Here is a 138,178-nt window from a genome sequence, read left to right as displayed (position 1 = left end):
TAAATGAATTTGAATTTCCGTAACTCTCATGCTTAGATGGGGCAGAAGTACCCGACACTTGTTTACATAGGCAAAGGAGTCTCGTTTGAGCCGGAACTGTTCAAAAACAGCCAAGCTCCTATATTATTTATATATTTACAAAAGCTTGGCAACGCCCGGCGAAAAAAAACATTGATCATTTTTCTTTTAGTTTTTATAATTCATGAAGAATTGGGGGAAGTGTGAGGGGTGTATCTATGAAAGTCCAGACCTAGGTTTATTAGAATACTTATTCTGAATATCGGTGAGCCAAAACGCCAAATTGAATGGATGGGCTAATCGTATGATGCGATGCATGGGGTATATAGAGGGTACACGAAATTTAAATTTAGTTAAAAGGTAAGAAAAATTAAACAATCACATATAACCATTGAAACCGTAATTTATTCGGATAATAACAGTTTTTAGTTGCATCAGCAAATTAGACATAAAAGAGCCTTTTTTCGGAATGTAACGCAGAGTAACACGCAAACTTTCACACGATATATTCTGTATACACTTCACAGCATCGTTTGATTTCCTAATTCGATCGAATATTCTAGAAAATGAAATATAATCATCATAATAATATATTACAAATGCATCCTTTATTTTATTACAGTTAATTTGATCTTGTAAGTATAATGTTTATAAATAGAATCATAAACAGTAAGATAAAATTGTATTCAGTAAATAATAGTGAAGTTAGTGGAGTTATTCAGCTCCAAACATGGATCCATTTTAATCATTCATTCAAATACAGACTTCACCCTCATGTATGCACAGCCTTGTGTATTTTTCGCGAATGTTTACAATAAAAAAATCAAATATCAATTTTTTTGGCTAGCTGGATGAAACTACTTACGGTATTGTAGCAATATGTTTCTAAAATTACCAAACACCAACACAAATCTACTTATAATATACGCGAAATGTTTGTGCCTGTAAATTTGTAATTGATAAGTTCTTGATGGAATTGCCTTACATTTTTGTGAGGGAATTGTAAAATGCCTTGGCATTTCGTAGAATCGGATACCAATATTTTAATTCATTTGGCAGTCTATTGAAAAAGAAAACCTTCACTTACCTGGTATAAACGCTTTACTCCAACAACAATAACAGTATAACATTTAGATTTGTTAGGTATAAATGAAACTCGTTCAATGCAAACGCATATTATATTGTAAATACCAAGACATACATTACATTTACAAAATACATTAACAAAAGTTTGAGCGTCCTTTTATATCCAAATTCTAAAATGTAATCTCGTTTTCAAAATTTCTCAAACTAAACTATTATAAATCGAAACTTATGTAATAAAAAATATAACTTTTCAACTATATTGTTGGTAATACATAAATAAAATCTATATGATTTTGCGCGGTTGTAGGAAGTAGGCGGACAATAATGTTAGCCTATAAAATACATGTAATAATTTAATTAAGTATTATAAATAGTATATATCAAGTGTTTTATAAAATAGGGAAAATTATATAAGTAGTAATCAGGCACAGCCAGGAACTGTTTTTGTACTGCTTTAAAATGTATTTATAATATAAATGGATATTAAATTGATATAAGATTAAGTTTAACAGAATCAGGCGCACTCTTTTCTTCTTCTTTTTGAAAGTCTTTCGGCTTCTTCTATAGTATCAGGCAGGGGCTGGTTTATGGTCTCCGGAAGTGAGAAGACAAGAACACTGGCAATCAGTGCGAGGCTTCCGAAAAATATAGCTGGTAGATTGTCGTATGTAAGCGCCTGTGTAAAATATATTTAAATTATTAGACTTTTAATTCCTCTGTATAATCACTATGACTGCAAGACATTAAATTTTGTTTAATGTTAGATATTAATCTAAAAAGTATTGTTTTAAAAAACAGTATGGAACCAATCAAGATTAAGTTAATTTATTTGTTGTTTTTTTACATTGAAATAAGTTACACACCGATAACAAACACGATATTTAGTAACCAAATTTTAGAATAAGTCATGTGGTTTTGTTTTCATTTTTGTTTTTGATTTCACGTCAAGAAAAATCTTACCCAACCAAATCTACTTATAAATAAAAATTAAGCAAGATTTCCGTACAAAAAAAATAATGCATCAAAAAAAAAAAATATTTGACAAGCATTCATGTTAGCATTCCTAGCATCAAGATTGGGATAAATCGGATTGCCACGACACGGATATAAAAATTCCTTTTAAACTGAAAACTTACAAGCAAAGGTGTCAGCGGTGCTAAAGCCGATCCAACTCGACCAAGTGAGGAGCAGACCGCCAGCAACGACTGTCTAACCCTCGTGGGAAAGACTTCAGATACATATATGTAGACAGAACTGTAGGCTACGGTGATAGAGAATTTTCCCGATAGGTACACCAATAGCGACCACCATTTTTGACCTGCAAATTACATACATAATTTGTTTTATTTATTTACACTTCGTTACACTACAATATAAAAAAATTGAACATAATTAAATTAAAAGGAGGGCAAATGGCGGCTTTATCGCTTACGAGCGATCTCTTCCACAACCACAGTGAGTAAAGAAAAAAAATTAAATATATTAAATTACATAAGACTTTTATGTCATAAAGGAGTTTAGTAAAGTCAAATTCTCAATTCACGGGACGTTTATTGTACTTAAAATTATTTGCAAGCATTATTGTATAAACCAAGATTTGGCGGTCGAATGTTTTTGTTCATTTTGAATTTATGGCAGCTTACATTAATCTACATTTATATAATTTTTAATAAAATTAAAACGCCCCATCTATACTAAAAATTAACATTGAAACCAAAGCGTTGACCGAATTTTATCACTGATTCCGTTATTAATTAATTTGTAACAGTAAATTATGATATGACAATTGAATAATACAGGCAACAATTAAGTTTTTTTTTAAATCTCTACTTCACTAAACATTATGGTTAGTTTTAGTTATCGTTAAAAAGGCAATCTTCGCGAAATTGACTCCCTAAAGTTGTAACAGCAAAAGTTGGTTTGATCGCTTCATAAACAAATAAGGATTTAAACCAAGGATAACTCGAAAATTACCTTTGGAAAGACTTCCAACGATTTTTTAACGCCTTTGTGGTTTATTATTTGCTATATATTTAATTTCAATTCATAATTACATATATTGTAAATAAGATTTGTTAAGTATGCTTCTAAAACGACAGATTCTAATGTAAAGAAATTGCAAGATATTTTGTGAACATCTTCAAGGTCAAACGTTTCAAGAAATGATTAATTCAACGATTTCTATATATTCTTTATTTACTGTGAGTGTGTGTGTGTATTGCTGTACTCAAGGCATGCGCTCGAAACAGGTATTTTCTTTTTATGCGTACATTTAATATTTTACATACGGAAAAGTTTTCCCAAGCTTTTTTGAATTGTTAACATTTTTATTTAGTGTCTTTTAAAGAAATAAAGGTTTTTCTTTCTTTACAGAAAAGCAAAGCTACGATTACGGGTCATAGATGCAATTCAAAGACAGGTGTCAGACACAAAAGCTGACTATCTGGCCTAAAACAAAAGTTATATATGAAAAGGTTACGGCATCTTATACTTATCGTCACATTCAATAAGAAAAACTAATTGATATTTTACGTTCCAAGATTCCATTCGCGTTAAGGCTTAAGGCTCTTTTTTAAATGTAAGTTAACTAAATAACTAATTAGCTATATAAAACTAGCCACGAGTTATGTAACCTAACTTTAGTTAAGTTACATATAAATATCTTAGTTAATAATTAGTAGCATAAACGAAATATAAACAATCATAACACTTGAAGCCAATATGAGCCCTTTAGTTTTTAACACACTCATAAATTGTATTCTATTATTCTCATTTCCGATAATGTCCAATAACATAACTGTGATTTAGATTTGTGAACCCTTAGATAAGCCAAAATAGTTTTATAGTGACCCCACTACCCGTAATTTTATGGTAGTTATAAGCTCATATTTTAAACCATTAAAATCAGTTGTTACCCAGCTTCAAACAAATTGAGCATCTCCATACAACAACCGCCACAGAACTTAATTCAGGTCTAAAAAGAAAAATATATTTTCCGTCGTTTCCCACAGGAATTAATGGATACGATTAGAACATCGCTTTGTAATCTTTGTAATCATTACTTTGTAAGATGTACCATCTTACAAAGTAATAATTCTGTTGGGGACCGCTTAACAAACATTGCATGAATAAATGAATGAGCTTGGAAACGGTCCGAGGTATCCTATCACAACACGACGACAAGATATATAACATATAGATAGTGACTTAAATGTCAGTTTTATAAGCTGTAAAAATTCGACTGACTTGGATTAAATGTTTCGATGTTAATAAGCAAATATATAAAGCCGGTATAAGCGCTGACATTTTCAGGCAATCAAATTCTGATATCATTCACATTGTGACCCTTATCCATTTTTGTTTAACATTAATCATTAAACATTAACATTTATAATATAAGTTTTACTGAAGTTTTATTCGATAGAATGCTAGATTGCCCCACGGGTTTACTCGCGTAGATACCGATCTCGTGGTAGTGGAAAGTCGGTCTCAATATATATTTTTGTTATCATAAAAGTTTTTTTTACTTAGTTTTCATAGTTTTTAATTACTTTTTTTCAGATTATTAGTTACACAATTACACTCATAATCTAATCAATATACAGATTTTACTTTACAAATATATATCTTTTTTAATTACATAACATCATTTACGTAGAATGTCCGATATTAGTAAATTTAAATATTCTACAGGTATTGATTATTGATTTCAAGTAGGTAATAAAATAATTTTTTAATCAGTCCAGGAATTTTTAGCTTAATTATGATAAATTGTTTAAAATAAATCATCTATAATATTAGAGAAGAGATTTATTTGTACAACTGCAGTGAGATAGATCTTCCCCCAATACACAAGATTTGACGTAGTTTTGATTTGTTGCAGCAAAATAATTTCATGTTAGGAGTTTGGACTCGAGATAGGCCAACATACAATTGCCTATGGGCAAAGCATTATTTTTGTAGATATTGATACGTTCTATAATACTGGACAATTTTTTTTTGTTCTATCATCACTAGTTTCCAGAGCTCACGGGATGACGGATTTTTTATGGATGATTTTTTCACACCTTGGGTTATATTATTGCATTTTTTGTTAGGGATCCCTAATTTTTTTATATGTCTTATAGTCAGTGAAGATGCAGCTTTCTAACGGTGAAAGAATTTTTGAAATCGGTACAGTAGTTTTTGTGTGAAAACACACAAACAACAAAATGTTTTATAATGTTAGTATAATTATATTTGTATATATTGGTACGGAATTAGATTCGTTTGTATAAGCTATATTTTATCATTGTTATCTTTACTTACCTTTGGGTATAAATGACAGAGTGATGCACAAGCATGCACTGAGCACGTACATCGTTATCAGCACACGTTTCCTTCCGAATCTGTCTAATACCAGCAGACACGCAAAATTTGCTGGAATCTCCACAAAAGCCACCAAAATAAAGTTCACATACTTATTACCAGCTAACGACACAGAGTTAATAGAAAGACCGTGATACACAAATGTACATGTAATCCATAGGAACGAGCATACTGCCACTCTCTTCCTGATAATACTTGATTTAATTACTCGTACAAACACTGAATTTTCTTCTACTACTTTGTCGGACTTGTCCTTTTCTGCATTTGTTGTTAGTTTCTCTAACTCATAAATTGGCGTGAACGCATCCTCTGAGAGAGCTACTTTGTTCATTTTCGCTGCTTTCTTCAAAATGGCAGCGGCCTCACTATGCCTGCCTTTGCTGAGTAGCCACCGGACGCTTTCGTTCAGTATCCAGTAGTATGAAAATACGAAAGTAGCAGGCAGATATATTATTCGTAAGAGATTACGCCAACTTTGAAGATACCAGGAGAGGCTAGCCAGCGTCATGAGGCCGAACACATAGAGTACATTAATTAATGTATTTCCGAACACTCGACCTTTTGGACCGACGAGTTCCATTGCTAAAACATACAAAAGACTTTGCCTACATATTAAAAAAAGAATATAATGCTAAAGCTAAATAATTAATAGTACAAAGTAGAAATATTTTATCAAGAATAAAAAAAAATGTGGTGACCTCAAAGTTTTGTATCTATTTCGTGATCATTTTATTTCTTTCTGTGTCTGACACACGCAGTCGACTTTTAAGGTCTAAGGTCGGTTTCCTCGCGATGTTTTCCTTCATCATCCGAGCGAGTGCACTGCTTAAGTTCAATTGCTATAAATAATTTACTGTACTGTAAATATCTGAAAAAATAAATCAAAGACGCTACAACCTTTTTTAGGTCTGTATGAAATATTCTTACCGAGTACAAACGCAGTAGTATAGGCACCAGCACCCAACGCAGCTTCAAGAAACTCAAACATAAGTAGCATAATGTAGCTGCTTGAGAAGGATCTTAGGAAGCCGAAAATGCCATTCATCAGAGAGGCGATTGACAAAGCCACCTTTCGTCCATACTTATCAGAAATAATCCCAGTTATAGGTAGTGATACAAAAAGACCAATATTGTGAATTGAACCTATTAAAGTCCTCTTCCAATCTTGGCAACCGAGGTTAAACTGAAAGACAAACATTTCTCTATTTCATCTTTATGATTAAATTAAAAAAAATAACGTAATTGCCGTTTTATAAAAATATCATTCTTTATTCCAGAAACATACTTAGGTATCTCACACACGCTAAGGTAAAAGGAACCACGTGTTGATTAATTTCTAACGGAACGACGAATTGTTAGTTGTAGTGGCTATGATTGGCGAGGCGCACAATCAAATCACAATTAAACAAACTAACATTTTGTTTCTCATCTTACATTCTCAAGCTGAGGTCATGGCCTCGTAAGATCATTTACCCCTAAAACTCCTTACATTTACAATAAAACAAAGTCTTGTTTAATTAGTCAATTTTAAACGATTCTTAAGGTCAGAATATAAACACAAATATTATTATAATTAATTAAATAATAGACAGCGTTAGATATTATCTTTGTTATTTATCTAGCTGTTAGTTATCAAAGGTTTATCAGTTGCTTGACCGAATTATGAAATTAGGCATGTCTCGTGCATGGTAGATAAGAGGCACACACGTGGTGATGTAGTCATGACAACAATACACAATTGACTTCTAATGTTGTTTTCGAATGCAAAAATTACAACTACACGTAATTTTGTTAATTTTTTTTCGACGTGGCTACTTTTAAATCTGTTTTGTTTACTTAATACATTGAGCACGTGTAGATAATTGCCGTGACCTCAAATTAATTTTGCTGTGTTAATAATCGGATCGAGACTGTTAAAACACTTTGTATATTATAAAGAGGTAATGTTTGTAAGGGAGATCTTTTAGCCGATATAAACTATTTTACCAGTAAAAGCCACATTATTTGTAAGTGCCATAGGGTAATATTAGCAACAGTAAAAACTTTTTCGTAGATTCGAAGTCGGAGAAAAAACAGTCGAAAAACTTGTCATCCGATCGCTGATTTAACAATGAGAAAAATTGTAGAGCTTGATAATGCCTACAATTAAATTAACAACTGGATAGGTATCTCGTTTAATATTGATGTCTCAATTAACTAAGTATTGAATAAATTTATAAATAAAGTATACAAAATAACTTACATCCCGAACCGCAGAATCTTCATCGCTGTACACGAAGTCGTCACATTCTTTAACTATTGATACGTTAAATGATTCTCTACTACATGTTGTAGTATTGTCTAATACATCAAATCGCTTACAACGTGAAAAATCTTTCTTTTCCCTTGGTATTGCAAATTCTAGCCATGAGGTGTCGTTTTGAGATGCACATTGAGGAACATTACACCTGAAATATTGAAAGTGTTAATTTTGCCTGTTTTATTCTGTTTAGTCGGAACATTTTATGCAAGTAGGCAATCTGCCCTCCGACCAAAACAGTTACTGTTTTATAATGCGTTTAACTGGCGTGTACAGTATATGACTTTTAGGTTAGGCTTATTTCATGGGGAATGAAAGCGACGGTTGCATAAACAATTATAATTACACTACTATACAACAATGTCTGTTGCTCCGCGTTATTCAAGAAGCTTTTTACGCATACCGGCACCTGTCATATATATGTATATGGATATTAGGAGTGCTCTAGTTTTGTATATGATAATGCCTTAAAATTAATCCAGTCGCAACAAGTAAGAATAAATGTATTGAAATCTTTTTTAATATACTTTTTAGAAAAAATTAATGCTTTAGAAAATCTTTTCTAAATTTAAAAATGCTAGAACATCTCACAATATCTTTTAAATTATAATTTCGTAAGCATAATGAAATGGAAACTTCCTACAGCATCTAATAAATTAACTAATATTCAATAATTCCTAATACGCCGTCTAAAACCCCAATATAAGCAGATACAATTAATATCTCTGTAGATGTTCGTGATTGATCATGCGGTGCAGGAACAGTTGTAAGTGATGTCTGTAATATCATGCTGCAATTTGACGTGAGGTTAAGTTCAGCCAAAATTATACATTACTGTCAAATAAAAAGATAGAATTTCAAACAGATCTACTGTTTATTTATCTTTAATATTAACTGTTGATTATGATTACATAGATTAAAAATATTGTGTAGGTTAATGACACCAGTTTTCACTTTATAATATACTAGCTGCCCCCGCTAACTTCGCTTCTCCTTAATGTGGTTTTAGTTAGCCTTAATACCGTGACACGAAAGAATTATTTTAATGTTTTATCGTCACTATAATTTGAATTTGATTTACACTTCGGTCTAAGTAACACGTGGTTGGTAATGCTAACGCCATAAATTAGAAATAATTGAATTTCACGGTATTTCGTTTACTACAAAATAAATTTAATTTATACTTTAGCCTCAATAACACGTAGTAATCAGGATATTGAATTGTAGCTTATATGACACGTTTGTCGGTTTACCATAGAAGTGCCATCTATTGATTACTTACTCAATCCAGTCGAAAAGTATCCACATCTGTTAGAATCTTTTGGAGTTAACAGATAATTGTGACTGTCAATTAATTACAATTTAATAAAATAAAATTGCGACTATAATTAATGATCTAAGCTATCCTATCTCTTAAGTTGGACCAGACTTCTCACGGTGTGCCAATTTAATTTAAAATCGGTTAAGTAGTTTAGGAGTCCATCGCGGACAAACATCGTGACAGGAGATTTATATATATTAAGATAAGATAAGGTAACAAAATATAATTTAAACAAACGAATATTAGAGAATACGTCAAAATAAGACTCGATTCTGAATTTAATTTTATTACCTTATATTTAAATTTAATTTATCTTAAATTATGTTATCTGTATACGATATAAAGTACTAGTAAGAACTCGTTCAAACATTATTTTTTTTACCATACAGTAAAGTATACATAAAAATAATATATGTCGCATAAATTTGTTAGTGCTATGATATGATTTTATAATATATTTTACAATAATTTTAAAAGGCCGGCAACGCAGTCGCGAGCCCTCTTGGATTGAGAGTGTCCATGAGTGGCGGTATCGCTTAACATCAGGTGAGCTCCCTGCCCGTTTGCCCCCTGTTCTATAAAAAAATGCGGCTTAAGAACATAAAATAAGGAACTATTAAGATCATCGTACTATATTATTAATTTAACTTTAATGAAAAATATTGTCTTAACATGACTCTAAGAGTTCGTATTTAAGTGAGGGGTGTAATTAAATATCATAATAATGCTAATTACAGCAAATTTCATATGTTTACCGTTCAAATTCTAACAAAGAAATTACTGGTTAAATACATTTAAACAGGTTAGGGGTCTCTTCTAATCCCACCTTGATTGTGATAAGCACATTCCTACGTGACAAATGATCAAGCAAATAAATTGCTTTGAAGCTTCCATGTGCGGTGAATTAGATATAGGTTGTTAAGCTTCTAACGTAAGTCGCAACTGCAAACATCTTTGATTATTTATTTAGGCCATTAAGAATTAAAATAAAATAGAAATAGTGTTGTGTTTGTGTATATGTCGCAGCCAACTAGATTAATAACCCGTTAAATTAAAAGCCTAGCCTATTAACTAAACAGCCCCGTTTAACTAGCGGTCTGAAAGATATCCAGCAGATATTGAGTTGATCAAACAGCTATGCAGATGACTTGGATCAATGATGTTTCATTACTTGCCTTGCCTATTGACATTTAGTTCCATATTTTGCCTCTCTCAAACTCAAGAAGTAACTCTTTAAACTTCAATTTGGCGTCGAAAAACCAAAACTTTGAGTGTTTTCTAAAATTTTATGAAAAATATGAAGTACAAGTGACAATGATAACGTGAGTTTAGTTGCGACTGACTCAAGCAATTTAATTTTCAAAGAAATCTTTTTTATGCCAGATCGACTCTATCGTACGAATGGCCTAAGCATTTGCTGTTTGCATTTGAGTTTATTAAATGTTGTTACAAACACTACGGCTGAATATCTTTCAGGCCGTTAGTTAAACGGCGCTGTTTATTTAAAACGCTTGGTAATTTAACGGCTTATTACGACATATATACATAATTCAACGTTAGTCCTAAGAATGAATTGAAGTAATAATTCCTTTTGTTAATTCGTATTTCATTTAACCAAGGTTTCTTCATATCAGCATGAATAATTTATTTACGTATATTGTTTTAATTTATTGCTATTAGAATATATGATTTATTATAGACGTTTTTAACACACATTAAGGGATGCGAGAATGGTTTACATTTACAATTAGATGATTTTTTATTTATAATACCTCTACAGGATAACGTCTGACGGGTCCAGTCGTATATACACCTTTTGTATACCATTGGAAGGTTAATATTTGATGATGATCTATTTAGGTTTCTAAGCACGCGTGTTTCGGGTGTTTGCCTGTAAATTTCTAGGAACTAGAAGTCATATCGAGATTCGATCCTTATCCTGATGAAATTCAAGTTTCCTCGAATATCAGACTTGCGCACAGGCTATGTTACATGAAAATCGTTTTAGTTTATAAATGTATAACCAGGCGTTTCTTGAGTTGATATATATAATTTAGTACATAATAATTATATCGTTAATTTTTCACTTGACAGGTTTCTACCAGTCAGTCATTCTTTAAATAACTTTTATTCACTGTGCCATATACGAAAATTGTGTCTGTCAGAAAAATAATCAGTATTCAATTGACCTTAAAGTTGTAAGGGCAGGTTATCGATGAATTCAAATAGATAATGGTAACTTAGAACCAATAGACTTATAAAATTGAATAATTGCATTAAATAAACTTTTGTAGGTATGGTACTTAAATTAATTTTAAATGTAGTATATGCTCGTATATGTACAACAAATTTAATTTTGGTTTATGATATTTGTGAATCATTTATTACAAACTGTATTAATAAATTTTATACCTATATTTTTTACTGATAAAAGGTTCTTAGACTATTTTACAGTAACACTACTTGATTTCGATGAAATTAAATATACCGGCTAACGTCTGTGTTATTTAGAATATTATAAAGATATTCCTTATGAAAACGCCACATTTTATGAGTAGGTATACTTATAATTATTATGTAGCAAAACTAATTTTTTGCCACAAATATATTGTGATGCGACTCTATATTTCTAACGAAATTAATAAAATCTTCAGTTTGTTAAGAGGAAAGTGAATACTGTCATGTATTAAATAAATAATATTTATAACCTTCGAAAAGATTATTTAATTTATTAAATTAAATTAGATATTCCTGAAGTACTGGTTGCGGATACAGCTGTAACACTTGATTTAATACCGGTTCAGCCTTGACCTTTTTCAAAAAATCAAGTCAAGAGAACCGTTGGTAACTTCGTCAAACATGCCGCAAGATGATAATAATTGCCAAAACATTTTACCGTTTTTATATTAATTTGTAACATTAAAACTGTGGGCCAATCATCAGCCTTCTTCCAGTTGAGATGCAAATGATTTTAGATTCCAAAATTCAATAGGATTTTTTTGCCTATAAACTGAAATGTTAAATGAAATAGCAAGACAACGAAAAAAAATATAATTTTGTTTGAGGATTCTATTTAAGTTTTGAAATTCAACTGACAAACTTGCTTCGACAGGTGATTTTATCAATATCTAAATAAAAATTGTTTTAAATAACTTATCACTCACAATAAACTATTATGGTTAAGTATATATAATTTAATAAAAAAAAACTATTCTTTTCATACCCACTCCAGCCATAAGTTACAAGTGGAAATGCATGTTCAACTTTTTTAAATACTTTGGATTTGGAAAACGTATATTATTTTAAAAACTTCTTTCGATTTTGCGCCATTTCACAAATTTTTCGTGTTAATTATCAAATTACAATATGGAATGGGGTGTTAAAGAAAATAGGATTGCAGTGATCGTCTTGCAAGAAGTGGGTATGGAGCCGTCACTCATATTCCAGACGCTTCAAAAGCTTGGTATCATCGTTCGTATATCGTACTATAAACAGATATTTAAATTTTTTTGATAGTTTTTCAAATTTGTAAATTCTGTAAATCTTATAAATTTGTTTTAATATAAATACCTATATCGAAGTAAATTCTTGATATAAATCCCTATGCAAAAGATATAACAAAACAACATATATCTCGAAAATATAATATAATTCTGAATCGAACTCGCTGAATTGCTATAAATGTTGGCAAAGAAAAGCTCCAATGTAATATAAAAATACATATATAAACATGCCCAATAGAACATTTCCCAAAGATATCTTTGAAGTTGGTAGAAGGGAATTTTCGTCTTGTTTCCGTCGATTTTTTAAAATTTCATCATAATCACACATCCAAAACTCAAAAATTAAACTCAATATTGAAATATCCGAAATATAAAAATTATTAAGTAATTAATATAGACATAGAACATCTTATTATTTTTAGTTTATGAATTAGTTTTAATTATAAATTTTGTTTGGACATGTTCGATACAAAAAAGTTGAACAAAAAGTAACTTTTTTAGAATCGCTTATTCCGTCATAGTTTGAAATCATGGTACAAATTTTCAAATAAATTGCATAAACGAAATCTCATTATCGCTTAAGTCACGGGGAAACATAGTGGCAGATTTTTTCGACGTCATGGTATAAATAAGCGATGCATCTCAGTTGTAGTTTGTCGATAGGATCGCAATTAGAGCACATGGTAGGCCCCCAGGTCTAAATATTGAGTATAGAACTGCGCTTGTGCGAAAGCCCCGCCAAAAGCTAGGGAAGCGCTAAGGGTAAATTAAAATCTCCAGATTGGATTGGTTAAAAAAGGAGAAATTCTGAATGAGGAAAGGAGGAAAAAACTATAGAACGTTATATCATATTTCCCTTTAGGATTTTTACTTAAAAATTATCTTACCTGTAACCAATATCAGGAGCTTCAAACACATAAACTGGACTGTACATTCCCGCCAAAAATATTGGAAATAACAAAAATGCATAGTTTATAATATTATATCTTCCAAACGGTCCTATTTTCTCTAAGATCACATCCAAACCAACATCAGTAGCCATTTTCAACGAAAATTAACACTATTTACTATAAATACATTTTAAAATGCCTCTAAAATAAACACACGTGTTAAAATGGAGCATTGACAGGACGAAATGTGTAACACTGAACGCGCATGCGTGAAGTTTCAATGTCAATATCTTTTTTTTTAATTTTAACCAGTACGAAATAACCGTAGCGGATACAAATGTCTGAAGTCATTGAATAACAAAACACAATAAAATAAACATGACAAATATATCTTTAACGATAACGCGTGGTAGAATTCTAATATTATTTACCCGTTGGGTAAAACGAGATAAACGAATCCGTTTATGGATTGTGCGAGTGAGATAACCTATAATATACCTGGCATATTCTTTCATTAATGATAGTTTTTAACAGAAAGCAAATGCATATAATATATTTCTGTAATAGTTGGTTAATACCGTTGTATATCTTAAAATTTATATTATTTTCCTTTCTTTCAATTACACACTTTACGCAATAATTTGGTTATAAAAGTCCCTACAAAAGGTGCCTTAATAGAATTAATTACTATACCACATAAACTTATTACTATACTTACATACATTTGAAATCTGGTAATATTACTTGACTTAAACACGTATTTACCAGGAGTGTGCGTTGGGCAGATGAGAAGTTGGAAAAGAAAGAGGTGAGTGGTTGTTGAGACCTATATTTATCCTGCTCACACCGTGTCTCTCGTCTAGCTTACGTTGTCTTGCCTAATCTATTTTAATTCATATATTCTTTGAATAATAAGTGAGTTCGTTGTGTTTTTGTATTACAGAAAATTACGGGATTTATTGTTTTTGTCGCACGACCCGAATGACACAAAATTAAATAAAAAGTTAAATATGTTATGTTTTTGTTTTTGTAAAGTTTTATATGTAATTCCTATATGAAATTTCCTATTAATAATAAAATAATTAAATTAAATTATAATTTTACATGTAACCGATTACGGAACTGTATAAAGATTACTTAAAAATATTTTCAAATGTAATCGCGGAGATTTCCGAAATAATCCAGGGGATATACGATCCATCAAATGAAGGCTTACTACATAGCATTTTTCATTATTATTATTAAATGTGTTCCCATTCAAATACAGATTTTCATTTTATTTCTGATTCAGTATTTTGTAATTGCTTTTATGGTGGTATCTAGTGATAGAATTTGCGGCATTTATTCATGAACAAAAAGCACCAAATATAATTAACGTATATAAAGTATATAACGTATATAGCTAATATAAATGAATATACCAAAATCAATAACTGACCTTAAAATATATTATTACAAGTCCCTTTAGGCGAGGTTCCGAAGATACTGGCAGCGTTCCACCTTTGAATAAGTAGAACTGGTGACAATTTGATGGGGTGGATGTTTTAATCTAAAAAACCCAAAAACAAGATCATATTTGATAGATCACATCGGCGTACCAGAAATTGGTCTCCGTGTCTAGAAAGAGTCTTCGAAATACATAGAGAGGGGTTCATTGAATAAATTTTTGTCTACTACGCACTGCAGATTTGCATCTCGTGGCTGGTTACAGTCTACTGTGAGATGCATTCCTGTACATTTTACACACCTCGGCTTGGAGCAGTATTTTTGTGTGTAGCACCTCTTGTAACTCAAATTTAAATATTTAAAAATATTATTTAATAAATATTTTTTATGTTTTCTGGATGGCACATTTACCAGTACTGTGGAGGAAAACATCGTGAGGAAAATTCGGAGAGAAGAAGAAGATGTCAGGTAGAGACGGCTAATCACCTACATGAATATAAAGAAAAATAAATTTCACGAAACAGGTACACTAAGGCCATTGTTTTTTTTTAAGTTATTGTGTAATACCAAAGACAATTGTCTGTGATATTACGTAAATGTCAAAGAAAATCCGAATTACTATAGAATACTGAAGCTTTAATAAGAAAAAAATACCTTTTCGATTAAGTATATATTTTTTCCAAGTACCTATATTTAGGTTCCATTATATTTGTAGAATGTATCGCAATTCTATTTTCGAATTTTAGATATCTACCACAACATTACATTTACCTATTGTGAGTTGCCGAGTGGATTATCTTCCATGTATCAGTTTCACTGTACATCCGATTTCCTAGAAGCTTGTACATGTACTTGGAAAACTAAAATGGAATACATGACCAAGAAAGTATCAGGTTATAAAGAAATTATATAATAATAGCGGATCCAATATACGTTTTAATTTAAAAAACAATAAATGGATATAATTATAAACTATTCTCGAATCTGCTTGTCCAGCCGTTTAGGAGATTAACTACAAATGGCCGATGGTAGATCTATGTGATGTCATTTTTGCCATATACCATGTAATTAAAACTATATATTTATAATTAACACTCATTATTTGATAATAATGTGTCATTTTCTTTAAAAATCTTTTAGATTTCTAACGGGATTACACTCTCGCCTTTTACAGTCACAGTTTTTTAGCATAGCTATAAATGACGTGGCTTTTCCATTTAGGAAGAAAGTAATGAAAAGTGGTCTTAACTGTTTAAACAAATTGTTAAGCGTGCTCCTTGCGATGTATATATTTAAGGCTAAGAAGCTTATGGAAGGAGCTAGGCTTGCTTAATTAGCCCACACAACAGACCAAATGGGCGGCACACTCACACACACGCACAAATATTTAAGAAAAAAAGTTAAAATGCGTTTCGTATCCGTCAGTCAATTACATAACTCAATGTTTTGAGGTCTTTTCGGCATTCGTAGTCTGCGAGTACAAAACAATGAAGGTTAAAATAACATGATAAGATGTCCCACACAATATATGTTGGGAATATGTCGGAAGTCACTGAACATGTTGTGAACACCGCAAATGTTTGGATTAGTTAATAATCTAAGTAAAATATAAAACAAGCGTGTGTGCAGACGTGGTGCTCAGCTGAGTCTCATTATCGGACGTCGAGGCAGAATACGAAATTCCACTCCTATCCCCACAACGTCCGTCGTTCCACAACTGAGCATTTTTAGGTAGTTTTTGCCGCGTACTATGTGCAACCAGCTGCCCAATGAAGTATTTCTAAACCAGTTCGACCTAGAATCCCTCAAAAAAGAGCGTACCAGTACCAAAAATTCTGGAAGAAATTCGTGAGCTTTCTGGCTTTGTAAGTGTCCATGGGCATTTTGTCCAATTTCCCCCGATCTGTAAGACAAAATGTGTTTTAAAAGTTAATACGTTGATTTTTATACGAAAATTTACTTATATATTAATACTTCCTGCATAAAATGGAAATACAATCTGAAATAAAATACAAAACAGTAACAAGCATCGTAACAAGGGGGGATCATAAAATCAAACACCATTTATTTGTAAATGGCATCGCAAGGGGATAAAAAATAATGATGCGTCTTGCGCAGAGTTACTTAATTGGTCAGACAGCAGCGTACCTCATTCTTTAAAAAGGTAGGTTTTATTTGTGTTGGTTGATGTCTAAAAATATATTTCGATTATTAAGTATTGAAATCTAATTGCGCTGGCGAACGTAGTTTCACCAACATCTTCGCAAATTTTATTTAAATAGATTCTATATTTAAAATAAAGTCAAGGCATATATAACCCTGCCTCCATTCGATGAATGTATTATATTTGTAACACAAAGCAAATTTATTTTCTTTGGTATTAGTATGCCTTTGGAAGCAATGAATTTTTCTTTTGTTTTGCTGTGAATGATATGTTATGCCGTTTGTATTCAGTACAAGTCCTACTGACCTATAGACTATAGTATGAAAAACATTTGGAAGCATGAATGTTTTCGAGTTACAACACAGATGGCGCTATTAGCAATAGCTTGTTGAAATTACTTTGTTATTGATGGCGCTAGGTTGCAACTATTTTCGGTTTTATTAACACTGATTTTAATTATTATTAGTTTACATAATACGAATATAAATGCGAATTTATTATACTATTACTAACTCGCTATTCTTTTCAGCATTCGGGGATGTCTATCTCACTTTTATTTTAGTGACGCTAACCAAAGACAATAATTTCAATGTAATAATAACAGGTTACGAAAACGAAACTGTGCTAAACTCCTTTTAATATCTCTGTCATCCTTTTAATATGTCTCATCTCTGCAGTTAGGCTATGGAGTTCACTTCCCGTCCCTATTCGCTTAGCTCCTTCCCTCTCTTCCTTTAAATTTCTTCTGTACAAACATTACCTGTCCACATAGTATCCCTAACTTTCGTACTAACTAACAACTGACGTAAGACTGATCTTAAATTATCATGATTCATGTGCACTTTTTACTTCATATATTACAGGATACATGTATCCTTTTTTTAGTTTAAGTTTGTTTATTTTTTTTGTTCCTGTTTAGTTTTGTCTCAACTTCTATATGTAATATATATTTTGCACTTCTTGTCTACCTTATCCAATTTACTACATTTTTTGCTCTTCTCACAGTGGTTGGAACAGATCGCTCAAAAGCAATAAGGCCGCCAGTAGCCCTCCTTTTAATATTAGGTGAAACGAAGAGTTAATAAATAAATAAATATTGTTTTTGTTAATTAGGTGATATTCATAGGCTTCATAGAGAGTCCGGGTGGACAATTCAAGACTGGTTATCTAAGATAAAAATTACGAGGCTAAGTATCACAGTTTATAAATAGGTAGACAATGACATAATTTGTATGCGTTTCAAGGGTTGAGGCAACATCATTTCATTCATCATCACTAATTTTTTTTACAGTCGTGACCCAATAACGCGAAACGAATTTGTATGGGATAGATTTTGATGGGTCGTGACCATTTTCACACAAACTAGTTTCGCGTAGTGCGTCACGCCTGTTAAATATGACATTGTCTCAAGCCCCCTACCTACCTAAAATCAACCAAAGAATTGTCCTCAATATCACAACTCCTTAACACGAACGGTTAGGCGGCGTGTAAAATATGAAAAGATAAACATGTAATTCTATTAGACACTAGAAAATAGGACTATTAAGAGCTAAGCCCATTATCACTTTTACACCTCATTTAACATATCAAATTAATCCCAAAAAGTTTGTTGGTATAACTTCTATCTTATCGTTTGTAACCACTAATCGCTTCTTTAAACCGTCGTTAACATGACGGACACAATCTTCGATTAAGCCCTCAAAGGTTTCTGGTACATTTGGCAAGACAAGTTTGATCGAGTTACAAAGTTTGTTCAACGCTACCACGAGTTTATTTATTTCGAGTTCATTTACCATTGAAATAATATCATATTTTTAAATGCTGACAATCATGGTTTGCCTACAATTCCTACCTTTCCGGTAAAAGTCTAAGGATTTAAGATTTTTTAGGATTCAAAACTAAAAAACAATGTTCGGAAATATTGACGTTTACCACTTTGGTAACAACGTTACTATTTATACCATGTGCCATAGCCATTTCTTTTTAATAGATCATCTTAATTGACGTGTTAAAGACGTCATTAATAAAATAAAACTGAATTTAATGCATTACAATTTAAATTGCTTATTGGTTTTGCCTTATCGATACAATTTCCATAGTAGGAGTTTTGAAGTAGCAGATTGCTCTGAAATCCTATCAGTGTTAGCGGACGAGTATTTAACAGGACATCGATTGATTTACCGATTATTATAGATACTAGAGTCTAGTATACATATATTTTAACTTAATTTCATGCGCTCTATATCCTGTATATTTATATATCTTCATTTATATAAAATCATTCGGGAGAAAACGTGATCGACTAAAAAAATGCGAGCATCTGTCAAGAATAATATCTATGGATACGATTCAGGAACTTAACTCGAAATATTACTCCCATGTCAAAATTAAGATAATAATAACAATGTATTGTTTTTAATAAACGAGCGTCACAGTTGGCGCTGAATCTTACCCCTATATCTTGAATAAACTTGATAAGTTTTGATCAGAATTTGTTCTGGTCTGGTTGTGGTCAATGACATCATTATGAAAAAAATCTTAATCAGTAAAACGTGTTTAAAAATTAAAATAAGTAAATTATTTCCATTCTTATGTCGTGATGTAGGTTTTAGTGAGAGTAATGTGCAATTGTTAAGAACGAAATAAATTGTGAGTTATGGAGGTAATGAGTTGCAAAGTTTTAAAATATAAATTAGCTTTATGGTCAATTTAGATCAGTATTGGCCAAGTGGCTTCAGTAGGATCGATCTCTAACTGTACACCAATGGACGATCTTTCTATGCGCGCATTTAACATTCGCTCGAACGGTGAAGGAAAACATCGTGAGGAAACCAGCTTGCCTTCGACCCAAACAGTGCGAGAGGGTCCGTTAGGAACAGGAGACTGATCACCTACTTGCCTATTAGATAAACAAATAATCATGAAACAGATACAGAAATCTGAGATCCAGACCTAAAAAAGTTGTAGCGCCATCGATGTTTTTATGGTTAATTTATTTTGCAATAAACGTTATGTAATTAATAGAATAGACTTAACATTTAAATAACAATATTGACGGTACCTTATGGATTATTGGTACGCACCAAATTTTCACTAATTAAGTTTAAACCAGGAAAATTATAAATTACTTTGGCATGGCTTAACACAAAGCAAATGTTATAGAGCACGTTAACTAAGTCTAAACTAACCTGCGAGTTTCATCGCTTAAAAAGCACAACGGAAACGTATCTGGCTGCAAGCTGGCTGGTCAGCAAAGCCTAGAATAATGGTTAAGCCTTCGCAAGGTGAACAAAGAGGTTCGTTAGCGTACTCCGAACTTTTCCACAATTTTCACCGCCATTGCCATTTTGAAATTGTACCGCCTTGATCATTCTAACGCAACGGTGTGTGATTTCAGTTGTGAACAGCAAAAATATTGATTAAAATATTAACAATCTATCAGCTTTTTGCGTAGTGTGGCTGTTCCCCGATAGATGGCGCTAAAACATTTTTAATTGTGATTTATAATTAAATTTTATTTTACCATATCGCAATTGCCATTGCATTGACCTAATATCTGATTTGAATTTAAAATTAAAGATTACATCGTGTAGTATCTGCAGTTACTTGTTTTTTTTTGTCCGAGACCTACCTAACTGCTTCGTATTTTGCAGTATTTTTTGTAGTGGCGTCTTGCGCCTCGTGGCATTAAGATTTATCTTTAGCTCGATGAGTGTAAGTTATCAGATAGCCGTAAAACAGTGGAGTAGACAAGTGTTCGATTAAGGGTAAAAATGAAGGAAGTTGGTTCAGCTGTGGATGAAGTTTGGGCTCAGTTGGGAAGCTTTGGAAGATATACGCTTATACACTATGCCCTACTTTTAGTGCCATGTTATTTATATGGAATGTATGGATCGGTTTACAATTTTGAAGCTATGGATATTAAATACAGGTATGTTATAATTTTTAAATAATATAACGTTAACCTAACAATTAATTTAACATTTTTTTTTTTGGGTTTTTGACTATGAAAAGATGAATGAATTTACTAAGATTGATAATTTTGCGGTTGTAGAAAAATGCCATTTAAAATCCTGTTTCATGTTACATTTACTGTTACCCGCGAATTTGCGCGTTATTTTAAGATATATATATATATGCGGTTGAGTAATACGAAATAATATTTACTGACAAATTTTCCATGATCCCTTATAATTAGATGACCACACCAAAACTAATTCAAGTAATATTTTGAAAGTTTCAGGCTAGGTAACCTCATGATATTTAATTAATTTTGATAACAAATATTCTGTCTTATAAGTTATTGTTGCTCGTAGGGAGTGCAAAGTAGATCTAATTAAATATGTAATTTCTTTTCTTCGTCTCTGGTGGTAGAGGAACCCGAATGGAGGGTAGGAAGAACCAGCCTACCCGCAATATATTTTAAGTTGTAAGCTTTTGGAATTGCGTAGTTTTTAAATAAAATAAAAAAGTAGTGCGAAATACACATGTTGGTTGAAAACGTTTGTCAGACTAAAGAAGGTTGCAATAATTCTATTGGTCACGTACTACCTTTAATAGACGACAACCTCTGACGAAATATTTTTTAGTACATTATTGAGCTTGTTCAAGTAAGAAAAAATTTATGCAGAGAGTTAAGTTTGGTGGAGGTTGTTTTTGTTTGAAACTGTGTTTGAATCTGGGTGTAAACTGGATTTTTTCGTGTAAATTATGCGCGTATAACTAACATAAAATTCGGGGTAGTGGGGTTGCGACGCTAACAAAAAAGTAAAAACTAACGTTGCTTATTTAGGGGTTCTTAAATCTAATTGACACTTCAATATAACTGTAGTCGACCTATTGCACATTATGGGAAACAAGAATTTTATATTAAAATTTATAAGTGTGAAAACTAATGGGCTGATTTTGGCTTTAAGTGTGCAATAGTTGGCGCTTCTAATTACAAACTAAAATATATATGTGTAACTAAACTAATGTTAGATTACATAACTACTAGGTATTAGAAATTATGAATGTGACTGTGGTATGTGTCGCTGGCTTCTTAATAAAAATAAAAATAGCATTCATAGTGTATGGATAAATCGGCTTGTACTGCTGTATATATTTAGGTTTTAAGTTCTAAAACAATATATATGCATAAAATAATACAAGAAAATATGAAATCATAAATTTTACACACATACACATCAATTATATTAGAAAATAGGGAAGCTACCAAGGCTTAATTAAGAGCATGATAAACAAAGTTACGGTAAGTTGGAAGATTGTTGATCAATTTTTAGTTATAAGAGCCGGATAGCCTATTCACTGGACCATTGAAACTAGAAGATAAGCGAGCCGTAGGTACCTATAGAATACTTAAGAGGACGTATACGTACAAGAAATATAAATTTTAATAGTTTTATTAGTATCTGTCTTTTTGCTTCGCAGATGCAAAGTTCCTCAATGCGAAGGAATAAATGAAACGTTATGGTTGGATTATGCCATACCTAAAGAAAATAATAAGTTATCAAAATGTAAGCGATATCGGTTTTTCAATGAAACGGATCAATGCGACCTAAAAGGTTTTAGTGGAGAGATTATAGGCTGCGACTCCTATGTGTATAATGGAGTGGATTCCGTGGTTAAAGACGTAAGTTGATATTTGAATTCCCTGTACTAATGTAGTTGGAGTATTCGAAAATAAGAAATAATTATTTTGACGGATATTAAGTGATAACTTATTAATCTAAAATTATATATTATAAACATTATTTAAAAATAACTAATTAAATAATATTCCGTCACATTAAGTTTCCGTCATTTTAATAACGATAAATAATTTGTTATAGGTACTGAATATATTTATAATTAGTCTTTCGGAAATTTTATAATAGGTGCACCATTATAAAAAGGCCCGTCTTGGCATCAACGATTGATATGTACAGTAGAGAGAGTCGTCAGCCATGGATGTGGCCAAGCTATTTCATTTATTTAATCATGTATTTTATAAAATGAAGCCCGTGTTTGTCTGTATAAACGCAATATCTCACAAAGAACCGGATACATTTGCACTGCTTTCACTCATAGATAGTGTTCCGTCTTGTAATTCCTGAAATAGCTTTAGTCCATAATTTATAATGGTTTTATGTAAATTGGCTGAAATATAACGAACATTTTTAAGGTCACAAACAAAATCCTCGATGGTAACACTACAGGCCCAGACTAATAAATTAAAATTTTATACTTTTCTTGATAGTTTGACCTGGGCTGCCAGAATTGGAAGAGGACACTCATAGGAACTATGTATGGAGCCGGCTTTTTCTTATCCCTAACGACAACGGGTATCCTCTCCGACAAATATGGAAGGATCAAAGCACTAGCTGTTGCCTCGTTCTCCTCAGGAGTTTTTGGTTTAATTAGATCGTTCTCAATCAACTACGAAATGTTAATCGCTACGGAATTTTTGGAGACTGCTTTCGGCGCTGGCGCATATAACGCTGCTTTTGTATTAGGTAAGAATCTAACTAGGTCTCTGTTTGGATATTATGTCTTAATCAGTTAGACTTAGGTTGTATGAATATCCATGTTTTTTTATAGTATAGACAAGTAGATTATCAGCTTTCTGTGCTGACATATGTGTTCGGGCTAAGAAGGACAACATTTACCTTTACGAGTGCACAGCAGTGTTAGCCTAGTGGATGCGGTGTGTGACATTCATCCCTCAGATTCGCTTTCCGGCTGTGCACCAATGAATTTGATGTACGTGTTTAACATTCTGTCAAACGGTGAAGGGAAACATCGTGAAAAATCCGGCTTGCCTTAGACTCAAAAAGTCGATGGCGAACGACACAAGAGCCTGATCACCTGCCTATTAGATTACCAAATTATCAAGAAACAAATACAGAAATATGAGGCTCAGACCTAAACAGGCTGTAGCGCCACTGATTTATTTTATTTTCATACGAGTGCTAAAGTGGTTGTGGTACACAAAGAAATAAAAATTCAATGGTGCAGCCGAGTTTGAACGTAAGAGTCGCAAGATTGAGCTAATTTAATTCAACCTGTTTCCATTTTCTTTCTATCTGTTATTATTCTATATACAGAATAAGATTAGATAAAAATTGTATAGCGATTTGGTTTTAAATTTCGTATTATGTTCATCGATCTGTAGCCGTCGGCTATTGGGACTTGCCAAAAATTAAAATTAAATTATTTCTATGGGCCTGTCATTTTCAGACAAATTTAGTTTTTGACTTTCTACATTACACTACTGTTAAGGCATCTTGACTAAACCCTCTGGTACTATTTTATCGACAGTGAAATCGGAGATACCGAAAAACTATTTTTGTCGATTGTAACTTACATAATTTATTAGTGAAAGAGACGTATAAATATTTTCGCAGTCTGCCCTATTGGGAGTAACGAGATATTACACACTATTTAAGCAATGTTAATTCTGTTTTATCTATAAATAATGTCAAGATTTGGAGTACGAAAAATACGGAAACTGACATTATTGAACGGAAAACTTGACTTGACTTGCAGCGCTCCGTAGCCATATGAAACTAAATACATAGTTCGAATATTATTCGTTTAATTGTAGGTTATGGGTAATACAAAATATATGCAAAATTTGTTTCTGCCATCATATCACTCATTACTTGAGGATATTATATAAATATTGGTGCCTATACTAATAGTAGGTCTCTGTCTGATGATTAATACCGAATAAAGCTTTACTAATATTTGTGGTATTTCAGGTATGGAACTTGTGCAACCAAAGGGTAGAGTTTTCGGCAACACTTTAATAAATTTTGCTTATATAAGCGGGACTATGACCCTCTCACTTTTGGCGTGGTATCTTCAGAACTGGAGATATCTCCTTAGAACCATTTACACACCAGCGATTTTTATTATCACCTACTTATTTGTGCTTAACGAGAATCCTCGATGGTTGCTTTCCAAGGGTCGTTATGAAGAAGCCCTTATAGTTATAAAGAAGGCAGAAACAATGAACAACACTAAAATACGGGAAGAGGTGTTCACTTCTTTGAAAGCTGGAACTAACCAGAAAGAAATAGAGGCTCACGAAAGCTTTTTATCTGTTCTCCGGAAAATGTTAGCATCGAAAATAATTGCTTTAAGAGTATTGTTATGTTGTTATCTGTGGATGACCTGCTCATTTACTTACTATGGTCTGTCAATTAATTCTGTCTTTTTGGCGGGAAATAAATACCTGAACTTTTCGTTAGTGGCCTTTGTAGAAATACCTGCAAATTTTGTATGTTTAATGATTCTGGATAAGTTTGGGAGGAAAAAGGTTTTAGTAACAGTATACATGTTGAGCGCAATATTTTGTATGAGTTTATCATTTATACCTGAAGGTGAGTGTATTGTACAATTTTAATATAAATTAAAATTATATTAATAAGTCAGCGTATTTGAAACCTCTTAAGTTCTTTTCAGTTTGAACATTAGATTTTAATCTATGAAACCATAGATAATATAAAAAATTATCTTTAATTGAACATTCAAATTTCTTTACAGATCTATCAATATGGCGTCTGGTCTTTTATTTATGTGGCAAGTTTTCTATTACCATAGCATATAGTACCGTGTACGTAACAGTTTCTGAAGTATTTCCCACTAATGCTAGACAGTCTCTGTTGGCATTTTGTGCAACTACGGGCCGTATTGGGTCCACTTTAGCACCACAAACACCCTTATTAGTAAGTGTTTTAAATAAATAGCATAATATTCAATATACTAACGGTAATCACAGCACTAAAACAGATTTTGTTGGTTGTTTTTTTTACTATGACGATTTTAATTGGCAATTTTTAATGTGTTATTGTTTTAATACGTCATAGAATCACCAATTCGTTGTGTAACAAAAATATTTTGATAATACGTGAAAAAAATATTTTTCTTACTATATCTATAGCAACATACAGTATGGTCTGGCCATAAATACTATTACAAAAACCTTTCTTGTTTTTAACTTTTTCTTTTTTCAACGAATTTTGAACACCCTTTCGATTTTGCGACATTTCACATATTTTTCGTGTTCATTATTACATTTCAGTATGGAATGGGTTATTAGGATTGCAGTGATCGCCTTGCACAAAGTCGCTATGGAGCCGTCTTTCATTTTCCAGATACTTCAAAATATTGGTATCTCCTATGTTCATATATCGTACTATCAACATATACAACAACACTTCATATGTCGAAGACCAGATAAGATCGGGCCGCGTGCTGTTAGAACTACAAAGGCTATTAGTGCATTAGGAACCAATAAATCTTACAGCGAGAAATGGAGATTCCCGCGAGGACTCTGTTGCGTATTATACAAGACATGAAGGTCGGCGCTCATCGTCGATGTACATGCCCTCAATCAATATTTACAATTAAAGAGAGTGGATCGATCAAACCGCCTTCTGTCGCGATACGCAGCTGAAAATCACAGAAATATCCTCTTTAACGATGAAAAAATTTCATGTTTCAAATCATGTTAAAACATGAGAGGCAATACACTTTTTCAAAACTGGACTCCCTAGACTTTCCAGCAGGTAAATACAGTAATAATACTGTACCTGGTCACAAGGCACGAACTGGCCTGGCTTGAATCCAACGTTCCGGACTTTATACGAGCTGAAGACTGGCCCTCATCTAGCCCAGACCTCAACACTTTAGACTTCAAATTATGGTCAGTTTAAGAGGACATAGACTGCTCTTAACGACACGCCACCATTGAGTCTCCTAAAAAATCTTTGGAGCAAGCAGTGGCGAAATTTCCCTTGGAAACAAGGCGTAAATCAATAGATTCGTGGCCAAAAAGATTAAAGGCTAAAGGCTAAAGAGGTGGCCATCTCGAATAGACTTTTTTTGCTGAGACTTTAATAAATATGAAGGTATAGATTTTAATAATAGTAAGTTATTATAAACATGATTTACATTTGTAACAAAACTTATAGATGGACTAGGTATATAGTTTTAGTTAAGTGCTTCTTGCATTTCGGTTCGAGATTTGTAATCTGAACTATTTCCGAACTTATTTGACTTAGGGTCCTTAAAGAAAAAAAAACCTGTCAGTTCTTAAAAAGCTGGCAACATACTCGCGAGGCCTCTGGCAATGAGAGTGTCTATGGGCCCTCCACCCATAGACCCATACTGTTCACTGTTCTATAAAAAATACTACTCAGCGCTAAGTCTCGACTCTGAATCAGCGTTCAAGCTGGATATAGTCAAATCAAGTAATTATTCATTATTATCTAAATAACTCGATAATATTAGTTTCACTTGCACTTAAAAATTTGGACATGAAATCTTTACGTGATTGTTTTTAATTCTATTCGTATTACTATCGAATTCAGTAATTACTATTTTTAGATTCGACTCGCGTTCATATGTATAAAAAATATGTTACTAAAATTAACAAAATATTTTATTGGAATTCCCTTTTGGAAATGCGGCATAAATACCCAGTCTAGACGAGCAATTTAACAATACATTCAATGATTATATTGTTTTCATTTGTTGCGCTGTTTATCCATTGACATGCCATTTTCCTCATATTGTCCTGCGTGACGAGCTTATGATAAATGCATTTTAAATAATACAATACAGGTGGCTAATATTAAATTCGCGTAAGCTATATTCAAAATGAGTGCTATTGTTTCAATAAAACATTTATTTCATACGGTATGCCGCATTTTTATAAATTTCTTTAAGAAGACTTTCTACGACGAATACATAGTGCCTTCATCCTTGGAATTGTTTGATCGAGGTCTCATATGATTCGAATTTGTATCAAGTTGGCTCCATACTAATGTAATTAGATTGATTTGGAAGAAAATACTAAGGATTATTGAAAATAAAACCAGACTAATGAACAAAGATACTCTTTACACTGGCCGGGCAGGTATTTCTCGGGCATTTGTCGATGAGTACCGGAACAAACTTGTGTCTGAAGTCGAAACTCTACTACGTGGCGTCTCGGACTGGGGTAGACTAAACCTAGTCCAATTTAACCCCAAGAAGACACAAGTTTGTGCGTTTTCCGCGAAAAAAATACCCTTTGTCGCTACTCCTCTTTTCGAAAACACTCTTCTTGAAGCCACAGCCAGCATCGGAATACTTGGCGTTGACATATCGAACGACGTTCAGTTTCGCGGTCATTTGGAGGGAAAGGCTAAATTAGCCTCCAAAAAGCTTGGTGTGCTCAGCAAGGCGAGACGGTACTTCACTCCGGGCCACCGCTTGCAACTCTATAAAGCGCAAATACGGCCCCACATGGAATACTGTTCTCACCTCTGGGCGGGGGCTCCCCAGTACCAGCTCCTTCCACTTGACCGTATCTAACGAAGAGCGGTTCGAATCGTCGATGACCAATCCCTCTCCGAGCGGCTCGATCCTTTGGCGTTGCGTAGAGATGTGGGGTCACTCTGCATCTTCTACCGCATTTACCATGGAGAGTGTTCAGAGAAGTTGTTCGGATTAATACCTGCAGCTGAGTTTCATCATCGGACGTCGAGGCAGAATACAAAATTCCACCCGTATCACCTCGACGTCCGCCGTTCCACGACTGAGCGTTTTTCTAGGCAATTTTTGCCGCGCACCACCGCTATGTGGAACCAGCTGCCCACTGAAGTATTTCCGAAGCAATTCGACTTAGGGCCCTTCAAGAAAAGAGCGTACCAATTCTTAAAAGGCCGGAAACGCACTCGCGAGCCCTCTGGCATTGAGAGTGTCCATGGGCGGCGGTATCACTTAACATCAGGTGTGCCTGATGTTAAGTGATACCTCCTACTCCCGTTTTTATTTTATAAAAAAAAAACAAAGAGAAAATATATTTATTGAATAGTTTAAAGTCTATTTTGGAGAATATATTTTTAAGAAAATCTACTGGTTTATCGTAATAGAAAATGGCTTTTGATATCCTTAATTATTGCATAAGTCTCGAAACACTAGATTGAATGGTTTACTCTAATTAGTTTCTCCCGCTTGAATACATCTGAGGGAACAAACGGGTATAAGACATATTTAACTACCAATTTTAATTGACGGCAGTAATTATTTATTTACATACTATACTTTTCCTTAATAATTGAGTTAAAATTTTACGAACTGCAACATATATTGTTTAATTTTTTGCAGGCGCTGTACTATGTTAATATGCCAACAATATTTTTCGCTTGCGTTGCGCTAATAGCCAGCATGTTGGCGTTGACTTTACCAGAAACGATTAACAAAACCTTACCAGACAACTTGGAGGAAGCCAAAAGTTTCTCATAAGATCAGAGATTAAGTATAAGTTATGTTAACAATAAATAGTTAATGAATATTAATATTTTATTTGTCGAAGTGTGTCTCATAGTCAAACGTTGAATTTACAAAATTCTGTATATTTATTTAAAATAAATCTGTCAATTTAAAATTTTCTATAACTTATTTAAACACCTCAATTCACCTCAATTTATGGTAATTCACTCAGTCTAGAGTCAAACCAGCCTTGTTTTTGTTATTTATCTATAAACAAGGCTATAAGGCTACGCAAATATGGAATCAAAATCTCACCAAGTAATCTCTCAGACTGAACATTCCCTTGACTACACCCGACGCTACCCCATGTACTTATTTCTTTATTGATTAAACCACATCATACTAAATGCATTTTCTATAGTAACAAAAAAGCAATTAACACTCCCAATATTAGTTTTTTCCAATTTTCTATTTAAAATTACTTCTATAACAATGCGGTTTAGGTATCAGACAGGCGCTAAATAATGTTTTTTTTTAATTAATCACCCCAATACCGGATCTAGCAAGCTCGTTCTGATGCTGATATAATGCTTCATCTGTTTCACCGGGGCAAGCCTCTAAGCTTCGATTAGGTATACATATTAGTTTGTAGTACTGATTTACCTTATGATAATAACATATAAAAAGGATATTGGGCTTAAACAAAACAATAAGACTATATATTTACACAGTTGTGTATCTGTAGATATCTATAGACAATAGACATTGTGGAAACGGTATTTTCGTATTATACAATCTAAGATAAATGCAACTGATAGAGATACGTAACAAGTAGTATATCATTATCTTTGATCTTGTTAAGACCTAGCAACTAAGTGGTTATTATTTTATCTTGTTTGAACAAAGACTTCTTACTACTTGATCTTGTAGCTTATCTAAGGTTATTGAAATAAGTCTGTACTCGCGGAGCGGTTGTAAGTTTAATGTAAATAATTTTCCATAAAATGACTGTGTGAAACAGGAAAAAGTGTTAATGTGTTTTTAGATAGATGTAAGTTTTCTACGAGAATTATTATTGTTTTTACTTGAAACATCTCAACGTGCTCAAAACAATATTTGGTTTTTTCTCTTCATATTAAAATTAAAATATATCCCCCTTCGTTACTATAATATTATTTTTTTAGATAAAAGCAGCATGGCCTCAAATAATACTTTTAAAATTTATTCAATACGGATATTGATTGGATTATTGGGCATGGCCACGTATTTTTGCGTCTGTTTTATAGATAATTAATAAATATTGGGCAAGTAGGTGACCATTTTTCTATGATAGTTAATTTTTTGAGTCTGATATATTGTTAAAGGTATTTTTATAAAACGACTGTGTGAAACAGGAAAAAGTGCTTATATGTTATTAGTTATTAATGTTAAGCTTCTTGCTTTCTGCTAGTATCATAGAAGAAGTAAATATATAGGAAGGATGACTGAGGCTGAACAAATGGCTGATGGAGCCGGTTCCAATTTAGACAAAGTCTGGAGGATTTTAGGGCCTTTCGGAAAATATACTGTTGTGAATTACGCCTTCCTGTTATTTCCATGTTATTTGGCTGGTATATATGGATCTGTCTTTAACTTTGAGGCTATGGATATTAACTATAGGTAGTAATAATTGTTATTTATTTACTATGTTGACGCATTTTTCAAAATACATTTATATATGTGTTCACGTTAGGAATATATTATATTACAGAGTCTATTGGTATTGCATATTCAATTGTTATTTAGATGTGGTGTTCGAGATAAAATTTAAATATGACGATCGCTCTTATTCGTCCAAATACCGCCCAATAGCTATAGCTTTGAGGTATCTAGAGGGCCACCAGCTGTCGATGTGTACCGGAACAAACTTGTGTCTGAAGTCGAAACTCTACTACGTGTAGTTTCGGACTGGGGTAGGCTAAAACCTAGTCCAATTAAACCCAAGAAGACAAAAGTTTGCGCGTTTTCCGCTGAAAAAACACCCTTTATCGCTACTCCTCTTTTCGAAGACATATCGAACAACGTTTAGCTTCGCGGGTAAACTCAAACTCAAAGTAACTTTATGTACATGTACACTTATGAACGTCATAAAAGAAGTTAAATTAATTGTAAATTTACTTTTACTACCAGTTCGCAAGTCAAGGGCGTACAGCGGGCAAGAAACTATATACTACTTAGATCTATTATGAGTTTAAAATCTTTTATATTTTTTTGTTCATACAACAAGGCTTCAAGAATATATTTACCAGATAGTGTCATTATATTTAATTGCTTAAACTTATTCCGTACCGTCTCCCTTGGGGAAATCCAACAAATACCCCAAACAGGCCGCTTCTGCAGGACAAATGTGGATTAAACCAGAGTATAATTTGGAGAGAAAGGCTAAATTATCGTCCTCTTCTTAAAAGGCCGGCAATGCACTCGTGAGCCCTCTGGCATTGAGAGTGTCCATATCACTTAACATCGGATGATAAAAATAAGGTGGAATTTAAAAGAGAACTAAATGAATTCGAGACTTTTAAAACATGATTGAATAGTACTATAGTATTCTCTAAACCCGTCATCTTTTGGTCGATACCAACTACGGGGAAATGAATACAGATAACACAACTTTCTCAACAGCTGTGATACTTTTGACATTCAACACCTTTTGTCTTCAGTCAACGTGACCACGCACGCTGTAAAGCACGCGAAACATCGGAAAATTTAAATCTAAAATTATGTAAATAATTATAAGTTTATAATAATACAAATAGCTTTAATCCGGTTAAAAAATTGTTTTCTTACGATTAAATATTTTTAGATGTGCCATACCAGAATGTGAAAATGAAAATTCAACTTGGGTGGAGTATGCTATACCCAAACAGAATAACAAGTTTGACAAATGTAGGAGATATGATTATTCTAATGAAAGTAACACATGCGATCAATTGTCCTTTAATAGATCCTCAATTTTCAAATGTAAAGAATATATCTACAGCAGGGAAGATTCAGTAGTCAAAGATGTAAGTTTTTTCCGAGACTGTAACCGTTGTTACCGTTTTTACTTGAAACACCTTAACGAGCACCAATTTTTTTTTCTCTTCATAAAATATATTGGAATATATCCTCCTTCGTTACTTTGGTTTTTTTAGAAGAAAAAAAATACAATCAAATAATACTATTAAAATTAATTTAATATCCGAGTTGGGAATAGGCACGTATGTCTGCGTCTGTTTCATCGTATGGACGAGTGTTACTTGTACATTTCGAAAGAAAACATTGGTGCACAACAGTACGACGACCTCAGGGTTGAGAACTGCATGCTTAAACATGACTCTTTTGGTGTGATTCAATGTCGAGACTTAAAACTCGTGTTTAGGGAGTTGTAATTCCTTTGACAAATTCAATACAATTTTAGCATATGGAAGTCATACTAAGTCTCGACTTTGAATCTTGTCTTTCGCGCTAAATTAGTCTCGTACGTTAAAAATGTACTAGATTTTACATACCGAAGTGTTATTGAGCAGTAAGTTTCAACTCTATCTTCTCTAACTTCAAATAATCTGGCATCATAGTCCTAAATAGAAATTGGTGATCTATTTAAAAACTTCGCTTTTTTAACCTCTTAGAATCATTATAGGATTACCTGTTATTTGTAATTCCAGTTCAACCTCGGCTGTCAAGATTGGAAGAGAACACTAATAGGCACTGCTCAGTATTCAGGATTTCTTATAGCATTACCACTAACCGGAGTACTTTCTGATAAATATGGAAGAGTAAAACCCATGGCCGTAGCTTCTGCTATGTATGCTGTATTTGGAACTATACGATCATTCTCAACTAGTTACGAAATGCTGATCGTTTTTGAGTTTTTGGAAACCGCAACAGGAGCAGCGACGTATAGCACAGCTTTTGTCTTTGGTACAATTTCACGACCTTACTATTTAAAATATTATTCAAATTAAGAGGCATAAAAGAAACAAATTATTACGCAAAGATATGATGAATACTTAAGTGAACCAAAAAGTGATCATTCTCAAAGCAGTTTTTGTTTTAACGATCTAATTTGGTGCTTTATACTTATAGGTATGGAGCTAGTGCGTCCCGATGGCAGAGTCTTTGGTAACACCCTGCTTAACTTTGCATTCATTCTTGGTTCAATGTCCCTCTCGCTACTCGCATGGGCCCTGCAGAATTGGCGACTAATGTTGAGAATCGTATACCCACCAGCATTTTTAGTTTTATCGTACCTATTTATTCTAAACGAAAGCCCGCGATGGCTACTCAGCAAAGGACGGTGTGAAGAAGCATTATCTATCTAGCAGAAAAAATGAACAAAGTAAAAATACCAGAGCATTTACTGTCATCATTAAAAGCAACAGCAAAGTACGACGAATCAAGTATAGATGAAATTAAATTTGGAACTGTCTTTACAAAGGTACTGAAATCGAGAACAATGTTGTTAAGACTTGTGCTGTGCTGTTATTTGTGGATTACCTGCTCTTTTACGTACTACGGCCTATCAATTAATTCGGTGTCATTGGCTGGAAATAAATATTTGAACTATACGTTTGTGGCCTTTATAGAGATACCGGCAAATATTTTTTGCTATGTAGTTTTAACTAAGTATGGGAGGAAACGGGTGTTGGTGACAATGTATGCTTTAGGAGGGATCTTCTGTATCGGTCTCGCGTTGATAGCACGTAAGTTATGTTAATTATTACTTAGGGTTAGTAAATAAAGTACGCACACTTTGAAGTGTTAGTTTACGGCGAGCAGCCTTATAAGATTGCTTGACATAACTTTAAGTACCAAGTCTTAAAATTGCTAACTATGTACGAAATATGCGAGTACATATTACAGCGGATAGAATTTATACTATATTGTGAAATATAGTATCTTTCTAAAAAGGTGAACACAAATCATTTCACTTACTTTCTACAATGATTCATTTTATTTAAAGCTATTTTTCTATTACCAGAATTCTTTTTTTTATGTAATAGGAAGCAAATGGGCAGGAGGCTCACCTGATGTTAAGTGATACCGCCCATGGACACTCATATTGCCAGTACGCTTGCAAGTGCGTTGCCAGCTCTTTAAAACAATAGAACTCAGGACCTATGAATTGACGTAAAGGCAGAGGAGGTTTACAAAAAAAAAGTTAGTAAGGAGATCAAAGACTTTGTAAACTTTCCCGCAAAAGAAGTTCTGATATAATCTTTAAAGATTATATTTTCATTGATCAACGTTAAACAAAACTTTTCAGGTGATTCTCTTTGGTCTTTATTCATCTATTTAGCAGGGAAATTCGCAATAACAGTAGCATATAGCACCGTATATGTTACGGCATCTGAGATCTTCCCAACGAATGCGAGACAATCACTTCTTGCTATATGTTCCACCTCAGGACGAGCAGGGGCAACAATGGCGCCTTTGTCTCCATTACTTGTAAGTAGTTTTTCTCTGTGTTAAATCAGTCACTTTTTAACTCGTAGTCGTACAGTGAAAGGAAACATCACGATAAAACTGCACGTTCGCAAACAAACAATGTGAAAAACGGTCAGGCACAGAAGGATTTGACCGTATTTTCTATGAGATCAATAAGACAGATGGAGAAATATGTAGAGAGATATATAAAAGAAACAAAGTGCATATCAATTCTAAAAAGGCCGGCATCGCACTCGCCAGCTCTGGCATTGATAGTGTCCACTTAATATCAGATGAGCCTTCTGCCCAAAAATATTATAACAAAAAGTTATGGAATTTTTGTTATAATATTAGAACAGAGTTCTAACGAGCTCATCTGTTGTTTAATAATACCACTGGACCTGGACACTTAACTGGCCAGGAATCTAGTGCACCCAGGCTAAATATCGAATTGTGTCCGTAGGATGAACGGACGAACCAACGCCGAACAAAGTACCTTAACAATTAAATGGACACAAATGAAAAGACACAAATCGCTAAAGACTTTATTTCTATTGAATACTTGGCTTCTATTTATACAATATAAAAAATACAAATATATATTTTTGTATGTGCATATCATGATTTATTTTGTGTATTGTAGTAGTAAATTTCATTTAACGAAGCTAAAACATTGGTGGCTTCAAAAAGCTTGGTGTGCTCAGCAAGGCAAGGGCCACCACTTAGAACTGTATATAGCGCAAATTCGGCCCCACATGGAGTACTATTCTCATCTTTGGGCGGGAACTCCCCATTACCAGCTCCTTCCTCTTGACTGTATTCAACTTGATACTTTGGCGTTGTGTAGTGTAAATGCGGTAGAAGATGCAGAGTGACCCCTGCATCTTCTACCGCATTTACCATGGAGAGTATTCAGAGGAGTTGCTCGTATTATTATCTGCAGCTGAGATTCATCATCGGACGTCGAGGCAGAATACAAAATTCCATCCGTATCACCTCAACATCCGTCGTTCCACAACTGAGAATTTTTTACCTTAGTCTTTGCCACGCACGACTACTATGTGGAACCAGCTGCCTAATGAAGTATTTTCGGACCAATTTGACATAGGGTTCTTAGAGATCTTAAAAGGCCGGCAACGCACTCGCGATCCTTCTGGCATTGTCGGTGTTATCACTTAACATCAGATGAGCCTCCTGCACGTGTGCCTTGTTCTTTAAAAAAAAAATAATTATATGGCATCGTTCTGGAAACCGATTTCAATCAGTCCAGACATGGTAATTTCTTACGTAGTGTAATTCCTAAACTATAGGGGATACACTTTTACAATATGTATTCCATAAATACTTGTAGATAATAAATTCCATATGTTAATGAGATTTTAGTGTGGATGAAATTAATATTTAATGTTCTTTTCCAGGCCCGATATAACGACAATTTGCCCACAATAATCTTCGGCAGTCTTGCTTTACTGGCTAGCCTTCTATCGCTTACTATACCGAAAACAGATCACGTATCTCTTCCGGACAGTGTAAAAGAGGCCAAGAAGATTGCTCAAATAAAGAAGATTTCGAAATTATAGAAATAGGTATAAAGTTTAAGAAAATAAAAGTTGAGAAAATCTTCGTGTCATTTGTAGTATACCGAAATATATATATAGTCCCAAACAATAAGCTTAGGTTTAATAATCTATACCTAATAGATGTTCAATGTTTGTATTATAAAATGAAAGGGGAAAACGAAATAAAAGACAAAACGATGGCGCGTTCCTTTTGATAGTGATTGGTCGACTTTATCTCTACTCTCCCGAATGATCCCCCTAGAAACAGCTTCTACCTCTAAATATCGATTAAAAATCTTTAAAGTTTTTGTCGTGCACTTTTGGAGGTCAAACTATAATAACCTTATTAAACGTAATAATTAGAAATATATTTAAATAGTATAAAATTATATAGCGTTTGATATTTCAGTGTTTGTTGGATTCTAGACTTAATATAAATTGCATAGAGTCGTGCGTTTAAAAAAATCTTGTATACAGTACCCTCTAAAAATCCCCGTGAATCCCCACTTGGACATCTTGATTCCCTCAGGATTTAGAGGAAAATCACCCCAAGTTAGTAGCACTGTCTATTACGCTTGTTGCGACTACACTTGATGCGTGATCTCTGTTCTCTCTTCAATACGTTATGTGTCATCCTCCGTCTTTCATTTTAAGTTCACAATTTTCAACAATAGAATAATATCTTTATATCTGTGAACAAAGCAAATACAATATAGAATACACACATTTTTCGTAGCCAATGCCAATTCTCAATACATCTATGAAAGCGATATTCATCAATCGTATAAAATTCTCGATAGTATACTCGACAATTCAATTCAAAACTGAATAAAATAAAATTATTATCATTTTTTGTGCTATCGACAGCCAGTTTGAAAACCCTCTAACGAAATTCATACGACGCCAACACTGAAATTAAATTACATGCGGAAAGTAAACCGATATCCATCAATTATGTCCAAATCTTTTGTATTGGATTTAGCGTTTAGAGATTTTTGAATAATTTGTTTAAAAAAGCTTGATAATTCGGTTTTGTGGAGAGTTTGAGGAAAGTCTCGGTGTTATATAAATAAACCAGACCTCGTTTGAATTATACTACGAAGAACATAGAAAAGCATAAATATTTTATATATATGTGACTTTGTAAAGGATTGAGTATGACCTTTTCTGTACCATGCCCCACCTTATCCTTACTAAATTTACCTCAATAAAAAAACCTAAATGATACCTATCATATTTTTCCTCTTTAAAATATATTACTAGGAAATTGTTAACGATAGCTACACAAATGAAATGAAAAACTAAAATTGTAATTCCAAATAATTTTAATAAATTTTCGAATTAACGACCAAATTGCGCCCCTGTGAAGCGTTGGCCCAAGGCCCATACTTATTTAAACTTACATTACATTCTTATATACTCACCACTACGTGCTCTAAGTTACACGCTATGTAGATCCACGCCTACGACATCTTAAATCCCTATTTTGTAAAATAAATAATATTCATATACCATTTTTATTACTTTTTAGTTAATAACAAGTAAAAATAATAGTGACTTCAGTTAGTTAATCGCAATGACTTAATGAATCAATAATATATGGCGCTGCTTTAAAGGTTATAATTACCAAGAGTGCATATTGAAGTACTGACTTCAATCAACAATTTATACTGATAAATTGGTGACCAGTTTTTAAATATTGAATCCGAAAACACAAAGTGTCCCATATTTGCCCTTTAGTGCCCACTATCCCGATGCGGGTCTGTTTGTGTCTCTAAATTGATAAGGGGTCAAACTATTGCGACAGTGTTTGTTAACGTTTAACTTAATAAAAAAATGATAGTACAAAACATATACATTAAAGTCCACAAAAACTTCATATCTGGTAAATTGTTACCTTAATTTAATTAACACGGGAATTTTTTTGTAAAGATTGTGTTTAAAAACACGATTAAAGGGAATAAAAAAGTGTAACCAGAAAATCATAAACTTTGGTCGTGGCTTTTTGGTCGTGGGCCTCATCATATTTGTATCTGTTGCATGATATTTTTTTTAATAGGCACATATTTGATCAGCCTTCTGGGGGTATGTTTTAATTTGTTGGTTTTTCGATTGTTAGTATGTATAAAACAATTTAAAATATTTATTATCATAGGTTTTCGTGTAGTATTCGAATGTGATAATTGTATTATGACGTTAAACAAAGAAATAACAAAAAGTATTGTGATTTGCTCTTAAACTGGGTTCTAGTAAATAACAAAATATAATTGTTACAAATATCCATGAAATACTACTATAAATAATTTTAAATGCTTGAATAAGACACCGTATTAAAGCTATATAATAATTGGTATCAACCGAGGCTTCAATTCTAGGTAGTAATTTGTCTGCTCAAAGTGCTGGTAACTTTAATAAATTAATAATTGATTCAGACAAGTTTCTACTGTATTGGGACTACAATCAAAATCTGTTCCTTTACACAAAGCTACGGAAATATTTTTCATAAAACTTTGCACCAAGGTACGCCCTTGCTATAAAAGTACATATAAGGCATATGCCTTCTTATATAAGTAATACTACTACTTTAATAAAAACAGTCTCATTTTCTTATTTATTGAAAAGATCTCGAGATTTCGCGTGGGTATGACAGAAAAGGCTGTTCGGACGGATTCCTCGCATTTTAAAGAAACCTTTTCATTTTCCTCGCCAATTACCCGTAAACCCTTTTGGAAAAAACCCTAATTTCGTTGAATAACCAAAGAGGACATTGTTACATCCATTATGACTTAATCAATGTTTAATCATGTCATTTACAATAGACATTGGGTGAGGGCAAATTAAATAACTGAGTATAAATATTCAATTCTTATTCATACTTAATTAGATTCATTTGTTCTTAATTATTATAAAGCACTATAGAAATTAGTTTATTATATATTCATAGTATCTCTTATACTCGTAGATTAATTCACATAGTATCGCTTTATCAGGATCCACAAGTGACCTTCTGTAAGGTCTGATTAACCTCAATATTCAAATTAAATTTTGTTAAATAAAACCTTATATCTAGACGGTTATATTAAATATAATTACTATGATAACTGAACATAAATATAATAACTAATATATTTCTATGCCAGCTTCTTTTCTTTATAAAAATGGCAATCGGCGTTTCGTGCCTTTTGAATTGAAACAATTATTACTGACGCGAGTCTAACCCAAAAACGTGTGTAAACGCTGAAATAAAGAAAGCACATAATCTATAAACACTTGCGCTTTTGGGTTTAGTAAGCGATGGGTTTTTCTCTCGATTTAATGAAGTACTGATATACAGTGATCCAAATACATAATTCGACTGGCTGTAAGTACATTATTCCAACTGATGTAGGACAAAATGTTAATACATATTTTAATACATTTGAATAAGTTGCTATTCATTAATTTTGAATTCATTTCAGTAATGAATTACACATGATATGCCGTTTAAGAGTATTTGGTGCGTATTATGAAAATTATCATCTGGCTGGCCATGAAAATGTTGGTTTCCTAATAATTGCATACATATTTTAGATTAAACATTATCCTAAACGCCTGGATTAATTTCAATTTCTTAACGTAACTAAGCTATATTTTAAAGGTATTTTAAATATATATATTCGTTATGTATCAATGTTTCTAGATAGCCCGATGTCTAAACATGGCGCGATTTCTAATAGAAAAACCGCTGATAGCACCCGTTGAGGTTGCACCGCTCCAAAGAGCTTTCCGCACATATGTTTCTGAACGAATACTCGAAAGTGAATGTGTGTGCGTTCGTTTTTTAGTTCCAAATACACCTTAGAAGCCCTGATTTCGTATTATATATATCAGTCAGTAAGTAATAATGAAGGAATAGCATGGCTACGTTATATTTATTGCTATATAAATTGTATCTTAAATATACAAAAAATACACGAATTAGATAAATGGGGATTATATTTGGTATATATGAATGAAATTCACGTTTTGCACGTTACATGGGATGGGAATCAATAAAAGATTTGAAGGCGGTTTCGATTGCCCCATCAGAGTTGATTTTTTTACCTTGCTAGAAGTTAATAGAAAGTATAAAGAAATAAGAAAAATATAATCTATTGGAGTAAGGTCCAGGGAGTATGGTGGATGTTTGATGTCCAATTGATCCTCGTTCAATTTTTTAGTAGTCTGTTGTGCAGTGTAGTGTGTGGTCTAGCGTTGTCGTTAAACAGCAGTAGCCTGGAGCGATCGACAAGCCTTGGTTGTTTAGCAGCTTTAAGTGTAAATATGTCTGTATGTATAAAAAATGTCTTATTTACCTGGTCCAGCCATAAGTTCTGTTTCAAATGAAAATGCATTTTTTGAATTAAATATGTTCGCTTCTTGGTAACAGTATTTATGGTCAGGAAGTTATATTGAGGTCTTAATGTTAGATATTCATAAAAAACTAATATTATTATTGTCATTACTCGTTACAAGGTTTATTTAAATGAACACTTCAAATACTAACTTTAGCAGGACTCGACTAATTTGCAAAAGTCTAATTTGAGTTATATAGGTATAGAAATATTATCATTTTAATAGATTTATTCACTAAACGTAAAATTGTAACGCCTGTGAAAATAATTCGATTTATCAAACCTAAATAATGTGAAATCGAGGAAAATGTATTTCCTTTGACTTCGGTATTTGTGATGCCGTTTACTATTTGACTCATAAAAGGTAGAAAAGATGGTATCGCTACCGAGTCCCTTTGAGGGCTCCGTAAAAATTTGTATCGCAAACTTTAACCGATGGACCTGATAGGTATTGCCTGAAATTCGAGCAAACAGGCCTCCAAGGCCCCTGATGTAATCTTGTCAACCCTTTACCTTCTATCAATTTTGAGGCGTGCTCGACTTTGTATTTCAATTCTGCCTTTGAAATTCTCTTTAGATTTACTTAACTTCACTTTTGTATAGCCTTTCAGAATTGTAAGGCAAAGCAACAAGAAAGCGATTTTGAACAGTACTTATTTTGCGTTAAGTAATGTCAATCATATGTATAACAAATGTTACTTATGTAATTTGAGTTGAATATAAGAAGGCGCTTGTCTAAATTAAAAATGATATGGATGTTAGTATATTATGTTGTGCTTTAATGTTACTGAAACGTCAAAAATAATTTTATTGATATTTTTTCGTAACATGCATCACAATAACACATGACTTGAAGAAAACTAAGCTAAAAGCGGCCTTTAAATAAAAATAATATGTACTATACCGCTATGTGGAACCAGCTGCCGACTGAAGTATTTCCGAACCAAATCGACTTAGGGTCCTTCAAGAAAAGAGCGTACCAATTCTTAAAAGGCCGGAAACGCACTCGCGAGCCCTCTGGCATTGAGAGTGTCCATGGGCGGCGGTATCACTTAACATCAGGTGAGCCTCCTGCCCGTTTGCCCCCTGTTCTACATAAAAAATAATAATAATCTGGATGTTGCTGGCCCAATGATGATAAACTTATTTAAATAATACTTGATAGAGTAAAGGGCGACCAAGGACAACGGTTTACGGTCGAACATCGCATACTAGTACGATTTTTATATTTTAAAAGAATTTACTATTTTTATTCTTGAGGAAGACAAATCGCTCTTACATGATGCGGCAAAACAAACGTGAAAATTAGGTTCTTTCTTCAAACAAATTGTTTAAGTTGGGCTTTAAATTTTATTTTAAACTAAATCTTTTGAACGACTTTTAATTTTAACAGCAACAATTGACAACATGCGGATGAGGTGATGAGGATGCGATTGTAGTCATTAATACAAACTTTAATAGTATACTGACAGTTGAAAAGTATATATTTCCAATTTTAAATGACAAAGCGCGTGTCATAAATATGTCTACTGAGTGTGGTCAACTTTCTAAAATTAAAAATAAATATTGGATTAAAAGACTGGCTCAAGAAGATGTAACATTAAATGTTATACAAGATTTCACGAAATGGTTTATAGATTCAGTTAAAAATAATACAATTAAAGAAGAAGATTTTGAATGGAGTATTATATTCTTATTAACAACGCAGAAATTGTAAGTAAAGATATTACGGGAGTATTATACGAGGATGCGATTGTAGTCATTAATACAAACTTTAATAGTATACTGACAGTTAAAAAGTATATATTTCCAATTTTAAATGACAAAGCGCGTGTCATAAATATGTCTACTGAGTGTGGTCAACTTTCTAAAATTAAAAATAAATATTGGATTAAAAGACTGGCTCAAGAAGATGTAACATTAAATGATATACAAGATTTCACGAAATGGTTTATAGATTCAGTTAAAAATAATACAATTAAAGAAGAAGATTTTGAATGGAGTATTATATTCTCGTATGTGGTATCAAAAATTGCTGTTTCTGCGTACACACGATAGTAACAAAGAAAAATGGATAGAGATATATCGATAATTCATTGCACCCAGGCTTCGTAAAAACATCAGTGACGAAAAACTTAGGTTATTTATCTATTGAAGATGCAAGTGATGCTCCTGTCTATTTAACTTTAGATGCTGATCAGTCGATTAAGGGTAAATATATTTGGTTTGACAAAACTGAAAAAGATTGCACAAATATATACTAAGACTTAAATTATATTGATTCAAAAACATTCAAGGAATTTGTTGAAAAATTTATCTAGATATATGTATTAACACTTAAATAAATGATATTCAGTATTTATTAACAAATCAAATAAGTTTTTGTAAAAAATTCTTCAAATTATAAATAATTTGGTTATTTTTATCTACCTGTGTGTTGTCGGAACACCAAGGTAGTTAAAATAATTACTTTTTATCCTTGGTTATGATCATTACAAATTCCTATTTATTTCGTACACTTTCAATTAAACTTACTTCATTATTTAGTTAGGCTTTAGTCGAAAAGGAACACAACATAACAATCATTGTGAACATGTATATGTGGCCATAGAAGAAATTGATTCAAAATTTCATTGAAGAATATTTTGTACACTCTGTATGAGCGTTAGCGTTATGTATGTTTAAATAAATTAATGTATTTTTTATATGAAAACCAAGTACGCGTTAATAAAACCAGCGTAACTAACGTTTACAACTTTGAATATTATGTTGTAAAATTTGATTGAAAATCGCATAATAGTTATTTGGATTGCATTAAATAGTGAACATGATTGGCAAGGTGGCGGTCGTAACAGGAGCTAATCAAGGAATAGGATTTGGTATCATAAAGCTTTTATGTAAGCGTGGTGTTAAAACTGTGTATCTAACAGCGCGTGATGAGAAACGAGGCACTGAAGCTGTGAAAACCCTTAATTCTAAGGGCCTTTTTCCAGTATTTCACCAGCTAGACATAACTAACGAAGAAAGTATTAAAAAATTTGAATATTTCATAAAAAACCGACACAGATGTATAGATATTTTAGTGAACAATGCAGCGGTGGCATGCAAAACCTTTTCAGAAGTTACATATGATGACGCTAAAAACGTTATAAATGTAAATTTTAATAGCATTCTCACAATGGAAAAGTATATTTATCCGTTGTTAAATGATAACGCGCGTGTTATTAACATATCAAGTGATAGTGGTCATCTTTCTAAATTAAAAAACAAATACTGGATCGAAAGACTATCGCGAGAAGATCTACAGCTAAATGATATAAACGATTTTACAAGTTGGTTTTTAGATTCAATTAAAAATAATACATTTAAAAAAGAAGATTTTACATGGAACTTTCTTTATTCTTACGTTGTTGCAAAAATAGCAGTTTCAGCGTACACGAGAGTGCAACAGAGAAACATTGGCAGGGGTATATGTGTTAATTCACTGCACCCAGGTTTTGTGAAAACTTCAATGACAAAAGGAACTGGTCTTTTAACTATTGAAGAAGCTGCTGAGGCACCGGTCTATCTAGCGTTAGATGCTGATACATCTATCAGAGGGAAATACATTTGGTATGATAAGGCTGAAGTAGATTGGGCGGATACTTCTTTAGTTTTAAATTATGTGGACGAGCATACAATGAAAGAATTTTTGCAAAAAATCTCTTAATTTCTCATATTGAACCATCTCACACGAGACAGTGCGTGGCACAAGTGTGGATGGTTTTGTTTGTTTTTTATACTTGTTATTTAAGTACATGCACCTGTAACTGCATGCTCTTAGATTCATTTGTTTTAATATTTTGCAATGCAGGTTGGACTTTTGATATGATTATATCTGTTATTTAACTATATTGCACATATAATATATATATTCAATATAATGTAATATACATAATGTTGCGATTACAATGTTTCAATACTATTTAATCAGACAAGCCTGCTCCGCATAGTCAGTGTGTGGGCATATTTAGTACCGATAACATGATAAATAAAGTTGCTGTAGTTACTGGAGCCAATAAAGGCATTGGCTTGGGAATAGTGAAAGAGTTATGTAGACGAGGAGTTAGCCATGTTTATCTTACGGCTCGTGATGAAAAAAGAGGGGTAGAAGCAGTAAATAATCTAAAAGTAGAAGGCTATAATCCCCTTTTTCACCAACTCGACATAACAAATGAAGAAAGTGTTATAAGGTTTGCTGATTTTATTAAAACAGAGCTCAGGGGAATTGATATTTTATTTAATAATGCTGCAGTGGCAGGTGATTACGTAACAGGAGCAACATATGAAGACGCGAAACGCGTTATCAGTGTCAACTTTGATAGCATTCTCACTATTGAAAAGTATATCTTTCCGTTGTTAAATAATAACGCACGTGTTATCAACGTGTCTAGTGATCTGGGCCATTTATCTAAACTGAAAAATAAATATTGGATTAATACCCTCTCAAAAGATGACTTAACACTAGTTAATGTCAAAAAATTTACAGAATGGTTTTTAGACGCGGTAAAAAATAATACTTTCAAAGAAGAAGACTTTTCATTGCCTTATTTTTTATCGTATGTAGTATCAAAAATTGCTTTGTCGGCATACACGAGAATACAGCAGAAAAAGATTGGGCGAGGAATTTCCATAAATTCGTTGCACCCTGGCTTTGTAAAAACGTCAATGACGAAGGAGACCGGTATGCTGACTATTGAGCAAGCCAGTGATACTCCCGTTTATTTGGCTTTGGATGCTGATCAATCTATCAAGGGTAAATACATTTGGTTTGACAAAACTGAAAAAGATTGGACTAATATTTCACTAGACCTAAATTACGTTAATCCAAGCGTATTTAAAGAATTACTGGATCGGAGAGCTAGAGAAATGCCTTAAAAAAGTTTATCATAAAGAATGAGAGTATGGACAGCTTTTGTATTATAGTTATTTAACCTTTACTTATATTTATCTTGTAAATGTCAAAAAATGATAATAAAATATTCCTTTTCTCTTTTACTTACTTATACCTATACCTAGATTAATTTTAAACACAATAGTAAATTCATAAGCAATAGCCTACACATCTTAGTAATAAAGATATCATAATTCTTCATTATCCAAAACAACTCCAAGAAATCTTCTATTATAATTAATATTAAACAAAACAAATGACGCGATTGACATTATGAGGCCATTTAATTAATTAACTGAATGTTTATATTATCATATAAAATAGTACTACAATAGACTAGCTACACTTCATGTTTGTATTATAAGGGCAGTCCTTTAAAAATGATTCAAAAAGTTGCAATAGTTACGGGTGCAAATGGTGGCCTTGGCTATGGTATCGTCAATGGATTGTGTAAGCGTGGTGTTAAAAAAGTGTATTTAACGGCACGTGATGAAAAACGAGGCTTAAATGCGGTTGATAAATTGAATCGCGAGAATTATAATACTGTATTCCATCAACTTGATATTACAGATGAAGTAAGTGTTAAGAAATTTGCGGATTATATAAAGATAGAAAGAATTACTATCGATATTCTTGTTAATAATGCAGCAGTCATTTGTAAAAACTTAACTGTGATTGATTATGAAGACGCAAAGCGAGTTATAAATGTAAATTTCTATGGTGTTCTTAATGTTGAAAAATATTTGTATCGTTTCTTGAATAATGACGCTCGAGTAATTAATATATGTAGTGATACAGGTCATCTATCACAGCTAAGGAATAAATTTTGGGTTGAAAAATTATCCAAAGAAGATCTTACATTTAACGATATTGAAGAATTTATTACGTGGTTTTTGAACTCAGTGAAAAGTAATACTTTGAGGATGGAAGATTTTAGATGGAAATATTATTTACCATACGCAATATCAAAAATGGCACTGTGTGCGTATACAAGGGTGCAACAAAAGCACATTGGAAGAGGAATTTCTATAAACTCACTTCATCCAGGATTTGTAAAAACACCAATGACAAAAGGAACTGGTATGTTATCGCCTGAAGAAGCTTCTGATGCACCAATTTTTTTAGCTTTAGATGCTGATCAGTCAGTCAAAGGAAAATACATTTGGTTTGATAAATCCGAGAAAGATTGGGCCAATACTTCTTTGGTATTTGACTATGTGGATTTAAACGCATTTAATGAATTTCTGAATAAAATGAATAATAAGCAATAGTGTCAATAGATGATAGTGTCTCCTCTTAAATTTACTTACTTATCTTAGAACACCACATAAAATTTGAAGTCACCATCGGTTACCTATTTATTACATTGCTTGCTAATATTAGCTCTATGTTTTTGTATTTCCTGAACTTTGAGAACCATTGTATCAGATTTATGTTTATGTACATATACCCGGTGCTCTGTAACAAGACTTTATACATTAATTAAATTGGTACTAAGTGGACTGCACTTGTTGCTAGTGATAGCGTTATCTTAATAGTATTTACTTTACAATTATCTATATTCATTTATACCTTATTATTTTAAAATTATTTGTCAGTGATATTTTACATGTTATACGGTAAAATGACATCTAAAATTGCCTTAGTAACTGGATCAAACCAAGGCATTGGTTTTGGTATTGTAAGAGAGTTATGTAAAAGAAATGTTGGAGTTGTTTATCTAACGTCCAGAAACATACAACGTGGTAAAGAAGCAGTGGCAAAATTAGAAAAAGATGGTTTTTACCCAAAGTATCATCAGCTTGACGTTAGTGATGAAGAAAGCGTTAAAATTTTTGCTGAATATGTGAAAAACAAATATGGTGGTCTAGATATTTTAATAAACAATGCTGGCATTCTCGACTCAGACTTTTATAAAGTCTCGTACAAAGAAGCTAAAAGAATTATAGACACCAACGTTCATGGGATAATATTAATGCAAAAACACTTCTTCCCAATTTTACGAAATAATGGTAGAGTTATCAACGTATCCAGTGATTGGGGACATATTACAAATATTAAGAATCCCTACTGGGTTCAACGCCTCACCAATGAAGACATAAAGTTAGAGGATGTGTATGAATTTCTTAACTGGTTCTTAGATTCCGTAAAAAACAATGCACTGAAAGTAGAGGACTTCTTTGAAAACTCTGTTTTGGCTTACAGAGTTTCAAAAGTTGCAGTGTCTGCTTTAACTAGAGTGCAGCAAAATGAGGTTGGCAAAGGAATTTCAATAAATTCTCTAAACCCGGGATTTGTACGAACAAACATGACTAAAGGTGGTGGTGATATGTCTGTAATAGAAGCTGGTGTTACTCCCGCATACTTGGCGCTTGATATTGATCAGTCCGTCAAAGGAAAATATTTTTGGTTTGACAAAACTGAAGTCGATTGGGCCGATTCTACTTTAGACGTTGTAGATACGTTTGATGCTTTTGAAAAGGCTTTGCAAGAAGTTAATAAATAATGACGTTTGCATAAAATTGTTTGTTTTATGTTCCTGAATTTTCCTGGATTCTCGTAATTATAGATTATTGATAATGTTGGTATTTATAATACTCGTTATATAATTCGTTATTTTAAATGTAAATAATTAACCTATTTTAAACTTAACAGTGTACTGGCTCAATACATTGTTACATGTTAATTAGCTTATTATAATTACTAATTAATTTAGGTTATTTCAAGAAAACACTTTTTAAACGGAATGAAGCTATGTATTATTATTTAAAACTTATAATTATTTACATAATTTATAAGTTTTTAATAATAAAACATAGCTTCAATCCGTTTAAAAAGTGTTTTCTTAATGTGTAAAAGCTAGGTTAACAAAAGACAATACTATAGGTTATTTTAATGAAATTTGTTGGTTTATTATTAAAAAAGACCGCAACACTAAAGGCAAACAATTATTTTTTGGGTATACATTTAATAGAACGAAAGGTCCACTTAGTTAATATTCATATCACATTATTCATAACAACAAGTAACTAAAATGCAATAATTCTAATCAAAGTTATAAATCGTTGGAACGGCAAACTTTAAACTGCATTTTTGCAGAAATCTTTTTTAATGAAATACAATTTATTCCCAGACCATTGTATAAAATATAAAACAAAGAACAAAATTCACCACGACCATACAGAACAATAACTCTCGAACATTCATAAAAAGAATCGATATCTATTGGTATCGAACCAATTATTTCTTGAGTCTCATTTTCCTGAAAATAAAGAACTAGACGCTAGGATAGGATGGATTTGATGATAATTGGAATGTCAACTGTGGTAGTGACTCATTCAACTGTTGTAGAAATAATGTTTGTAATCTCATATCCAACAAGTATTTGTTTCAGAAATACATTGAGACAAATACTTGTTGGATAAAGTAAGCAAATACTATTTATAGCTTTAAACTTTTAAACTGGTTGGATTATTTCCAAGGTTCATTCCCTGGTGAACAATTGGTTTTGTCTGAATTTGTGTTTTGCCGGTTGTATGGAAATTTAAACTAAAGTTGTGTGATTAGAGGGTGTCAACTTTTCTTTTCAAAGTAATTAAAAAAAAAATGTTTTTAAACAATTTATATTATTTTATATATTAAAGCAGCAGTGTTGGTCGACGGCATGTGTCAGGCACAGAAGGCTGATCTCCTACTTGTCTATTAGATTAACAAATGATCATGTAACAGATACAGAAATCTGAGGCCCAGACCTTAAAAGTTTGTAGCGCAATTGTTTTTTTTTTAATATATTAAGTATACAAATATCGTATGCTGTAATTAAGGTATGCGAAGTAATTGTTCTGTATTTTATTTTTAATTTCGTTTATTTATTTTTTTGGGTTATTGAATTCCGGTGGATATCCCATTAATAAATAACGAAAAACTATTAGGAAACCGAGTCGCTAGAAGAGAATAATTTAAAAAGCCATTTTACAAGCAATTTAACGTTTAACAGAATATAGTATAGTCGTTTGACTCAATTTAAAGCATGTGCACATTTAACAAAGTGTTTTATGGGCCACGATTCGCATAATGCAACTATTTTAACTTTGTTATTTCCATATTATTGTAATTTTGTGTATGCTTTATAAAAAATGATGTTTAATTTTCTTGTATGTTCCAGTTCGTATTGTAATCATATGATACTTGTGACAAATAAAACGGTGAACATTTTTTAAAGCCAATCTAACTAGTTAATCAGTAACTAGATTTTGCTAAGCGATAATTTAGCGGCGTAAATTAATTTAGATTAATTTTAAATACAATCTTATCAGCTTTATTCTAAAAACATGATAAGTCGAAAATAATATAATTTTAATCATTATTCAGGTGCAACAACCGCTTCTAAAGCATATAACGAACATATTATTAGTTTCAGAGTGTATCTTGACCTGAATTTGCGTGGTAGGCACTTTTAGTAAAAACAATATAAACGATTTCGCGGTATTCATTGGCACTGTCCAATTTATTTTACGGTAACTATATGTGTTATATTAGGTTGGGAAAAAAGTCTTTTCGCATTATATATATACTATACTATATAGGCTATACTATTTGTATCTGGCTTATTCTGGTATCATTAAAAGTATAAATTTTAAAGAAGATCATTCCAAATTTAATTTAGGAAAATGTTTGATTTTTATTTATTTTACGCACTGCCAAGATGAGTGAATCTAATGAAGAAATTAGATACATTTGAAAATTTTACTACAAAAAAGGTAAAAATACAACGCAAGCCGCGAAATTTTTTTTCGATGTTTATAGGACCTAGTCTGTGAGAGTAGCACTAACTTGTTTTAAGCGTTTTCAATCCGGAAATTTGGATGTCAAAGAAGCACGTCGCTCTGGTCGCCCTATTACGGATCAAATGAATGCCATTTTGTTAAAAGTGGAGCAAGATCTGCATATGTGAAGAACCGGGAATTGACCACAAAACAGTATTGGCACATTTGAAAAAAACTGGGTACACAAAAAAGCTCACTGAAACCTAATGAACCGTGTACTCATTCGTGATTCTTTATTACGACGTAAAGAAACCGAATCACTTTTAAAGAAGCTGGTGATGAAAAGTAGATCACGTACGACAAGAACTTGCGAAAAAGGTCGTGGTCAAAGGTCAGTCAGGCTTCACGGCTGTGGTGAAATCCGGGTTAACAAGGTCGCAACAAGGTGATTCTGTGTATGTGGTGGGATTGGAAGGGTATTATTCAATATGAGCTGTTACCACCAGCCAGGACCATCGATTCTGAACTCTACTGCAAACAACGGATGAGATTAAAGCCAGAAGTTGAGAGAAAAAGGGCGGAATTAATCAACAGAAAGGGTGTGGTTTTTCATCATGATAACGCTAGACCTCAATATCTTTAGCCAGTCAGTAAAAATTAAGAGAGCTTGGCTGGGAGGTGTTAATGCTTCCGCCGTATAGTTCTGACCTTGCCCTTCAGATTTCTACCTGCTTCGGTCTCTTCAGAATTCTTTAGGCAGTGTCAGGTGAACATCACAAGAGGACGGATATATATAATAAAATATATTTCTATAGCAATGGGATCATGTTCCTACCTACAAGATGGCAAAAAGTTATCGAACAAAATGGTACCTACATACTTTAGTTACACGTAAATTAACTATTTAAAAAAAATGTGAATTTTCTTAAAAAATGCGAAGAAACTTTTTTCAATTGAAAATAACTAACAAAAACTGGTAACAGATTTTTTAATTAATATCTCATATACTCGATTAATAATATATGGTATTCATATTTTAATACTATACTTAATATTAATATCACGCAATTTATATACTAGTTAAGGTAGCTGTGTTTATTCGAGTCTTGGCCCCGCTCCTGCTCGTTAAATTTTATTTATCTTTACTTTTTAGTATTGCCAGAGTGGTATTGATAGCTTGCTTTTCAAGGGAGTGAACTAATTTAATTAAAATTTATCATCTAACTCTCAGTCTTAAATTATTTTCAATGGTTGAAAAAATATTTTAATGATATATTTAAAGTACGGTGCAACACGACTGATAATGCCTAATTAGATAAAAACTAATTAGATAATAACTAATAATAAGCATGGTGCAGTTAAAACCGTCTTTAAACCTTCGGTTGGATTATTGATTAACCAGTTTTTTACTAGAATCAATATGACTAATCAAGTTCTAGTACCGATTATCAAAGAAACTAATTGACTTACTAGATCCCACGATTTTATAATAAGCACTTTTGCTTAAATTGAAAACTCATATTAATAATGAACAAAAAAATATGTTATATATAATTAGATAATTACATTTTTTAGTATTTGATGCTTATGTGCTGCCACCTATGAATGGTTTTTGATACTGTCTTAAAATCTAAAATGTATTTATTTAATATTAACAGTTCACAACAAATGTAGGTTCAAAAAGGTCTGATAATGCTAAAAATGAACTAAACATTTCATGAGTTCAGCCCGTTGATTACGAATGAGCGTCGATAGTTGAAAGTTTGCGGCCAAAATGTGAACATTGCCTTGTGAGTGCCAAAAGATGTTGATTCCAGTACTTTTATAAGAACATAAATATTAGATAAGATTTCAATGAACGCATATGTATGTAGTTTTATTTTAATGCTCCGAGCCACTACGAACAACATTAAATATTTATGGGGAAGACGATCTAATAAATTACAAAAATACTGCAATCCTTTGATGTTCGGAATTTGTTGGGTATTCTAATATAATTATATTGTATCGATGTTACCTAAAAAAAACACTTTAATCATGACATGAGAATAATAAGTTTAAATCTATGGAGAATCTTAAAGAAAATAATTTATATAAAAACTCAAAGTTTATAAAAATTTGCACATACTAACAGAATTATTTTAACTGTTTGGCTATGTAAAGCTAGTCGCATCAACATTTTGCTTCCCCAAAAACAGTTTAAAAAAGAATTCCCCAAATTTCTTCTTCAAAATTCCTTTTCGTAAAAGATGTTAAAATTGAATTGTGTTTTGAGATCGCTCAAAGACGTCGTCATTGAATGCCGATGGGAAGAGGCTGAGGCTTCGCGCGATAAGAACCGTTTTGTTTTTGTTTTTTCCTATCTCCATGTTTCATTTGCCTTTTGGGAATATACTGGTGATAGTTTAAAACGTTTTTGACGAATATTAAAAGCGTTTTATAGTGTATACTGAATTTATTGTCTGTAAGTGTAATTTGACAAAATATTAGTTCACAGGCAAGTTAATCATTAATAATAATAATAATCAATGGTGCTACAACCTTTTTAGGTCTGGGCCTCAGATTCTGTATCTGTTTCATGATCATCTGTTAATCAAATATGCAAGTAGGTGATCAGGCTTCTGTGCCTGACGCACGCCGTCGACTTTTTGGGTCTAAGACAAGCCGGTTTCGAGCTAATGTTAAATGCGCACATAGAAAGAAAATCCATTGGTGCACAGCCGGGGATTGAACCTACAACCTCAGGGATGATAGTCACATCTACTCGTCGTCGTCCACTAGGCCAACACTGCTCTAAGTTAATCATTACCCTTAACAAATCTGTTTCCATAAAACTTTCTTCGTTATCCACACAAAATGCATTCTCACTATTGTTATTATACTATATATTACAAATATTTGCTTAGTAGGTCCACACATCAAATCATGATACTGGCCAGCCTTAACATACCATATATAATAACAATAATGCTTATGAAGACGTGACAAATTATTTAACAAAGAAAAAATGGAACCCCGTAACATAGACCCGACTCATTCATGGCCGTTTTCTTTATTTTTCTGTACGTCGTTTCATTTCCTTTGTTTTTGCTCTGTGGTGAATATCTTCGGTTTCAGACGCAATTGGAATCGAATAAGTTTCAGACGAGTCTTTATGCATGAATTATTTGTATAAGATCGAATATTATACAAATATTATATTGTTCTCGGATATTTCTTTGTTTTTGCGATAAATTTTACTCATAGTATATACTTAAGCCGGGTATTATTGGTGTTACAGTACTATAGCGGTGTTGGTCAGGAGCGTCAGCATCTCTGACGTCGTAGGTTCGATTCCCGGCCATCAGGATTCTGTCTATCTGAGAATCTATCACTCGCTTGTACGAAGGATAGCATTGAGAGTAAAGCGACATATCTCAAATCCAAAAATGGACAAGTGTGTTAGAAGGCTAATCATCTACTTGAAATGAAAATTATCAAAGAATCGGTTGCAATCTGCCAAAACCTAAAAAGGATAGCGCCTCTGGATTATTATTATTATTTGTATTAAATTTATGTTTTCATAGTAAAGTACGAAATAAAAACATTGTATGTAAATAAGCCTAAAATCTATGTTGATTGATTATGAAAATCTCTTTAATATCCACGCCCAAAATCACTCAACTTAAAACTCGATGGGTCAAAGGAAAAGAATCCAATTTTAACTTAATGAAAATTCTTTAATACTTGTATAAGATTTTAGCGTTTATCGCTTGCATTGAGTAAATAGCTTTTTCACAAATACAATTAGGACATCTTATAGAAAATATATTTTATAAATAAGTTGTATAGTTATTGAAATGATACGTAATTGTATATTTGATCTACAAAGAGGTAAATAAAATCTGATAATAAAAAACATATTTTTTCAGTCAATAAACATAATTGAATAAACTCTTCAATACGAGAACTCTATGAACGATTTTATTCAAATATTTGTGACCATACACATTCGGCTCCATTTCACGTGTATGTGTTAGTGGAGAGGGGTCATTTTGGACTGGTTTATGAAGGCAATATTTCATAGTGATGTGTGATTTATATGCCAGACTCCCGGTTAGAATTGTACAAACAAATTGATTCAATATGTCTTCTTGTCCGGACGACAATTATTTGCATTCCGAACTTGTACTTAGTTTATTTATAATTAATATATTTATTATAAATATATTTTGTGAATTATTTTACGCAAAGCCTTGAAGATAGTTACAGATTTCAAATTAATTAAATGTAATTTCTAAAAAAAAATATATATCTTATGTAACCAACCTTGATATGAATTGATGTAAACATATCATTCTTATTTAATTGTTTATTTATATAATTATTAACAATTCAAGATTGTATGACTTACGTGACTCAATTATCTTGCGACCTCTGTGTAGGGCAGAGGGCGTCTCCATCGTGGTCGGTCTTAAGTCAAGACTTAACGGGTCTCTTTGCCTCATCTGCAATGGTAAAACTCCAGGTTTGCTTGAGACGGCTCTGCTTTCCTTGCGGGTTTTAAACAAGCGCCTGGTTGGGGATTGGAATCTCTGGCCTATCCAGTTCTACTTGAGTCGCTTGATTTGCTGGCCAATCGAAGTTTCTTGGCAGAGCTCCCTAAGTTGCTTGTTGGAGATCCTCTCGGGCCAGTTGATACCTAAAATACGGCAATGGGGATGAATAATTATCATTATAATCAAATTTAGTTTTTCAATTTAATTTATGATATTAGTAAATTATACGACGATAATAAATGTTTTGTAATAAGAAAAAGAAGTATATGATCTTTATAAATACTACAGTCATCTCAGCATCTTTCATTATTTACTTACCTTTAAACCTGAAAATTAAAATCTCGTGGGAATTAAAGATATCCCTAAATTTACGAGTTGAATAACTAAACAACAAACCCTAATAATGGTTTTCTTTAACAATAAACATAAATTAATTAATTACGTGTCAAAGAAATTATAGAATAAATTAAAAAAGAATTGACTGATTGATGACATTGTATTTTCCATTTATTTCAATTTTTTAAATCTTAATGCTTGTAATGCAAACAATATTTAAAATTGTTTTTACTATAAGAATGTTCTCCTTGACTTTACTTCCTAGGTTCGAAATTCGTTGCTAGTGTGTGGGCCAAAGCCTAACCTTAAAGGTGAACGCGTGCTAATTGTGGTGACGGACTTAGGCCGGTGTATATACGGCTATGAAATATTTATTTTCTGTTTTGATATTGACCACCTTGATATTACCGGTTTGCGTGCTGTTCGCATTACCGTTTACATTGTAAGTGGATGCTCCTATTTCACCACGAAGGGGTGTACTACGGGCTACGTATCGTAGTATACGGATTTCTTATTATTAATGGAGCTTGATGTGAAGGTTGTGGATGATTATGTATATATTAAGAAGGGCGACTTAAAAGAGTGACGAAGAGTTTATTGGGAATTGTTCTAGTCCATTCTACGCCATTGGACTGGCAGTAAAACAAATTTAGAAGCGATTTACCTATTTGAATAAATTATATTTTGAATTGTCGTGTTTGTTTAACGTAACAAAGTAATTTATACGGTTACTGTAAACTGTAAAAGGGTAGCTCTTAAACACTTTCTATATATTATATTTTAACTTCGTAATTATATATTAGGAAGATTGGTATACACTCAATTAATTTACCTTAATTGATCTTTTTTTTTATTTGCCTTTAATAAGTGATAGGATAATATCAATATTGAATTTTTAACAATTTATTATTTTACTCAATAATATTCCTTGTAAACATAAACAGACAAATTATTTGGACAACAGGGGCTTAAACACGCCTTAGGGTTGAGACGTGAACTTTTAACAATTAGGATAACACTCATCTTAGTTATGGTTTAATAAATTTAAATTAACTAGTCGAAAGTCTAATTAATAAAAAAACAACATAGTTAATGGATTAAATCATATAGTTTTAACTATTTATTACTTTCACCAAGGAAATGAAAGTAAGCTCCAATGGGATGTAAAATCTAGAATTGTGTGAATTTGCGTAATGTATTCTTGCCTGCATCCCAGCAGATGTTCCAAATATATGTGCATATTATTTTGTAATCTACAAAAGCTCTGCTACAATGCAATTGTTTTATTAAGTTTTTTTAAGTCTCGGTATTTTTGAGGCATACCTATTTGTAGCAATGCTATTCTTCCTGAGTGGAAATTCTGTGGTGTATATTGTGTAATGTGGACATTGTGGTTACTACATTAAATAAGCCAGAAGAAATTATTTTACGACAATTAACCGCATTGCCATAAAATTTTGTACATAATTATTTATGTATTGTAATTTCAAGAAATTTTTATTATTAGTTTTATAAATGTCTGAGAATGTCTGTGACATTAATAATGAATAACTTTTCCCAAATAAATAATTGCAAATAAGTTCATTTACAGAAGAAAATGAAACAAGTGCAAGTACTATTTCTTGACCAAATTCTAGAATTTATACAATCACTCTGAAACGACCCGCTTAGTTACAGACCATTATGCATTCGCAACTATAAACTTGACCATTTTCAAATGTGATACGCTAATATACTATCTAAGCCTTTGAAATAGAATCTAAAAGACCTTGCATCTACTTTTCTAAGTGCACCAATCTATTCCGCTCACAGGACAGCCAATTTCGTTTTCTGAACATTCATTGTAAAGAAGCGTTTATTCTGCGAAAAAATGTGATTTAAGTTATATTTATTCTATTGCACCTATTACGTTTTGCATTTAAAACCTATTGCTATCTTTATATATTATGTATTATTATGTAAATATTTTGTAGTATATATTATGTAAATATTTGAATTATTTGGTTCCCTTCAATTGACTTTCAATTGAATCAAAATCACAGTACAACTTAAGGTTTGGGTCTGTCCAATCTTGTTCAGTTTTATCAAACCAAAAATATTTGCCTTTGACCGATTGTTCAATATCCAGAGCCAAATAAACAGGTGTGTCAGCTGCTTCATCCAAAGTAAAATTACCGCAGCCTTTAGTCATGTTAGTTTTTATGAACCCAGGATGTAAAGAGTTAATTGATATATTTTTTCCTATTTCTTTCTGTTGAATTCTTGTTAACGCACAAACTGCAATTTTAGAAATTCTGTATGAAAGAATTCTGTCTTCTACAAAGTCATTGTAATCAATAGTATTATTTTTCACTGACTGCAGGAACCAATTGAGAAAATCATTGATATCGTCACGTTTTAAATTATCCTTGGTAAGTCGTTCAATCCAATACCTATTCCTTAAGTTTGATATATGTCCACAATCACTTGAAATATTTATAATTCGGCCATTATCTTTTATGATAGGGTAAATATATTCTTCACTTAACAATATACCATTATAATTAATATCAATAATGTATTTTGAATCTTCATACGTAGTTTTATAAAAATCTTCATTAATTACACCAGCATTATTGATTAAAATGTCTATTCCACCGTAGTTTTTCTTTAAATAATCGGCAAAGTTTTTCATACTTTCTTTATTATTCACTTCGAGTTGATGAAATTTAGGGAAACAGCCTTCTGTATTTAGCTCTTGTACAGCTTTTTGACCACGTTGAATGTCTCTGGCAGTAAGATATACAACACCAACACCCCGTTTACATAATTCCTTAACAATTTCAAATCCAATACCCTTATTGGATCCGGTAACAATAGCAATCTTGTTTTCCATCTTTTATAAGAATGTCTTTTACCAGTAACAGTACACAGTATTGAGATTTTTGTGATATTGCGACACTCGTCTTAATTCATTAGTAATTAACTGTCAGTTTATTTTATGAGATAGTGTTATTTATACAATGGAAATAATATAAAGGTTATCTGCTCGGTTATTATAAAACTGCTGTATCATGATTAATATGTATAAGCAAAATTGTATTATTATCAGAATAAGGCTTAGGATAAACGCCATATTATATAGGGAAAAATCTCTAATATAATAAATACAAAATTAGAAATACTTTTTTTGAGCTAAAATGATAAGATTTAATATTTAATTACTTCTACCAATGCCCGTTCAAATTCTTCAAATGGATCTACCCAATCTACTTCAGTTTTGTCGTACCAATTTCCCTTTGACGGACTGATCAATATCAAGAGCTATAAACACAGGTTAACACACTTACCTTCACCCACCGTCAAATCCCCACTTCCGTGGGTCTTGTTGTTGTTTCATCATTCCTCGGGTTAGCCGAATTGAAATCCCTCCTATTAACCTCATTTTCTGCACTCTAGTTAGTGCAGAAACTTTCGAAACCCTGTATGCCATAATGGTGTTTACATGTTTGTCTTTTGCGTTCCACCCAGTCGTTATTTTAATTATTTTTTGTGTATCCCCAATCTCTGGATATATTGATAACTCCACCATTATCTATTATAAGCGGAAAGAAATATTTCTGCATTAAAAAAGTTCCATGGACGTCAACATCTATAGAGATTTTCTATTAGATCTATTTACTTTATGATAGTTAGCATCAAATAGGCCCGCACTGTTTATCAAAATATCTAGACCATCATGGATTGCCTTCACAAAATCGGCAAATGTTTTGACACTATCAGCATCAGTGACTTCATGTCACTTGTGCTGGTGTAAATTAGGTTTATAACCTTCTTTTTCTAAACTTGTAACTGCTTCTTTTCCGCGTTGTATGTCTATTGAGGTAAGGTTAACCACTTCAACATTACTTTTACATAATTCTCTAACAATTCCAAAACCAAGGACTTATTTGCACCAGTACACTACGGTAATTTTCGAAGCCATTATCGCGACTGATATGCTATATTACTGAAGGCTTCATATGAGTTAATAAGTTCATTACTTTATTTCTGCTGTTTCTGTTTCTGTTACATGTCGCAGCATAAATCTAGTAGTGAAACTAATTAGGCAATTATATGAAGGCAAAAACCATAAGTTCTCTCGTCGTTATGTGTTTTGTTCTAACTTACAGGTCACGGCTAAAATTTGTCTCGCATTCAGATGTCTATTTCTGGTCAATTGTACTCGTTTATAGTGAAAAACTGACTGCTTAGAATATATTGCTAGATAGACGTGAAGGGAACTAGTTCCTAAAAGGGCTCATTGCAAGCATTGTAGCCCCAGTTTCTATAAAGTAATTAGATGAGGAACTTTATAATTTAAAAAAAAACTTTAACAAATTTATTTTACTTACTAACATTATAATTTATATAAATTTACAGAAATTTTTTTTAAATAGTTTTGGTCCACATTTTGGCAACAATTGAGTTCAAATCAAGTTAAAAGTAGTATTATTTGAAATGAAAATATCGTTTCGTTTTCTTAAATAGAACGCATTAACGAACAATTTTCTATTAGAAAGGTTGAATGTCCGTTACACCTTCAACCCTTTTTAATTACTCCAGTAAGGATTACAGCTAGATTACAAAACAAATTTATATCCACTCTCTTAACGAATTGTTTCAAGTAACGAATTGCCGGAAGGCACTCGCGTGCGTTGAACATTCAGGTAATTTTACATTTTAAACTGTATTTATTGGTTAATAGGAGTTACTTTAAGTTGTTTCTCATATTTGAGTTGAACATTGTTCAATTTAGCCATGCTGTTTACAAACGTTACAAGATTATCAAGCGCTTTGATGAATAATTGCTACCTTTTGACGGCGTATGCACGACCGATTCGTTTTAAAATTGTTTAAAATTTAATTTTAAATTCAATTACTTGATCGCAATCTTTTACGTGACAAAAATATAAAAACAAGAAATTTTATGAACACGTTTCTGCGATTAACAACCTGTAGTTAAGATTTGTCGTGATTGTGTTACTTCTCGTAATGGCGATCAAAAATGTGGTACCTCTACAATTGTGATTGGTGGTGGTGGTTCTACAATTTACAACGTTAATTACTTTCAACTACAAGTAATAAATATATATAATAAAACTGGAATTAATTTTAATTTTGAACTTTAATTTTTTTTTGTAATTATAATTACTTATATAAGTGAAAAATTGTTGTAATATAATTTAGAGATTTTAAAACACTTTCGATGCCGACTATAAATAGGAAATGGTCCGATAGAACGAATTATCAAGACAATGGTTATTACCAGCCCGTCAGAAAGCGGTAGTTATAATGTATGAAAGATCTAATATTTCGACAACTGTGTTTTATTCTACGAGTATTAAGTGAGCCTACAAAATATACAGACTGTTAAATAAGAAATTATTTTCCTATAACAATAATTTCATTTACTTAAAATTATAGCTTTGAAACAATGCTCTATTTTAATAAAGCCAATATCGGAAATATTAGTGATTAGATTTGAACTCTCTGACTTTTCACATACATAAATATCTGTAAATCACCCAAAATATTACCAGAAACGAAAGCCTTACAAGTAGGTAAGGTAGGTAACCAACATATAACAAGGCTTTCGGCTCCAAATAGAAAGAAACAAGGGGCTCGATGTACGCAATTATGGTATTGTATAGTGCGTCGCGTCTTGTATAGTGTACCAAACTGAAGACCATACAAAATTTGAAACCTCTTGTTTGACAATACAATTCTAGAATTCAGAATTCAAGGAAGAATGTATTAAATTAATTATTGTTTATAGAACTGTTTGGAGCGGCACTTTGGCTTTGCTCCAGGTCTTGCTTGACTAATTTAGTTAAGTGACGAGTTACCAGTATATTTCCGTTTAGGATTAAATTTGTGTATAAGCTAATTTGAAATTATTATATTATATTTCCATTTTGGACAAATTTTATGTCTTATTAAGATTTGCAGTGTAACATAATTGCAGATCTTTTAACTGGCAAACAGCATTTTTATACTTAATGACTATTACTAACTAACATAATAAAAACTATGACGTTATGATTATAAAAAAGCGAGAAATATATATGATAACTTATTGCAATATTTTGGCGATAGCTCTGTTTGTAAGAGAACATTTTTTCAATTCAATTTCGGGGAAAAATTTGTTGGCTAATTTACACATAGGCATAACAGAGTTAGATTACATATACAATATTGGAGATCATATTGGTTAACCATAAATAAAAAAGTTCGGGAATTTACAGTGTTGAGCAGTGTTGGCTACGGCGTGCGACTCTCATCCTGGAGCTGTGCACCACTGAACTTTCTTTATATGTGCGCATTTAATATTCGCTCGAAGAAACCGGCTTGCCTTACACTCAAAAAGTCAACAGCGTGCGTCAGGCAAAGAAGGCTGATCATCTATCTTCAGAATGACTTCAAAAGGGTTAAAAGCTTGTTTTTTTAAATAAACTTGAACATAACACTTTTATAGTTGAAAGACCCGCGAGCTTAGGGCCTATATCGCGTATTAAGGGGAATAAGCAGAGGCTCTAAAAAAAGGAGATAATAACACACTTATGAAATGTGGAAATGCTTTCGAACACAAAATTATACGTTTTCCCATCTTATACCTTATGTAGGTGTGCGGTGCGCTTAGAATGCTCGCGGACTGATTTGTGGGACAAATATTTTTGACACGATACGAGTATTCCTTGAGATTTAAGAAAAAATCCTTAATCCCATCGAAGGATAGATATCCGCAATAATTACCTGTCCTAGTTGAATTGATTTCAAAGTCTTCTCAGTTAAACGTCTTCCGCTCTCGGCATATTTGTTATATCGAGGGAGAAGATACGCTTGGTACCCAAAACTCGCGGGCTACAAGCAAGGTAACTTTCTTTATTATATACTACGTGTAGTCTTAAATTAAATTCAGTTCATTCCTAGTTAAAACTAAATTACATAATTGCAATACTGTGAATAGTAAAATTGCTTACAAATGATTAGTCCAACACTTTTAGTTTTCAGTTAAATCTTTATCATATTATTCGAAATTAAAGTACAATAGTATAATTATTATGTGAAAATAAAGTATTTTGTAAAAAAATAATGTCTTATTGTGACTTTTGTGTATATAAACACAATGTATGTAAACACAAACATTTAATAATAATAATAACCTTTATTTATCTTCTCACAAAAACTTCATACATAAAATAGTTACAGCTATTTATTATTGTACATTTTTTTCTTCTTCTATTGAACGAAATGCTTGTTTGTGAGAATGATGCCTGCTAAAGCTATTTGTAAGTATATACCGAAATTAGTCTGGTCGATTTTACTAGTTTTCATTATACCTTAGAGTGTTGTACTTAGAACTAACGATTTCAAATGGAACCTCTTCAAACGCACCTCGAACAACGTCAAATCTATTTAGTTGCAAGTTCAGTTACCTACTTTGAACTACGTTTTCGAGTCTGCAGAATGATATTGAAATTAATCCATTTATTTTTTATTTTTCATACTTATGCTGATTTATCTGGTTAGATAACAGTGTTGGTCTCAGGTGACTATGAAACTTCTTACGGTTAAGTCGAAGTAAGAAGTAGAAATGGGGAGAAATTGGCTGTGTCAAAAATCAATCTGGAACTGTTAAGGAAAGACACCTTTTGTATGGCTATTAAGGTTTACAATCATTTACCAAAATAATTAAAAGATCTTCCGACTAGACTCTTTAAAACCCGACTTGGTGTATTATTTTTGGAAAAAATGTATTATTCAATAAATGATTATTTGCGTGAGACAATGTAGTTGATATAAATTTAATAACGTTTGATATGATATGTACGATACAAATAATACAAAAATTGATCAATTCATATGACTAATAATGTAAAACTCCTTTAAAGACAAGTTTGCGCGCCATTGTGTGTGGCAGAATATGCGAACTTACTATTACTTAAACATTTACCATCTTCTTGCAATAAATTATTATCATTAAGTAAAACTATAACTGCAACTGGTATCTTTTGGACAATTTGACGGCGCCTAGGTGGTGGCTCTATAAGAATAATTAATATCATTCATGCAAAAATCTGGCCCTTTAAATACTATAGCAACATTGGATAATAATATTAATAATTGTATCTACAATAGTAGAACATGTTTATTAATGTAATTCGGTTACAGGAAGGAGGTAATGGTTTGTGTAATTTACATAGGCACGTGAATATTATATTGCACGATCTCAATTAATATTAAATAATTGTTAGGCAGGCTGTCGGCAACCTTTGGCCTCTTGCCACTGACATGTTATAACGTTTCGGTTTCATACTACAATATTTGTAAATCAAGGTACAGTTGAATTTCATTGATATTTGATTTTATGACAGCTTTCAGTAACAATGCGATTGTTTTAATTTTATGTTTTAAATATAAATAATTTTACATACAATTTAATGTGCAATCTACGTGTATGATTAACGTATGTATTATTAAACAATTAGTGTCTACTTCAGAAATCATTTGATTCTAGAAGTAGATGAGTAATTTGTAAGGAGTTTGATATTCCTTGTGGCAACGCACATGTGACACTGGCTTACATCTATAGTGATGGTTATCCTTCAGCCTTGAATTTTGTACAAGTACAAGTTTATTTCATCGAGTAACTAAAAATAAGTATTAATAATAATATATAATGTCCAATAAATTATAAATATTTTTTCAACTCGGACTCTTTCCTAAAATATTTGCATATGTATTTCTCGCGCTCTTAATAAGTCTGATGTTTCTGTAACATTACAATAAATAACCTAAAACAGTGCTTTCCAAATGTAAAAAATATATAGTTTAATGATAAAAATCAAGCAACAGCAAGATATTATAAGTGACAAATAAACAAGTATAGAGCAACAACTGTCAGATGTCAAACCGAAAACAGTCTATAAAAAACACGCCGTGCTATTAAACGCTTCGCAAACAATTAAATATTCCAGCCAGAGGCATAACAGTTTCCACTGAGATTTGCATAGTTGAATGTTGATTAGCAGTAAAACACAGAATTCGGTCAAATTCTACTATTAAGTATTCGTTAATTACATATTAATGCACAAAACCGCTGAGCTTTGGCGACATCAAAATTCCTGAGGGCGTTAGTGTTAACGTTTGTGAATGTTAAAACTTTGGTAACGACTTAAATTTCAATAATCTTAATGTTCTATGCAGCTATGATGGGTAAAAATATTACAGATGTTGCAAATTTTTGAGGAGTTTTCCGATTTAGGTAGAAAAATATAGTTTTGCTTAATACTAGGTGTAGTAGCGGAAGTTCTATGCCATGCACATAGTAAATAAGGAGTGTCAAGTGAAGACTAATGAACCTATTACATGGAAGAAAATTAATATAAAGTATACCGGACGTCCATAGACTATGGAACATCAAGGGAAAGCATCTTAATTATTAGATGGGCTATTTTGCTGAAAGATGATGTGATTTTATTTCAAGTCCTCGTGTGGTAATCGAACCGACTCAAATGTGAAAAAAGCAACCCCTTACTTTTGTATGTCAATCAAGAGAATGGACAAAAAATAACATTTTTTCAATTACAATTCTTGACGAGAATTCTCATTCGAATACAGTTTATTCTATACAGGATTCGTCGTTTATTCTCTCATCTACATCTTCCTCTGCCAGCGTCGTAATGCTAGTTGGATCAATGCATTGTGACCTCAGTGGCTTCGATTACATTTATTTATTTATCTAAATATATATTGTTACAGGTACTAAAACTAGGTTTTTAGATATATTTACTAACCAAAATGGATGTTTATTATATAAAGTCACTAAAAAGGTTTGATTTGATAAAGACAATCTTAGCAAAACAAGTTTCAAATCGAAGACGTGACTTACTTGTTAAGAACAATTGAAAATAATAAACACATAAATTCACAGTTTAAGAACTAAAGTCTTCATGATGTAAAAATACTACGCTACAGTTTGCACCGTTATTATCTCAACGATGTAATTACTGTACTTCTTACCTCTTATCCTAATTAGGGTACGGAAAAGACTTAAGACAACGGATACAAAATACACTTTTAATGAGACAGACCTTCAGACGTAATTCTTATTTTAAATTAAAGAATGGTTTCAAAACCAACAATTATACGTTCGTTTCACTTTTGACCGTGTCTTGCCTTACTGGAAGTGGTAGATTCATTTAATCTGTGATGTTGAAGACTTTTCTATAATTTATGTACAAAAAGTCTATCAACGTTCTTCTATACTTCCTATATACTTCTGCGCTAACAATTGTGAGTACTTATTTATGAATAGATAAGCGTGCGACCTTGAGGTGTAGACAACCAGACCCAAGAAATGGATCGTTCTTTATCTGTGCATATTTAAAAAAAAAAAAAAGAAACGGCTGTTACAGTAAAAAAATAATGTGTCAAACACATGTTTATCACTTCACTAAAAAGCTTAATCAAAGAAATTGACGCGTAAATGTGCCTTGTGCTCCGTGATAACTGGTTGAGAGATTGTGTTAACACAATAACACAATACAAATACACAAGTGTAAATAATTCATTTAAGCATTAGCATGATTCCGTTACATTACATCAATGATCTCTCTCTCTCTATGCAAAGCTATCTAAATATTCAATTGTCAGGTTGAGTAAGCTGTATCGTTGCGTGTTTCTTACGTTCCGAGTGCTTGTGAAAGAAAATGTAGGCAGGCAGTGAGTTTACATTAGAACTCCAATTGTTTAAAAATAATTACAAAATTCGTTGAAATATGAGTAATATAAAATTTTTCTACGCTAAAAGTAGGTATATGGTACACGCTCGATTCATCAAACTTGCTTTCTAAATGAAAAATCACAGACTGGATTAACATGCTTTGTCTTAAATATATGAAATACCATCGGACACTACTATAATGCTCATATCAAACGACGATAGTCAAGAAAATGTCGTTTGTATAGAATTAGTAAAAAAAATCGTATTAATCAGGTACATGTAACCTTAAGAAATCACTTTTTAAACGGATTGAAGCTATGTAATATAAACATAGTTTTATTATTATAAACTTGTAATTATTTACATAATTTTAAATTTAATTTTTTTCCGACGTTTCGCGTACTTTACAGCGTGTGACGGTGACTGAAGACAAAAGGTATTGAATGTCAAAAGTATCACAGCTGTAGAGAAAGTTGTGTTATCTGTATTTATTTCCCCGAAGTTGATATCGACTAAAAGATGAAGGTATTTTTCAAAAACGACTCACGGTGTCCTCTATTTTCGCGGATTGTTAAATTTAAAATTATATAAATAATTATAAGTTTATATTAATAATACATAGTTTCAATCCATTTAAAAAGTGTTTTCTTAATGTGTAAAAGCTATGTCAACAAAAGACAATACTATGTACATGTAACCTTGTAAACAGCAGGTCGCTGAATAAAACCCAAAAATCCAAGTAAATCTCCAGCTGTACGCAGTATGAGTGTGGTCGCTAGGAAGCGTTAAGCACAATGCAGATTTAAAATTCCATTTCCTCGTACGTGATCACGTAACTTCCGCATCGGATTCGTGCAAATCGGCGAGCCACTGTTTGCAACTCGCTTACAGGATGTGACGTCATTTACCCCATAATAAAAGTGCTTTTGCTTCGGATTTACCCTATATGTGAACTTTTTTTTACATTTGATATCCGAGGTGGAAATGCATTTGCGCATTAAAGTTACAGGGGTATATGTAACTCGACCCCTAGAATCTCTACTGTTTAGAGAATGGGTGAGCAATACCCACTAAAACCACCATTCTACTGGGGTCTCAACGGCATGTTACGCTCAAAATCTCCGCAGCAGTAAGCACCACGTAGGAGGTAGGAGATGGACCTATCTTCTCCTATCTACTCCGCGTCTTCTAATTCTAGGATTCGTCCTAGAGCGCTCCCTCTCTCTTTCTGTTGTCTCCTTCTGTGAGCAAGTAATGCTTTCTATACCTACCTCGTAACTGTCGACCATTTTTGAATAACTCAAAGCAGAGCAAAATTGTTACCCATTGCAGAACAAACATTATGACATACGTGAGACCACCGCCGCACGATGTCATGCATGTACAGCACTTGCACAAGCCGAAAGTTTAGGGTACCACTTCTAATTGCCTCTACCGCCTCTACCGTTCTATGCCCCGCTGTGGGATCAGCTAAGTCTTCATACTATTTTTGTCTCTTTTTCCTTAACACCAGAGTAAATACCTTCAAGCCTCGAACTATTGCAAATTTAAGACAAATATATATTTTTCTAATTTAGAGTTTTATTATTGAAGTGAAGCTTCTTTATCGGCATTGTAAAAAAAAATACCGTCACATTTTTCGGTTACGCGTCACATTATTCCGTTACGCGCCATCTTTTTCTTGTCCCTACCACAGTTGATTCGAAGAGGTTCGAAGGCATTCATAACAAAAATATATACTGACGATAACAATGATAGTAATCATTCTATTACAATTAATGAAATTCTGTAAAAATCTTTGTAGTAATAAGGTAAAAGGAAATAATTGTATTATTTTTATTCATGTCTATGACAATAAAAGCCTTTTGTTACACTTTATCTTATTTAACCAATTTCTGTAAAGTTGCATATCGAAAAATAAGGTATATAGATATACTAGTGTACACATTACTAAGATCTTATATATTAATTATACTGGGTACCAGCAATAAGGGCTTAATAATAAAAATTATCTTTAATATATTATACTGGGTGGATTTTCCACCAGATGGGCCGGTTTTGGTGATAAGCGTGTCCTGTTACTCATAGGCCTCTTCCAGCTTCTACCATTCTTTTCTAATATTAGCTCTTCTTGTCCAAATTGAGCCTCTTATTATCTTTATATCTTCTACTCATCTCTTGCTCTGTCTTACTTTTTAATAAGTAAGGAATATTAGTAAGGGTTAAAAATAAAACTTTTAATAATAAACTAAAAGTTTCATTGAGAAGTAGAGCGAACAATGAAACGAACTTTTCGAATGTAGGAAATTATCTGTATCCTTAAGAAGTCCTAAACAAACTAACAAAATTATTTTATTTGACATCCGGGTCCATTTTTAATAAGCACTACTAGTTTTTACTTAGACTTCAAGGGTATTTGAAAACTTTCCTTAATATATTATAAGCGATAATCTTGAGATAACTTTGGGTACTCTATGGTAAAATATCAGTACAAGTGCGAGCAATAAGGATTATATGTATATTTAAAAAAAAATGTAATATATATCTAGTTATGTGATTTATTGATATACCAGATTAATCTATTGCAAGCAATTGTAGTAACCTATTATCCCAAATATACTCATACCGGTAAAGATTCTTCCTTCTACTAGGAATATAATGTCAAAAATATATAAAGATACTAAATAATATTAAAATAACAAATGTCAAACTAATTATTAGTATTATAAATGGAGTAATCTAATATTTGTTATTGACGCTATTGAATTTAGATAATACAGAAATATACTATGAGTGACTTGAATGGTGTAGCATTACAGGCTCCTGTTTATTACACAAGGAGCCATCCTTGTGGGTAATTTGTAAGAATACAAATTGATAACTCGATTAATGAAGAGTTTTGAAGTGCTAAGAAGCATTCCATTTAGAACCAACCTGCGAAGAGAAAGTAAATAATAAATATCGTTTAAGCGATAAACTTTGGTGAAAAACAAATAATATTTTTTAAATCATTGTGCAGATGTTTTGAATTTCTTGTTTATTCCTAATCGTTGGCGTCGTATTGCTTCCGCTTCTTTCATCGATTGATATAGTAAAATTAAATTTCTTCTGGCAAATTAAAATTTCAATGCCGGCTGATGCAGTTCTGTTTCTTAATCTTTTTTTTAGTAAAGTTGCTATAAAAAATTAATAAAACGAAAAATAAAAGTAATATACGTCTTGCATTGTGCCCTAAAATTAAAGTGGCAATAAGCGGGGAAAGAACATTATGGAAAGAACCAAGGGGAAGAACGAAAAAAAGGCACCCCAGAAAAAGGTGGATAGAAGATATAGAAACGTTAGCAGGAAGTGAATGGAGAAAGAAAGCCATGGATAGAGAAATTAGGAAAAAAAGCTGAAGAACCCCTTTCTTCAGCTTTTTTCGATTAGTGGTACTGAAGGCACAAAAAAACATTAAACTGTGTAACTGTATTATTAAAATTTGTATAGATTGTAAATAAACGGCGTTCATCATTATTATTAGAGACTTACTGTCGCAAGTATTGAAGTACTGACCATTAAGTCCTCAATTTAAAAACTCCACAATTTAAAAAAAAACAGTTGTCTTGCATTGGATTTTGATATGGAAACCCATATACGCAGAAATGGATACTAATTTGGTGAATATTGGTCTAAATGTGATGAGATGTAGAAATTATTGCTCACTAGCTGTGCCCTTTTAGTTTAATTTTGTCGAAGCGTTATATACTTATTAAATGCCTTACGCGATAGATAGTGTTTTAGAAACACACTCTTCAACTTTATTATATTACAAACAGCATTCTCTTGTACTTTAAACCATATCTAACAAATACTCAACCTCGATGAATATTTCGTTAGGATAGGATTAAGGGGTGTTTAAATAGAACTGATTAAAGGCTACTGTACCATGATTATACTTAGCGTTACAGTTCTGGCCCGATTGGATTTTTGGTAAAAAGTTTGTTTTTGCATTATGATGTCATGGAGATGTTTCAGTTGATAATGTTGTTTGCGTCACGCAACTTTGAGGTCATATATTTCTAAGCTTTCAAATCAAAATTAGTAAGTCAAAACTAGGTTGTGTCTGGTATAGGCATCGTGCCAGCTAGCTTGCGAGGTAAGACTACAGAATAATGCCGGCTGGCCCATATCCCTTGCGCTTGCCCTTCGCGCAAGTCCAATGGTGGGATACAACAAGTTAGAGGTAAGGAGGGACCTTACTATCACATATTTTTTAAGGTCCTTGGAGGCAAAATATATAATGCGAAAATGTTGGGGAGACTGGGGCTGCGTGTGCCAAATAATCACTCTCGGCGTGGTAAGCGATCGCAATTGCTGGCAGTGTCTGGGGCGCGTACGTACTTAGAGAAGCACCATTTACGCGTGTCTTGTGCACCCTAAATGTTATTGCTTGTGAGACAGATGTTTTTATTTGCACACTGGCTGAATTCACAAGAATTGCATTATTTATAAAATGGTTTAGATTTTAGTTTTTACTTGTTATGTTTATATTATGTTTTTAATTTAGTTTTCTATTGCATTAGTATTAAGTTACTGTAAAAATAGGAAATAAATAAATAAAAGTCCGCACCTGGATTTGCCAAAAAATTACAGAACTCCAATATCACCGTTGGTTGGTAAACGCGGACAGCAGATAGTCTTACTCTCAGCAGTTTAGCCGCTAGTAACAAAGCGACTTCTAAACCTCAACAGAACTTATCTCAAAACAATGATAGAGACAATTACGAGCCACTGTCTCCTAAATAAACATTATTTTGTCCTAGGCGCGACAAACAGCCCCACTGGACGTGGGGCTGTTTCAGCTAAGAGCAATCAGTCACCAACGTAGTTTTGGAATACACCTTATAAGTATACATTAAGTTAAGTTAGTACGAATAAATTATATTTAATTAGAATTGTCAAGAATGAATAGGAAATTTTATAATAAAGTGTTTTACTTAAAAAAGTAATTAACATTAATTACTGTAATGCAAAAAGTGTTTTAAGAGAATAGGACTTCTAAATGATATATTACGAAGATTTGTATACACTAAATTAATTTACATAATTTAAATAATGTTTGCTTTATGTATTTTTTTTATTTTTAATAATTCATTGAGACCTATTACTGAACTCTTTTAGGACCGCATTAAGATGGTCCTTGTAGAGATAAATAAAAAAAAAATATTTGGACTAGGGGTTTAACAAGGGTTAAGATGTGAACTTTTAACAATTAGGTTAACACTCATCAACAAGTCGAAATGATAATTAATAAAAAAAAAGTTATTGGATAAAATCATATTGTTTTAATTATTTATTACTTTCAACAAGGAAATGAAAGTATTCTCCAATTTGATATAAAATGGAGTGAATAAAAATATAATTGTGTGATTTTGCATGCATCCCAGCAGATGTTCCAAAGACTAAAAAGACAAAGACTACAAAAGTCTTTTTTTAGTAGACTGAGGCAGACCTATTTGTAGCAATTGTATTCTTCCCGAATGCAAAATCTGGTGTATATATACCGTGTTATATGGACACTGTATTTAATAAGCTTGAAGAATTTTTGACACTGTGTTTCCATTTAATATATAATTATTTTTGTAGCGTAAATTCAAGTATTTTTTTTTAGTTTAATAAATTAACTTTCGATTTAAACATGAAAATAAAAGTTGTTTAAACAAATTAATGTATGATAAAAGCAACCCGCTTATTTACCATTATGCATTCGCAACTATAAGCTTGACCACTTCTCAAAAGTCATTGTAATCAATAGTATTATTTTTCACTGACGGCAGGAATCAATTAAGAAAATCATTGACGTTATCATCATGCGTCGAAGTCTTTAATTATCCTTCGTATGTCGCACAATCCAATACCTATTGTTTAAGTTTGAGACATGTCAACAATCACATGTAATATTTATAATTCGGCCATTATCTTTTATAATTCTTCACTTAACAATAGACTATAATAATTAATATGAATAATGTATTCCATATCTTCGTATGAAGTCTTTTAAAAATCTTCATTAATTACACCGGAATTAATTAAAGTCTCTATTTCACTGTAGTTTTTTTTTAATTAATCGGCAGAGTTTTTAATAGTTTCTTTATTATTTACTTTGAATTCATGAAATTTAAGGAAACAGTATTCTGCTCTTGTACAGCTTTTTGACCACGTTGAATGTCTCTGGCAGTAAGATATACAACACCAACACCCCGTTTACATAATTCCTTAACAATTCCAAATCCAATACCCTTATTGGATCCGGTAACAATAGCAATCTTGTTTTCCATTTTTCATAAAAATGGTCTTTTACCAGTAACCAGTACCCAGTATTAGGGAGTTTTATGTTATATTGCGACATTCGTCTTAATTAATTTGCCTTTATACGAGATATTGTTATTTATACAATGAAACAAAGGTAATGGCTATCTGCTCGTTAGTAATAAAACTGCTGTATCATGATTAATATGTTTAAGCAAAATTCTATTATTATCAGAATTAAAGCAGAATAAGACTAAACATAATAATGAGATAAACGCCATATTATGCAGGAAAAAATATAATAATTTTTATTGAGCTAAAACAATAAGATTTAATATTTAATTACTTCGGCCAATGCTCGTTCAAAGTCTTCAAATGGAACTACAAGATTTAAACTGTGATCTGCCCAATCAACTTCAGTTTTGTCGTACCAAATAAATTTCCCTTTGACGGACTGATCAATATCAAGAGCTACAAACACAGGTGTAACACTGGCTTCACTCACCGTCAAATCCCCACTTCCGTGGGACATACTCGTTTTAACATACCCCGGGTTAACCGAATTAATTGAAATACCTCTATTAACCTCATTTTGCTGCACTCTAGTTAGTGCAGACACTGCAACTTTCGCTACTCTGTAAGCCATAACGGTGTTTTCAAAAAAGTCTTCCTTTTTTAGCGTATTGTTTTTAATAGAATTCAAAAACCAATCAACAAAGGCACAGACATCCTCCAATTTGATATCCTTTTTAGTTAAGCGTTTCACCCAGTCGGCATTTTGAATATTTTTTATATGTCCCCAATCACTGGATATATTGATAACTCTACCATTATCTCTTAGTAGCGGAAAGAAATATTTCTGCATTAAAATTATTCCATGGACGTCGACATCTATAATTTTCTTGGCATCTTCATAGCTTACTTTATAGTAGTTCGCATCAAATAGGCCTGCATTATTTATCAAAATATCTAGACCATCATGGTTTGCCTTCACAAAATCGGCAAATGTTTTGACACTATCTTCATCAGTGACGTCAAGCTGGTGTAACTTAGGTTTATAACCTTCTTTTTCTAAACTTGTTACTGCATCTTTTCCGCGTTGTATGTCTCTTGAGGTAAGGTAAACCACTTCAACATTTCTTTTACATAATTCTCTAACAATTCCAAAACCAAGGCCTTTATTTGCACCAGTTACTATGGCAATTTTCGAAGCCATTATCGCGACTAAATATGGAATATTACTGAAGGTTTCATATGATTTAATAAGTTTTTATACCTCTAAATGCTGTTTTTTTTTGTATATACTTTACGTAAATGACAAATATGAGTGTCAAAAATAATTACAGAAAAAGTAAAAGGAATGTATGATAACGTTACGGCAGTTCACAATTAATATTCATATTACCGTAAATTACAAGCACATACTGTGGGATAAGTGTTTATCATGGACTTTACTTAATACATAATGAAACCCAAGTTTTAGTACAGCTATTAGATATTTTTCACTGAGGCGGATTCTTTGTGTCGATTGTAATGCAAGACATGTCGCAGCACGACTCTAATAGCGAAACGAATTAGGCAATTATCAAGACAATAACCATAAATTATCTGGTCGTTATGTGTTTTGTACTAACTTGGAGGCCACGGCTCAAATTCATCTCGTATTCAGAATATTTTTGGTGACATGATCTGTATGGTCTTGTTGTGTTGCTAGGTAGACGTGAAGGAATTAAGTTCCTAAAAGGACTCATTGCAACAATTTTTTACTTACTGTATCATTATAATAACATTTAGTATGTTTTTTTCAAGCTAATTACTTTATTTACATGATACTATAATTAATATAAAGTACAAAAAATGTATTATATGGTTTTGTTCCACATTTAGGTCACTATTAGTTTAAATATTTAGCTAACTCTAATAGATTGGAAACAATTTTTTAATAAAGTTAAAAGTAGTATAATTCGAAATGAAAATATATTTAAGTATGTTTTCGTTTTCTTAAGTGGAACGCTTTAACTAACAATTTTCTATTAGAAAGGTTGATTGCCATTCTAATAGAAAATTGTTAGTTAAAGCGTTACACCTGCAGGCCTGTTGACCTGTAACACAGGTACTTACCTTAAACCAGCATCAGTCTCACACAAACAAGCACTTCCTTCTATTATAAATAACTGTTGCTTAATGGGGTGACTATGTGGGGTATGTAAGTTTTTCTGAGAAAAATATAGATTATGATTCTTACCTCAACCCTTTTAATTGCGTTGAACATTTAGCAAATTATACATTTTAAAACGTATTTTTTGATATATAGGAGTAAATTTAAGTTGTTTTGCATATTTCAGTTGAACATTGTTCTTTGAGCCTTGCTGTTTACATACATTATAAGATTATCAAGCGCTTTGATGACAATTGCTACCTTACCTTACCGTACGTACAACCGATTCGTTTTAAAATTGCTTAAAATTTAATTTTAAATTTAATAATTTGATCGCAATATTTCACGTGACAGGAATATAAAAAGAACAATAAATTTTATGTACGCGTTTCTGCGATTTACAACCAGTAATTAAGATTTGTTATGATTGTGTGTTACCTCTAATAATGGTGATCAAAAATGTGGTACCTATTAAATCTACAATTTATACGTTAATTGCTTTCTACTACACGTAATATTAAACTACTATAAATTTTAGTAATTATAATTACTTATTAGCTAAAAATTATGTAACACAAAGAACGGTTCGGTGGCAGTCGATACACAATCTTATATCTTCAATATCTTCTTACCAGGAAGAAAGGCACACAATATTATCAGCTGTAAGGATTTGGAGAAATTCTATTAGTTTGGGAACAAAGAGAGAGTCTCTCACTATGATAACTATTATATATATATATATATATATATATATAAATATATATATATATATATATTTATAAAACGCACTAAACACTCACTATAAAATTCTAAATAGCGGACGTAACTATTATCAATTATAATTAACAAAAAGTATATATCAAAATAAAAATGTGTCTAACGTAACCCGAGTAAATCTCAACAATGACTCGACTAATAAATATGACGATCGGCCGAGATAAAATATTTGGGATTTCAAAATCTTAAATCGAAATTTCTCATCAAAAATTCTTAAATCGAAATTATGTATTTCGAACAGTGAAAAATTAATATTGGTCTGTATGTACTGAGATGTAGAAAATTTGCTTACTTGCTTTTTTATACTGAGTATATGTATTCCTCCATACACAGCGTTATAGTAACAAACTTTTCTCATTATTATATTAGAACAGCGTTCTCTTGTACTTCAAACCATGTCTAACAACTCAACCTTGATGAATATTTCGTTAGGATAGGATTAAGGGGTGTTTAAATGGAACTGATGAAAGGCTACCGCACCGTGATTATTCTTAGCGTTATAGTTCTGGCCCGATTGTAATTTGGGTCAAAAGCTTTTATAAATGGTATTACGATTTGAGTGTTTTTGCATTATGATGCATGGAGGTGTTTCTGTTGATAACGATTTTTTTTATTTTTGTGTCACAAAACTTTGGGGTCATACATTTCGAAGCTTTCAAATCATAATTAATAAGTCATAACTAGACTGTGTCTGATATATGTAGGCATCGTGCCGACGAGCTTGCGAGGAGAGGCTCCAGAATGATGCAGCCTACGGCTGGCCCGTACCTGCTCCATACCTTGCCCTTCTCGCAAGTGCGAACATGGTTTCGCCAAAGATCTACAGATTTCCACCATCACCGATGATCGTGCCGATAAGCTAATACAAACTCGGAATAAACCCATCAACTGATCAACCTCAAAACTTATATTTGTCCAATTTTCAATCATTCTTGAGTTATATATATATATATATATATATATAAGTGTACACGACTTTCTTAAAGATATATAAATTTAGAGACACGTAAACAGAACATTATAGGAACTAGTTAGATACTACTTACTAGGTAGATAGGTCTTTATTCGATTTTTTTCTTTTATTTAGAAGTTTCGGTCTTAACACCAAATAGATGGAGTACGAGCTATATGTGAGATATGCTGTGTACTTGTAAGCAAATGAAATATAGGATAGTAATGCTGTTAAATAACTATGACCGCCTATAAATAGACATTCATCTTATCTATATGTTATTAAAATATATTATATTTTAATTAAATTATAATATATATACAATATATTATAATTAATTTTAAATAAGTTAACCTCGTGTTAGTTTTTTGGTCTTATATAGCTATAAATTTTAGAAATATCAGCAACAGGTTGTGCACAGAATGCTGATCACCAACTATCTTTAAAAATATATATTTATATATGTACGTGCCCCAAATCCTATGGAGTGGTATGCTAAATGATAATCTTAAATATAATTATTGCTTTACTATTAAACTGTTTTACAAAGAAAAATGAATTTACTTCTACTAGTAAGATAACTGCAACCTCCTCAAGATAACATCATATTTAAAGTTAAAAAAAATTGTCGTTATTACCGACCACTACTTATTGTTCGACCCTTTACATCGGTATTATAGAGTTCATTAAAATTTGTAAAATATTGCCATAATCGGTATCGTATTATATACACTATTATAAGTTTACAGACTACGTCAGACAATTTAAATTCATTTAATTAGTTCATGAATTTTAGAACGAATTTATGAAAGTAATACCGTTAAGTTGATAGTTCAAAATTTTTATGTCAAAGCCTTTAAGTAAAAAACTTGTATACAGATTCAACGTGAGTTAGCCGGCCCGAGTGTGAAATGTAAATGAATTAGATTAAGGCTTGCGGTATTGAGGCTCCATCACACTGATTGGTTGATTGAACGAGAATAGATTGGGAATTGAATGTCTGAACGGATTAGTCTGATATAATAACGAATTCAGAATTATATTATCTAACAAAGTGCAATATGGTAAGATATGAAGTTTTGTTCCGAAAATCGTATAATATATCTAAAAAAATAATGATTTATATACGGCTGTTTTAAGGGAGTTAATTGGTAGTAATAGGGCTACTATAGTATAGTATCCGTCTATATCTACGGAAAATTTTTTACTTGTTTAAAAAGTTTATTTATGCGTTTAATGTATGTTATGGCAAAAAATTACAGAAACTGTTGTATTTAAAAAAAAGAGACAATTTACTTAGAAAATAAGCTTTCAATACTGAAACGTACTGGTCAAAATCTGGAGAAATATCCCTTAAAAACCAGTCAAATTGAGTTGTACTTTTTTTGGGACACACTAAAACATGACTGGGGTCTTCCACGAGCTGTTATTGACAACCTACAACTGAGATGCATTTCTTATTCATACCATGACATCGAGTAAACGAGACAGTTTATGTTCCCACGTGACCTTAGGTGTAATCAAATTTCGTTCATTCAATTGTTATGAAAATTCGTACTATTACCGCTCGGTAAAACCAAAATATGACAAACTATGACGGAACTCTCTTAAAAAGTTATTTTTTGTTTAACTTTATTGTACCGAAATATCCAAATAATATTTTAGAATATATACAATTCAATATTTTATTTAAAACTTGTTCATAAAGTTAAAATAATAAGATGTATAATTTTACATTTCGGATATTTTGGGGTATTTTGAGTTTAGAAAGTGTGATTATAAATTATTAAAATATCGATGGAGATGAGAAACAATCGATGTATTGGTACGCTTCGCAGTCCACGGTATTCTGAGTATTTTACGCCAACACCACCTCTCAAAGGTAGATCCTCTGCCTTTCTTGAGCCAAGATAGTCCACGTTTTTACTACATACAGGAAGATAACGAACACTAAAGCCCGTATTAGTCTTATTTTAGTTTTAATACCAATTCCTCTTTTCTTTCAGATGTTGCCTAATCGAGTCACTGCATCTATCTTAAATAATAAGCTATTCGAAAAAAATATAATAACAGTATTTATTTAGTTAGGATGACGCCATAAAGATAGTAAAAGATGTCATTAGGCAATGTTCAATTTTATATAAACATATATTCATATATTTAATTGGGGTTCTTCTTTGACTCTCGATTCAGCGAGTTTGTCTGGTTCAAGCTGTAAAGATAAGATAATTATTTATGATAATTCATTAACTAATGTTAACGTATAAATGAAATTTTTACAATTTTAAGGAATTAAACTTACTATTTTCGAGTTATAAGTTGATTTGTAATATCAATAATATTGTATTTTTTTATCAGGAATTCACTTCGATATAGGTATTTATTTTTAGAAAATAAATTTGTGAAAAGCACTTACCATCGTATTTATATGTTAAACAATTTATAAAACTAAAATTTTGTAAACACCCAAATATTGAAACTCCAATTTTTAGGAAACCTCAAAATTTTCGAAAACGATAAAATGTATTTAATAAGTGTCAAGCACCAGAAAACTTTACGTTTAAAATATATAGAAATAATAGTTTTATATTTAATATATATATAAATACATAGTAGCTTATTGTGATTAATGAATTATTAAAAATAATTTTATATTTTATTTATTTTTTATAGAAACATCTGTCGAACTTGCTTCGTAACTAAACTTAAGTAGAAACCTCAAAAAAAATATCGTTCTTTCATTCGGCCTTGCGATGCTAATACGTTCAGGTTATAGGCATGGTACAGCACAATATTACTGACTTTAGGTACCTAAACTCAACTGTATTGTTTTAAGGAAGCTTATGGTAGGCCCCCAGTTACGCGACTTCACACACAAATCATATTAAAATATATTCTCTGCGTGGGTCGATACTGCGTGTGAATTTTTATTATAAGGCCAAAATCGCTTACGGTTCAGGACTACATTTATATTATTTGGAAATACAATACTAGCAATAACTATAATTGAGTTGCTACCGAACTCGCGAGAAGACTGTTGTTGTCACTTTCTGCGAGCCTTTCAAGAATAGTATGGCACATTTTTTGAGGTTTGAAAGTGCCTTCGTTCTAAAATATACAAGCAAATGTTAAATTCTAGAGCGAATATTATATGTACAATGAACGAATATTCCGGTCAATAACCACAAGTCAGGATCTCCGTAACGAGTTGACCGCTCGCCAAACCGCCAAGACACCACTTCTCTTGCCACGTCGCAATTTCAATTAGAATTTTAATATGTACTAAATAATTTATATTGAATTTTTGTAGAAAATAGAATAAAATATTATTAAAATTTTTAGTTTATATGTAAGGGATATTCATGTCTTCCCTTTGATGAATTAATTATTGAACGACTTTTAGTTTAAAAATACAAGTTTCGTAGTATTCATGAACTTTCCCTTTCATCAAACTTTGGGAAATATGGATGTTATAAATTTTTTATCCAACCTGTTTATTTATCTAATTTCATAAGGGACTATTTTATTCATACAGTTATAATACACAGTTACTAATAATTTGATTAATTAGTTAGCTTTAATAGGCGTAAAAAGTACGTAATTACCACGTGCTCGTAGGGAGAAAAAAGGCTCACTAAGACTCACCCTTAGACATATTGATGCCTGTATGTTACGCACATGCATCTGGACATCTGATTGTGTAAATTATTATACAGAAATTTAAGACCTAGATCTATAATTTTATTTCAATTGGATTTTACTTTATAAGTTACCTAATCGTTAACATGAATAGTTTGTGGCATTGAACCACTTTAGTATTTGAAGGAACGTTCTTTAATCATAAGTATGGAAATCTTCATTTAAAAGACGAACGGAGCCGATCAATCTTGGGGAAGGAGACGAATCAACCGCCAATCAATCACGGTCCCGAATGCAGGCATTCTGGAGCTTGGGACATTGAGTAATAATTTACCTACAAATTTCTAAATAAACTTGCTAAGCAAATCGATTCTTATTCCATCGTGCTTTAAGTATAAAGCACGTGGTGCGTCCTAAATAAAAAGCCCGGCGAAATAATAATTTTTAATATATTAATATAATTTTTTTTAGGTACCTCATTTGTTTATCCTGTAGTCGCTGCTGTTTACATAATAGAACAATTAATACAGAACAAAAAACGTAGAATCGTTTAAATAAATTTTTGACATGATAGTGATCTTAGTACAATTTTATGTTGATTTTATCGAGGAAAGCAACCAACACAGGTAAAACTGCGCGGTAATTTGTTATAAAATTATAAACACAATTTGTGTATAACATAGAAACATAAAGGTTTTGATGACCTCAAATAGAAAATTCAATCCCAATATCTGATAAGTCATTATAAACTCATCCGAGTTGCACTTTGTATGTTAATTTAGAAGTTACATTCTGCTACAGGATATGAGGTCTCGGGAATCGAGGGTATTTCGCGTTAATATTACGAAAGATACTAGGTTAATAAATAGTTAATGGCAAAACACGAACCAATACGATATTGGGGTGGCCTTCAGAAGATAATGTTCGTAAAAGGGAACACTTTCTCGAGCCTCTTTAAAGTATAGGCTTCTGACAGTAGTTGTACTTAACACAGGAATGGCGACCTATATGTCCCCGGTTACGGGTATTTTTTTTAACTTGTTACTAATCTACTCCGTCCTTAAATAAATGTGAAATGGGACTTTTAATAACAAAGTATAATCCCGTTATACATAAAAACATAATCAGTGTAATTACCAGTGTAATTAATTACACAGTTTTTAACTGAAGAACATTCGCACAATTGAGACGAATAAATTGAGTAAAACAAATGTATAATTATATTAAGTCTAATCGAATTATTTCTACGTTGTTATTTTATTAATAACTTATCTCTTATTTGAATCAAAAATGATTTTTTGTCTCTGTATTTAGTCAGTCTGCAAAAGGTCCAAGTAATTATCCAAGTTCAACAATAAAAGGACACAAACTACGTCCCGTCTAATTTGACCGGGATTGTTTAAACTAACATTTCCCATCCATCGACTGTGTTTTGACACTTTTGCAAGTCATTGCCAACTTTGACTTTAATATGAGGTTTGTTTTAGTTTCATGTCTGTCATCAGCAAACCAAAAAGTTAAATTTATCATTTAATCATTTGACTTAACGACAGTAGCAGCGTTGGCCTAATGGCTTCAGTGTGTGACTCTCATCCTTGAGGTCGTAGGTTCAATCCTCGGTACCAATGTAATTTCTTTAAAAACCCAAAAAAGTCGACGGTATGTGTCAGGCACGAAATGCTGATCACCTACTTGCCTATAAGATTAACAAATGATCTTGAAACAGATACAGAAATCTGAGGCCCAGACCTAAAAAGGTTGTAGCGCCACTGATTTATTTTACTTTATTTATAATGGAATGGGAAAATAGCACATAGATTCTTTTTGGTTAAGTAGAAAATCTTTAAAAAATAACTAAAAACATATAGTAATATTAGTATAGATACAATGGCTTATTCGATCAATCGAATAGAAAATGTTGCCGCTATATAAAATGACTGTATTATAATGGAAACATTATAATCGGAAGTCCCGGGCAGCAACACGCTTTGTAGTAATCAATTATGGACAGTATTTGCCATTTGGTATCTTAATTGAAGTAAATAGGTTTAAATGTTTATGTAAATACATTGTTTGCACTTTCAATGTACATCATTAGAGGGAACATGAAATAACCGTTACATTTTAGAGTTAGGTGGTATTTTAATTAAGCAAGCAATACTTGTTATTATGTATGTACTAAACAATATAAAATAATATAAATATATCCCACCAGACAAAATAGAGACTAGATTTAAGTCGACGATTTTTAACATAAATGGTCGGCCCAACCAGCAACTCTTAGGTACGATACAAGCCATGGGTCAGACACAATAGATAAAGTAATGACTATTGGTATATCAATTATTGTTGATAGGTATCGCGGTATAAAATTAGAACAATATTAGTTTGTTTCTTTTTTACCATAAAGAAGTTGATTTTAATTTTATTTTTCTTAATTCGTGGACTACTTGCAATGTTTATCAAAGATTTTAGTTCTGAGTTTAGAGTTCTATGATTATTAATGCCGTCTTATCTGGTAAGCGAGAACTGTATGCGGTTTTACTATTATAACATTTTATTGCAGAATCAAAAAATTGGTCTCAGCCAGCTCACGGTTGAATGAGCAAAACTTTCTTCCACATTAATTCAATATATACAAAGTTATGTTTAATTAAAAAAACTTTCCAAGGCGGTAAATAGAAAAGCAATAAAATTTTCCGACGTTAAGCGTCTCGTAGTGAATAGCCGAGTGTTTCCTTTCAACTTGCACAAAACGCTAACTTCACTCACTACCGCGCTGAACGCGTTTTCACGTATTAAATTAATTAAAGCTGTGATAACTGAAGCACAATGTTGCACAAGCACAAACAAGGTATTTGTACATATAGCTGTATACCAACCGACGATAAGATTACATATAACTTGGTACGTCACACTTCGTAGTCACTTACAAAGGTTGTGCATGATATTTTTCGCTGATATATATTAGTTAAAGCAAAATCTACTTGACATAAGTCTTCTTATTCATAGACTGAAATTCGCTGCACTGAACGTGATAAACGTTGTCGTTTAAATAGCAGTAGACTAAAATAAACAGTGGGATAGGTCCATAAAGCATAAAAGTTCACCTCACGTACGAAATACCGAGGGAGAAAAATTGGAATCACGCTCCTCCCAAAATTGATTCGCTGAGCCCTAGGTATTTTATAAGCCGCCGACAAATTTACATTTATAATGAAAAAAAAGTACTGCCACAATCATTTTAGGTCTGAGCTTAGTTGCTCGGTGCTTTTTTTAACTGTATCGTGATTATATAATAGTAGGTACTGGATTTCATTGTTTGTCATATAATAACATTAAGCTTATTACCATAATCATAATTTAATTATTGTTACACAAAATTATTCTAATAGGTGTAACAAAAATATTTGGTGTTCAAAAAATGTTGCTCGTTTACCAGCTTCTTAACACTAGCATTTAAGCCCAGAATCACGTACAACTTTATTGTGGAAGTAACAGTGAAAATAAACCTTTTTTGGAATGTTTAGTGAAACTTAATTAATTTCAACAATCAAGTAAAAACGGATGTTTTGTATAATCTTGCATCGCTATAATGTTTGTATTTCGACTAACTTGGATTTAAGTCCGAAGTTAAAAGATAACACAAGCAATATGTATTAACCGTTACTACAAACGATAGTCCGTGCAGGAGGCTCACCTGATGTTAAGTGATACGTGATGACCGCCGATGGACACTCAATGCTCGCGAGTGCGTTGCTGGGCTTTTAAGAATTGGTACGCTCTTTTCATGAAGAACCCTAAGTTAAATTGTTTAGGAAATACTACAAAGGGCGGCTGGTTTTACATAGTGGTGGTGCGTTGCAACTCAATCGGCACTAGACCTTGTGGCCCATACTCGCTGAAACGGTTAAGTAAATGCCCTTACAGATCTTACCAACGCTCAGGTACTGAGGCTTGCCGAAGACAAAGGGTAGAGAAAGAAATTTTTCGGTGTCACTTATCACGAAGGATGGGACCTTCCGAAATGAAGAGTGCGAATAAAGAAAAAATGGCGATGGTCTTTAAAATTTCTCCAAATATCTATTTTTATGAAAATCACTATCGTGTTTTCGTTTGTACTAAAGTCACATTAATAGTTATAGTAAAAGTTATTAAAACCTGCTACGTCACAAAACGTAAATATTGCTCAATAAAATCCTTCATTATACCGGCTAATATATTTTTATGGCTCATATAATGTGGATATTAGATAAATCATATGTGACGGGTTATAGTGTAATATGGGACATTTGATATTTCAACACGTATATAGCGCGTCGATCCTCTTTCTGAACATTTAGGTGGATTAGTGGAAAATAGAATACATATTGAATTCTAAAAAAAAATATCGTGTTCGCTTTAGATATGATGGTTTTCATTTGACACGCTAATTATTCATCCTACATGTGTATAACGTGAATTTTTCAGCGATACTATAATTGTTAGAATAGTGCTGAATTTCCGGTTTGAGGTTACGAGACTTCAGATAATTCAAGTACCAAGAATTCTATATAAACTTACAACACAAATTTCTCGGTAACATCCGGTTCTAACGGGAGTGGTAGTGTTCGGTAGAGATCGAGTGCGAAGTCACAGGTCGTAGTGGTCTAGCAGGCACCGTGGGTAGATTAGAGGCGTGCTTTTGCCATGTGATTTCATTGAGTGAAGACTACTAGATATAACATCGTGTAAGTCAACAGTTTACATAACCTGATGCATTTAATTTATTTGTAACAAATAGTAGTCAAACACTAATGAAATGAAGTAACATTTTCTGACTTTTCTCAGTAACTCCTTTATCCACCCCTGGGGGTGATTTAAAACGATATACGCAGGACGAGGCGTTGCGTACATTTGTGATTGGTCAAACGGACGTAATAATATGACGTAACATGTCATGTATTAGAATAGAGGTGCTGTTGACAAATTACAATCAAACCATTCGTCTTTATTTTTTTTATTTTTACTGGTCTGAGAGTGAGTCAAGACATTCAATTCAGGGTTCAAACAACATTCATTCAACATTCAAACCATTCGAATAATAACAGGTGCGCTGTAACTTCAAATTGAGATTTATTTCAATGTAGGTATAAATAATCACAAAAAAGGAGTGTTAGAATAGTGTGGTGTGGTGGCTTCGCGTAACAATCTTGGAAAGAAACTCTTTTCTTCTGCAAGTACTTTAAACCTGGCTGTAAAGCACGCGAAACGTCAGAAAAAATTATGTAAAATGATTATAAGTTTATAATAATACCTAACTTCAATCCGTTGAAAAAGTGTTTACTTTAAATGTGTAAAAGTTATTTTAATAAAAGACAATACTAATATAATTTAATTTAATGCATAATTAATTATTCTTTTTTTATGTTATGATTTTTTTTATATTAAATATAATATTGTTTTATGTTAAATCAATACGGAGTGAAGGTTGATAGAGATTGCGATCTCGATTCAGTGTTCAATGTTCAGTTTTAGAACCGCGCGATTCAAAGGTTCATATTGCTAACGATATTGAGAGAACTGCATCGATGCAGAATACAAAAACGCCGCGATTGGTATCAATATCACTTATAAAAATTACAAATTCCGACGCTGGTTCGGACTTTGTCAGTCCATCGTAGAGCGTATAAAATATCTCTCCAAAATTGCCTTTAAATAATTCGAGTTTACCTCAAGAAAAACACTTTTCATTCCTGGATAAATGTGTAAGATTTCGAACATTTATTACAATACCTTTATCTGGCGACAAAGTGCCCCATCTAGGAAGGGAATTTTGACAGGACTCATTAATTCACCACATAACAGGAAGGGAAAATATTATGACACATTACCCGTTAAAGGTGGATATTTTCTCGTCATCTGAGTCTTCGTATTTTTAATTATAATTTATTTATATATTTATACTTAATGGGCATAAATAATATAAACTTAAAAATTGTGCAACGGGAGCCTTAGCTACTAAGCGATCTCTTCAGGCAACCCTATTTGCAGTTTACACGAAGTTACATAGTTTATATTTTAATATTTATTTATTTTATTTATAAACACTTCGTTGCAGATAATATAAAAAGTGACATAATTACATTAAATGGAGGGCAACTGGCGGCCTTATCGATTTCGAGCGATCTCGTCCAGGAAACCACTGTGCGAAGAGAATTTTTTTTATTAAATTGGATAAGGTAGGCAAGAAGTGCAAAACTACATATTACAATAGTTGTTGAGACAAAACTAAACAGGAACAAAGAAATAAACAACCTTAAACTAAAAAACTTCCAAATCTTACACATTTATCAAGGAATGAAAAGTGTTTTTCTTGAGGTAAACTCGAATTATTTAAAGGCAATTTTTGCAAGATATCTTATACGCTCTACGAAGGACTGACAAAGTCCGAACTTAAACTAAAAGGAAACATGGAGAATAAAAACGTATAAAGTGCACATGAATCACGATAATTTAAGATCAGTCTAACGTCAGCAGCAATATCTGTAGTAACAACTAATATTTGTATTATATAGCTTATTTTATAATAATATTATCCCACACAACTAAGCTTCCTTTAATTTACTTTTTGGACTAAGTGAATGTATTTTTAGAAAAACACTTTTTGAACGGATTGAAGCTATGTATATATATGTTGAATGTCAAAAGTATCACACACAGTCACCGTGACCACGCACGCTGAAAAGCACGCGAAACGCCGAAAAACATTTACAACATTTTTTAGTAATAATACATAGCTTCAATCCGTTCAAAAAGTGTTTTTCTTAATGTGTAAAAGCTATGTTAATAAAAGACAATACTAACTGAATGTATTTCTTTCAGAAATAAAGAATCATGGAGCTTGAAGATACCAAGCTATAATTATGCCCACAAAAATTGTTCATACGTGGTGTATACAAACCATATAGCAACGCACTGATACACTCCGTCGACTTTTTGGGTCTTATGTATGCTGGTTTCCTCGTCATGTTATCTTTCACCGTACGGTCAAACCACTTGGCCAATACTGATCTGAAAATACAAAACAATAACTTGGCAATAATGCTAATATGACACGATCACTGCATCAATAGAACTTGCGTTCAATTTATTCATGTGTTTTTTTGTTTATGAAATTTTACAATTTTGACATTGCTTATATGCTGTGACTGGAGACGAGGTGTTTCTAAAGTTACTCTTGTCTCTCATATAACCGTAGATCTGCAGTTAATATATATGAAAAACATCCCTACCTTAAAGCCTTTTAATTTGTAAAGCCGTAGATTGTAGTGGCAGGTTGTCTAGCTTGTCATTGTTTCCTTAATACCAACGTATTGTTCTAGATTTCCTTGTAAACGATATCTGTTTTCATATCAAATGACATATTAAACTCAGTTTAGTAATTTCAGTATATGAGAAATACGAATACGCTACTACATATTTATTTTTGTATGTTATAACATTCACAACACGCGTAATCAAAGAATTAACAACATAGATGCTATATTAAACGTAATACTACAATGAAAAGACAACAAATCGCAACAGATCGTGAAATCCCAATCAAATCAAATAATATCTGTGTAATTTTACAACGGATTACAGACACAAAAGGTTTCGTTTCGAGTCTACTCAGGTTCAACCAATCAGAACGCGTACCGATAGATATAATCTGTATCAACAACAAATGACGAATGTAGCACAAAAGCGCTTGTTATCTAGACGTAGAATATTCTTACTGGCTTAGGAGCTGAAATATTTGAGACGTTCATACACTTTAGAGATTGTATGTCGCAGCTATTTAAGCCAAAAACCGGCTAATTTTACACTATTTGTGTACAGTATGTACATTAGGTAGTTGTTGATTTGTAAAAAAAATCTCATGTAACAAGCGTTCGAACGGTAAAGGAAAATATCCTAAGAAAACCGGCTTGCCTAAGAACTAAAAAGCTGAGGGCATGTGTCTGGCACAGGAGGTCGATCACCTACTTGCCCTTTAGATTGACATATTATCATGAAACATATACAGAAATCTGAAGACCTCAAAAGGTTTTAAGGTTAAACTTTCGTTTATTTATGTCTATTGTGAATTTGTAACCTTATAGTTGAAACGCCTTACAGAACTTACTTTAAATTTATTTAAAGATCTTCTTTTTGATCATTGATTGTGAATCAATTAACCATTGGCAGAGCTTTTACATGTCTGCTTATAAATATTATTATTTATATTTTTTCTTTGGATTTTATTTTAGTTATAGTTGCATGTTATTTTGAGTTTTTTTTGTTAATGCACTAATTGTACTTTACCCTCTGTAGGTGTTTCTCTTTTTATTGTTCTATATTAGGGTTGCCTGGAAGAAATCGGTTGTTAGCGATAAGGCCGCCTGTTGCCTAATAACTTATGTAACCTACTTACTTTTTTGTTTTTTTATTGGTATAATTATGTATACTATGGTTACGAAGTATAAATAAATAAATAAAAAACACACAATGCCTTCTGTTTAAATTAAACCACGTGTTAATATAAAATACCTAACGTTTACTTCTTCGTCTTCCTCTGTAGAATGAATCTTACGTTACCAAATAAAAAAGTTATTGTAAAGTTTTCACCATCTCTCAGGCTATTGTTTCGTGTACATTTTATTGCTCCATTGTTGGCCCAAGTGAGGGATGAGAGCTTTGTCAGTTTTGTGTAGCACCGAGCGCGAAGCAACAAATTCTGACAACTATCATTAATTTGATACGCAAGGGCCAATTTCTTAGGGTTAGAATAAATGTGCCTGTGCCCTTGATTAATAGATCTCGTTTTGTGCCTCAATGCTCAAACACATTTATTACGAATAGATTTTTGGAATGATTTATTAGGTTTAATTAGTGAGACGTTATCTATTCGCATACATCTTTTTTATAATCCTTCTGTACGGAATAGTTTGTTATAGAAACGGTAATCTCGAGAATTACTTATTTGAATTAAATGTTTTTTTGTGTTGGATAGTTCAATGGATTTATATATACATTCATAAAAAATATATCAGCAAAAATGAAATAAAAAAGCTCTTTTATCTCGTATATTCTGTTTCATTCGAAACAATACAATTGGTTGTTTGGGGACAAGTTTGACAAGTGTACGTTTTTGTTTTCGAGTAACACTTATACTCTCCAGTGTGACTTAAAATATTTTAAAACCAGAATCTTATTCAAATTAGAATATATCAGAATAATATATAAGAATATATAAGAAATAAATCAGAAATTTATCAACATAAGTTTCCCGTGAAAACAAAGAATTAATGTCACCAATAAAAAAATTGTAAAATTACAGTCCTTGTTGTAATTACTGCCGTTCTTCCAAATTTAAAGAACCTGATTATTTATGTATTAAAATTTTTTTAACCCACATATTGGTTATATGTGGCCTTGATAAAACGTGCAGCTGATGGCCTGCACAAATTAGCTGAAGATGAGTTTATATTTATTAAAATACCAAAAATATAATGAAAATTACAACAAAGTACATAAGAGTCAAATGCCAACAGAACGCCCGCGGATGAGGGGTCCTTTAAAATATCCAGATCGTTCGGGGCCATAACAGACTGCCTAGCCATTTGGCTTAATAGAGTTACAATTATAGTTCTAAGTTGTTTTTTATGTAACAAGGGGCAAACGGCCAGTAGGATCACCGGATGCTAAGTGATGCCTTCGCCCAGACCTACACTTATGAAGAACCCTAAGTCAATTTGGTTCGGAAATACATTAATGGACAGCTGGTTTCACATAATGCACAGCAAAAACTTTCTTAAAAACGCTCCGTTTCAGCTCAGTGGAACGTCGGACGTCAAGGTAATACGGGTTAGATTTCAAATTCTATATAATCTAGTATAATCTAGACGTGAAATTGGTAAATATTGCAATGAATGGTGAGTGTTCTGAAGAATTGTTTGGGTTGATCCCTCCTGCCTCGTTTCAACACCGTACGAGCCGTAACAATGCCAAATTTCATGAACGTCACCTTGATGGCTGGAAGTCTTCCACAGGGTTTACAAGGACCTTTTGCGAACTAGCGAACTGTGGAATTGACTCCCGGTCGGGTCGTGGGCGTGCTTGGGCTAGTCCATTTACAGAAGCTGTGTACCATATAAGCCAAGTCATACTTCAATATCCTAGACGGCCTCGGGGATACGCAAATGCTAAAACCATATTTGCCATATTTGCATAATAATCTTGTTGTACCTAGGGCGCCTTTATGGGTACACTGTAGTTAATTAGTTATATTTACTGGTTGACTAGTAAAACTTGGTGAAATAAGGATAAACTGCCAACGTACATACTGTATGAGTAACACTTAATTAGGCGGTTTTGAAACACAAATAGGGTACATTTATCTTTATTAATTATGTGGAAATCAGATTTTCGTTATAGCAAATATTTAAAATATGTTAACGCTGAAGACGCCTATTAAAATATGTTTAAACTTATTACGTATCATTTTATATTCGATAAGAAAACAAGCGTCAAATATTTATCGTAGGCGACATTTTCTAACAGATAACCAAAGTCCGGTTGAAAAAGAGCTTTCATTAATTCATGTTTGAGCCTAAGAAATCCTAAGGCTGTTTTATAAGGGTCATGAAAAAAAACAGATTTATTACCTCAACATATAAACCTAATCTATAAACTAGGTTATAGGTTAGGTTTGTGAACTCAGTTCCATACTTAGATGCTCAATAGGTCCGTTGTGCGTAAAGTCCTGGCTAACTTAGCCAGCCTAACTCCTTCTGCACGTTAGCCACAGCCCCCCATTCCAGGTCTACGTGGGTCGTAAAACCTATTTTAATTTGGATAATTAATTTAAATATTTTATTTATTTATAGCAGAAAATTGTAAAAAAGCTCTTCAGCTATCCTGTGTAACTAAGCCTTAGTTAAGAGGCTAGCGCAATTTATTGAGCCGGGTGCCCTGAGATAACCCCAAAATGAGGACTACCCCGTAATATTTCACGTCTTTTTACTTGACGTTAAATGTTCCTAATTATACTTATTACGTAGGAGATAACTAAGCTGAACTATTTCTTCTTGGAAATATTTGCAACAGCCCCGGTACTCTGTAACATCCAAAAGCGATATCAGTACAGATTCTGACGTTTCTACACAACATATACAATAAAATTTTGTACTTCTCTCAATATCCGCAGTCGAAAACTTCTGACGCGTGGTATAAAAACTCAACATTGAAGCCGAGATCGCAGTCTATCAGGGTAGTTACAGAGTACCAGTGCTTTTTTTTATAGAACAGGGGGCAAACGGGCAGGAGGCTCACCTGATGTTAAGTGATACCCATGGACAATTTCAATGCCAGAGGGCTCGCGCGAGCGTTGAAGGACCCTAGGTCGAATTGGTTCGGAAATACTTCAGTGGGCAGCTGGTTCCACATATCGATAGTGCGCGGCAAAAATTTGCTTTGAAAAGCGCTCAGTCGTTGAATTGCGGACGTCAATGTGATACAGGTGGAATTTTGTATTCTGCCTCGACGTCCGATGATGAAACTCATCTGCAGGTACTAAACCGAAAAACTCCTCCGAACACTCTCCATGGTAAATGTGGTAGAAGATGCAGAGTGACCCCACATCTCTACGCAACGCCAAAGGATCAAGCCGCTCGGAGAGGGATTGGTCATCGACGTTTCAAACCACTCTTCGTTGAATACGGTCAAGTTGAAGGAGCTGGAACTGGGGAGCCCCCGTCCAGAGGTGAGAACAGTCCATGTGGGGCTGTATTTGCGCTTTATAGAGTAAAGTGCTATTTATAGCCGAAAAAATTAAGCAGGCTTCTTGGTTTGTTGACATCGTATGTAAAGTGAAAGGCAAAACGATGTCGTTTGATTGTAATTAGACGCATTTATAGACGTCATGACGTATGGTAGAAAGTGGTGTAGAATATATGCGATATTATTATGGAAGGGGAAAAAGAGGAATAAGTCGATAAGTTCGTGTACTTAGGCTGTATGTTTACTTCAGATGGCAAGTATGACGATGATTCCAGTAGATGTGAACAGAGTAAAAGGAGTCTTCCATTCGTTTATGTGTAGCCAAGAAATCTAGACGGGTCGACAGGCCGTACGTAGGGGAGTGCTTATCCCGACGTTGACATATGGGAGTGAATGTTGGGAGTGGCAGTGCAAGAATGAGATTATAAAAATGCTGTGGAAATGAGGATAAGTAATAGATATGTACGTGAGCAGTGTGGGTTAAAAGAGGATGTGAAAGGGAATGCTTTGGCCATGTAGATCGGTAGAAGTTTTCCAGTAGGATAAAATCGGGTTGAGTAGGCCTTGTCGTATATCTGGATCAAATGGCCGTTTGACCCATCACAAACGTTTCATGTTGCATCTATCATTTAACACTATTGCCACGAAGTGAATTCTTCACCAAACGTGTGAATAAAAAAAAAGATTTATAAAAATACCTAAAACTATTTGATTTTTTAATAACATTTCCCTTAGTATTTCCAGAGTCATGTTATGTACAATATTTATATTTCATCGTCTGAGTAGTCACGCGTATAATTAACTGCTAATTGTTAATTTAATATCAAGATGTACACTAATTAATTAAAGCGACTCTTAATAAATATAAATATCGAAAGGGTCGTCATAAATTAATATTAGTCATTAATTTTCAGAGCGATTTTGCGTCTAATTGTTTGTCCGCAAACAGAATTTATATCAATAAGCGCTATCAGGCCATTGTGATTAATTTCAACTTGAAAAGATCGAATTATTTTTCTCATAGATATTTTACTATACTTTCTTAATAAATGGAGATTAAATTTGAGATGATGAAGTTCTTCGATAAAAACTTACTCTAAAACAATCATATATATGACGGAATGAGTAGGATAAGAGATTAACGAGTAAGAGAACTGGAAAGAGGAACAGGGCAGCACCTAAAAACGCTGCTGAGAGGTCAAGCACTTGGAAAATTTTTTGTTTAACGACAGTCAGGTTTCGTGACAATTCTCGAACTCCTACCGCGGCCAAACTCGAATCGACTACAGAGTCAAACGACAGTCGTAAAAATGAGTGTCAAATTATTACTTTAATATCGATTGTATTTACTTTTAATAATAATAAAGACTGTGGATCACTATTACTAGGAACTATCAAATAGTCGTTTAGCTGTAGATCTATTAATATTGGCAAATTGAATAAACCACAAGTGTATACGGCTTTGAACTAATTTAAGTGGCAATGGCACAATGACGCCATTGCCTCGACATAATTAATTTTAATAATAAGCTTATGGAATATCAAACATTCGTTAATCTGTAGATCTATTAATATTGCCACTTAATGAATGAATTAATATAAGCCTCAAGTATACATGGTTTTAAACTGACTAGACTTTGACGTTGTTAATTTATGAGCTCTGTGACATTACAATGGCAGCTGACAGTAATGACAGGCAGGACATATATAATAATAATAAGTCAGATTAGACATCGTTAGGTCTTTGACGTAGGGTATTTCGGTAATTTATCACTAACTAGAATTTCGATATTTTATTTGACAAATAAAATATTAAGTATGCGGTATTGTTTCCATTATTTAAAAAGGTTCCTTTGTCAGCACGTCTCAGGAGGATCAGAAAAGGTGGATCGATATAAACGATCTTTCCGAACTGGAAAACAATTGACGGATTCGGAAGCCTTGTGATTAATTAAACAACGTTTGCTTTCACATTAAAACGATCTTGTACGCGTAACATCTTAACATCAATATTACAGTTTTCATACAAAATTGAATTAACTTTAATACAATTTTCACGCCACTTATTTGCAGCTACAAATTTCCATCCTCTCTAGCGTCGTTGTATTTAATTTGCTCATCTCAAGGAGCCAGCTTCTTTGAATTTTAAATAGCAGAAATTAAGTGAACGTACAGACGAATGAACATCAAAATAATTGCCTTATTTTTCTTGTTGGTCAGTTAATTGCCTAGATCCAGAAATAAATGAATTAAGGTTTTGTTGGGTTTTTAATGGTTATTCAAAGTTTTAAAGATGAATTCACCGACGTATATAAATCAGCGTAATTTAAGACTGATGATGATTTAAGTATTAAGTTATGCTAGTCAAATCTAATATTTTGTTAGAGTAATTACAAAATATATTTAAAGAAAACAAACTAGTACTGTTGAGATGGAATGCAACTACTATTGTAACCTAGTGATTGCATGTGTGTGACGTGATTAAGACATCAATCAGACAAAACTAATACCTAACCTGATCATAGGCAAATTTAACATTCATAAAAATTGAATAAAGGTTCTATTAAAAAAATAATAGAAGTGTAAAAACTATCATAGTAAAACAGATGTGCTTAGATTTACATTTTTTAGTTGAAGAGTCCAGACAAGAAGTTAACAATGATTATTTGATTCATGACAAATCTAAATTAAACAGATAAAATCAAAATAATATTGAAAGAATAATGAAATTGTACTTTAACAAAGGTAATAAATATTAATTCATTTTAAAACAAATTCTTAGAAGGAAATTCCATCAACTTGTTGAGAGAGCAAATAATGGAAAAGGCTTAAATACTTCCCAGTATTTTCATAATTATAGACAAGAATAGCTTAATTATCTTAGGTTTAATGAGTTCTAGGAACTATCCAGAATGTTCTGTATTAAAATTTATATTTATATTTGTATAAAGATATTGATATAAGCCGTGAAGCCGGAGTTTTCTAAAAAAAATATTTTTCGTCGCTTTTTCTCAACAAGAGAGATACTAGCAGAAGTAAGAAATGTTGAATATTAATTAGTTGACTTAACCTGAATTATTAATTATTTAAATGATTAAAATGTTAATTATTTACATCAGCAAGCTAATTAACGATGCGATTACAGTATTTTGTACCCGTACGTACGTAATTTCTATACAAATTTAAATACAATTCCACTGAGTCAATACTTTGACATAGAAATCAGCCACTATCACGTATAGTTCATATATACATTACTAATAATGTTGTGGGCGAAGACTTAAAAAAACATTATTTATATTTGATGTTTTTATATGGTTCATACCTACCAAATTAAGCTACTTATATAAACGAATGTTTATTAAATTATATGTAAAGTAGGTCTAAGCTTATTAAGGCATGGTTCTTTTGAAAACATTCGAAGTATTCAGGATAGAATTCAATATCAATGAAACGAATTAAAGTAGTCAAGTAAGGGTATCCATTACATTAATTGGTTCTGTATTTACTCCAAAAATAAAATATTGCTTATTTCTGAAGTGTGACCTTTGTTATGATAAACTCTAAACTGTGACAAAAAGGTCACTGGAACGTATAAAAATAGCTAGTAGTATATTTTAATTCTTCGGGGTAATTTTTATTTAATTATTCTCTTAGTTATTTAGGAATTTCATTGAAATATCAGTTTCCTATGTATGTGCAGTCTTGACGTAGTGGCTTCAGCGTGTGATTCTCATCCTGGAGGTCGTAGGTTCGATCCCCGGCTGTAGCTTTGGACTGGAATTTCTTTCTCTGTGCGCATTTAACATTCGCTCGAACGGTGAAGGAAAACATCGTGAGGTAACCGACTTGCCTTAGACCCAAAAAGTCGACGGCGTGCGTCAGGCTCAGGAGGCTAATCACCTACTTGCCTATTAGATTAACTAATTTTCATGAAACAGATACAGAAATCTGAAGCCCAGACCTAAAAATGTTGGAGCGCGATTGATTGATTTTTTTTAAATTTATTTATGTATAAGGCCTATTTGTTAACGATTCACTTGTGTAGAATGTTAATATGTAGTAGAAAACATATTTACGAACATAATTCTTGCAATATGAGTTATTTACATACATCAAAATTAAATTAAAAAAATGAGCATACTCCCTCAAAGTCCGGCAACTCAGCCACTAAATTGGGCGTCCATGGTCTGATATTACTGCCTTTTTTGGGTGTCCCGTAGGCTCCTCACCCTATCCTATAAAAAACAATAAGTTTGTGTTTTTAGAATCTACATTGCAACTACAGGAATTCTATTTAGTTACAAAAACGCCCACGGCACTCTTCTTAGGTTACCATCGTTTCTTTACTATTACGTTTGATATTCGATAATCGTACAAAGACCTCTAAAATTTAGCAGTTACTACGTAAGTATACTTTTAATATTTACATTACGTAACATGGGGCAATAGCCTATATTATGATTTAGAAAACTATATTTCAGGGATCTTCAAAAATGTACGGAAAATAAATCATTGAAAAAGTTAAGGATATTTCTTTGCGCCATTGGAGGTGAGTTCCAACTTTTATCGTTCTTCGTTCAAATTAGAGTTTTTTTGTAAGTTTCGAAGTATGGATTTCAATATTGAATTTCTACAATGTCCCAACTGGTACAATAAGTTTCTAGCAATACTTATGAGAAAAAGTTTGCGTTTTCGTTCCTGTTAGTAGATGAATAAATCAATACATGCTAGGTAAATCTTTCTGTGTTAAAATAGTTAAAATAAATGCTTTTTTCATTTGCGAAATTTTGAATAGGCGTGTTGACTCGAATGATAATGTGAGAACGTGTTTTTCTCGCGGTGATTCCTTTACCGCACGGGCTCATGGTTATCTAAGAACACATATACTAAAAGATACCAAGATACATACGAATTGGTCAGTCGAGCAAACAAGCGAGATTAAATATTGTTTCATGTACAATAGGGAAATGTACGAAACACTAGCGCGCAATATCAAAGAGACTACAATACAACAATATCTCCTTCGTTAAGAACTTCATAAGACGAACATTTGAAATTTAAGACAATGCGGACGCCCCGGGATACTCATTTGAAATTTAGACTGTACGTTATCATGAAACACTGGTACTGTTGTATATTAAAGAGTGTGTTTAATCTAGTATTATCTGTAAAACCAATAAACACATTTATATTTAAGTAATAATATTGTTCAACAGTATTGTAATGGCTTAGTCTATTTTTAAAATTGTTTATATTCATAATTTAGACACTATCGAACTCGCAAAGTGGCCCCAAAAAACACAACTATTGCTTATCAAGGCAATCGCCTTAGTTCTGCACTATGGGCATTTGGTAGATGTTAATACGTTTTTATTACTTAGAAAAATATATTAGGGTTATTATGGGTGTTGGACCTCTTGTAAGTTTATATATCCTTGAAGCAGTTATGAATGTAAAAAAGCATCCAAAATATTTAAAGAAGCTTGCTTGTATCAACCGAGGGATTAAACATACATAACATAACATTATAACAATATTGTTAGGAGCTATCAAACTATTTAATCACCTTCCTAGAAGTTATAGATCGTGTTATTCAAGGGGAAAATGATTAAATTTTAGGTAAAAAGAGGTTTTAAGAAGTAATGATGTTAATTGAACCTAGATTTCACTTCTTGAGCTTTAGAGGTGGTTATTAAAAGTAAGATACTATTTATATGGAAAAGGGGCAAACGGATAGGAGGCTCATGCCACCGCCCATTTACAATATTAATCCCAAAGAGCTCGCGAGTGCTGGCCTTCTAAGAATTGGTACGCTCTTTGTTGATGGACTTTAAGGCGAATCTGTTCTCAAATACATCACTCTGAGTATTTTTATATATTTAAAGCCACATAAAAATTTATGATTTTATATCATAATATACATTTTATATCATATTGGGGATATTAACGTAGTGCTAGTATATACTGGTTCTAATTTCACAGTTTCCTGGTGTAATATAATTGGTATTGTACAGCTGTCACTCCAAGACAGTATAGACACACTGAAAATTAGCGTTGCTAGCGACAGCAACTTAAAGCTGAGTGGGTCCATAATGTAATTACTTGTGTTTAGATTTCTTCCTTTATGTATGTATTATTTAATTAAATTAGTCATCTTTCTTTCTAAATTTTGTTAATAACGTTGTCATAATTATACAGGTATCACGGATGGCTAAAATAATATTAGGGTAATATGAAAATTTCTATAACTAAGGCTTTTTAAACTCACATCAACCAATAATATTAGCATAATGTAGATGTTGAAACAAGAAAAAAAATTATAAGATAATCTTGAAACGTAGAAAAGATCTTTGAAGGAGGTGGGATATAACTCCGGCTCAATTAGACGATTATTCCTCCCATCTACCTCAGAGCTCGAAGTTTGGTTTAATTTATAAGACAAAGCGTTGATTTTTTACATGTAATACTCAACTTGTTAGTAGATACTCAAACTAGGAACGACTAACACCGAATATATCTTGAAATTTAAGCTTCAATCAGTGAAAGAGTACGTTGCTATTTTGGACGTGTTAATTCAGCAGTCAATTGTCAAAAAGGCTAAACTAGTTTGGAAAATGTGCTTTAACCATAGTTCTGAAACGACTTTTCGACCAAAGAGACGATGGATGAAAACATGTTTAGTATATATATTATATTTAGTTATTGTGAATTCGCTCCCCGAACATAGTAAATGTTATTCATTTCGTTTATTAAGCGCGCGCAACATCGTTGTTTTAACGAAGTGTGGGAAATTCTGCTGCTATGGACCGCAAATATTCTGCGTTTACAACGTCGCAAATAGGTCTCTGTAGTCTGGCTTAATACACTGAGGCAGGAAATAACTGATAATTCCCCAAAAAACTATAACTGATCAAGATGTACGTGCTCCCGAAAATAACTGCTTCTTTTCGTGCTTTGTCCCATCCAATGTAGTCGTGATAAAGCTGAATTGAGCCGCCTCTTGTAAGCCGTCCTTGCGTATAATTGACTTTTCCCTGTCATTGCGCCCCCGATCCCACTCTAGCCATACATTAAGAATATTTAGCCCGACAATCATAATTCTTACATCTGTACCTGACATATTTTATTTCGCGCCTGAAATCAGTAAAGGTAAAGTGTTGAGACGTTTTATAAATATATTTATTTATATAAGACAAATAGAACATTTGATCTTTTATAAGCATTATATTTTATATATAAACATTCAAATAAATAGATATACGTAGACAACACATTAATATTACAACCAAATTTTAAACTTCAAATGAGATAAGCTTATTAGTTTGGTATATAACATATAAACTCCTAACCTAAAATCCTTATATATTGTTCAAGTAAAAAAAAAATGTCTAACCGAAACAATCAAGATGGGCGTCAGGAGGAATAAGAATGATCTTACAAACTTTATCACTGACATCTAATAGATTTGCTTTATCATTATGTAACAAAGTGCTCATTTGAGAGCGTTTCTAAACTTACCTAACAGGAAGTTAATTTAACAAGAAAATATAATTATGAACACTGCAAGGCAATCATTGTTCGTCCTTCATTTTTAATATTACATAATTTAATCTGTTCAGGGTATTTAACACCTTTATAAAGAAGACATTTATGAATCTATAAATCTCCCTAACTCGTACTCCATAGAAGTTTTAAACGAAAAGTTTGACTCGGCTTACTCACACATAAACACTTAAGAATGTCAGTTATCAACACGACCAGTGTTATAAGTATGTATCATAAATATACAATATAATAATGACATTACGATCCCAAGTCAAATCCCACTAAGTGGAATAAAAAAATATATATTTTTTCCAAGAAAGTAATTTCCTTTTTAACGTTAAAAGCTTGGTTTGATCTTAGTGTTCGAGAAAAGTCTAAAAAATCGTTGATCCGATTGTATAGGAGAAGAATTTTCGGTCTGGGCGGTTTGGCGATAAGTGGGGTTGATCCAGGGATATAGGGAGTCCAATGAAGCGAGAAGCTGGGATCTTCGAGACTGCATTACATTGCCTGTTCTCATCACCTTTTCGCAAATAGAATTCTGTAATAATTTATAATGTATGTTAACTTTTGTTAGTGCTTATTATTCTGTGTCATAGTTATATATTCAAAGAGCTTGTCAAATCAATTGAAATCAGAATTCATGCAGACTAATAAGACTTCATAAAAAAAATTTAGCAAATTCGTTAAGTTGTAAAGAACTGATAAGAAACACGCTTTTTAATCGCCATATTTTTATTAAAAGGTTAGTAAGGCAAGACATAACACCATGCTTGTTTATATGCACAATGTTTAAACCACGCAACATATATATTGTAGGTAGGTCATACATTTTGAACACGCGTTCAGTTTAAAGTCTCTTTGACTCAACCTTACTCATGTCGAATAATCCGTCAAGAGATGTTATATAATTTATTAAGGTAATTAATGTTTCAGTCTTAAGTATATATATATTATAAATCAAATCGAAAATAATTTTATATTTGATGCTTTTTATATCTCATTTGTTAATTTACATACATACAGACAACACTATATTGTAATAAAATCATCCAAAAATATAATAAATTTGAATATTTTTTTCTCGATGTTCCACTCGCTTGCTCTACGGTACAAAAAGTCTTGGCCTCTGAAATGAGAATCTTCCAGCATACCTTGCCCTGTGCTGCCTTCCGCCAACAACTATCAGCTGCAGCTGGTCCTTCTACGCTCGGTCGATCCAGAGGCACTTAGGCCAACGTACTGGTCTCCAAACACTAGGCCGGCCCAGCTTGGCCCACGTGCTCAAGGCCAGCTACCATTGTAGTTGGGCTTTATATTCGCCTATAATGTTGGGCTGTATCAACTCTTCTATTTCGGTATGTTTCGGACTTTCCATGGCCCGTTCTTGTCAGTCAGTCCAGGGTTTTAAGCAATGTTTTTCTTTTGCCATCAGTAACGTCGTAAGAGTATCTAATCTGTGTGACAAAAACGCTAGCCTGTGGTCCCAGTATTGTCTACCTGATACGATCTTCAATTAGCACGTGTACTTAAGCCGAAGTCTCCTTCGGGTGAAGCAAATTGATTTATCTGTAATCATCTTGTAAAGAAAAATACCTAGAGATTGCAAAGAACGGCAAAGAGTCTAAATTCTATTTTTCCTTTTGAGTGTTACAACAAGTGAGTTATTTTAAAATCTATTCTAATCCACTCTGAAATAACTCGCCCGGGGTTTGTGTAAAATATTTGAGTTTCATTTGAAATTCTGCATTACGTGAAGTCAAATGGATTAAACAAATTGAACTTTCAATAACTTTCACAATTGCCTTTCAAAAGTTATTCTATTTAGTTATATTGTGTTTGGTGTAAGAATATTACTATTTCATGCTTAACTTCATTTCTTGGAATTAAAAAATGAATGAATAAACTCTTGTTAGTATTAACTAAATTAAAATATATTTTTCTAGGAGTTTTTTTTTAAATAATTGATAGTTGAGAAAAAATGCTTTTTGCTTTACCGAAGCGTGTCGAAAAAATTTTCTTCCTTAACTTGCTTTACCAAATGTATATATAATGTATATTTAAATTTAAAATTATATAAATAATTATAAGTTTATAATAATACAAATAGCTTTAATCTGGTTAAAAAAGTGTTTTCTTTCAATGCGTAAAAGCTATGTTAACCAAAGACAATACTAAATGTATAATCATCAAAAATATGAGACATTTGGTAAAAATGTATGGCTTTTTTTGCTCGTATCGACGAAACGTGTATTCCTAGTTATTGTCAAACAATAATATTAATATTATCGTGTTTGTTAGCATTATGACAAAAACACAAAACCAGGCTTTAAAAAAAAATGCTAACAATAAACGATCTGTGTTCGCACCTTAATATTAAACAAATATCATACAAGCTAATATTTTTTTCTTTTCGTCACGCTTCGATTTCATATATTTTACAAAGAGTTTTCATATGTATCTCATGTCGCCACAAACGTATCACTTCTCTAAGAAGCAAATTGCATTTAGTCCAATTGTAGTCTTTCCTTATATAAGCACATGTATATGTTTGTTTGTACGACGTGCGGTTACAGCGGAACTGAGGGTTACGTAAGCGAAGCACGGCGCCCACTGATTTAAATTCGTTCAGTGAACTATGAAAGACCTGTGGTCTGAATATCTTAAGATGAATGAAAATACGAATAGTCGCTAGTATTTTATTTATACGAAATCTTAAGTGTACAAAATATAAGCTTAATAAGTAATGTGTGTTGCTTTGCGTGGAAAACTTAAATATTAAAGACCACAAAAGTATTAGTGTTTAACAAATATTTGTAAGTTCTTAAAATAGTCATGAATTCACATCCTCAATCAGTCTGATACCTAGGTAACACTGAAAATGCTTAGAAAATGAAAATCGGCTTAATGTAGAAAGTTGCCAATACTTTTATTGTTTTTCGAAGTAATCTCCGTTCCTCTCTACACATCGTCGCATTCGATGGAACCACTGAGAAAATAAGTGGGCCCATTTTTCCTTATGGGTCTCCAGGTGGGACTGTATTGCGGCAAACAGCCATTGTCATACCAGTCTGCAGTAACTTTCCTTCTAGCACAACTGTCCCGAAAGACCTTTCCGACCAAAGAATGAGGCAATCATCTTTTTCCTTGTCTTTTTCTCTTTTTCCCTTAGTTGCCCTCGAAAGGAAACACCCACTGAGCTGATTATCAAAACTCATGAAGTATACATAGATTTACTTAATGGGAACAAATAATATGTTATAAACCAATAAAAGAAAACCTTTATTGACACGAGGATATAATTCATCATGCTAAAAATAGATATAATATTTACTTTGCTGACCCCTTCGGCCCAAAGTGACCTCCGAAATTACAGAACACTACCTCGCCCCTTGTGAAGATTCTTTATAGAAAAATAGTTTACTTAATTAAAATCACAAAGATTAGTTGTAATTTTAATTGAGTATTAGATGTATGTTATATATCTTACGTTTACTTATGCGGTACACTCTTGACAGAGCGGTCGTGATCGCTATGTAGTACTCGTAGTAGTATTTATCAAATATTTAAAAGTTTTTAGATGTTTCACCATTTACAGGTAATAGGCCTATTAGAGGTCATCCTGCTGCACTCATTGAGTGAAACGTAAATGTTATATATCTTACATCTGTAATAATTACCTCGCTTCTTAACAAATGCAGAGTTTAAGATAAATCAAAGATGAAGCGTAAGAACGCTATAAGCATACGAGTATATAGGGTCATATAATATATACCAGTTTTTAATTTGACATATATTAAGGACTGTATAAAATCCCAAGCGATAGCAGGTAGCACGTAACGTCTCACACGGGCCGTGTAATGTAAGTAATAAAATGTAAACAAGATGTTTAATGTTGTAAGTCGTTTGCGAGTCATCGTAAAAGCATGTCACTTCGTTACTTAGTTAATCTTACTTTATTGCATTGTAAAGTGGAGTTTGCTGCACGCTTTTCTTAATGCTTTGATTTGCGTCTACGCATTAATAAAAAAATTTCAATTTTAATACAAAGACATTTGGAACCATTAAAGAGCTAAAGACAGCGTTTTACTGGCTGACAAGTAGATTTAGTTTCATAGAACAAATGTGCGAGCCAGTTAACTAACTCCAAAAAGTTGCTACTTAAATGATTATTTACTTCAAATTTTGTTAGTAATATAATGAAATTTATGTAATATTTTTTTATTTACAAGGGCATGACGTTTATATGCCCTCCTGTAAATCTCATTTATCAAGATCCACAGACGAAAGAGTTATGCATTGAACTGAACAGAAGGTAAAGTTAAACAAAGAACGTTTCACTTTGAATTTCAAAGTAGAAATTTCTAATTGATCGCATCACATGTGCATGTTGACTGCATTGAAGTATCGTCCAATATATAGAGTACCGGTAATTGTTGAAGGTCTTAGTTCACCCAAAGACTTCGATCGCTTTCGTACACCACTGGTGTTGCATCAATCCCAACACCTACCCTAAAGAGTTATACAAACAACAAGTTCTCAAAAGAACTATTTAATTTATACCGGGTCATATTTATAAGAGTAGTATTAAAGAATGTCCAGCCCGTAGCGCGTAGTTTTGTTTCCCCACGTTTACGGCTGATGCTAAACATTATTTATATATTAGTTACTAAATAATTGGATCACAATATCATGAGAAGAATAGAGTAATGGTTGCAGATCCTTAAAACATTTAAAAACAAAAATCTTCGTGATTAAAAAGGGGTGGAAAATTTATTGAAAGTTATTTTTGTTTGTTCTATTGATTTGAGAACTGTAAACTTAGCAGCATTTACATTTTTTAACGACGTCCATGTGCATTCCAACGGATATAGGTATAATATATGATGTGTATAATTTTATTTATATTTTGAGTCACATTTTGTTAGATTGAATTCATTTCCAGTTATTATTTTAAAACATTCTAAGCAAAGGAAATGAGTATTAACAGCAATATTTATAGATAACAAATACGTAAATAAATAAACGGTTTTAAATTTGTAAGATTAAATTAAAAGAAAACGTACATATAAAAGATTTTAAGATGATTATACCTGATTTCTTATTAGAAATCAACTGCATTATAACTCATGGTAATATTTATTATCGATATTTGATGCAAACATGAAAATATGTTTAGTAAAATTGTGTTCCTTTTGCATTTATACTTATTATTTCCACCGTACATCAAAGGATACAAATACGTCTGGATACATAACAAATTTTATAAGAGATGATAAGAATATTGGAAACCAAACTTTAGCTTTATTGTGCCCGGAGAGGCCTAATTTAATATGGACCTAGTCGATTTGTTTACAAAGGAAAAATTTATTCATGAAATTTGTTTTCCAAGACCAAAGCAAAAATAGACTTTCGTCAATAAGTCTCTCAGGGAATTTTATTCGGCCAAGTATTTTTTGTAAGCATCTTAGTATGTGCGTTTCGTATCTCTTGCTCTCTAACTATTACTTAAACTACACAATGTTGATTATGCGATTTTATACCCTAGTTATAATGCGTTTGAATGTTGTTGTTTATAATTTGCTCGTACGAATATAATCAAAAACATTGACGCATATTTGGTTGACGTGTGGTCATTAAAATCAATAAAACCTGTTATTCTATATATGTCTCTTACCAAACACATATAATATAGTAGCCCATGGATGGTCCATAGAATTCGTATACACATTTTATATTTCGTGTTATTTATATAGAAAATGTAATTTATTTAATTAAATTAATCATCATATCAGAATCAGTTTTATTGTAATAAAGCGCACAGTGCATTAAGAAATGTTTTTTAAAATTCCATTTTCAAATTTGTCCAACGTTCAGTGTATTAAGAAATGTTTTTTAAATTCCATTTTCAAATTCAAACATTCAAGTCAAACTTATAAAAGGTCTCGTTTATATACTTTAGCACATACCTTGAAATAATCTTAATATAAACAAATTTATAGCCGCACCAACAAAGCCACACATTCGAAAGAAAATGAAAGAGAACAAGACATTAATGAAGTTCAGTTTTTGTCTTATTCTAAACGAGTAAATTGTATAATGTTAGAATATGAAAAAGCTAAATCAGGTATACGTACGGTACGGTATAATACGTCACACTCAAATAATAAGCAAGCGTTGTGTTGAAAACGTATGCAAAATAAAGTTTGCTATTATACGATTTCTTTGGTATTATTCAGTACATTTAACGAAAGCAATGGTCTACTACGGTTTTAAAGATGTGGTTGTTTGATAAAGAAATAATAAAAGTCCTTTCACAGAGCTATTTCAGAAATGTATTTTATAGGGACTTTCCTTCATTCATTAAAAATAAATCAGGCTATTTGCGCATATTCTTCTTTATTTTCATCTCCTTCTGTTTAATTACATTTACGCTGTAATGAAAAGCGACAGACAGATTTATGATAAATTTGTCTGGTTATACTGACCGGTACAGTACATATATAATTGTATAGTGTAAGTCAGCAGTTTATTGCTGATAGAAAGTTTAAATGACTGAACGTTTTAAATGTTTTTGTATTGCATATAGTTTCTCGACAGTTCTACTTCAAACTTTATTTAAATAGTTTGTTATATACGATTATTAATAGACTAATTCATATCCGCGAGTATCTTCGTGACTATGTTACTAAAGGTTTACTAATCAGGTAAAAACGTGACTAAAAATATAAAATGAACAAAATGAATCTTGACCATATATCTCATTGAAACTTATAAAATAGTTCATGGCCACTATTATGTAGCATTTGAAAAGCTCTTTACTTTAAGTGAGAATACACATTTGCGGAAGAAGTTCTATAAAACTGAAAACTCAATATAATACAAATTACCTTAAGAACTGTCTACTAAACTGCGAAGTAGCTGACTTGAATAGACTTCCGGAAAGGATAACCAGTGCTCTCTCTTTGAACTCTTAAAACAGACTAATATCTCCAAATCCACAGACACGCGTCTGTCATTGCCTACAAAACTCTAAATACCTGCTTACAAATAGTACAAGTATAGAGTATATCGGATCCTAGCTCCAATATATTGTGGGTAGTTCAATAACAATTATTTGTTAAAAACAGAAATCCCCTTTGAGTTCAATATAAATATTTTTCGTAAGGAACCCGAAGAACTCAACATTTCATTTCATAACAAGGGAAATTTATGAAAGTCTTTATACTCTTGAATAGAAATACTACGTGAAAAACGAGGTTACTTTTGTAAATCGACTTTGTTTTATCTTACACTTTGGCTTACGATGACAATATTAAATTGTTTCTTTTCCAAATGAAGAAATAAAGAAAAATGTTTAGCTTTTTTGTTTGCATGAACATTACAAATAATCTTTTTTCGGTATTCTCTTTAAAATACGATACATATTATGAATGTTTTGTTTGAAAATTATTTTTAGCTAATATCTTAACGAAGAAAGAAGCTTCTAGAAAGAAACTGTAACATTAATATAATCAACGAAAAACGAGCGAATGATTTCTACAACGACCTGGAGCTTTCTACCTTGGCGAAATGGATGAAGATTGTGTCCATTCGCCACTTGGACAAGACGAAACAATATACCAACACGTTGGTGGTCAAAACAAAATTTATAACCCCTTCCTGACAAAACTAAACCTAAATAGTATACTCTGATTTTTCATTTTATCCGCAATTAACACTTCTTTGGTAATGATAAAACATTACAACGAAAGCGTCATTAAACAACTCGATTAACGATTCTAATATATCTTCTTTAATGATTATAAACGGGGTTTGTATTAAATTGATATTGTTTATAGACTGTTAGAGTAAAAAAATGATCCCAAGTTTTAATTAGTCAATATTGACTTATAATAGCCGAACAAATAAAGCTTTAAGCTTAAAGTCCAAACCTATTATCCGGCGGTCATTACCGCCCGTCACATAATATCGCAATTTGGTACAAATTGTCGCGTTTCGTATTGGCCGTAATATCCTGTTCTCTCGTATTTAACAACGCAATAAAGGAACTCATGTTTAACTCTATTTTTACGGCTTTGATATTGGAGTTAGTTATGCGTTGCTCACTTTTGTAACGTGATCTTAGTCAATTGAATGGAGGAGTGCGGCAAAATAAATGAAAAATCCAAACTAAAATTGGAATTGGAAACTTTGAATCCTATTTAACTTGTATATTTTTCAATAAATTATTAATTTATAGGCATGCTATCGATAGAGAAGCAAGTGTTATGAGTTTTTAATTAAAAAATACAAAAGGTACAAAATAGAATTCGAATCATAACGCGACTATAAAACACCTAAGGTGCATTTCAAGCAGCTATACAATTTGTGGATTTTTTAAGTTAAATTTCTTTAGGCGCATGAGGGTAAAATTATTCACGTCACAAAGATGTGCAGCATTTTTGTCGAAGAAAAGGGAGACAGCGATTGAGAGTGAGTGAGAAAGGGAGAACGTAGAATGAAGCAAATAGCCGTGCAGCGAGAGTAGAACGACAATAGATTATATAGTTACAAGATATTTAGATAATGTTGAAACACGAACTTATATTGCATATTTTTCTTATCATAATGCTTAAATCACAACAATACAAATAGAAATCTCGTCGAATAATGTAAATATCGAAGAAATAATTTAAAAAAATTGTATAAATTTTCGACACTTATAATATTTTAATGACAATTAAATTCCTAACATATCTTCCATTTTTCCTCCCTCTAAGTCTCGGAAAACTAAAGTTTTAGATTTGTATGAACAAGACTTAAAAATTAGTTTTCCAAAAATGTTTCACTTCTGACAGGTGTACTTTATACGCACGCACTTTTTGTCATTTTATGACTCTTAAATTTGGCTAAGCGGCTATACATCACTGTATACGCGACTGTCTGGCATCTCTTATACCCAAAAATCAGTGGCGTTTGACTGTCAGAAGGCTGACCGCGTCAACGATTAATCAATTGATTGTTCAAATTCAAGTCACCATTGGTTGTTAAAATTCATCGGTAGTGGTTGCAAGTGTCTATATATTTTTTACAATAATATAATAATAATGTATTGCAAGACAAATGTACAAAAATGTTTAAGGTGGTACAATAGTAGGTTCGCATATTCTGCCACACACAATGGCGCGCAAATTTGTCTTTAAAGGAGTTTTCTTTATATGAATTGGTCAATTCTTATATTATTTGTATTGTGCATATCATATCAAACGTTATTATATCAACTACAGTGTGTCACGCAAATAATCATTTATTGAATAATATTTTTTTTCCAAAACTAATACACCAAGTCGATTTTTAATGACTCTAGTCGGAAGATCTTTTAATTCTTTTCGTAAATTATTGTATTGTATAGTACTAATATTAAGAAAATATGTGTTATGTTTATCCATAAATAACTATACAATCTAATTAGCTATTATCAATATATGGGTGGGTACAAATCAGCAAACTATAGTTCAATGAACTGTAACAGGCAATTGCATTAATTGCTAATGCTTGACTTAAGTACTAACTTGTGACTATTGACGGCCCAAATGGCTTAGGTTAATAATTGAATTTAATATTAAAGTAATGAAAATTGTAGATATATCTACGGTATATATATTTCCGATTAAGTATGTTCTCAAAATTATAAATGTGTTCGCTTCAAGTTCGGACCCTAGTCCATTAATTTTAAAACATAAGACTAAAAGCTTTCTCACTGTTACTTTATCCTGAAAGAACGACGATCTTTACTATTGAAATAAAGACATAATAGATGATTTATAGTACTTTGCATAGAAACGCGGAGAATTTATTTAGAGCAAAGATGAAAGCTCAAACTTGCTTACTGCCTAATCGTTTTTTATATGAAAATACACGTACATTCAAAAGATCTTAATTTTATAAGAGCTTTATCAATAAGCAGCCGTAGTGACAAGGGTTCAAGAAGGGTATAAGAAGGTTGAAAAAAACAACCAACTTTCCCCCTTTAAATAGCGAGTCTAATTACTTGACCGAGGTAGCTACCAGCTCTTCGGTCTCCTGTGATGTCGACAAACCTTTTTGCTATTTACTGAAAAAGCCTTATAGCTCAAGGACCCCACGGACAAAGGGTCTCGACATTGAATTGGACAAAATGATATTCGGATCCCTGCATTTGCATGCTGTAGCTTTTTCAGCCGCATCACAAGCCGCAGCAGCTCTGTTGTTGGCGTTGTTGGCTGTTGTTGGTCTAAATAGGTTGCATCCCATATTCGGCGCATCTTCCATGGAATCATAAAAGTGAAAAACGGGGGAGCATGTCAGGACCGTAGCAAGTGGAGATACGTGATCTCGTATAAAATAATATTTTATCGATACAATATTCCTAAGATGTATATACAGTGGCGTACCACTGTATACGCTATTGTATATACATCTTAGGAACATATCTATAGTCACATAAGATTTTTAATATATATTTATATTTTATATGTACAAATATAATTAAAATATATTTTATAAATACATATCCATCTATCTATTCTTATAAAATAGAAATTGTCTCCCCCTTAAAGGCTCATGATTCAATTTGAAAGATGATAAAAATTAAGGTTTGTAATAAAATCTGTTACTGCCTTTAGATAAATGAATTTTAAATTCAAAATCTTTAAAACGGAAACCCCAAAAATCTTGTTAGTCTAATTAACTTAAAATTTTGGTCCGGTGAGTATGGAAAAGGTCCTTCAATATGTCCTTATCGCGTTAAGCAAACTGTGTGGGTAAGACCCTCGCCGTTACCCTTGAGTAAAATCCATTACGTTATTAGCTCGATTTACTTGTTTCTAAGTTAATTTTGTATGAATTTTTGATTTTAATACTTATTAATTAATCTTTTTACCTATAATAGTAGCAGAACTCCTTGATTATCTAGACGAGGAGACGGCGCGCTGGCGGTAATTTTGAAAGTCTTCGATTGGGTGTTGCACAGACAACTTCTTTTTTCTACCAGCCTGTGGGTTCCACAAGAAATAATACAACTGGATTTCCAGCTTTCTGGCTGATAGGAGCATCAAGGACATCGTCATCAACAGATGATGTTCAGCATTTTTACCCGTGAATGCTGGGGTCCCATAAGGCTGTGTCCTAACCAATGATATGTACGTTGTTTCGACTTACGAATTGGGGTTTTAACCCCAAGAAGACACACACTTGAAAGTGCGCGTTTTTCGCAAACAAACATCTTTTGTCACTACTTCTTTCTTCGAAGACACACTCCTTAAAGCCTCAGCCTCACTCTAGGCATTAACATACCGAATGATACAGTACAGTTTCAAGACATTTGGAAGGGAAGGCTAAATTAGTCTTCTTAGAAAGTGTTGTGCTATGTGTGCTCAGCAAGGCGAAACGGCACTTAAATACGGACCAGCATTTGCAACTTTATAAAGCGCAAATTCGGCCCCACATGGAGTGCTGTTCTTACCTCTGGGCGGGAGCTCCCAAGTACCTTAGCGCCTTCCTCTTGACCGTATTTAACGAACAGCGACATTTTTCCATCCTCCTGACGTGCCCAGAGCTCTGGCATAAAGCTCTAGGTTGGCTCGTTAGAGATATCAAACAAACTAATAATAATTTCGGGTTCTTAAAGTCTGCATACCTAATCAAAATATTATTAAGTAAGCCACGGGTGTCCTATGTCCCGATATGCTCCAAGCTACACTGCATACCAGTGCAATGATAATGAAATTGTTAAATGTACTTAAAACGGTGTTAACTAAGAAATATGAATATGTTTAACGAATTTTTGTCATTGGCGGTGTTCTGTACACACGTTAAAACTACAATTCCTTTTTAAATAAGAAGTAATAGCATCTTATTGTAAATTTAAATCTTTCTCGGATCCACTTGAAGCCTATCAAACAAAATCATTAAAATCTATCAAGCCGTTAGAGCGAGTTTAATTACAAATACGCGCATAGTAGGTTTAAATATAAAAAAGATGAAGTGAAAGTGATGAGGATATATGTCATGAAAATATGAAATATTAACGTAAAATGTTTGATTTATAATATAATAATTTATCTTATAACTGGTAACTGCATTGTAAGAAAATATGCGGATTTCAATAAAACTACAAATCCAAAACTACTTTACAACTAGACCACACCTTTTTAAATAAAACCAGTTAAGGGTTTGTTCACGTGCACTTGATTTATGACGATTTCAAACAAAATATATAAAAAAGAATCCTCTGACATTAGCAATATGTATAACATAGCAATTTAAATATTAATTGGATTTCAAACTAATAATTATTAAACTTACAATTTTTTCAAATATATTACTAAACTGATTAAAATTTAAAATCGAGGTGTTATCAAATAAAGAACTTTTTCGAATATCGAAATTCTAAAACAATGTTAATTTTTCAAATTTATTATAAGATAATAAAAATAACTGATTCATCACTGGTTTTGGGCGTATATTTTATTCGTTATGGAATACAAAAGTTACAAATACCCTTCCTTTTACTAATATGAACATGCCTCACATGTAATCCACACTATGATCAAAGGAGACGTATATAACGCTAAAGCTTGTAGAATATGAATGCGAGGGTCTATTCACTATGCAGACGTTCCACTGTGTAGAAATCTTGATCATAGAATTCTAACAAAAGCAACAAATAGGTATTGCAGTGTAAGGATCGAATTTAATGAAATTCGTAGGTAGGACATAGAAGGAGGCTTCACACAATTAGCAAAACTGTACATATTGCATTGATAACGAAGTTAACGTTAGTAATAAAATATTTAAGAGCATTATTTAGATATCTGCTCTTGCGTAGTTGCCTTAACTTAATATTGGTCATGTAATACATTTTCCTTTACTGTATTCTATATATAAACTAAGTAGTATACTACTAGCGGACAAGACGTTGCCCTGTACGTCTTCAAAATAAAAATGTTACTCTTTTTTATATAATATTAGACCAATCGATATCGTGAATGTGTATTCGAATTTGCATTGTAAATACATTATTATTCTAAACTTCAAAAGCTTTCATAGCAATTACATTTTCAAATATTATATCAAGTAACACGCGATTTATTTCCAAACAATAAACAAGAATACAAAAAACTCTGTAAAAAATAACGATGTAATATATGTACCAAAAACTAATAATTTACAGTATTTTTCTAATTCTGAACGACCACTGGGTATTTCTTATAAAATAAAATATTTTTACTTACATTTTTACAATAATTCAAAACTTAATCACACACAAAAATTTTATAAAAATTGTTTAGAAGGAATTGCAAGCAAGACGAGAAGATTTATGTATGTAAAGATTTGGTTATATGTTCGCCCCCCATAAAGTTCAATACTTAATCGCTGTTGCTTCCGCTTCCGCTTGATAACAAATATAGCCTTATGTTTGAGTACAACTTGTTCAATACTTTTTCGTTTTCTTGTTGCGCGTTCGAATAAGTTTCGTTAGTTGAAAGAGTACGAAAGCATGCGGGGTTTTTTCACACCAGAATGTAATTGATTTAAGGATCTGTAAAAATAAAATATATATATTTTTTTAATATACATGTGTCTTTACTACGACATCATGGAACATTACGATCTAGCCTAATTTAAGACTAATAAGTAATTTAAGTCTAACCTAATTTACTAAAAAGGATTGTAATAAGTAAGTGTCCAATAACGCTACTTATAGTCTCTATTAAAGGGAAGACACTCTGTTCTTGTGTTTTCATTTTTTCATTCACTGTTTAGCACTTAATATTAAAGTACACTAACACTAATTCACTAGTTCGAATGGTTTTATCCTTTTCAATCTTCTCACTAGGTCAGTGGTATCAAGGAGTTGAATAGCCTCGACATTCACGTGATGGTGGAGCCTATGTTCGTGTGCTCCAGCAGCCTTTTTTATTAATGTGGTGACGTCCTCTACATTAAGGTCCCGATGGAGGTCGTAATTGCGAATGTACCAGGGAGCATTGACTATTCCCCTGAGCACTTTGTTTTGGAATCGTTGGATTACTTGGATATTACTATTACTGGTACAGCCCCACAGCTGGCAACCATAAGTCCATACAGGTGTCAGGACTTGTTTGTAGATCAATAATTTATTTTGTACTGATAACGTGGAATGCCTTCCGAGCAACCAGTACAATTTAGAGTAACGGAGATCCAACTCTTCGCGTTTCTTTTTAACATGGACCTTCCATCGGAGTTTGGTGTCTAGCGTCATACCTAGGTACTTAGCTGAATTTTGGAACGGCACTTTGACGTTATCAATATATACTGGCAGGTAATTTGATGTTTTGTTGGAAAAGTTTATGTGAACTGATTTAGACTGATTTAGTTTTATCCGCCATTTTTTGGTCCACAAGCCAACAATATTTATGGCTTTTTGTAATTTTACTACCGCTTCCTTTTCAGTAGTCGCCGTAGACATGATAGCAGTATCATCGGCAAAGGTCGCGATAACGTTATCTTTTAGATCAGGAATATCGCATGTGTATAAGAGGTACAGGACCGGACCTAATACACTCCCTTGCGGCACCCCAGCTTTTATTTCTTTTAGTTCTGAATAATCATCATCTTGTCGTACTCTAAACATTCTTTGTGTTAAATATGACTCAAGGATATTTGAAAATTGACGAGGCAGTAATTTCCTTAATTTATGAACAAGTCCTCGATGCCACACTTTATCAAATGCTTGAGCTACATCCAGAAAGACAGTGGAGCAGACTTTTTGTTCTTCTAGTGCTTTTTCAATATTATTTGTGATTCTATGAACTTGCTCTATGGTAGAATGTTTTTCTCTAAAACCGAATTGGTAATCTGGTATGAGCTGCTTTTTGACAATAATAGGGTTAAGACGTTTGAGAAAGATTTTCTCAAATAGCTTTGCTATAACAGGTAACAGTGAGATTGGCCTGTAAGACGTGACTTCGTGTGGAGGTTTTCCTGGCTTGGGAATCATTATAACTTCCGCAACTTTCCACATATTGGGAACATATTGAAGTCGAAATGAGGCATTAATTAAGGTTGTCAATTTAACTACGGCTTTACGGGGGAGATGCTGAAGGACTTCACCCGTAATTAGATCAAAACCTGGTGCCTTCTTTTTAGTTAGACATTTAATTTCACTTAAGACCTCTTTTGGTGTGACTAGACGGATGTTCAGCTCTTCTGACGTTATTTCTTCGAAGTTAAGTAAATCTTCTTCATCGATTTGAAATATATTTTCTAGATGATCAGCGAACCTCTTAACTTTTTGTATGTTACTTGCAGCCCAATTCCCATTAGACTCTCGTAAGGGAGGAATATGTGTTGTAGGTGTTTTGATATTTCTTATCGCTTTCCAGATGGAGTAATCGGTGGAACCATCAGAAGTTAATTGGTTTAGGTATCTCTTTATTGAAGTATCTTTATGTATTTTAATCTCTCTCCTCAGTTGTTTAGTGAGGTTATTCAGATGTTTTTTGTCTTCTGGACATCTTGTGGAATGCCATCTTTTTCTTTGAGTTCGTTTTGTCTTTATCAAATTTTTATTCTCTTCTGGGAAGTAGTTGTTTTGTACCTTTTTCTTAAATTTTGGAGTATTACTCCAAGCAGCTTGTTGGATGTTCTTTGTAAATCTATTGACTTCTAAATCTAATTGTTCCTCAGTCTTTAAAGGTACTCTAAGGTCTACCATATTGACAAGATAAATTTTGAAGCTGTCCCAGTCCGTATGCGTGTTCACGAGAGATGGATTCAGTTTTCGCTTTATAGGGTCTTCGCCAATTGTGAGTAAGATTGGTGAGTGATATTATATATATATAGTTCATATCATAGGCTTCCTCTATTTGGAGAACATTTGGTGATACTTCTCTAAATATGAAGAAATCTATAAGATCTGGTATTTTATTCTTGTCTGTTGGCCAGTATGTGGGCCTTCCTGTGGAAATTGCATCACATCTCAAATTTTTCATAGCATTGAACAGTTCTTTTCCTTTGGTCGATATTAATCTTGATCCCCAGTAGGTATGTTTTGCATTGAAGTCGCCTCCCAACACAAATCTATTTCCAAGACTTTCTAGCAGGGTTTTGTACTGGTCGTACTTAAGTGCATGTCTTGGTGGGCAGTAAATAGATGATATTGTTAATGGATACCGCTTCATTGATAGGCTCACAGCCACAGCCTGTATATGCTCTTTTTCATATTTAAAGACCTCATGGTGTTTTAAGCTATCCTTTATTATAACTGTACTTCCCCCACTGGATTTATTACTTGGGTGAAGGGCATGGTAGGCATTATATCCTTTAAATTGAATGTATGACTCCCTGGTAAAATGTGTTTCCGATACCAAGCAGATGTCAATGTTTTCATGTTTAAGAATTATCTGAAGTTCTCTTTGGTGTTTTAAAAGCCCATTAGCATTCCATGCCATTATTTTTAAAGCCATTATTGCTTAAGACGTTTGGGAGCAGCTATTTTGGTGCCGCTTTCTAGTTTTTTAAGTCTTTCATCAAAGGATGTCAATAATGAAAGTATGGTGTTAATCTTTTCATCCATGCCTGTGCTAGCTATCTCATTTTGTTGTGTTGGGGATGGAGTCTTAGGACCTTTAGTTACCTGGGCAAAGGAAACAGTTTTGGAAACTAATTTTGCTGGTTTTACCGATTTGTCCGTTTCTATCATTGATTTTGATTTTAAGACATTTCTCATTTTCTGTAATTCTTTTGCTACTACACAGCCTCTGTAATTAGCTGGATGTGACTCACCACAGTGAACACACTTTGGTTTCACGTCTTGTGGCTTGTTACAATCGACTGTGAGATGCTTTGCAGTGCATTTCACACACCTCGGCTCCTTGGAGCAGTATTTCTGTGTATGCCCATAAGCCTGACACCTCTTGCATTGGGGAATCAATTTCGGTGATTTCAGTGGCTGTACATCAATTTTGCAGCCAAGTATGGATTTTATTTCGTAGATATTTTTTATGTTTTCCTGATGGTGGAAAGACAGAATAAACATGTTAAGCGGTTCTTTGGTTTTCCAGCTATATTTGACGGCTGCGTCTATAATTTTAAATCCTTGGCGAGTAAGGTCTTCAACTATCCTTTCAGGCTTGCAAGAAGCATGGAGATTTTTTGCCATTACTCTTATTGGCCTGCTCTGCTTGTTTTCGTAAGAGAACCACGAGGCATCTTCTTCTTTAAGATGTTTTGTGATCACTCTGTAGGTAGCTTCACTATTAGTGTTAATCTTCACCGATCCATTTCTAAGCATTTTTACTGTGAACGAGTCTTTATTCAATTCTTTTTTAAGTAAGGAATCGTAGAATGATTGGTATTCAATTACATTTTCGACAATAATCGGGGGTGGAAGGGGTTCTTTTTTAGGCTTTTCTTTGGTTACTTTATTACAAGTAACTTCTTTCATGGGGGAAGGGGAGGTGTTTAGTTTCCTTTTCTTTCTGGTTTTTTGTCGCACCCATTCCGTTTCTTTAGCCAGTTCTTCTTCGTCCGTCTCATACTGAATTGATTCAGCGGCTGCCTCGTCCCTTTGTGTTAAGGGCTGCTCTATTTTTTTCTCGAGCTGAGCTATTCGTTCCTTCAGTTGATAGACAATAGTTTCCAGGTCCGAGCATCGGGCTCTTTCCTTTTTCAGTTCAGCCACTAGAAATTGCTCGTTTTGGGTTATAATTTCAAAAACACTTGGAGATGACATCATAAATTTAATATAATAATTAAAATTATAAAGACAAAACCTCGCCTTTATTTATTACACAATAACAAATATTAGGTCAACGATTCATCGTAACGCGATCGCGGCGCTGCGTCAGCGCGTTGCACTTATTCGGTCACAATAATTAATACGCGACGTTTCTAACCGAAATGGAAACAACGAATGAAATAAAATATAATACAATAATATTGGTATTGTAGGTTCGAACACTGTGTACACTCGCTCGTACGGCGAAAGAAAGCATCTTGAGTTACCGCCATATCTTAGGCCCCAAAAGTCGTCGGCGTGTGTCAGGCACAGAAGGCTGATCACTATTAATAAGAAAAATCACTAATAAGGTATAAAAAGTTTGAGGCCCAGCTACTGAATTAAAAAAAAATTAAAGGAGTTTCTAACTTTTGTAGTTTTGACATTTGCTCACGCGTGATAGTCGAACTCTAATCTTTATTCCCAACTAGATATAAAGTGTGTCATAGTTAGGGCTCGTCAACCATTTGGTTTTGCATGCAAAAGAAAGTTCGGTGTAAGAAACATCCAACTCAAAAGATAAACCTGCCTCTTACGCGTAACTTTAATTTGCATTACAAAATCTTTAATTTCCTTTGCAATCACGAATTGCCCACAAACTATCCGGGAACGTCAAAAAGATGTATATGATGAGTTCAATGAACATTTTAAAACGTTTGTTAGTCAAGATAGATCCATGAAGACCTAAGTCTCACGTTGGACTTTGATGTGAACAGAATATTACATTTTAACACTATATTTTTTTTAAGTTTATTTATCGAAATCAACAAATATATAATATCGTCTTAGTTTTATTTCGTTTAAAAGGCGCACAATTATGTTACCTATTCTGCTTTAATCCTTTGTATTGACTTGTAGAAAAAAGTACTAAAGCGATGAAAGAGACCGAAAAAATCTTTTCAAAGTTCATAAACGGTAAAAACTTTCAGCAATAAGTCCTCTTAAACAGTGGCTTTGCCAAAACAATTGTTCCAGATTTTAAAAGAGACAATCGTTTTAAAAAATTCAAAACGTTTGCGGCGACATCGCCTGAAGATTGGCGGGGAATTTCATTGTAGCTTGCAAAAATTCTCATACATGACTTGTTCTTTGAGATTGAATATTTTGCTCGTTCAAGCACTTACATAACTTGGTTATGTAACATAATTTTTTAAATAATGAAATGTTTCATTTGGAAAATATACATAAACTTATAAGAAATATACGATAAGGCATTTTGTGTTCGTCTCCCGGATTAATTTTGGCTTAAAATTATAAGTTAAAGTAATAAATGAAACTTTTATGTGAAATATATTTGATAATAATGTTTAATGAGTACACATAACCATTGTGAGCATCGGTTTTCTGCTTGATTGACTTTTCTTTATCACCAAGTCAGAGTAAGTCTGTGGTGCACCGAAATTAATTTTTGATTAGTCTCACATATTGCGTTCCTTCAAACGAAACTGAAAATAAGAAACATATATTAGTACCAATACAACTAATCCATCAGTTAGTACCTCACATAACAAAAGTATAATGCTGTGCATTAAATATGCAGCAATTTAAAGTCTAGTGAAATACTATATTTTATTTTATCAATATCCCGGTTGAAGTGTTCCGCCCGCCAGCGCACATTTTATTATCTAAACTCTACAGTCACGACCTATTTCTGATATTATTAACACCTGTGGAGGCTTTCACGGAATTAAGTGACGGCGAACGATAAACGCTTTTAGCGCGACACGCAATTTGGTTAGCGTCAACGCGTCAAGAACGGTTTTGACTACGCTTAATGGCTAGTATAGTGTTATCTTGTACGTATTTTTAAATTATATAAAAATATAAATACGTTTGTGATGGCTTCACGCTTCCTGTACTCTATGATAATAAATTAAATACATGTAACCGCCACGTTTAAACTATGCCGGGAAGATCACAATATTTTATACATTTTTATCTTTCGAATAACTACGAACAATATTTATATCGTTACATACGAAGTTTTCTCTTCACTCATTCAAATGCACTGGGTTAAATATGTCTTCGTTAATCAAATTTAATAGCAAAATTTTTTGCTAAGCGCAAAACCATTAGACAGCTCTACCAATTCGAGTTATTTTTAAAAAAATTAATCCTTGAAGTCTGAGGCAGGTTTTATCTGTTTCTTGTTAATTAGATTTACAATACCTATATATATGAAAAAATGTGCGCGTGTACTAATGTGCTAATGTGGAACAAGTTAAATTAGATAAAGTTTAACAAAAGGCTTTTATTATCATAGACATGAAAAAAAATACCATAATCACACCCAGGTGTTGGTGTATTGAAAAATACAATCAAAAACTGAGGTTAAGTTTAAATAACTTTGAAAAATAAATACCAAAATCACATCCAAGTATTAGAAAAAGAGATATAGTTACTTACTTTTTTTAGAAATTCACTGGAATTATAATTGAAATACGCCCCTTTAATTTATTTGATCACTTTAATATATATATCATTTATAACGTCACTATGTTGACTGAGTGCGTGACTGAGTTGCTGACTGTTAGAAATAAATAAGGGTGCAGTAGAAAAACGGTCAAGTCTTGTGGTAAGTCCGCTAAAACGACATGCTATGCCTACTCCGCTGGAGAAAGTACTCTTCAAATCAACCGTGGTAGGGACAAGAAAAAGATGGCGCGTAACGGAAAATGTGACGGTAATTTTTTTTTTCAAGTTTCAATTCGAAAAAACTAATAACATATAATAAAAAAAGGATGTATAGTTAAAAGAGAAAGTGCACTAGCCACTCTAGGATTCCCTGTGTCGCTCGTGGACACGAATTCTTATGACTTACAATTTTATAATTAAACTACTGTTGCATAAGAAGAATACTTACTGTTTCAGCATAAGAGAGGTTCAGAAGATTTTGCTTAAGATTGTTAGAGAATGTTGAAAGTTTAGAACCGATAGTAAAAATTTTGTTTCAAAAAAGAAAGTGTGTTAGAAGATTATGTTGTAAATCTATACAAAAATCATTTAAAAACACAGTTTCGCAACAAATATTTAATCTAGTATCTCACTTGGGACTCAAAGACATTTGGAGCTCAAAAGAAAGCAAAACACTTAAAATTCCTCTTTCGACGTCGGAGATCGTTATCACGATACTCCTTGTAATTGTTTTCTATCCGTGTTTTGCTTTCGGCAGTATTTTGAAGGACGCGTATAAATGTAAAAATTTAAATAAAAAACTTCTGTGTATATTTAATTAAATTTTCCTGTTATTTAATAGTATATTAAACTATGTGTGTATTGTGGTATTTTTTTATATATTTAAAACCATTTTTGAGTTCTTCAAACAGACAGAAGGAGGACAATTATGATTAATATGTATAATGTATATTCAGTAACATTAATATGGGTTTTAAACTATTATTTCGGAACAATTAATTCAATGTATTGTCTTCAGTCTTAAACAATTTGTTTTCAAATGTGAAATAAATACATTTAAAGAAATCTGCTACAATCTGCCTAAAAATAATTTATTAAAAAGTAACACAGTAAATGCGGGAAATATCACATTGTTTCCTCTACGAAGTTGTGACGGAACATTAAAAGTTTAGCCATCACATGTGTGATGTGGTCACGAACATCTTCTATGGTTCATTATGATATTCATTACGTCGCATTAAACCCGTAAAAGGGTTGAAAAATGACTTTGAAGTGATTCTTATGTTACATATTTAATATATTTAAAACAAAAAAAAACAGATTCCTAAAACCCTTGATCTTGGCCTCAGATTATCTAATACTAACCTGCTTATATAGTCTTTTGTGTCTGCCACACGCCGTTGGTTTTTCCTTATATTTAAAAAAATTGGCAAAGATTGCACACCTTTAAAACTTATAATAGACAGCAACCGATATTTGTGAAGCTTTTAATACATACTTTTCTAGTCAATGAAATACCAACACAATTTCACCCTAATCCCCAAAGTCTGAACTATCTAACTTAACTAATCTATGCACAACACTTGAAAATTGAAATCACCAACCCGTATCTATCAAACAAAAACCCAAATAGTCATATTAGGTAATGCTTAATAAAGCTTAGAACTACCAGTAACAGGTGTCACACCAGGATCTATATTAAGTCCATTGTTATTTTTACAACATTCACGAACTCACGTGTAAACACACGGCCGAAACACTCGCTACCTGCTTCTTTTACTTTGGTTCAAATATCGAGACTATGGTTACTCAAGCTCAATCAGATTAAATGCTCTGTCTTCTTGATTCGTTTGTGCAACACCATCCTTTTCTAATAATTTTTCTCAGCGATCGAACGGAAAATCTGCTAAATGCATTAAAATAATTTTCACATATGTTCTCAGGCGTATGCCTGACATACCCTCACACACCCTTCTAACACTCACTCACACACGCGTACATACCCTCTCCCACTATCACACTCACATACACACACCCAAACATACACCCATACCACTTTATTTTTACTTACTCCTAACTAGTTGACTGCTTTGTTTTGTTTTACTTTCCTTACTTAAAACGTTAAATTTGTTTGCCTACAAAAAGTACATATTATGTATATTACCTCAATATGACTTTGCTGTGAATGGAAGGCTGGTTATCCATATCACAAGAACCTGTGATCCTAGTTTGGAAACCAGTCTCCCAATACCTTCTCAACTGTAATCTTATTTATTATTGTATATGTTATATGGAAGAAAATAAATTAAAAAAGAATTACACAAAATCTGCTAACAATTAAAAAAAAAATATTTCAAAAACATCTTATGTAATATTCAGGGCAACAAATAAACTCATTCCTATCTTTCAACCGCTAAAAGTTTAAGGCGTTGAAATCACTAATAAAAAAGGGAGAAATATCTGGGTCTTAGAATGGCTAAATATTTGAAGTGAAATTTTCATATATCACATATACTTACCAAACTAAAATCACTTATAGGCAGATTTTGTTCAATATCAAAACGTATTCCGCAATATGTACGTTATTTAATTTATAATTGTTTAGTCAAGCCACATATTACATAACTAATTGAAATATGAGTAAAGCATGCAAAAGCCAAATTTCTAACAAACAAATACTACAAAATAAATTAATAAAAACACTTTTTAGATACTGTAAACAGTAACAAGCAATAAACACAGACTAATAAAATCTACCAGAAACCAAAATTATGACGATAAAACAACTATATGTTATTACGAACATGTATCTTAATTTAAAAAAAAGCTCTCTAGTAGTTTATGGTTTAAAAAAACCAAACACACCACTACACGAAATCCTCGTCGAGCAAGTTTCATTAAACATTATTAATGTTTAAGCATTATTGTGGTAGTGTAGTGTAGTGTAGTGTAGTGGTGTGTTTGATTTTCATTCCCGTTCGAGCGAGTGTTAAACACATAAGTTTTTTGGACTCATTATTCATAAATATAAGTATATAAAATTTAAATGTACCAAACGATAGGAATATTATTTAATCTGTTTTTTTATATAAGACAAATATATTGAAAACGGGAAAAGGAAAATTCCGACGAAGGAAACGGTCGGGCATTAATAACAAAAACAGTTATGTTCGCGCAATAAAATTAATTATAATTGTAACTATGATTTATATTCTGGAATTTCTTTGTTCTTTTATGAGCTTTGAATTTAATCATACGTTCCTTAATGAGGTACACTACACAGCCTTCGGTTCATATTGTTTAAGCCATCGTGTTTTATTGAAAAAGTTTACTATAGCGGAATGGTAACTGGCGTTGTCCATAACAATTACACTTGGCTCATTTAAATTGGGTAGGAGTTTTTCTTCTAACCACTTATTGAAGTTGGCATCATTCATATCATGGTGATAATCAGCCATTTTTGATTTAGTGCTAAATATTAATAATGAGTTCGGCACAGGACCCTTATCCGACCCTGCTTGTACAATTATGTACCTTTTTCCAAATGAAATATTTTTAATAGCACCACTTGTAGAGGGACCTTGCCATGATTTTTTGGGCTTGTAGTTTTTATGGACATAAGTTTCATCTAAATAAATTATTGGTTTTCTTTCTGCACGTTTCAAAGATATAGATCTTAAATAGTAATGTCTCCAGGCAGATATGTCATTGCGCTCAATTAACAAAGAAGATTCATTGTTGTTTTTCTTAAATTCAATAATATTCGGCGAAGAGTTTCCCGACATCCAGTAAATCCTATGCTTTCTCTTAATTCCAGCAAAAGTGTTCTCAATGTTGGAACTTGTTTTCTAACAATATAAAATTCATTAATTTTGTTGCGAATAGCATACATGTCATAATTGTCCAAATGAGACACTGTTGGTTTATGAGGTCGTTATTTTCCAGGTGTACTCCAGACACCTGGAAAATAACAGTATTGATATATTATAAATAAATAATAGTATTGATATTACACTTATACCTGGAAAAAAAGAAAAGGTTATTAACACATACATTTTTTCGTATTTTTTGACTAGACGGTGAGCGGGTAGATATCATCGTATTTAATTAATATCACACAAGAATTAAATAAAATGGCCTTTGAAGCAAACCAAGATAGATCAGAGGCAGCTGTTTGCGCAGCGGTCAACATAACGTCTACATTTTACGGGAACAACTTACAAAGTAACACTAATAATTCTACAATGTTAGGAGCAAACTAATACTGGTATCAAATGTTTCACAAGTCTGAAATTGAAACGTCAAAGCGACACTAAATGAAATCAAATAGTCAAGTTATTTACTTGACTCACAAGATTTATTATGTACACGTCGTACGACTTTCTTTGTGTCACACAGTCCTTCCTACTTTTTAAATTTTATAAAGGGTCAAGTTATAAGCAGAATTATTGATTAAGACTTTCTATGAATAAGATAAGAATTTTTATATTTTGGGATAGTGTCTTGTTTGTTGTTCGTATGAGATTATTATATACTTTTTAATTTTCGCTATTGTTTGTTTTTAAAAAAAATATTATAAGCGTAAATACTAGTGAGGTTTGGGTGCCTCAATAAATAAATATTAAGTAGCGTAAACTTTTTGATAAAAATATTTGTTTATTGGCTTCAGTATAGTTTGTTGTGAACGTGTATTAACCGGAGGACCTGAATTTGTTTTCCAGTAATATAAAAGTAATTTTGGACAGTAAGAACAGACTGTTGATCAAGCATTTGCCCAAAGGGCAACTCTTTTGGGGGGTCTGATAATGATAATGGCTGTTTTATAGATCCTAGATATTTGTTTAAGTTTATACCTTGTACCAGCATGTTACTGTAGAACAGTTTAAATTGCTTTTTCAGACAGCGTCTATTCCAGCACTAACAACAGTTTCTTCGCAATATTAGTCCGGGATCAAGTTAAAACGGTTTTTGTGAAAACAAAGAAAAACTCAACTAATTTGCATAAGCTCTGGAATCGGTGAGATATTTTCTAAAACTACATTATCTAATTTATATGCTGATTCGAAAGGAAATTGGTAGATTGAGATCAAATAATTACTTGAACGCAGGTACATGTTGTACTTATATAGTTCAAAAGTAAATTGCTGAACCTCGTTATTTTTTAACTATCTCAAGAGTAAAAAGCAATTAACGTTTAGATATCATATATAAACATTCAGGGCAAAACATTCAATAATATTTGAAAGCTGTGCTTTATATTATGTAGTCGATGTAATTTTTTGTAACAACAAGTCTATCAGACTTCATTATAATTAATATTATTTCATACGTTGGAACATCAAAACTAAAAAAAAATATCTTTTTCAGTAATCACGTTAGAATAAAATAAGAAATGTTATCGGACCATTTTATCTGACTTGACATTGACAATAATATAATATTATCTATCTGACAAGTTACAACTGAACTGTTGATATTACGCCTGAAGATTTATTTCATAAATTTTATTTATTCACAACTTTTTGCACATATTGCAAAGCAAGAACATAATACAACCAATAAATATAATAATATTGCGAACTGCAAAGAGTACAATTTTTATTACATTTTTGGGATTTTTGAGAAACAAAAAAAATATTTGTCCTCTGTTGTGTGTTGTATTAGTAAACGCGTGATAGATACCCCACAAATATAAACAACATTTGTTAGACCATAGAGTTTCCATAGAGAAAAGTTGGCGAAGGATTATCCTAGATTAATATAAAACTGTCAAAGCCTTTGCGGCGATTCTCTGTAGCTGGCTTTAATTAGTTTTAAATCCTAATAGTTAGACTCGTTTATAGTTTAATGAAACCAATAATCGCTACCTAGATAATATTAATTGTATATTTAATGGTCAGGTTTTATATTTTTTCATAAATCCTTGTAATGAAAATCCGTATGTTCCCGGTTTCAAATTAGCAAATTTTGATATAAATCTAAAGCAAGCTCAAACTAATCAACGTCAACAAAGAGAAAATAGACTCAACTGCATATCGCAATACGTCAATTGGTTTACTATGACGTAGAATTTATTTCATAATGTCCTGTAGAATTATATGTTTTATGAGTCCCTTCTTACTAATCATAAATGATTTTTATCAGTTCGTTGTTAGTTGCTTAAAAAATTGTTTCAAAAAGTTTGCTATGAATGCTTGACGTTGACTGTTTAATATATACATTGTTTACTATATTACTCAGTATAAAAGTATAATAATGTTAAGCTTAAATCAAGAAGTTTGCTAGCACGCACCTGGGCAGCATTGTCATCGCTTTGTCATTAATAAATTACTATGAAGGTGGTTAATATAATAATTTTCTTTCAAGATAACAAATCTATTATTTATTGTCAATTTGTTTCAGATAAGAAATAATGGAGAATAACCGAACAATGCAGGCAACGGTTTGAAAAACAAACAATTTGTTTTGAGGAAAAGACTTCCTTTGAACAAAAACGATGAAAGGCGGACGTTGTGGGGAGATAGCTTCTTTCAACTGCAATGTCCTCTACAGAGATTTTAAATGACAATTCATAACTGTTGACACAGCCAGTTAATAATATATTTTTATATGAAAGCGAGATAACATTTTGAGATAGGTTCATATTAACGGCGGAAAACTTCAGCGATAATTATTCAATTTTATAGACTTTACGCCGATGATTAAAATAACATTATTTTTTATGTGGACTTAGACACCAGAAGCCTATTACAGTAAAACAAGAACCTAAGTAGTTCTATATATATTTTTTATTTGATATAAAAACAACTATAATAAAATTTACTTTCTGTGTAATCGTGAACGCGATTTTTTCCCCTTTAGACAGTGTTGAGATGGTAGCTTTTCGAGTTTAGAAAAGTCTAACAATTAAATAAACTTTTTTTAACATGTGATTTAACCCCGTTACATTTACAAAGAAAAATTCAACTAATTTGCATAAGCTCTGGAAGGATTTACATGTATTTATTTATTATATAAGTTACGATAAATTTGCCAAAAAGTTTAGGAGACCACTAAACTCTACTTGCTACGACATACGTGTTTCGCTTCCTCCAATCTCACAATACCTCATTGGTTATGGCTACTTTTGTCCTCTTGTCCTCTTTCGCGTCCTCACTGTTGCTTTCCACTCTCACATTTTATATTATTTACACAAACATTATAAAGCTGAAGAGTTTGTTCGCTGAGCACACTAATGACAGAACATGCTACTTACAAAATAATAAGTGTGCAAGGCACTCTTAGCACTAAATTTTAAATATTGAAATAAACATAGGTTCGATACTAAAGGTAATTATTTCTATAATTCAGCGGAGTGCCAGTCACCGAATCGCAGCTGTCAGGAAGATTAATGCTCTCCGTCTAATTAGAAAAGTTTCAGCACTTTAACGACCTCTGGCAGAACAAGCAACGCGACACAACTTTGTGCTAATCTGTTACAAGTTTTTTGTGTGGAAATAGTAAAACATTTAACGTACTGTTAAAGATTTTCCGGGTTCAACTTAGTTAGGAGGTAAACCGATTATTTTTCTCTTATTGTGGAGGTGATCATGGCTGACCCAAAGGTGATTTCTGCACTTTTCTAGATATTATAAATATCTTAATCTTCGTATTGTAATACAAAAAGAGTAAATATTAACATAGTCCGAGCAGTTTTGGCCTAGTGCCTTCTGCGTGCGACTCTGATCCCTGAGGTCGTAGGTTCAATCCCCGGCTGTGCACCAATGGATTTTCTTTCTATGTCCGCATTTAACATTAGCTCGAACGGTGAAGGAAAACATCGTGAGGAAACCGGCTTGCCTTAGACCCAAAAAGTTAGCGGCATGCGTCAGGCACGAAATGCTGATCACCTACTTGCCTATTAGATTAAAAAATGATCATGAAACAGATACAGAAATATGAAGCCCAGACCTAAAAAGGTTGTAGCGCCATTGATTTTGATTGATTAACACAGTCCAAGTAAAATAGAGTAAGCAAATAACTATTCAACTAAGAGACTTTCAATTTAAGAAGGTTTCGCCAAAGACTGCTCGTTTTTGTTCCATTCTTAGCAAAAACCGTGTAGATGATTTAATTAAGCTGCGGCTGTATTAACGAATCGGCTTATTATTCAAATGCGGCAGTTGGCTGCAGGCTCTCATTTTGCACCTCGGAATTCCGTTTGCAAATGGGTTATTACTACCACTCCCTACACTCCACTGTCTGGCCTCGTAATGAAAACACTGAGATTTCTGTGATTTATGAAGCGATCGTGCTCCTCATATCAATGAGGAATGCTAATGCATGAGTGATGAGTGTTGGGAACAATCGTTCCCAAATTCGGTTCTATTGACATTGCTTGGAGATCTATTAAGGGGATTTATAGCTCTTTAGATGTGTCTTACGTGTTCGTTATGGTACGCATTGCTGGGGTATATTGCTTTATTTATATGTACTATATGAAACCAGCTGCCCACCGAACTAATTCGACTTAGGCTCCAAAGAAAAGAGCGTACCAATTGTTACGCAATGTCTTCTGACAACGCGTGTATGACACGGGCGGCGGTGTCACTTAACATCGGGCGAGCCAATTGCCTTTGTTACATATATACATATAAAAAAAATATTAATGGAGTTCTTGACCGGATAAATATTTGTAAAATAGCGGATACAAGTGTGAAAATGCTAAGTGTCCACCACGATCGTGACGCACTTTGCCTCATAAGACATTGTCTGTTTTATGAACGTACACCTAACCGTGTTAAATATTAAAAAATACTTGCTACTATTCGAATTTAGAACTAAAGGTATAATTTATATTTAATATTGAATACTACGAAACATTTATAAATCACCGTACGTTTGTTTTGAGTCGGGTGCTAAGTCTTCACACTGAATTTACCCTTAAAGCTTAGACAAATAAAGTACGCATGGAGGTTAACCATTCAGTATTATGACAACTGAAGAGCAGGATATTGAACACTAATAAAGTTCTTCTCAGAAATATATAAGGTGCTCCAACATAACAATACAGAAAAACAAATAAAACTCCTGGGTAATAACTTTCATTCTTGGAGGAAAACGTTTGTAAATATTAAAATGTAATGTATATTTGATGGAATAAAGTAAATTGTGAAAATAATATCCATTATATTTTGTATTTACTCTATGTCTTTGTCGTATCATAAGTTCCTTTTCCTTAGTCATATTTATAACAAATTAGCGGAAAAAAGAAGACCGAGAGGAAAGTGGGATTCGGCGTAAAAATATGGAAACACAACTCACCGTTAGTACTCCGTCTATTTACTTGTCTCCGTGGGGGACCACAAACAAAAGCGCGGGAACTTATATAATCGTCCCTTCCTTCTTCACTTGAGTATAGATACCGAATGGTGTTTAAAGTAAGAAGCGTAAATATGAACAGAGAGGATAATAGGTACTTGGATGGAATGATGGACTTAAATTCATTTAAAGTCGATTTTTTCCTTTCATTAGTGAAAACTTCACCTCAATTTCATTTTTAAACACAGGCATTGTTAACATAACCTCTGTATCTGTAAGCAACTGTCTTACATTATAAATACAAAGATGAGTTAGTCGTGATCGAACAATTTGTTACCTGCCCTACCGAGTTGGATATTTTTCGTTTCTTTGAAAAAGTACAGTGAAAAAGTGTCTTGTGCTAACCAATTACTTTAAAATAAAACTCGTAATTGTGTTATATAATATTTTTTTGCCTAACAAATAATTTGTTGATTGCAAAGAACATCGCGGTCAGAGTACCTCTCCTGACAAATTTCGGACCTTAAATACACGACACAATAAGAATACACTGCTATGCGACCGTTGCGTATCGAAGAACGATTTCCAAGTTAATCACTGAGCATATTAACCAGGCTATAGATTCCGAACTTGGTCACTTCAACTCATTGAAAATATCTCCCTTTTTCGAAATAAGGGAAGAGATCCATTGTATCATCAACCCCTTTTTGAAGAGACGAACCAAATAAGTAAGCGACAACTTTCGAATAGAATGAACCTTAGAGATTGTTGAGCTACCACAAACCAAGAAGGAATCTACATATGCCTTAGTAAAAATAATAGCAATACATACAGGCGTGGTATTGCAGGATGATGAGATTGAATTTGCTAACCGCATACAGCTGAAGCTATCTATGCCTGACAAACCAATAACAATCGTGGAGCGCTTGAAAACACGTAAATTAAAAAAGGAAGACAAAATATTATCTAACTTAGGAATGTCAGGGGATTCAAAAAGATTCCTTGTAAATTATCATTTGACCCCGGATAATAAGCCTCTTTTTAAGAGCTGGAAATTGATAAAGGTTTTAAATTTTGCATGGGTTCGGAACTGTGGCATTTTTAAGCCGAAACCGAGAGTCCCCCGTTATAACAATAAATTGCGAACGCGCAATTTATTGTTATTTGGATTTGGCAAAAATATTTTTTTAAATCTACTTTTAAATGTTAATCGTATGTATTTCATGGTAGATCTAAGATATTACCCTTTTGCTTCTTTAAAATACTATTGGGGATTTTCTGATTCCATAGGAGCCAGTATTTTGTGATGATATTAACGATGCATAAATTCACAAGAACTAGAACCTTAATAACAAAGCTAAATAACCATTTTGTAATATAAATCTACACTAAAGTTAAAACAATCTCTATGCACTGTTGCCAAAACTTTGACCTTATTTTATCAAAACTGTAGTAAAATCACTTTTACTCGCAAACATAAAAAAATACACTTTTGTAATAAAATAAGAATTCAACAATTGACATGTGAATTTAGTAAGAGACTTAGGATATATGGGTAACACAACAGAAGATGCTTATAATCAACTCGGCTTCTTCAAACGTGTATAAATGGTAATTGCCTAAAATGTAACTTACTTGTACTGTACTTTTCTTTTGTTAGGAGCACATTAGAATATGCTTGCATTGTTTGGTCACCAATCTACAAAAAATATATTGAAGCATTAAAAACATTAAGTTTTATGGATTTCCAAAAATTTTGTAGCTATTTGGATTCATAGCAATAGTACTTTGCTATTGAATCACTGGAATTAGGACGTATACAATACGACCTGATGTATTTACACGCTATTTGCAACAGTCTAATTGAGTGGCCTGACTTATTGTCGCTTTTACTATTTCTCACCCCTTCATACAATGCACGGCAAACCCAAATATTTCAATTCCCTAAGAGAAACTATTTACGTAATTCATATTATTTAATGTAACTAAATATGCTTAAAAAATAATATGAAAACTCTAGTATTTTATTAGATATAATGGCTTTGTTATACCGCTTTTTTGCGGCTTACAAATTATTATTTTTTTTTGTAAAAGTAGGTAGTAATTGTTTATATATACCATTTTCGGCTTCTGTGTATAATGTAATTGTTCAGATATTGCATAATAAGAAGCTGTAGGAATACTGATATGCAAATGAACATAAAAAATACAAGTAAAGTAGATCCTCCTTCGTTTGAAGTCAGTAAAAAACCAGTGGTTTCCTTGGCTTCAGATTTCTGTGACTATTCTCATAATTTATGTGTATGTGATATTTTTTAGTGATCTTGAATCTGGGTAATATGTATACGTACATAGCTTAGTGCATAGCCGTTATACGAACGTACGATTGAAAGTCGGGGCGGGTCGCTCTAGGCTCTTGTTCAACACTTCTCTCCGAAACGAAAAAAAATTAATAAACAGATTATGCCTTGAAGAAGATGCCAAAGATAACTTCAGAGTAAAAAGGGAGGGTGATGGAAATTGTAACACACATTTTAAAAATAATACAATAATATTGTTATTTACGGGACCTGCCGTAATAAGTTCTTGTTTCCGATGAAATGTTGCGAGCTTTGAATTGTATGGGTTAAGTCACAGACTGTTTATTATATTATTAATCAAAGAGCTTTGTCAACAAAGCGCCACTGTCTTAGTGAGTTTACGAAGTATGAGAATAATAAACCATAACATTAAAATGTCATTTACATCGCCATGTCTGCCATTTCAAATGTGTATGTGTAAAAACTTATAATAATTGATTTCCAGGATGACAGATACACAGAAAAAAAAATAAAAAAAAATTCATTCGATTCTTATGTCCAAGTAAACTATGTATATATACATAAATCATAGGGAATTCTCGGGAATTTTATTGCTTTGGTTAATCGTTGAAATTCCTTATTACTTTTAGGAATCATAATGTATTTCGATTCGATTCCAGCAGAGAAGAGCAAATGCAACCAAAGACACCATCTTGAATTTGGAAGGGTACGCAGAATAGTACTGATTGTTGGACCAAGTTGTGTCTAGTAGAGTAACGTCATATGTAAATTTACATTTTATTGGCTGATCCGCTGTCACTCATACTTTAAAGCATATTCTGGGGATAAAATTTATTCATAGAATTCAATTTACTCCAGGTGTGCCTTGACCCTTAACGGGGAATAAACGAGCCTTATTATAGGTGACTTTTGCTTATGTTTCTACCTTCGGGAATTGGGAGACGCGTATTTTGTGTCACTGGTATCTGAAAGTCACTGTTACAAAATAGATATTCCTTTTTTGAAATCGAAGTTGATATTATAATTATTTGTCCTGAATTCTGTAAATTTATATGTACTTTATGACTGTTTATATAAATAAACATTAGATGTTGTTTCTACTTTTATAAAACTAATAATGTATTTATTTATAAATTACGCCAAAGTCATTAATATCCTTCATAATTAATGTTACGTACTAGATTTTTCTTGCCCGATTTCTTCTATCTCTGTTTTGGATTTCATTTCAAAACGTATTAAATACGCAATAGGGCAGAAATGAGAAAAAAATAATAATATCCGGATTATAACTGACACTGCATGTTTGCAACCTGAAATCCCTAAGATCTATAGTTTCCCTTTTCTGTAATTATTAATATGTCTAAGCAGTCCTATTTGTTACAAACAAAAGACCTGAACTTTTACAAAGATTGAAAACGTGTGGTTTATTTCGTAGAATAAAGTATATTTAGATGCGTGATATTTATACTCAAAATAAGATACTTATGTTTATTTAACTAGTGTGGCCAAATACTGTTAGATAAAAACTTTTCATTTTTTTTCAACTTTTTAATTATATTGAATTTGCAACACGTATATTATTTTAAATACTTCTTTAGATTTTACGCCATTTCACATATTGTTTTATTGTACATTATTAAATTACAATATAGAATGGGGTGGTAAAGAAATTAGGATTGCAGCGATCGCCTTGCACAAAGTGGGTATGGAGCCGTCGGTCATATTCCAGACACTTCAAAAGCTTGGTATAAGGTATAAGGTACTATCAACTGATACAACAACACTTCATAAGGCGTGTCTTATCAAGCAGTCACAAAATTTTATTTTTGTAAAAAAGAAGTGAAAACTTCAGGCAAAGTGTACCAAGATTGTATTCAAAAAGGCTGGCAACGCACTCGTGAGCCCTCTGGCATTGAGAGTGTCCATGGGCGGCAGTATCACTTAACATCAGGTGAGCCTCCTGCCCGTTTGCTCTCTATTTTATAAAAAAAAGATACAGTTCTGGATCATGTTGTTAAACCTCTTAGCATTACACTTTTTAAAGATGTGCAGATAAAGACTTTCCAGCAGGATTCTGTACCTGGTCACAAGGGACAAACTATCCAACCCTGGCTTGAAACCAACGTTCCGGACTTTATAAGAGCTGCAGACTGGCCCTCATCTAGCCCAAACCTCAACCGTTTAGACTTCAAATTATGGTCAGTTTTAGAGGACATGACCTGCTCTAAACGACACGGCGACATTGCGTATCTTAAAAAATCGTTGAAGCAATCGTTGAAATTTTCTTAGGAAACAGTGCGTAAATCCATAGATTCGTGGCCAAATAGATTGAATACCTGTATAAAAGCCATTGGTGGCCTTTTCGAATAGAATATATTTTTATTTTTTAACATATATAAATATGTAGATATAAATTTTAATAATATATATACCTCACTGAAAAAAATGCATTTTCATTTGTAAAAGAACTTATGGCTGGTCTAGGGCTATTTATTTCCACCTCAATACTTTTCATTCAATACCTTAAAAATACATATAAAACTGGTTACATAAGTTATAACACAATTTGCCTTATCGCTAACAAGCGGTTTCTTCCAGGCTACTATAGAAAAATAAAACAAACACGTACTTAGCGTGAATTGCATAAATAATTAAAAACACACATGATATTATAATAGCCCTAGAAATATACTAACTAAAACAATGCAAAACTAAAATTTAACAAAAAAATAGTAATATTAATAAAAATGAAAAAAACTAATCTAAGGTTTAATGAGTTATATATAAGTAATTACGAGGGAGAAAAAAATCATACGATTATATTATGTTAAAATCAAGACACCAGATCATCAAGATCATTCAATTCAATCATTCATTAGGGTACCATTTCATTCAATTCTACAAAAGCCAATAAATAATTAACTATTATTTGGAAAACCAATCAGATTACGGAGACCGTTTTAATATTTTATGTACTAAGTTGATTGCAAATAAATTGTCTCAAATCCGATTACTAAACGATTTTTTCCCACTCAGCATAATGAAAGATTATTCTGAAACGTTTTTGATTTTTTTTTTATGATGTCGTGCCATTTCACGTCAAATAATTTACCATATATATAAAGTCTATACCATACTTTACATGGAAGCCATATAAGTATTTAATACATACAATATATGTAACATACAATGTCATGTCAGTCATACAATGTAGTAAACTTAAAGTAGATTCAGATATTTTGATTAACAAAATACGATTCAAACGCTACCAGGAAAGAGCAATTCTTGTAAAAAGGCAAAAAGAGGTAAATTACCCAATAAAGTATACACTTATAAATCAGCTTCCTCAATAAACACCGGAAAAAGTTTTATACGAAATTTTCTTAGTACGCTTTGCTATTTTTCAATTTGGATACTTCCGTTAAGTGACGATTACAACAGCGCTAAACTTTTTTATTACGACGGAAGTTTACCTTTATTGTTTTTTATTCTCAATCGATTTGTTTCATTTAAAAGTTTTGTTACGCTACATTAGTGTTATATTAACTGAAAATCTATTTACTTTGATATAAACGAACGAAAAAATATACGGTAAAACAATAAGTGTTTTCTAGAGCAGTGTTCGATTAGTGGCTTCAGCGTGCGTAGGTTCGATCTCCGGCTGTGCGCCAATAGACTTTCTTTATATGTGCGCATTTAACATTCGGTTGAACGGTGAAGGAAAACATCGTGAGGATTTTTTTTTACATATAGGCAATTTACACGCGTGGGAACATTAAGAAGCGGCATGTTTAAGGTAACATAACATAAGTTTCGATTGGATGACTACAATATATTCTGACTTAGTTAAATTTTTTTTAAGTTTATTCGTAATTTTTTTTAAGTTTATTCGTTATATAAAAAAATACAAATCTTTCCTTTAGATAATACTGTTACTGTTTGGTGAACAATGTTAGCCTAGTGGCTTCAGGTGCGGCTCTAGGGCCTGAGGTCGTAAATGCGATCCCCAGCCTTGCACCAATGGACGCAGTTAACTCACCGGCATGTCATACACCCAAAAAGTCAACGGCGTATGTAAAATAGAAGGCTGATCACCTAAAAAGTAGTAGCTCAATTTTTTTATAAAATTAAAACTTTTAATTTCACTAAAATATATCGTTTCAGTGGAATGGGTATTCGGAGAAAATAAAGCTTATTGAATACGCTTGTCAAGGTATATCTGAAAATACATTTTATGTAAAAAATTTATGTAAAATTATATTTATACGCATTTGTTAAAAAATAGAGAAGACACATAACAGATATAAATCTTAAATTATTTTGGCAATCGTATTTCTATTTATAGCAAGTGTATATAAAAATATACTATATACATCAAAATATATTTAAAAATACACTTGTGGTGAACAATGATACCACCTCTTTTCCGCGTTGGTGATTTTACCGCGATGTGTGTGACGACACGGGTGCGATGGGTTGAGCCTGTAGCAGTCGACAGTGCAAAATTAACTATAAAATCTGGAACGCCTGCGCGAGAATACAATTTACTCCTTGCATCTTATAATTCATTTATTGTTATCTTTACGATTTCTCTTTGCTTATTTGATTTCATTTCGGTTCGTTTATAACTTTGTTTCTTCTGTTATAATATGGTGCTCGACTCACGCTACACTGAATGTTGTTGGGAATGTTTTCCCTATAAGCCCAGTCATCAATTTATATAAATCTCTTGTGGACTCAGGTTAAATGCTTAGCACATGGTTACAAAATTACCTTGACCTGATGCACGCCGTCGTCGACTTTTTGGGTCTAAGGCAAGCCGGTTTCCTCACGATATTTTTCCTTCAACGTTGGAACGAATGTTAAATGCGCACATAGAAAGAAACTCCATTGGCGCACAGCCGGGGATCGAACCTACGACCTCAGGAATGTGAGTCGCACGCTGAAGCCACTAAGCCAACACTGCTCAACGCAATTACCTTAAGTCGGGGTTAATCTTAACTGTATTCTTACCAAACAAAAACTATACAATAATAATTAGTAATTCTAATTTACCTTTATAGTACTTGTAAAATATAATTACAATTATAAATGCCGGATTGAAGCAATCACTAGAAATCCCTAGCAAAGGTTTCTTTATAGCGTGTTAAATGTTTATGTTTCCGAAATGGAAGTGTAAAGAAGCAGAGTTTTACTGGTTATAAATTTAAATTTATGAGCTTTAAACGGTACTCTTTGATACTTTATCGATCGTCAATATAAAACAAGTAGATTTTGAGATCTAATCAAAATTCTTTCGGATAAATCATTCTTAGCCCTCACGTCGTACAATTTTATTTATTTTATTTGAACATTTTACCAAGGTGCCAATTATTTGTATAATCTTAACGGCCTTGGTGGGCTTGATTCAATTTGAAAAGCGAACTAATTTGTATGTAGTGAACAATATATGATTTCATTGATGATGCGGAAGGCTACATTATATTAAGAAAGATCACTAGAAGTAAACGCAGGAAAATACCAGCCCTAATAAGACTTCTGCAGGCTTACTGTCGTCATATTCAGGCTCCGAAACGACTTCGAATTAACCCTATCTTTGTCCTTTAATTATTGTACATCGTAAATAAATTTAGGAGTTGCTTTTATTCATAATAATAACTAGAATATTTGAATTAGGGTTTTATCTTTATATTCTTTGAGAATACGAAGCTCAAATCTTACAGTAGCGTAGTAGCATCGTACGGAAATGAGACGTCAAATCGAAACGCCGCAGTGATTGAGTCGACTTCCCGAGACTGATTGGTGCGCCCCGAGCTCTATTTACTTGGATATTACTTCTATATTAACATAATATTATTTTATAGTTTCTATACACTACTTGCGTAGTAATAGCGTATATTAATTTCCCGACATATAAACCGAAATAAACATCAAATCCAGAACTGTGATAAGGTAAATATTAATAATTCTTATGAAATACCTGGAATTATTACTTTCACAACCTTCAGTATATAAACATTACAAACCGGAAATCCGTTTAAGCTCGACACAAAAGAAATGGAACTCAAACAAAAAATCCATAAAATATTAATGAAAATACTTTAAAGCGAGACAATAAAATTTTAGCGAAACCGAGCTGTAGCTTAAGCGAAACTTATTTCATTTAGCGGGACTTAACTTTATTTTAAAGCTTAGTACGTGGGCACACAGCGTGGGACTTAATAAAGCATTCACGGTTTAACTTAAACATAAGCCTTATGAGACGTCAATCGATCCGATCGCGATATTTCATATGCAACTTTAGATATTAATAAATATACACTTATATTCACTTAGCATCTAAGATCCAAGATTTATAGGTATTTTACAACCAAATAAAAATGCACGAGCGCCACCCACAGTATAAAAAATATCACCACAACAAACTTATAAAGCTATTACAAAAGTAACCGAAGGGTCACGTGATACAAATCGACCACGTGTACGCCTTTAGTAATGACTTCAAACAATCTTTTATAAATATTATCTAAAAAAATATTCTGATTTAATAATGTTGCTTTTAGGTTCACGTATTTTACCTTTAATCATTTCATCTTTATAATAATAAAGGGAGTATATTCCTTTTGAAATATTTTTTAGGTTACCTTTATTTGGAATTATATACTGAGTTTAAAATGTATTAAATTTCATACAGTTATTATATATAGTACCTTTATGATCTAGCCAGATTGAGTAAGAAGCAGGCTGGCATCTTGCCTGTGGTAAAGGGTAGCATAAAGTAAAGGAACACGCCGTGCCACAGACTCTGGCCAAGAGAATGTTTATGGAAGCTTGTTGGTCGCATAAGACCATAGTTTATGGACTTTAGAATTATAGCAGTGATGTAGACGTTAGTATAAAGACTGTGAATGTAGAATCTTATTACACAAAATATTTGAATGATAATAATAATTGTTTGCAATTTAAATTAATTTATTGAAAGTTTAAATGGAATTATGCAAATAAGCTTTAAGTATAATATGTATTGATAACATCAAAAGCACTGAATTATTAAATAAGATAAAAAAACTTCAAAACCTGTCTTGAAATTAATAGAGATATATCTTGACAATCAAATACACTGTGTATTTGATTAAGATAAAATAAATTTAAACAACGTACATTCAC

The 138,178-nt window shown here is 32.5% G+C and overlaps 9 protein-coding genes across 10 annotated transcripts; 6 read left to right on the top strand and 3 right to left on the bottom strand.

Annotated features, from left to right (window-relative positions):
* Positions 1–1,257: 1,257 nt before the first annotated feature.
* Positions 1,258–13,836, bottom strand: LOC123707621 (organic cation transporter protein-like). The gene is made up of 6 exons (XM_045657850.1): positions 13,483–13,836; positions 7,715–7,919; positions 6,400–6,655; positions 5,413–6,054; positions 2,241–2,422; positions 1,258–1,780 (listed from the first exon to the last, which is right to left on the bottom strand). Exons 1-6 carry the CDS (start codon positions 13,635–13,637, stop codon positions 1,619–1,621), a joined length of 1,602 nt encoding a protein of 533 aa, XP_045513806.1. The 5' UTR covers positions 13,638–13,836; the 3' UTR covers positions 1,258–1,618.
* Positions 13,837–20,656: 6,820 nt separating this feature from the next.
* On the top strand, positions 20,657–29,510 carry LOC123707642 (solute carrier family 22 member 5-like). Its single transcript, XM_045657876.1, has 6 exons — positions 20,657–21,026; positions 22,526–22,727; positions 23,334–23,589; positions 24,838–25,461; positions 25,625–25,806; positions 29,237–29,510. The coding sequence occupies exons 1-6, from the start codon at positions 20,869–20,871 to the stop codon at positions 29,372–29,374; spliced, it is 1,560 nt and encodes a 519-aa protein (XP_045513832.1). The 5' UTR covers positions 20,657–20,868; the 3' UTR covers positions 29,375–29,510.
* Positions 29,511–30,189: 679 nt separating this feature from the next.
* On the top strand, positions 30,190–36,410 carry LOC123707616 (putative transporter B0252.3). 2 transcript variants are annotated; one of them, XM_045657843.1, is made up of 7 exons: positions 30,190–30,392; positions 30,792–31,000; positions 32,184–32,385; positions 33,028–33,283; positions 33,449–34,065; positions 34,629–34,810; positions 36,208–36,410. In XM_045657843.1, exons 2-5 carry the CDS (start codon positions 30,822–30,824, stop codon positions 33,682–33,684), a joined length of 873 nt encoding a protein of 290 aa, XP_045513799.1. In that variant the 5' UTR covers positions 30,190–30,392; positions 30,792–30,821; the 3' UTR covers positions 33,685–34,065; positions 34,629–34,810; positions 36,208–36,410. The 2 variants fall into 2 exon arrangements, with proteins under 2 accessions (XP_045513799.1, XP_045513801.1); XM_045657845.1 differs by lacking the exon at positions 30,792–31,000.
* Positions 36,411–43,473: 7,063 nt separating this feature from the next.
* On the top strand, positions 43,474–44,430 carry LOC123706861 (carbonyl reductase [NADPH] 3-like). The gene has a single exon (XM_045656401.1). It carries the CDS (start codon positions 43,549–43,551, stop codon positions 44,428–44,430), a length of 882 nt encoding a protein of 293 aa, XP_045512357.1. The 5' UTR covers positions 43,474–43,548.
* Positions 44,431–44,721: 291 nt separating this feature from the next.
* On the top strand, positions 44,722–45,755 carry LOC123706859 (carbonyl reductase [NADPH] 3-like). Its single transcript, XM_045656398.1, has one exon. The coding sequence runs from the start codon at positions 44,745–44,747 to the stop codon at positions 45,636–45,638; it is 894 nt and encodes a 297-aa protein (XP_045512354.1). The 5' UTR covers positions 44,722–44,744; the 3' UTR covers positions 45,639–45,755.
* A 94-nt stretch (positions 45,756–45,849) lies between these two features.
* LOC123706860 (short-chain dehydrogenase/reductase 2b-like) lies at positions 45,850–46,951 on the top strand. Its single transcript, XM_045656400.1, has one exon. It carries the CDS (start codon positions 46,035–46,037, stop codon positions 46,923–46,925), a length of 891 nt encoding a protein of 296 aa, XP_045512356.1. The 5' UTR covers positions 45,850–46,034; the 3' UTR covers positions 46,926–46,951.
* A 39-nt stretch (positions 46,952–46,990) lies between these two features.
* On the top strand, positions 46,991–48,176 carry LOC123706858 (carbonyl reductase [NADPH] 1-like). Its single transcript, XM_045656397.1, has one exon. It carries the CDS (start codon positions 47,264–47,266, stop codon positions 48,158–48,160), a length of 897 nt encoding a protein of 298 aa, XP_045512353.1. The 5' UTR covers positions 46,991–47,263; the 3' UTR covers positions 48,161–48,176.
* An 8,731-nt stretch (positions 48,177–56,907) lies between these two features.
* Positions 56,908–58,256, bottom strand: LOC123707670 (carbonyl reductase [NADPH] 3-like). Its single transcript, XM_045657941.1, has one exon. The coding sequence runs from the start codon at positions 58,167–58,169 to the stop codon at positions 57,291–57,293; it is 879 nt and encodes a 292-aa protein (XP_045513897.1). The 5' UTR covers positions 58,170–58,256; the 3' UTR covers positions 56,908–57,290.
* Positions 58,257–72,614: 14,358 nt separating this feature from the next.
* Positions 72,615–74,099, bottom strand: LOC123707700 (carbonyl reductase [NADPH] 3-like). Its single transcript, XM_045657980.1, has one exon. It carries the CDS (start codon positions 73,546–73,548, stop codon positions 72,664–72,666), a length of 885 nt encoding a protein of 294 aa, XP_045513936.1. The 5' UTR covers positions 73,549–74,099; the 3' UTR covers positions 72,615–72,663.
* Positions 74,100–138,178: the final 64,079 nt, after the last annotated feature.

This window comes from Pieris brassicae, chromosome 3, assembly GCF_905147105.1.
Source record: "Pieris brassicae chromosome 3, ilPieBrab1.1, whole genome shotgun sequence".
Classification (NCBI taxonomy): Eukaryota; Metazoa; Arthropoda; class Insecta; order Lepidoptera; family Pieridae; genus Pieris; species Pieris brassicae.
This window is presented reverse-complemented; position numbering and strand designations above follow the sequence as displayed.

Excerpts from the sequence above, each read along its gene's own strand:
- LOC123707642 (XM_045657876.1), top strand. The coding sequence starts at position 20,869 with ATGAAGGAAGTTGGTTCAGCTGTGGATGAAGTTTGGGCTCAGTTGGGA. Across the intron at positions 22,728-23,333 it reads TGGATTCCGTGGTTAAAGAC|TTTGACCTGGGCTGCCAGAA; the intron begins GTAAGTTGATAT and ends TTTTCTTGATAG. Across the intron at positions 23,590-24,837 it reads TAACGCTGCTTTTGTATTAG|GTATGGAACTTGTGCAACCA; the intron begins GTAAGAATCTAA and ends GTGGTATTTCAG.
- LOC123707700 (XM_045657980.1), bottom strand. The coding sequence starts at position 73,548 with ATGGCTTCGAAAATTGCCATAGTAACTGGTGCAAATAAAGGCCTTGGT.
- LOC123706861 (XM_045656401.1), top strand. The coding sequence starts at position 43,549 with ATGATTGGCAAGGTGGCGGTCGTAACAGGAGCTAATCAAGGAATAGGA.
- LOC123707621 (XM_045657850.1), bottom strand. The coding sequence starts at position 13,637 with ATGGCTACTGATGTTGGTTTGGATGTGATCTTAGAGAAAATAGGACCG. Across the intron at positions 6,656-7,714 it reads AAGATTCTGCGGTTCGGGAT|TTTAACCTCGGTTGCCAAGA; the intron begins GTAAGTTATTTT and ends TTTGTCTTTCAG. Across the intron at positions 2,423-5,412 it reads TCTGTCATTTATACCCAAAG|GTCAAAAATGGTGGTCGCTA; the intron begins GTAAGTAAAGAT and ends TGTAATTTGCAG.
- LOC123706858 (XM_045656397.1), top strand. The coding sequence starts at position 47,264 with ATGTTATACGGTAAAATGACATCTAAAATTGCCTTAGTAACTGGATCA.
- LOC123707616 (XM_045657843.1), top strand. The coding sequence starts at position 30,822 with ATGACTGAGGCTGAACAAATGGCTGATGGAGCCGGTTCCAATTTAGAC. Across the intron at positions 31,001-32,183 it reads GCTATGGATATTAACTATAG|ATGTGCCATACCAGAATGTG; the intron begins GTAGTAATAATT and ends AAATATTTTTAG. Across the intron at positions 32,386-33,027 it reads AAGATTCAGTAGTCAAAGAT|TTCAACCTCGGCTGTCAAGA; the intron begins GTAAGTTTTTTC and ends TTGTAATTCCAG.
- LOC123707670 (XM_045657941.1), bottom strand. The coding sequence starts at position 58,169 with ATGGAAAACAAGATTGCTATTGTTACCGGATCCAATAAGGGTATTGGA.
- LOC123706860 (XM_045656400.1), top strand. The coding sequence starts at position 46,035 with ATGATTCAAAAAGTTGCAATAGTTACGGGTGCAAATGGTGGCCTTGGC.
- LOC123706859 (XM_045656398.1), top strand. The coding sequence starts at position 44,745 with ATGATAAATAAAGTTGCTGTAGTTACTGGAGCCAATAAAGGCATTGGC.